Source organism: Camelus dromedarius, chromosome 26 (assembly GCF_036321535.1).
Source record: "Camelus dromedarius isolate mCamDro1 chromosome 26, mCamDro1.pat, whole genome shotgun sequence".
NCBI classification, from domain to species: domain Eukaryota; kingdom Metazoa; phylum Chordata; class Mammalia; order Artiodactyla; family Camelidae; genus Camelus; species Camelus dromedarius.
Genome location: NC_087461.1, coordinates 17,930,509 through 18,074,687, shown reverse-complemented (window position 1 = coordinate 18,074,687; position 144,179 = coordinate 17,930,509). Strand labels below are relative to the sequence as shown.

Genomic DNA, 144,179 nt, shown 5'->3' with positions numbered 1-144,179 from the left:
ATGGAATACTACTCAGCCATAAAAATGAATGAAATAATGCCATTTGCAGCAACATGGATGGGCCTAGAGATTATTTTATTGAGTGAAGTCAGATAGAAATACAAATATCATATGGTATCATTTATATGTGGAATCTAAAAAAAAAAAGATACAAATTCTATTTACAAACCAAAAACAGACTCACAGACATAGAAAATAAGTGGGATTAACAGACACCCATTACTATATATAAAATAAACAAGGAACTACTGTAGAGCACAGGGAACTATATTCAATTTCTCATAATAACATATAATGGAAAAGAAGCTGAAAAAAATATATATATATAACTCTAAGCAGGATGGGGCTGTAAGGGAAGGGCCTATGGGAAGCCCATCTGGTCCCAGGTGGCTGCTTCTTGCCTTCATCCTTGCAAAAAGGACCAGCCTCTCTCACTTAGTGCAAAACAGTTGTCAAGCCAGCCACTGCTGTTTCCGCAACTCTTCCCTGCGTCTCAGCAACGTATCTTACAGGAGGTGAACACGGTCCAAGTAAGGAGAGCCTTTGGAAGGGGGAAAGGTCAACAGAAGAATGAACACTCTGATTGTGTGCAAGGCACACCTCTGGAGGGTTTTAGTGTGTTTGCTGGAAGCATCCTGGAGAGGCTTCTCAGAAGTCACGCACTTGGAGAAGGGACTCAGAGACTTGCTCCAAGCACGTTTTCTGCCCCGATGTTACCAGTGTAAAATGCGCTGTACATCTGGACTCAGCTTAGCTTAGTAAGCACACTGAAAAGATGGAGGGGAAGGGTTATGGTTCTCCTGGACCCAATAAAGACATTCACTGTATTTATTAAGCACCTACTATGTGCAAAGCCTTCTACCAGCACCAAGGAGACCAGAGATCAAGACCATCTCTAGGCATCATATGTGCATGTTGCCACAGTAGAGAGGGTGCTTCCAAATGTGGAATGCAGTTGCAGTTTCCTCAGGAAGGACACAGGTCCCAGATGCTGCTCTCCCAGCCCCATGCTGGAGCCCCCATTCCCCATAAGACAGTGCAGGTTCTGCTCCTTCCTCTCTGCTCCCCTCCCAGCCCCTCACTGGGCCTCCCCAAGCCTTCTCCATCTCACTTCCACCTTGTGATACAGGCAGGGGACCCTGAATTTATGATTCAGATTAGAATTCCATGTGTATCACTTGTTCATCATGTGACCTCAGGCAAATTTCTTTATTCTCTCGGCCTCAGTGTCCCAATTTATCCCAGTCTGCTTGTCAAGAAGATCAAACAAGGAGGCCTCATTAGCAGGCGTCTGGCCCACCCAAGGTACCCCGCAAACAGCGACGTCCCTCCACCTTCCCCACCCTCCAAACCCCCTGTGCAGCACAGGACGCTTCCCCTTTTCCTTCAGAGGTTTTGTGATTATGGGAAGAATCCTTTATTGGATGATGATTTCATGAGCAAAAGGACAGTTGTTATTTTTAAGTTCTGGATCTCAATTTCATTTTCACCCTTGGCAGGGTGATTTATGCCATCTCATATTTCCTCCCACAACCAGAACAGCTTTTATTATGTCATCAATTATAGATGGATGAAGATCTGTGTGAGTGGGTCCTTCCAGCTGAGAGCTGGCGTAACCACATTCTCAGGCCACAGCACACGGGGCCGGGGAGGGGCACCCGTGACTTGGCCGGACCTGGGACTGTGGAGGTTTCCTGTCCTGTGTTCAAAAGTGCCAGCAAGGCCAGCTGCACAGAGCTGGATTTGCCCTGAAAACAAAAGCATCAGCCTCGGCAGGTTCCAGTGCAAGAAGAAAGCACCTTCCTATTCCTGGAAGATCAATCCAAAAGGCAACATTGGTGATTTTACAGCTGCAAATGCCATCTGTCCAGACAGACACTAGCCTGGGGAGAATCCACTTGTGGACTCGATGATCCAGACCATAACGAGGGGGGACGTCATGCCCAGAGTGAGGTTGGAACTTCCTGGAAATCATCAGTTAGACAAAGCGCTCTTTTGGTCCTGGGGAGGAAGGTTTCTGATGCTCCCTGGCATGGCTTGTGGAGATGCTGCAGCCCCAGTGGAGTTCTCAAATGCCTGCAGCCTGGATGAAGGGCTTCAGTTTTCTCCCTCAGCCCACACTGCACGTGGTAGGGGTGGGGACAGGAGGGGGACTCCTTGTGACAGTCAGGGACGACTTGCTCCTGTAAGACATCAGGGACCTTTGAGCGCTTTCGTCTCCTCCCGGAGTGGGTGTTGGAGGGAGTGTTCTGGAACAGATTCTTGCCTCCAGGGGGTGGTAAACTCTTCCAGGATGGGTCTGGTCTGCCATGTGGCAGAGAAGCCCAGCCCCGCGGGGCACTGGCTGGCTGGGAGTGGCTCCCCATCCCGAGCGGGCATTCTGGGACTGGAATTCCTGGAGGCAGATCTAATCAGATTGTTCCTTCCCTGCTCTGTACTAATTAGTCAAGAAAACAAGGCACTGGTGGAAAGTTTACAGCACAGACCACCACCAAAGATGCCACAAGGCAGTAAGCAGATCCCAGAGAGGGGACAGATGGTGGCCCCTGGGGACTCAAGGGGAGGAGAGCGCTCCAGTGGGGTTAGTGGTCAGTTGGGTTCCTGGGGTTCAAGAGTAGCTGACAGAGTTGGATCAGGGTCCCTGGCTAACTGCAGAAAGAGCCAGGTCTGTGGAAAGCCAGTTGGATGCCTTAAGAAATCTTTGAAAGAAGCAAGAATCAGGAAAATGGTTCCAGCCAGAACCCTTAGGATTTCAGCCCAAGACAGAAGTGCTGGGAAGGCTCTGATGTGTCCTGCAAGATGGACTTGTTCCCTCCATGGAGATTAACTTCTCTGAGGCATGGCCGTAGGCCACGCTGCGGACTCCCTCCATCACAGCTGAGGTGAAACCAAATGTCATGCTCAGGCTTGGAGTGGGGACCAGGTGATGGAGCCTGTGGCCTGTGGCAGATGTGAGGGGCACCCCCAGCACCCGTCGCAGGGTCCAGTGCTTGTGAACTGACCCACTGCTGCCAAGCATCAGCCGATGGCCCCGCTTCAATCCCCTCAGCAGCCTTCCTTCTTCTCTGCCCAGGCCCAGCCGTCAGCACACGGGCCAGCTCTAGTCCCTGACAGGGGAGCTGCCAGCAAGGGTCAGCACATGGAAACAAATTAGATGTGGGTGATGCTTACAGAGTTAGCCAACACGGCCAAAGCAGTGAGCCAGGACATAGTGGGATATGCTTCCCCGAGGAAGTCCTTGAAAAGGCTCTGCGGAACCTGGGTAGAGAATAGCCATGAAGGGTGGATCTAGACAAGAAAATGCTTTATTCTGTTCCTCCTCTCCAAGTGGAATCCATCCTCGTGTTGGTTGATAAATCCATTACGATGTTCACATATACATTTCTTCTCAACACGCACTGAACTTTGTCGGCCTGGTGAATGTTACAGTACATTTTACTGGCATATGTAAGCATCGCCATAAATTAAGACATTAAAAAAATGCTTATCTCTGAAAATAATTACTGGAGTTTTGGCTAACAGAGAGGTGCCCCCAAGAGAAGCATCAATTTCTTTTGTTGGAGAAAAGGCAAACATTTTTATGAAAACAATGCTCACTCTGCATAGCGGCAGATATGGGAAGATACACGGAGATGATGCAAGTTCTTTCCCACGCAGCTGAACTGAAAAACAAGTCAAATATTTTGAACAGCTCATATGTCAAGGAGACGTGCAGGCTCCACTTATTAAATAATAGTGGTATCATGGTGCACTGATGTGGAGCTTTTATCTTCAAAGCAATTTATGAGCGATCATGAACTGACTTGGAACAAAAGATCAGAAATTGGCGGGAGGTCCTGGGTATGTGATTTTAAGAAGAATGGATGGGACAGAGATCAAAGCAGCACCCTCCGCCCCCTGGCCCCATTGCTTTGTTAACGTGTCCCTTTGGAGCCTAAAAGGAAGCCTGCGATTCTGCCCTGGGGGTTGTTTCTTCTGGACGGTGGAAGCCGAGAATTCAATGGCAGGAAGAAAGGCTGTACCTGTTTTCACCAGATCCCACTCCCCCAGCCCTGGGTGGTCATGGTTCCAGAACTGGGGCCAGGAGATGTTCCCCACCAGGGTCCCCAGGACCCCCTTACACCCAAAGAAGGAAAGAAACTCCAGATCCTGACATGGCCTCCATATCTCTCCAGTCTTCCTGGGCCAGGATGGTCCCTGCAGTCTGAATCCAATGTCATCATAGTGACTCTGTTTACTGAGAGCTTTTAATGCATGGGGTCACTCTCCACATGGACTGCCCACTGATCCCACACAACCACTCTCTGAGCCGGGCGCTCTGATTCCCCACGTTCCGTACACGGAGACAGTGAGGTTAAGTACCTTTCCCAAGGTCAACAGCTTACAGGCAGTGGGGCTGGGATTCAGTTGCTGGCAGCCAGCCTCCCGGTCTCACATCAGGACCCTATACCATGTTGCCACCGTACGGCAGAGGAAGGAAAACAAAATCTTTAAACTTCATTATTCTGGGTACAATTAGCTTCTGTCAGAACCCCAGCTACAGGCTTTGTATTCGCCTGTTATGCCATCCAAGGGTACTGCAGAATGTTGACGAGAAGGGCAAAACATCCCAACCGGCTTTGGTCCGTTCCATGCCCAGGGTCCCGGGGAGCCTGAGCAGCAGACTCATGACCGTGACTTACTAGGTCAGGAAATGATAAGCAAGCTGTGGACGAGCCCCTGGTAACATGGGTCTCTCCACGCTTCTGCTTCCCGGTCCTGAGCAGGCTGCCTGCCCCGTCCACTGTCAGGGCTGTCGTGCTGGTCCCTGGGCCTGGGCAGTCTAGCCGTCCTCCTCCATGGTGCATGCCCACCTTTCTCTGAGCCAAATGACACTCGGGGTCCCGGGTACCCCCAAATCCTCATGACCCCTTTCTTTCTAGAAACCTCACCTAATGAAGGTGGCTTGGGCTTGGGTCTGACTCCATCCGATACATCATGCCTTGATTTGTTTCTACGTGTCTTAGTGCAGTGTTTCCAGGGCACCCACTCTATGCTGGGCTCTTTGCTGGGTGCTGAGCTTGAGAAAGACAGTCATTGTCATTGCCTTCGTGGAGCTCCTGGTCCAACAGAAGCCCAGCCTCTGACGCACACATGAGGACCTATTCATCGATGGGAATGTGGCCCATGAAAGAAAACTCTAGGGAAACGAGTGAGCCAACAGCAGGGGATCTTGACCTCACCTGGGAGTCGGGAAAGACTCTTTTGAGACAGTGTTTGAGGTGGATGCTGAGGAAGAAACCAGGAGTAAAGGGCGGTGGGTGTGGGGGGAATTCCAGGAAGAGGCAACTGCTGTGGGAAGGCCTGATGTGGCCCGGAGCCCATGAGTCAGGGGACTTTTAAAAAGGCCAGAGCGCATGCTTAGCATGCACGAGGTCCTGGGTTCAATCCCCAGTACCACCATTAATAAAAAATAAATAAACCTACTTACCTCCTCCCCCTGTGCCCCTCCGCCCCCAAAAAAGAATAAACAAAAAATGAAAATAAAAAGGAAAGGACTCTGGAGGAAAAAAAAGAAAAACAAGTCCAGTGTGGCTAGAACCTGGAGAGCAAAGTGGCTGTGGCAGAGAGTGATGCGGGGCCAGGCCAGCCCCGCAGTGCGCGGGGGGTCACAGTGCAGACTCGGGCTGTAATCCTAGGAGCAGCAGCAAGTCATCAGAGGGTTTTAAGTAGAAGGATGATGTCACCTGATTTGTGGAGCTTCTTTGTGGAGCTTCTGCAGAACCAGCTGCACAGGGCAGGAGGGAGGGAGGCCCATGGCAGTCATCCAGTGAGAGAGGACGGACTTGGATGAAGGGTGTCAGATGAGACAGAGGGGACTGGATGGTCATCAGTTTCTGCAGGCCCAAGAGAGTCTTTGCATATATGCTCGGTCAGGAGTAAGTGTTTTGTAAATGTCAGCCATCATTGTGGTTGTTACTGGCCCCTGTATTTGGTTAAAAAATACATAGATGAATTAACACAACCTCGCTAAGTAAAGGGAATCAGCATTTTAGATCGAGAGCTGGCAAACCACAGCCCATCTTGTGGGTTCAAGCTGGCCGGCTGCGCGCTTCTGTAAATTAAGTTTATGGGAACACAGCCACAGCCACGTGGCCCCACACTGCTTGGCAGCTTTCACCTGGCAGGTCGAGTCGTTGTAAGAGAGACCTCATGGCCTTCAAAGCTTAAAATACTATTTTACAGAAAAGTTTGCTGATCCCCATTCTAGACATTTCTGCTTCCGGTTGATGAAAGGCAGATTTCTTCACCCTGTCTCTCTGGCTTTGCCAGTCCTGAGAGCTTGGGGTCCTCTCTTACTTCTGCCCTTATGAAGCAGGGTGCAGACACTAGTTGTAATTCCACATCTTCTCATTTTGTTTTGTTTTTGTTTTTTTTTAACAGAATAAATAAAAATATAATAGGAAGGGCACTGGCCCTGGTATTCTATTTTAGATCAGTGTTCTGGGTGAATATACTTAGGACATTTTGACCAGACTCCACAAAAGTCCGAGTTCCTGGCAGGCATTTAACAGAGGGTGCTGCCCCATGGCAGCTCGCAGAAGCCCCCAGTGACCCAACAGGTGGGGAGCAGTACCACACCCGTGTCTTAGCAGGTTTGCCCTCTAGTGGGCAGGTTGAATAGCTCAGGCTTGAAAACGTTTCTCAGAAAATGGCAGGATTGGTAGCTACCAGGAATTTTAAAATGCCCATGTCCCGTAAGGCTTAAACAATTAAAAATGTATATTTATATTATATTTATATATATATTAAAATTCTTGATTGGATATATTTATATACATATAAAGATGTAAATGCATCCAATCACAGTTATTTTTATATATAAACATTTATATATACACATGCCAATATACATAAATGCATCCAATCACAGAGTTATTTTATTTGAGTTTTCCAAGAAACAACCATCAGCACCTCTGGTCAGTGGGGAACGTGGAGGGGCAGAATTCCCAGCTTTACATGACAACAGAAGGGAGGAGGGGGTCACCCGGGGAGCGCACATGATGACTGGGCCTCCACCCTCACTGGCTGCGTGATTTGCGTCATCATCGAATTCCTCCAAAACCTTAGTTTTCTCATTTGTCAAATGAGGACAATAGCGCTAACCTCATAGGGTTGTTGCAACAAATATTTACTGACTATCCATGAGGTACTAGGGACTTGGAGAATACAGTGTGAACACATCAGGTAATGTCCACTCTCGTGGCAAGTGCAGAGGGAGAGGAGCCCAGCAGGGACACGGCACCCCATAAATTAAGCCAGTACCATCATAAAGGACGACCCAAAGCAGCACATCATTACCCATCATCCTGTGGACCTTCCGCACTACCCGAAGATTCGAAGCTCATGGCCATCGGAGATTTGTGCACAAACTCAAAGCTGGACCAGGGTGAGAGAGCAAGGCCAATATCTCAGGTGCAAAATTTAAGGCAACACCAAAAAAACCCCTCCAATTAATGCAACATCATAAAAATAAAAATTAATGCAAAAGAATCCATGATGAACAAACTATGGAAATTTTAAATAAAAACGGGATCACCATAACTGAATTTTCCTTGTGTCTCAGGTCCAAAATGCCTGGGCACAGAGCTGCACGAACTCATACCCTCAAGTCTAAGTGCACTCGCTCTGCTCTCGGGCACATGCCACCCTGTTCCAGGGCATCGACACGTGTCCCCCGCTTCTCTCTGAAGCATGACTATCAGATGAAACTCTAGTCGCTGAGCATATGTACAGACACTCCCTTTTTTCTCTCCCCTCTTTGGATGCCTCAGAAACACAGTTTTCTCCCTGTTGTTGTTGTATTTTGTCAACATTTGCCAGAACATAAACCAGAGAGCATCCAACTGTTATTGGCAGGGCCTGGAAAAGTAAAAACTCATAAATAATTTAAATGGCACTCCACCAATCTAGATACACAGCCACAGAGGTCTGGGGGCCCCGGCAGGGGGAACTGAGACCTCACAGCCAGGCTGAAATGAGCCCAGACCTCAGACCTATCGCAGAAAAGCCTCCTTGGCAGGGAGGGGAGAGCGCTGTGGTAGAGCACATGCTTAGCACGCATCAGGTCCTGCGTTCAATCCCCAGGACTGCCCCTCAAAAATAAATAAGTAAACCTAATTATCTCTGTCTCCCCAAAAATAAAATAAAATAAATTTTAAAAAGAAAAGCCACCTCCTATCAGAGCCCCGGGCCTCCAGTGGAACTTCCTTCTGTAACACTAACACACACACATACACACACACTCACACCCTGATGTTGTCTGTTTATCTGCATTTGTCAGAAAACTACAACTTACCCTTTTAGGGAGTTAAAACAACAAAAATCAAAATGATTTGTGCCACACTGAAGATGTACAGTGATGCAGAAGATTGAACAAATAAGTTGTGTGTGTGTGTGTGTGTGTGTGTCTGTGTGTGTTAAAGAAAACCCTTCCAGGAGCACCGCGGATCCTGACAAAGTCATCTGGGCCGTGGTTAAGGCAGTGCAGATGTGGCGTTTTGGAGCCAAATCCGTGGCCGCTGCCCCTGGCACCTGTCGGCAGTGAGCAGCCTCTGAGTGGATGCTGGCATTGTGAATGGCAGCTCTGTCTGTGACTCAGCCTGTGGGCCTAGCTCATCAGAAGGAGATTTATGGGTGTTCCTGTGCTCTGCTATAGATTTTGTTTCCAGGCGTGGAGCCTTCTCTGTTGTAGGAAGGAGAAAGGGAGGCGTGATGTGTGAAGTCCAAGTTGAGCCCTATGAGGATGAAGGACATTCAGGCAGGGGAGGGTACAAGGAAAGGAAGCCTCAGCTCATCCCCCTTCCCAGGGATTGAAAAGTACACCTTAGAAATCAGTAGGCGGCACCCCAATGTTCACAGCAGCACTATGTACAGTAGCCAAGACATACAGGCAACCTAAATGTCCATCGACAGATGCCTGGATAAAGAGGCTGTGATATATTTATACACTGGAATACTACTCAGCCATTAAAAAGAATGAAATAATGCCATCTGCAGCAACATGGATGGACCTGGAGATTATCATGCTAAGTGAAGTAAGCCAGAAAGAGAAAGACAAATATCATACAATATCACTTACATGTGGAATCTAAAAAAAAAAAAATACAAATAAAGTTATCTACAAAACAGAAACAGACTCATGGACATAGAAAACAAACTATGGTTACCAAAGGGGAAAGAAAGGAGGGGAGGGATAAATTAGGAGTATGGGATTAACAGACACACACTATTATATATAAAAAAGATAAACAACAAGGATTTACTGTATAGCACCGGGAACTACATTCATATCTTCTAATAACACAGAATGGGAAAGAATCTGAAAAAATATATACATATAATTGAATCACTTTGCTGTATACTTGAAACTAACACAGTACTGTAAATCAATTATATTTTTAAAAAAAATAACAATTGTCACCAATGCAAAGCATTAAGCTTAAAACAGCAATTTTTGGCAATGATTAGGGCATTCTACTTCAGGAGTGGTCTTCATCATAGAAAGTATCCAAGAAGTACCTCCCGTACAAGACCATATTTTAAACACCCACCTCGCAATAAAACCATCACTCATCCTCAGCAGGGCTGATTCAGTGGTTCAGCGCCTGCAGCATCTGGAGTGGAACTGATTCCACATCTTCAGATGCAAAGGCCCTGCAGGGGTGGGCGCCAGGCCAGGTCGCTTCAGGCCAGACAGGTTGGAACATTTTTCTTCAGAGTTCCTAAGAAGGGAGTGGTAATGAACCCAAGAAAGGAATATTCAGGATGGCTTAAGAAAATTACTCTATCACCTTAGAGACAGATTAAATATACTATGGCAAACAGAAGAAAGAAGCTTGCTTTTTGTAAGACACTGGGGAAAAGACGACGTAGCCGGTTCACAGTAAACCATCGGCACCATTAAAAAGCCAGAGATTAAATCGACAGACACAGTGGAGTATTAAACAAAAAAAGGGAATTTTATGATAGACAGTCCCAAACTGATCAAATACTCTCTGTAATATCAATTTCTCATATGATAGTATTTTTACTGTTTTATTGTGGCAAAATATATGTAACATAACATTTACCACCGTAACCATTTTAAGTGTACAGTTCTGTGGCATTAAGCACATGCACATTATTATGCAACCATCAACACCATCCACCATCAGAACTTTTTCATCTTCTCCATCTCAAATCTGTATCCACTAAATGCTGACCCTTCCCCAGTCCCCGGTAACAACCATTCTACTTTCTGTCTCTGTGAATTTGACTATGAATTTGACTAGTCTAGCTACCTCACTGAAGAGGAATCATGCAACATTTGTCTTTTTGTGACTGGCTTATTTCACGTAGAATAATGTCTTCAGGTTCATCCAGATTGTAGAGTGTATATTATGTCAGGATGGCCTTCCTTTTTTTAAGATTGAAAAATATTCCACTATAGGCCTATTCTGCATTTTGTTTATCCATTCACTTATTGAAGGAAAGCATTCTGACTTTCAGTCTCCTATATGCTAACTACCCGAAAAGGTGGAAAATAAATGAGGTCTGTGAAACACTTGGCACAGCTAGATGGGGAGTCGTTACCCCAGGCGGTTAGTCAGCAGGCAAGCTCATCCAAGACATCACTGCTCAGGGCCAGCTTGAGAAATGGGTGGAAAATGTGACCTAAATATTCATTCATAGAAAAACAGATATGATCAGGGTTATGTGAATGGCGATGTGAACTCTTGTGTTAAGCTCCCAGCAACAGCATTTTGAAATACCAGAAATAACGGTGCCGTGGTATTCACTTATCTGGCAAATGCTTGCATGCATAAGCCTGTGTCCATGGTTAGTGATGACAGGGATATTTGGTGTCAATGTTGATGATTCTATTCTCAAATTCATAGTTATGTTTATTTAAGAAGAGGTACCATCTTTATAAATGGTATATAAATGCTTTTAGGATAAAAATGTTCAAAGTGCTAAATCATGGGAGAAGGGAACAGTGCATTTTTGCTCTCTTTTGTTCCGAAGGCTGCCTGATTAGGGCTCTAGTTAAGAGTTAAATTTGTGTTCAACTAAAAGGGAAGTAGCAAGGAGGCGGGCTACAAACAGGCTGTCAGTGGGCGATGGTTTGAATGTGTGTTGATCAATAAACAAGAAGCATCATTATCTCAAGACCTGCCATCCTGTTCAGGGAAAACTCCCAGCTCCCTCCCTTGATAGGAAGCAGAGGGAGAGAGGCTGCTGCCCCCATGCCTCAGTCCCCCGGCCCCTCACACACCAGCTACGCTACCCTTTGGCTCGGGCTGCTGAGTGAATAGGATGCAGGTGTTGTTATTCAGGGTCTGCTTACTAAGCAGAATGAAAGAGAAGAAAAGTTCAGCTCCACATGTGCAAGGAAGCAAATGGCTCTCCAGGGGGAGAGAAAACCCCAGCCAGATTTTGTGTAGGCAGAGCTATGTGCTGGGGGAATATTTCATTACCATGAGCTCGTGAGGCAGCAAGAGAGCGATTAACATAATATTCACCTTAAATTAGGAACCTAAGGAAACCAAGAGAGGCAAATCCCTTTCCATCCCTGATGGGATCCCTGAAAAGATAGGTCTTTTGATTTTTCTTTCTGCATCTACGCTTTATTAATAAATAGCTGGACAGAGGTTTCCAGTCAAGATGGTGGAGTAGTAGGACCACGAGCTCGCCTCCCCTCATGACTACAGCAAAACCACAACCGACTGCTAAACAACCATCAAAAAAAAAAAAAAAAAAAAAAGCCTGGAGCCTAGCAAAAAATATCTTCCAACTGGAAACATAAAGAGGGAACCACAATGGGGTGGCAGGATGGGGCATGCTTGCCATATAATCTGGCACCATAACCCCTGGGTGGGCAACCCACAAGCTGAAGGATAATTAAGTCACAGAGTCCTGAGCCACACGTCAGGCTCCCCAGCCCAGGGTCCCGGCATTGGGAGGAGGAGGAGACCCCAGGACAATCTGGTTTTGAAGGTCAGTGGGGCTTAACTCCAGAAGCCCCATGGGACTCAGGGAAACAGAGACTTCACTCTTGGGAAGCGCACACAGAATCTCATGTGCGCCAGGTCCAAGGGCAGAGGCAGTGATTTCATAGGAACCTGGGCCAGGCCTGCCTGCTGATTTGGAGTGTCTCCTGGGGAGGGAGGGGACAGCTAAATCTCACCCAGGGGACATAAAAGCTGGTGGCAGACATTCCAGGAGTGTTCATCTACAGGAGCTTTCCTGGGAGCTGACATCTTGCTTGGATCATTAGCACCAAGACCTAGCCCCACCCAACAGCCTGCAGGCTTAAGGGCTGGGAAGCCTGAGGCCAAACAACAGACTGAGTGGGAACAAAACCCCACCCATCAGCAGACTTTCTGAGCCACAAACATCTCTAGACGCAGCCCTACCCACCAGAGGGCCAGGACCAAGCTTCACCCAGCAGTGGGCAGATACTAGCTCCTCCTGCTGGAAACCCTGCATAAGCCTCTAGTCCAGCCTCACCCACCAGGGGCAGATAATAGAAACAAGAAAACAACAATCCCAAAGCCTGTGGAAGGAATCCACAAACACAGGCCAGACTCTACCCTGGGACCAGCTGGACCCTGGCCCTTGGGGGACAAGAGAGGAGTGTCCTGCTGGGACGCATAGCATGTCTCCCACAGAGGGCCACTTCTCCAAGGTCGAGCAATGTAACTAACCTACATAAAAATGCAAATAGAAATTTAGACAATACAAGACAACAGAGGAATATACTCCAGGCTGAGGCACAAGATAAAATCCCAGAAGTACGTAATGAGAAGATAGGCAATCTACCCGAGAAAGAGTTTAGAGTAATGATTGTGAAGATGTTCAGAGAACTCAGGAGAACAGATGCACAGAGTGAAGTTTTCAGTAAAGAGTCAGATAATACAAAGGACACCCAAACAGAACTGAAGAATAAAATCACTGAAATGAATAACCAGCTAGAAGAAACCAAGAATAGACTAAATGAGGCAGAAGAATGGATCACTGAGCTAGAGGACAGATTAGTGGAAATCACTACCACAGAACAGAAAGAAGAAAAATGAATGAAAAGAAATGAGGACAGTTTAAGAGGACTCTGGGACAACCAGAAACACACTAACACCTACATTATAGGGGTCCCAGAAAGAGAAGAGAGAGAGAAAGAATCTGAGAAAATATTTGAAGAGGTAACAGCTGAAAACTGCCCTAACTTGGGAAAGGAAACAGAAACTGAAGTCCCACACAGGATCAACACAAAGAGGAACACACCAGGGCACATAGTACTCAAACTGACAAAAATTAAGGATAAGGAGAAAATATTAAAATCAGCAAGAGAAAAGCAACAAATAGCATACAAGGGAGCTCCCATAAGGTTATCAGCTGTTTTTTAAGCAGAAACTCCACAGGCCAGAAGGGAGTGGCATGATATATTTTAAGTGATGAAAGGGAAAAACTTACAGCCAAGAATACGCTATCCAGCAAGGCTCTCATTCAGATTTGATGGAGAAATCAAAAGCTTCACAGATAAATAAAAACTAAAAGAATTCAGCACCACCAAGCCAGCTTGACAACAAACATTAAAGGAGCCGCTCTAGTTGACGGATGCAGTCGCACACTTGGCAGGGAAGCCACACTGGTAGTTCCAAAACCACCTGGGCAAGACACACCTCCCAGGTGAAGCCCCTGGAGACCGCCCCTCTTGCAGAATGGACGGGAGGTGGCAGAACTGGGTCCAGAACCCAGCCGTCCAACCTCCCTGGCCTGACCCGCTGTACCCCTCCTCTCTCCCGCACTCACTTCCTTCCACAGCTGGGCCTCCACCCCATGTCCGCTCCCGCCCTCCTCCAGCTTCCCTGGCAGGGCCTGCGGAGCGCAGAGCTGGGATCCAGGGAACCGTGAATGCAGGAGGAGACCTGCGCCTTCCTCCTGGATGCCCTCGAGTCAGATTCCCAGTCCCACACACCCGCGTCCTCACTGCCCGCGGCCCCATGTCACACCTACAAGCATGGCTCCCAGCCAGGGCTCGGGTCAGTCACATGCAGGAGCCGGTTCAGAGGAGCCTCGGAAGTCGCCATCCAGCAGAGAAAGGGAGCTTGCGTTGGAAATCATGTCATAGCTAAAAAGCCGGGGCCCCACTGTTAGAGCAGGCAGATAGCTAGATATGAGCAGAGAAAGGGGGACACAGACCAAATGGCAGGGATTGGGCAGAAAGGAGGGGCACAGGCCAAATGCAGGGAACCACACATCATATAAGCAGCAGGGATCCTTGGGCAGAGAAAGAAAAGCAGGAACCTTGGGGCTGATAAAGGATCATGTTTTTTGGAGTGACAAGTGGCCTGGAGAAGAACAAAGAAAGGTGAGAAAAGGCAGGAATTTCCAGAGTCTGAATGTAACCTTTTGCTCATTGTGCCCTCATTTCAATAAAATTAGCCTTGCAGATCAGAAGTACCCATCATGCACTGACGCCATGACACTTCTGATCCAGACTAAATAAGGACAAAAATCCCTCCTCCCTTTGGGAAGGTGGAGTTGGGATGATAATCAGGGAATACGACCCCAAACCCTTCCCTCGCCAGTGAATATTCCACCCATTCATTTTTACACCCTATGTAGCTAACTTGCCAAGGAAACTCAGGGCAGCCGCTCACCTGAGCCTGCCCGCTCTCCCCTGAGAGTGGACTATCCATCCTTTAATAAATCCTCACTTTACCTTTTTAACCACTATGTCTTGTCACTGAATTCTTTCTGGGACAGGACAAGAACCTGGACCACTGGTTGCATCTATCGGCAACACCACTCGGTCCTCACACGCCAGGGCCAGCTGTCTCCTAAATGCCGAGGCGCATGCTGACGCACCCCCATGCACGCTGCTGCACTCCCGCGTATGCTGTCGCACTCCTGTGCATGCGTGCAAGCCGTGGATGGAGTCCCCAGAAGCCCCCACAGCCCAAGTTTGTTAAGCTGACCAGGGGCGGGGTGGTGGCGGTTCCTCCACAGTCCCGCCCCTTTCCCAGCCCCCACCCACTTCATAGACCCGAGTCCCACCAGAATGAGGGCCCCAAAGGGCTGGCCATTATTAGGGCAGGTGGGCTAGGGGCGTGCTGGACTTTTATGGCTTCCTCCATCCCCATCCAGGAAAACTGGCCAAAATCTTCCTTACCTTCTCCCTGCCACCCACTGCCCTCCACCACTTTCCTGGAATCAGAAAACAGTGAAATAATTTCCAAAAAACACCATCTTGTGTATAACATGGTTTAATGTGGTTTTCTCTGGGGGAAAAAAAAGGATCCTTATAGTTTTAAAAATATAATGAAGCCAAAGCCTCTCCATGTGAAGTAATCATCCACTGAAGTCCACCAAAAATGAATTAACTGACTACTAAAATGAACTAAGTTTTAAATAACAAATAACTTTGACTCAGAATAAAACTTGAAGCCTATTACTAAGGAAAGTTGAGCAGTCTTGTTTATCTGGAGATAATAATAGCGTCCTGTATACAACAGGGGAATGATCATTTGTTATTTTCTATTTTCCCTATCTGTATTCCTTGCTTCTTGTTATGAATTGTAGGAAGCTGTGCCCTGCAAGCTAATATTGCCAGGCTTCCTGGAAATCTGGTTTCTAGGCAGAGTTAACTGGGTAGAGACTCTCAAGAGACTGGAAGACAAGGAGGAGTATCACAGGGAATTCCTTCCCCACTCTGGTTCTTCTCTTCGTGACTCTACTCCCCTCTGAGTGATTCCAATCCTGGGCTCTGATTCTGTTTTCCTCCAACCCTAGGAAAAACTAGCTTTGTGGCATCGCTAATTCCAGGTTCCCTAACCTCCTCCTGTATGATTTGAAGGTTCTCTCAACGTGTTTGTATGCTAATTCCCCTTATTAAATCCTCTCTATTGTTCTGCCTGGCCAAAAAAGGAAAACAAAAAACAAAAAAACGGCTGGAGAAATGCAGACCTCTCAGGGGTCTTACCACATCTGGGCCAAGCAGGTGAAACTGTTCAGAGTTCTTTCCGATCTGGGACAATTTCAAGCACAGAAGTCAGAACAGTCTGCACCACTCACCAACTGACCCCGTGCAGATCCTAATGCGTTGTGGCAGGAGGGGTGAGTGTTGCCAAGGCAATGTCCTTGCCAAAATGTCTCACCTAGTCTAATGATCAGGGGTCACCACACAGATCCATAATGCGGACATGCCACAAGAAAACTGGCCCAGGCTCTTCAAGGAAATGTCATGGCATGACATTTGATGTCAAGAGAGACCCAAACCAATCAACATATAAAAACAACAAAATAAACCAAAAAAGAAGGCAAGGATGTCTCCACAAGAAAGACTGAAAAAGCAGTGTGGGAACTTTGATGAAACACCTGTAAAGGATATTTCTTAGGCTGTTGAGGATTTCCCTCCCCTCTTCCCTCCCTTCTTTCTTTTTCTCCCAGTTTTATTGAGACGTAGTGACATCCAGCACGGTATGAGTTTAAGGTGTACAGCATGATGATTTGACTTAGATACATCATGAAGTGATGCAGCATCTCCCGCCATATTTGTGGTACCCTGACTGCTCCATGCCTCACCATGACTGTTAAAAGATTTTTAATGGGAAGCTCAATTATAAAGCTTCTTCAGAAGTCTCACAGTTCAGCTTTGCACTGAGTCAAAACTCAAGTACTGGATGTCCCCACAAGTATGTGCAAAAATGAATGTTTAAGTGAGAGTTATTTATCTCTAAGAGTTACTCTTAGAGATGGTCTTTTTTGAGGAATGCCTGTGGTGCTAGTTCACAGTCTCAACCCCCAAAACTTCCAGGAAATTCCAACATTATTAAAGCAAGTGCATGGTTTCTTTTTAGGACAATACTCATTTGATTATATTGATCAAGAACTGATAACTTTATTTTTGAAAATCAGTTCTGCTTCTTTATGATGCTCTTTTCGTGGTTTCCAAGAAGTATTTTCCTGATTAGAGGTAGAAATAAAATGTAGGACAAAAAGAACTATTTGTCCTTTTTGAGCACAAATATTAGATGATTAAATGAATATTTATGTAAGGGAAAACACTGAAGAACTTGAATATGTTGAACTGTTTCCTTAAGAAGTTCAAAGTACTTTCTACATAAAAATGTCATAAATTCCTGAAAGTCTCCATATAGGCAAGAAGTATTATCATTTTATTTTCTGAAGTCTAGAGTTAAAATCATATCTTTAGCTATGCCAGAGAAAATCAAGATAGAATCCAGGCCTCACTCCCAAATCCCGTGACTCTGGGGCTTACAGCAGGGGTTCACACAAGCGGTGACAAGTGAGGGGAACTCACACGATGGCTCTCTGCTGACCCATAATCACTCTTCTTTTGGGGTATAAATCTTCTCTTTTATTCATGGGAAAGGATTAAAAACTCCTGGAGAACAAGTCGGAACCTTTATCGGGCATACAGAATTCATGATGGGTGAATCTATTAGAAACTTTACCATGGGGGGGGCGGGTGTTGGTTTCTAAAGGAAAAGGACAGTCTAGTGGCCAGTGAGACACAGAGACGGGAAGACTGCAGGGAGGTCCCAGGACTCCGACCTCCTAATTGTGCTAGCCCTTGACTCCAGATGGATTTCTCTTAATGACTTGTCCACTGATTTTTCCTAATCAAGGACCAGGTGGGGTTGGGGCTGCTGAAGGTGGCACTGGGGTTACAGTGAAGAAAGCTGCATCTTACGAAATGTGAGAGGCCAGGTGAGTCAGGCAGACCATACGCCAAAGCCAGGTTATGAGCACTTGAAGCCGGTCCTCTGCTTTATACAGCATGAATAATGGAGAGAAAGCAGCCTTTTAAAATGCCCATTAAAAATATTACATTGGTAATAGGTATACAGAGTAAAACACAGCTCCCACTTAAATGTACCCATGTATCTATGGAGACATATGTCCATTTCCCATTGTCTTGATTTTCCTAAATAGGATGCTATTATATGTATAGTAACAGCTGACATTTTTTATGAATTAGTCTGGTACAGTATCGTGCGTCCTCAACATGCAGAAGCTAGTTTTAGTCTCACAACTACCCTATAGATACTATTTGTAGCCCCATTATACAGATCAGAAACTGAGGCATGGGGAGGTTAAGGGGCTTGTCCAAGGTCACGGAGTTGGGAAATAGGGCCTGGGCCCCAGCTGTCTGGTTGTAGAACTGTTGCTCATGATTGAGTCAGACCGTCTCTTCCATTGGTTCTATAACTTAATTTTTATTTTTTCATTTTAAAAAATGTCTCTTGTACGTTGAAAACAAACTTATGGTTACCAAAAGGGGAACAGGGGAGAGGTAAATTAGGAGTTTGGGATTAACAGATATACACTACTATATATAAAATAGATAAATAACAAATACCTATTGTTTAGCACAGGGAACTACATTCACTGTCATGTAATAACCTATAATGGAAAAGAGTCTGAAAAAGAATATATGTGTGTGTGTGTGTGTGTGTGACTGAGTCACTTTGGCGTACACCTGAAGTAACACAACATTGTAAAGCAACTATTACATTAATTTTAAAAAATGAAAAAAAAATTTACCTCTTGTAGATACATTTCCATGTCCATTCATCTCATTCTTTTTAATGGCTGCATCAGGCATAAAATTCCATCCTATGGATACTCGATATTTATCATTTCCTATTGACACTGAGACTGTTGCTTTTCCCCCTCTTTGATGCTGCAGTAAACACCCTTGGCCCCTGTACCAGGGTCTGTGTGCACAAGGACAAGTCCTGGAACTATAATGGCTGGGTCAGAAGTTACACATCTTAAAAGCTGTGATGGGTAACTGCTAACTTGTCCTCCAACTGACACTCTCACCAACTGTGCATGAGAGCTATCAGTTTGCCCCAGAAATAACCCTGGATGTGGTCAGTTGGAGAGTTCCCAGTTAGCAGAGCAATCTTTAGTCATCGCTGGGCTTCTATCCCTTCCCTCAAGGAGGAGCAGGGGAGGAAGTTGGGTCCATGATGATCTGTTTCTGGCTTTCCCATTCCTTTCCTCTGATCTGTTTTCTCTTGGATCAATACCACATTTTCTTAATTACATAGCATTGTAATAAACTTGATATTTGATGGTGAATAAACCTTCCACATTGTTCTTCTTCATGACTGTCTTTGCTATTCTTGGCCCTTTGCACTTGCATATAAAATTTATAATGAGCTAGTTTCCACAAAAATGGCTGGTGTTTTAAACAGAATTACATTGAACCTACAGATTCAATTTGGAGGGGATTTGGGTTGACAACTGAAATCTTTATGATAGCCAGTCTTCCAAAACATGAATGTGAGATAGCCCTCCATTTATTTAAGTTTTCTTGGATTTCTCTAAATATTTTGCAGTTGTCAATGTAGAGATACTGAGCACCTTCACTTCCTAGATATTTCACTTTTTAATGCTATTGTAAACGGCATTTTAAATTGAATTTTCTAATTGTTTGTTTCTGTCATTACAACTGCTTTTTAAAAACTCGACCTTGAATCCAGTAACCATGACAAATTCACTTATTTATTCCAACAGTTTAATCTCCAAGTTCAAAACCATAGTACCTGGCAATAATAATAATAGCTTTGTTTCTTATAAACTTTGCTATTCAATTATCAAGTTATTTTTCTTGCCTTATTGCACTAGCTAGGACCTCTAGTACCAGAAGGAATAGAAGTGGTGAGAGCAGACCTCTTTGTTTCCTTCCTCCTCTAGATGCAAAGTCTTCAATATTTGATCAGAGTTACCCATTAGCATATTAAGAAAATTCTGTTCTATTCCTAATTTTCTATTTATCACAGATGGGTGTTGAATTAAAGGACTGTATATTTTCCTTCCCTGAAACACAGCCCCCCTGAGAGAAGGGACTTCTGTCTGCTTTGTTCTCTGTTGCTTCTCCAGTGCAACTCAATACCTGGATTAAGCCTCATAGGCCGAGGGGATAACTGAGATGATGTCCTTAAAGCAGCAGGCACAAAGGACAGGTGAACCCCAGGACCGGTAGCTGTTTTTGTCATCAGTGTCCTGAGTGTGGGACAGTGGAAGGTGACTTGCCTGTGGCTCACACCCTGTCGGGAGGCAGGCCTAGGGCTGTCCACCACCAAGGGCGCCCATGAGAATTGTGAAATGAGGTGCCTGTTTGAGCTCTTCAGGAACTAACGCTCTCGGGAGCCTCCGTTTTCACCCCCACACTGGCTGCTGTCCTGTGCGCTGCCCAGAACAGGGCTGGAAAGACGCCTTCCAATCGCACTGGGCGCTGTTCATTCACGCCTGGCACCTCATTACCAGGATGGTGCTGGCCCCCTGGAGGGGTTCGGAGAAGAGCCGCGGCTCCAGGAAGGACAGCCAACAGGATGGTTTACGAGGCAAGGCTGGAGGGAAGACCGTGGAGAGCAGAAGGCGCCGCCAGGGGATCCGCTCATTAATGTGGTGTGAGGCTGGTGTGAGGTGGGTGTTTCTTGAAACATTCCAGGATAAAACTCAGGCAAAGCTTTGAGACTGGCTGCTGTGGAGTGTTCCTGACAAAAAGCAGCTGGTCAGTGAGCTTTCTTTCAGCAGGAGAGTCGGAGCCTAAGTTGCTTTGGAAGTGAAAAATCAGACAAGATAAAGCTCTGTTGATGGATTATTGATGAATCTTCCTAAGCCAGCCCAAGAATGACCCAAAATAGGGCATCTTTGGTCTCTAAGACGTTAGAACATCAATTGCCAAGGATCCACGATCTTGACATCTTTATCCTGTCTGGTTTCAAGGAACAGCCACAGCGGTATATGTAACATACTCACATTAAAATGAAAATATGAATATCTGCACATATATTCATGACTGGAACGTTGTGCTGTACACCAGAAATCGACACATTGTAACTGGTGTTACTTCAATTTTTAAAAATCTAAATAAAATAAAATAAGATAGACAAGGTGCATGTCTCACAACTTATCCAGACGTTCCCCTCAATAAGCCTAGGCCTCAGATAAGCGTGCTCTCCAGCCTCAGAACTACCGACGTTCGTGGGGGCCGCCCTGTGCACTGTAGGATGTTTAGTGACATTTCTGACTCTACCCACCAGAAGCAAGTAGCACCTCCTCCCCAATCATGACAAAAATGTCTCCAGACATTACTACATGTCCCCCTGGGGGGCAAAATCACCTCTGGCCGAGAAGCGGTGCCCTGGAGTGAGCTGAGCATAGAGCCTGCTCATTGTTTTGACCATCTCAGAATCTAGCCCCTTCCCGTGTTGCACCTTTCCAGGCTGAGTCTAATTCAAAGACATTTCATCTACTACACGGCTTGTGAAGGCAGCCCAGATGCTTTATCTCAGGTGGATGAAGAGCTGGCCCATGCCGGGCCCCTTGAGAGACATCCCTCACACGGTGACTTCCTAAAGGACTTCTCAAAGATTGCACTGACCCTCTGGGATTGTCTCCTTCTGCTCTAACTTTAGACCCAAACCTCTAAGTAAGATGCGACTCCATTGAACACCCCTCTGCCACTCCTGGCATTCCAAGCAAGACTGGGGAAGTTCAAGGGGTTATGAGAACAGAGGCACACAACTTCCATTCTTGACAAGATCATAGTTAATGGTCATTAGAGGAGTGAAACCATGATGGAGAGGATGTGGTCCATGAAACCTACATAGCAAATGAGTGTATTCGGGGAAGGGCTCAGCTGTTGTAACAAAGACACCAAAAATCAGTGCCTCAGGGAAGACGTCTATTTCCACTCATGTAACAGTCCCCACCACTGAGAGACTGGCTCTGGCCCTTACTGGTAAGGACCAGATCCCCATCCTGCGACCCTGCCGTTTCCTTGGGTGTTACCAGGCTAAACCCAGGTCCTGGGGTATCACCGAAGGGGAATATAGTCCAGGACAGTGAATTCCTTCCTTCCTTCCTGAGGCCGGAGTAGCACACAGCTCTCCTGTTCACAGTTCATGGTGAGAACTAGTTCTGTGGCCACACCCAGCCACAAGGAGGGCTGTGACACACAGCTGCGTGGCCGTGTACCCAGGAAGACAGGGACAGCAGATCAGGGCTGGTGGGAGACAGCAACCATTGTCTATCAAACAAGGAATTCAAGTTCAAATTCTTAAGAAGTGAATATCCTTCCAAAAAGGATTCATGTGTTTCTTATAACCTCTCTGGATTGTACTTGATCTCCTTAAATTTCCCACATGTTCCTTGATTTTGGACCAAAGACCATTTAAAGACAGGCATCTGCCATTCCCCGGAACCTCTGCCTGGGAGAAGAGGCGGCCGGGCATCTGAGGGTCTGGGTTCCCTGGGAGGAGCAGGGGCAAGCGTTTCTTACTGACAGCAGGTGATGGTTTCCCTGCAACGCAGGGGATGCTCCTAGCAGGAGGCTGGGGTGTCAGGAATGCCAACCGTGGGCGGAAAGACATTTTCCCTACCTCCCTGAAGAGTTTCTCTGCCGAGGGAATAATCTTCCCAACCGCTCCATCTGCCACCTCTGACAGTTAGCTGGCGTTAACTGTGCATTAACCAAAAGGCCCGTGGGAAAAAATTAAAAACACAGAGGTTGTCTTGGGCTTTTGGTCCAAGTACCTGAGCAAAGTCTTGAGGACTGTACAGAGCTGGGCTGGAAACGGGAAGAAAATCAACCCTCCTTACTCACCTTCTGAGAGACCCCAGGAAGAGTTACCCAAGGAAGGGGACCGTGAGGGGACAGGACGGACGGGAGGGAGGCGGAGGGCGGGGGCAGAACCTGCAAGTCCAGAGTGACCGAGGGCTACCTGCTCCAACCACAGGGCTTGTAATCCCATGGGGAGAGTTGGTCCCAATTTAACCCACAGCCAAGACTCCCCTAGACCAGGTTAAGGAAGCGGTCACTGAGCCCCCACCATTTTCTCAAAGCAGCCCCTCAGCCCATTGTCTGCCATTGGAAGTGCACACGAGGACAGGAGAGTGAGAGGTACGTCCACCATGTGATGGGCACAAGCCGGGCACAGCCGGAGCACCCCTGAGCTGGAGTATTTGGTCACTGGCTATTTCCATCCACAGAGAACCAGGTTCTCCTGTTCGGAGAGCTTGCCATGACCCTAGGGGGTGGTTTCACGTGCATACACACACAGTAGCATCACCTAGGAGAGTGTCTGTAAAAACACTGGTGTCTCATCCGACCCCCCCACCCGCGGAATTCTGATGTCTGGAGGGGGACACGGGCTACAGTCCTTCAAAACATGCAACCAGGGCTGAGAACCACTGATACACAGAATGTCAAGCCATCATCCCAGTGATCCCACTGAGAAAAGTAGGGTGTTTTCTGGATAAGGAAACAGTCTCAAAGGTAGGCTGATTTGTTAAGATCATCAACAGGCTAGTCATTAGATTCGTGTCCAGAAACCACAATTTAACTGCCCCCTGAAGGAAAAGGAGAACGCGTTTTAGAGAGGAGTCAGAGGCTATCCCTGCCTTGTGGTTTCCAGAGATGATGTGACTTCATTTTAGCCTCACAGAAGTGAAAGGAGGTAGGCACCCCAGTACCTGGGGTGGGGGGGTCCACTGCGCTCTCCACGGACCACACTGGGCTGAGCCCCCGGGCAGGGGACTAAGGACAGTCAGTCACTGGTTTACACGTGTGCCCAACACTGGAACGTTTGCACCATGTGTTTTGGGGATCTCCAGGAAGCTGGGCCGTCAGACTTCATGCCTCATTTTTTTCTTGTTGGTTCAAGAGGAGGGCTCCCTCCTCCAGCAACTCCCCACCACTCACGGCAGCCCTCACCGGGGCCTGGAAGCAAGCTGTTTAGTGCAGAGCAGGGAACGTCTGAGCTACACCAGGCTTGAACTAGGATTTCCAGGAACAGAATCCCTTTCGGGCCTTTCTTTGGTGCCAGCCCATTGCAGCAAAGCACCTCGACCCAGATCTTAGCTAGGTAGGTCTGGGGGTTCCGTTGGCAGGAAAAGCTGTCAGTTCTTCGCAGGACCAGGCGGGATCAGGCACTCTGGGCCAGCTCCTTCCTCAGCATGAACAGACGCTTCCCTCTAGTGTCCAAATGCCAGTAGGACACCTTCTCTTAGGATGCGCAGAGTGGTCTTCTCTGGAGGAAGAACAGAGCCCAGGTCTCCAGCTCTGAAGGTTGGGCCACTTCCCAGCGCCTCCCCACGCAGACAGCAAGGGCCTCTGCCTACCCCCCGAGTGCCACTCTGCTGAGCAGGGCTGCCAGCGACCTCCGCAAGCTCTGCTCCACGAGAAGGAATTTTCCCACCGGTGGGGACTTTTGGACACACTTTGCCATGGCCATTCATCCCTGAAGCCATTTATCCCAAAGGCTAGTGGCCAGTGTTGATATTTGACTGGAATTCCAGCTGGGATTCCAACTGGACTCCACGCACCTCAGTTGTATTTCCTGGTCTCTCACACGTGACCATCTGTCTAGGAATCAAGTCTACTTTCAAAGACACGGGTCTGAACCCTGAGAAACAGTAACTCCTGGTGTGAGGAATCTGGAGCAATGTTTGAACGCACAAACAGCAGAGGCGGCCTCTGATGGTTTTTAGCCTTTGAAGAAGTGCAAGATGAAGAGTCTGAGGTCACCTTGACCCTCAGGTATAAACTGGGCAGGGTGAGAGGTGAGAAATCCAAGGCAGCCAGCCCAGGGCAATCAGCATCTGAAATGTTTTCAGGGCAAGCTTTTGAGGGGATCACCTTGAGACCAAGGCACCCACCTCGCTGGCCAGGTCAGGAAGCCGAAAGGGAGGCTTAAAGGATCAATGGGCGTTGTTGATGGAAGAGAAGGCTGAGACCGCTGGCCGGTGAGAGGGACCAGCATGGACAGGCGCTCGGAGCCTGCAGGGACCCAGCGAAGGTCTAGTGTCTGGACTACTGAGCCGCTTTCTGGAAACTACAGGATCTGCATTTGAAAAGGAGAGTCCTTGTTTTCATGCCAGACACCCTGAATCAGCCTCTTTCTCTTTTAACAAGTCCCAGGCATTGGGATCCACACCCAAGTTTGACAGCCACAGCCGGGAGCTCCCGGAGCACAGGTCCTCCGGCATCATCCCAGAACCAGCACAGCAGCAGCCTCACCAGGGGAGCCCTGCCGTTGAGAAACCCAGAAAGTGAATGAAGGAAGGTTAGTTAACCGTATTTCACCAACTCTACAGGCACGTCACTTTCCCACCTTTTAACAACCCTGAAATTGGGATACATTTACAATCCAGGGCAAGTGATAATTTTAACTACTGGCATTTTCTTCCTATTTTAGGAAGTGTCTTCTAGGTTTCCTAAAATATGGTAGTTGTCTTCCTTCACTTTCCCCCCAGCCTCTCTGTCCTTGCTCAGCACAGCACACCTGCCCCTCCAATCAGATTTGAACTCTTCTGTTCCCTCTTAAAGAGACCCACCAGGGGCATATTTCCACCTTTCAGAACTTTTGATGCCATGCTAATTTATATTGCACGAACATTGCTACCTGCTGCAACTTTTTTCCCTTACACCTTTTCTTGTGGCTCCTGTTTCATTTTTGCCTTTAAGTCATGAAGTCTGACGAAAAGATTTTAAAAGTTCCTGGGCTGCATCTTCTTCCAGAGATGCCTCTGTAAGTAAAATTCTCAGTAACCAGGAAAGAGGGTTGGAACCCTCCCTTGTAACTGACACCGGCTGAAAGAATCAGAAAGAATGCTCAGCGGTAAAACCTGCCCTCTGAATTGCTCTGAGTCCTGCTCTGATGCCTTTGTGGAAACCACAGGACTTCTGCTGCTGAAGGAGTCCATCTTGGGCAGGAGGGTGCTGCCTTAGCCCTTCTTGGAGGTTTTCCAGCAAGCTGGAAGAGGCAGGAGGCTGTGCTGCTCGATCCATCCCCGCGGCCCCTGGCGCTCTCCTCCCTCCCCCATCTCATCCACCCTGGGCCTCCTCCTGAAGACTGTTGGGACCCTCAATGCAGATACCCCGAGTTCACAGCCTCTGCTCTGCAAAAGGAGGTATTAGTGTCCCCAAGAGAGTGGGCCAGGGTGAACAAGCCTGTTATTTCCAGAACCCAGAAACTTGGCATCTAGACTCTGTGTTTTCCATCCACCCCTCCTTACCTGTTGTAAGTACCAAGGACATCCCATTCCCTCACCTGAAGGGGCATCTCCCAGGACCCCAAAGGTAGCTGCTTACAGATGGCCCTACTGCCCCCTGGGGTTGTTCCCCCACTGGATTGAAGGCACTATTAAAAACTCCCCTTCCTCTGGGGCAGCATCTTTGGTCTTTGGAGAGTCAAGATCTTCGCTGCTGCCTGAGAGGTTCCTGTCATGGAGGCAACTCAAAGGCTCTACATCCAGCCCGTGAGCATCCCTCTGCCCTGGAGCTGACGCCTGTGGGCGGTTCTAGTGTGACACAGGCTGCTGTTGCCAGTCCATAACTATTGTCAGTTTCTTTATTAGTAACAGAACTCTGATCACATTCAGACCCATGGTGGTGCCCAATTTAAAGGACATTTCCCAGCCTCCCTTTGGTCGTGTGCTAAGTTCCAGCAAATGGCATATAAGCAGGAGTGTAGGACTTCCTGGAACTCTCTTTAAAGGAGGCTAACTCATTGGAGAGGAGAAGTCTCCCTCCCATCAGCTACCTGGAAAGTGTCCAAGATGGCTTGCACTCTAGCAGCCATCTTGGACCATGAGATTACCCTGGGGATGGAAGCCACCATGTGAGGATGCTGGAACAGGAAGATACAGGAGCCTGGCTCCCCATTTGCCACTGACATGCTAGCCCTGGACTCCTTTGAAGTTTGGCATAGGCTTTTATCTCTTTTAAGCCCCTGTTGCTTTCAATTTTCTTATGTAAAGGGCTAAAAACTGATTCTAACAGATGCATTTAGTATTGTAAGATATTTGAATTTCCTGTCTAGCTGGAGGATCGTTCTCTCGTCCTCCCAGGATGCAGCAAGCTGAGATGACCAGCATGCACTTCGGGGTAGAGAAATTGGTTTGAACCCCTGCCCTGCTGCTCCCTGCTTCTGTAAGCAATTATTTGTCTTCCCTGTGCCTGTCTGTCTTTCATAAAGTGGTGTGCATTAAATTAATGCCTATAACATACCTGGCACCCAGCAGGGACCTCTCCCCCACATTGAGCATCTCATTTTAAATACTCAAAAGAAATGCTAGGTAAACACACATTTGGGTTTATTTCTACCCAAGCTGATGCTGCTATGATAACCTCTGAAACGCCAGCGGGGTCAGGCTGGGCAAAAACACCCACAGCTAATGCAGCAGGAAACACAGGACAGAGGAAGGAGCCGCGAGAAGCAGCAGCAGACGGAGCCTGGTGGGATCCGGCACCAGCCTCCTGGAGCTCGGAGAAGAGCCGGGCTCTCCTGCTGAATCCAGACCAGACCCCACCAGGCCCCGGAGAGCGGTCGCTCTGTTTTCCTGGGAGCCGTGGTCTCTCAGGGGCTGAGAAAGGGGGTGACCAAGAGCACTTCCATCCTGGGAAGTACAAGCCAGCCGCCTTGGGGATGGCGGCGGGGGGTGGATTTCTGCACCGGGGAGAAGCAGAAAGGCCGACTTGGCTGGGGAGACACATCTCCAACTCTGAGAGCATTTCAATTGTGAGAAAAGCAGTCCACACAGACACCGCAGATGAATGTCTTGGACTGACTGCCAGGCTCACAAACACCCCGGCGCCCGGCTCTAACCTATGGGAAATGTTTGGGAGAATTCCATATTGTCGGTCTCGTGGCTGGTCCGTAACCATGGCAGCGGGGGAGAAGCATGCTAAGTTATTGGAACCGGGGAGCGGACCACCCTGGTGAAAGATTAAATAATGGCAGACCTCCCTACCCCGGCGATGACTCGGCCCTCAGTCATGTACAGCCACAGTTTTCAAATTATTTTGCTTTTGGACCATTCTGGCAGGGCAAAAGATAGTATGGACTTCGGATTGTGCCAAAAAGTAGTTATATAACCTTAGAGTTGGAAGAAACCCGCCAACTGAGTCCAGTCCCTCTTCTCCACTTGGGAAGTGGTCCAGAGAGGGTAGCGGAGGGGGCCTCGGTCCCAGCGAGTTAAAGGGTCCTCTGATTCCTGGGCTGTTTCATCTTAGTGCATTAATTTGGCCAAGGGACTTTTTTTCAGCTATATTCTAACATGTGGACACAATGACCAAGCCACTGGGAAGGGCTCTGACTTTCAAACCTGCATCTTCACACGATCTGAAATTTCAGACAACTGAGAAGGCCCCGGAACACTCAGCTCCGAGACCCACACACATGGAGCTAGGAAAGAACGAGGGTGACGGTCTGCAAAAGCTAATGGGAAAAAGGACCACACTGTTTTTTACCCCTTTGATTTCTAAGACAGTTTCTGATGACAGCCAGGTTCTCTTGGTCACTGTGAAATGGTATATTACACCAGTATCTTTAGAGGACAGTCTACAATGATTTTTAAATCCTCTTTTTTTGGGGGGGGTAATTAGGTTTGTTTATTTATATTTCTTTATTAATTTTTTAATGGAGGTACTGGGGGTTGAACCCAGGACCTTGTGCATGCTAGGCATGCCCTTTACCACTGTCCCCTTGCCTGAGGACCAAATTTTTTTAAAACTCAGAAACAACAGCTTGTAAGTTTCCTGGGCTACAGGAAGCAGACAGAGACCCTGATGGGGTACAGAATTTGCATCTGCTTCCAACAATGCAATACTGGAAACGAGGAGGTAAACCCCTCAAAGAAGACCAAGGCCTGGATGTTAAAACCTGCAAGATGCCGGGCAGGCCTGCTCCCCTTAAGGGGCAGGACTATGTTCATTCTCTAGGCGGTGAAAACCCACGATGCACTGGCTGGAGGGTGGGTGGGGGGGCGCTTTTCTGTATATTATGTTCAAGGGCTAAGAGATGCACATGGGGAAACAGAATTCAGAGAAGGGATGTCTGCGTGGTGAGGGATGGAGCCCAAACTCAAACTCAGCCCCCAGATTGACTCTTGTCCTCTGTCCACCACGTGGGAGATGCAGAGAGGAGCTTTGACACCCAGGAAGTGCTCGGTGGAGACTGAAGGCGCCAGAACTCCTTGGACTGCCGGTCCATGCATCACCGACACCATTGGAGCTGTGCCCACCTCATGCAGCCCGCTACCCTCCAGGGACCAGCCTGTAAGGCTCACAGGGCAGCCCTGCCCCCACCGCCAAAGACAAGGGACACAGACACTTTCAGGCAAAATCTTTATTTGGAAGACGTGTGCTACTGAGTGGGTCAACCATCCCGAAATAACAATTCTTTACGTTGTGCAGAGATACACCAGAGCCCCTCGAAGACAGTCATCTGAGCCCGGCTGGTGTCCCTAGTCTCCCCTTCACCTCTCCTCACTCAGGGTCTCCCCTTCACCTCTGCTCGCTCAGGGTCTCCGGGGCCAGATACAGAGTTTCTGTGGGGTTACAGGGCCTTGCCTTCACCAAGTTTCCCAAGTTTTTTTTGTTTGTTTGTTTCTGGGTTTTTGTTTTTGTTTTTTTGAGATGATTCTGCCTGGCCATCCTGAGGGGTCCCAGGGTGAGAGCTCGGATTCCAGCCGGCCCGGTCGAGAGGGCCTGGCTGATGTTCCTAACCTGTAGGTTACTGCTCCTCTCCACGGCGGGGACCTCTGGTTTTCATGTCTAACTTCTGCCACGTGCGTCTCAGCTCGGACGGGCCCTTGCTTCCTCAGCCCCGTGCTACTGAACAGTGCACGTCGCGGCCCTGCTGTGCACAGGGTGTAGGGCAGGAGGAAACAGGGTGCTGCCCCCTCCTCGGGCCGAGCTGCAAGCCCGAGGAGGGGGGTCATCTCACGGGGAGAGCGTCTTCCTTACCCCCGGTCAAGGCAATGGGATGAACAGCTCGACAGTCTGGGCTGGCCTGTGGGCTCAAGTTCAGTCGCTGAGCAGGGGCCACAGAGCAAGGGCCTGCCTGTCCTCTGCAATACACACGCTGTGACAGGGGCTCTCAGAGCCAAGGGCAGGGATCTGCAGACACTCCGTCCACCTCCCCACGCTGACCACAAAGCCCAGACCGACCCAGTGGGCAGTTAGCTACACCCTGCCAAACTTTTCAAGAGGCCACAATCTGAATGACAGTCTTCAGCACTCCCATTTTTTTTTTTTTTAACAAAACATGCAGGCTGGGGACCCTTCCATCTTTAACGTTATTGTATCACCTCCCTTTCTGCACTTGGTGGGTCCCGGAGAGGACCAACCCACACTCCTGGAAAAGGACCTCCCACCAGGCTGACTCTTAAAGGTCGCTGGGAATTGTCTCTTAAGTCCTGTCTTAAGTGGCCACCCTCCTCCCACAAACAGATGTACAGAATCTGCAGTTCAAAACAAAACGGAAAGAAAATGCGAAAATCCCCCAGGCCTGCAAGGGGTTCAGCTTTAGAAACACCCTCCCACCCTTCCCTCCATTCCTCAAGCTGCATCCCCCAACCCCGCCACACACACAGACGGAGCCGCGGAGCAGGGATGGTCAGAACAAGGGAGCTGCTTACAAGCCCTAAGCTCAGATGTTCAGAGAGAGGGAATTCTGCTGTGCTGGTCAGTTTCTAAGAGATTGCGAACCTGACACTTACTTGTGGATTATTTAGTCATTTGAAACAAAAGAAAAGAATAGCCAAAACACATAGACATAACCTAACCTTTGGTGGTGGGTTGATCTTATCTACCAGCCGCCCTTTCTGCTGGGAGCTGGGAGGCACTTGTGTCAACAGTGGATCCACTTCATCCCTTTCCCCAGAAGCCCTAAACCACGCCTGCTATCGGAGCTGGAAAAGGCGGTCAGGGTCCTGTTTCAGAGTCATTTGAGTTTAAACGCTTGAACTTCAAAACAACAGCCCTTTACCAACTGTCAGATGGAACAGAAAAAAAGATCTACTTAGAATTTCCACGTGAATCAAAACCTAAGCCTCAGATGGGAACCAGGATCTCAGAAGGCACGTACATTTTTAAGGGACGTTTTTAAAAAGGAACCCAAATTGTTATGAACAACGTGGAAAAGAACCCTGAAGGTGTCAGGAGCTGCACATCCTCAGACAGTTCTCTGTGCTTTGCAGAAATGTAAAGTTCAAAACAACAATAAAGACATTGAGTTTTCAGTGGAGGGGGGTGCAGCTCAGGGGCAGAGGCGCACGCTCAGTGTGAGTGAGGTCCTGAGTTCCAGCCCTAGCACCTCCACTGAAAAAAAAAAAGATACCTGGTTTTCAATCATTCAGGAATCTTCTTCACAGGAAGGTAATTAGAGCTATATTACCAATATTTCCCTCTTCTTTTGCAAATCAAGAAACACAAACACATCTCAAATGTGATTCCTCATATAATTTTTTAGTCCAAATAGTCAAAATTAGAACTTTTAATTGATTTTTTATAATTATGAAACACTAACAGTAAGTCATATGAATGAGAAAAAGAGGACAAACACAAAATCTGAGAACTTCTGTTCTAGCCACAAATGAAGAGAGAGTTGTGTATGTATGAACAACAGAAATAGTCAGAGAATTATTAGCATTAAGTTCTAAACCTCTGGGAAGGCCACTTTTGATTAGAGACAACAATATTATTTATCTCAGAATATGCAAGTTTAAAAGTTTAAAAGTCAAAATTTCCAACTTACCCCCTCCAAAAAAGGGGCTGGAATCCAGACATTAAGGGTAAAGGTATAAATACTGATCACGTCCATGAAGTTTTCAGAATAGTTTCAGGGATGGACAATACAGCCATTTTGGAAAAAATGAGAATGCCATGTTTTGGTTAGTGATACACACCAGGTACTATAATTTCTTCCCTTTAGTGTCCTTCTCTTTCTCTTGAGGAATAAGCTATAACTTAGTTCTTTTGATGAAAAGACGTTTTAGACGGGATCAAGGAAATCTGAGAGGAAGTCAGAACGTTCATATGCATGTACGTCCTTAGCTCTACTAGGGCACACCAACCACAACAGAGCAAGTGACCTCTTCCCTACTGAATTTTTCCTGGGAAAAACTGTTTCCGCCATTGCTGGCAGAGACCTGGCCCATCTCAGCGGGCTGTGAAAAGCAGAGAGTATTCTAACTTCGCAGGAGCCAAAATCTGGGAAGGAGTGACTGTGAGTAATAGGTAAGAACCAAGACCACAGACAAGAGGGTTTGAAAAGATTGTTCAGAACTGCTTAGATTCTGTGTTGTTTATTACAGTCCAAATACATGAAGTTCTGATGAAATAAAATCATATGGTACAGATAAAAACAGGCCATGAAAGCCCAGAGTCGTTTTAGGGCCAAAATGCAGACCATCCAACAGTTCACATTTTAGGAATTTGAAACGCCTAAAAATAGCTAAGGTGGTTGAGAGAGAGAGAGAGAGAGAGAAGAAAAACTAAAAGGAGAGGAAAAGGAGGGAGACCAGAAACCATTCAGGAAACGTTAGCTCACAAGAATGCCTTACTTGGAAAGAAGGGACAAATGCATACAAAATGCATAAACTTTGCGCAGGTTAATGCAATAGTAAACACAGTAGAATACACAGGCCTCATAGTACTTTTGTATTGGCATACATATCATGTCTAGCACTTCCAAAAATATGCGGACACTAATTAAGGATCATTCTAGATAAAAATACATATTTCTTTAAAGTGGGTGGGTATAGTATGGTCTTAGGGCAGACTGCCATAGACGTACAAAGATGAAACTGTTTTTGGTAATTCTAGGGGATATGGCAGCGAAAATTTGTCGTGAGGATGTTGGCTGGTTTTAAGAGGGTTATTTTCAGATATAACCTTAACAGCTACATTTGTTAAAAAAAAAATTTTTTTTTCTTTCTGAAAAGTTAGTTTTATTAACCCTGAAAAATGTCTGTATTGACATCTCTTTCTCAAATAAAAGTAGCAGAGTTGTGAATGGGTCAGGCGGATATGCTTTACAGCAAATGTGAACCCTCTCTGGGTTCTTCTCACACAAAGGGACACAGACTCTTAAATACAATAAACTTCCTTAAAAATCTGCCACCTAACAACTGTTTACATCATAGAAAAATAGCATTTTTTTGTAAAAAGAAATATAGTTACTTTGTTAAAATGGTTTCTTTTAAACCGGCAATTATTTTTCATATAAAGAATTTCTAAACATCCATACAGGAAATAAAAATAGATAATACTGAGTGCAAAGCAGACGATGGCATGTTTGCAAACGATCAAAGTACTTCACTGCCAGATAAATAACACTCTTAGTATGTTACAGCACAAGGCTGAATCCTTCAGGAACTTAAAAGCTATCGCTTTTATTCTCTGATGGCAAGTGACTTATGAGTAAAGTGACTTCCAGCAGCAGAAGGCCAGATGGATTAGAAGTGGGTCATATATATGCATTCACATTTCCCCGAAACTCAAAAGTGCTGAAACTCCAGCAGCGGCCTACGTGCCAAGCTCCTGAACACGAGTGTAGACCGCGGGCATGGGGCTGCGAGGGGGAACTTCTGACATTCAGTCCTTCCAATATCATTCACTACATTGTCGGCATTTGAATTTTTCACACACAGCCAAGTTAACACCAAACTACTTACCAGCTTGGCTAAACCCACCACTAAGGAGAGTCTCTGTGACTCTTCCCTAAATACAGGTATTAACTCTTCGTGCTATGGAAACAGATGGTTTCAGTGGACTACTGCTTTATTTCCATAAAGCGATTCTGGAGGCCTGTGAGCTTCCTGGCAGCCGTGGGAAAGGATGTTGCAGCGCAGGAAAAGCCAGCGGCTCCCAGCTCTTACAGGGCAAGAGGGGCTGAGGGGCGGACTCAGACCTCATGCCATCGGCCAACCACGGGGGCCCCGCGTTTCACTGGCATCTCGTCACACCCTCTCCACCCTGCTAGGGTCGTACGAATCTGCAAAAAGAGAACACAATGGAAAGAAAATTAGCTGGTCTGTTGTCTGTTTAATCCTCAGCCCATACATAAAGATGTTTAGAGAACAAAGTCCACAAGTCTATAAATGTTAATTTTCTGACATTTCAACAATCTATTTTTCACTAAGGAATAAAAAGCTATCATCAAAAGTCTGTTTTTAAGGGACATGTGTGACCATTCCTGAATCACAGATGGAAATACGAGAGTCACTTAGTATGTTGCTGGTCCCTTCCTGTTGTTCTTAGTGGAACATAATTAACTTTAAACTCAACTCTTGTAAACCAGCGGTGACGTGCTTAGCTGACGCGAGAGAAGATATTCTGTGTGTGTAAATTACAACTCTGATGACGGACAGCCTGCTTTACAATCCGTATCTTTGTGATCAAGGATGTCCCAGAAGGGCGTGAGGACCCTGGAATCCTGAGTGCTAGGCTGACAGTGAGAGCCTCCTGTCTCTGACCCCTACACGGGGAGGCCCAGGGCTGGAGGCACGCCCGTTGGCACAAATCTGCTGGGCTTTCCACACTCAGGGATGTGTGAAGCTGGGCGGCCACACTGACCCAATCTATAGCCCACACACACTGGGCCCAGGTGGCCTGGGTTTCCAAAATGGGACCGCATACAACAGAACAGTAGTCCTAGATTGTCACCAGGGCTGTCACTGGGTGGTGCTGAATCTGGTCCCCCCCGGGAGCCTCAGGGGTCTGGGATCCAGGCAAACCTGAAGCTCACACGTGTGCCTCCTACGGCCAGAACTTCCTGCCACGGCAGCTGCAAGGTTTCCTAACGTCTTTAGAGGGAACATGTAAGAAATCTGGAAGGAAGGTACAACTTGATAGTTACTAAAACTGCTACAGGACCATCTATTTCGAAATCCAGCTGGACAACAGTATATTCTGAGGGCCACACGGATTCCGATTTCTCTGGAGCAGAATGTTTTACCGCATTCTCCTCACACCTTCTCAACTCCCCACGGTGTATTTACAACATGATACTGCAACCGTAGCTACTAAGACAGCGTCTGTCGCACTCGGGTCAGATGTTAAAAGCCACACAGGACAGGCTGTGCTCTGAGGAAGCGGCAGCTCCCCACACATGACCAACCACGCCAGGTGCCCACCTGGACACAGCAAGCAGCGTGCACGGGAGCCAGGACCTTCTGTGGGTTCACCCTTCGCAACACCCACTGTGACAACACGGGCTCCTGGGGGCTGAGCGCTACATTTTTTGTACTCAGTGGGCCTCATTTGGTGCTGATTCCAAGGGACCTCCCATGAGCCAAGATGTCCTTTGCTCAAGGCTGGTGGTCACCAATGGAGGGCTCTGTGGAAAGGGCACACTGTCACCTGGAGAAAGGCCTGGAAGGGGCTGAGTGTCTGTTAAGCCCCAAATCACACAGACACTGGGCACTGACCAGTCCACCGGGGGCAGGTCCCTGGAGACACCTCTGCAGAACATGCCTGCGGCCCAAGCCCCCTGTTGAAGCTAAGGGCCCAGGACCGGGAGCCATGGGGAGGATTCTGGACACAATGGGCTCCTTCTGCAGATCATGGTGGGTCCAGGTCCAATAAAAATGGAACATGCCACATTCTATTATTTTAAATTCTTCAGTACCCATGTGAAAGCAAACAAAAGGAAGCAGGTGAAATTAATTTTCATGATATATCTTGTTTCACCAAATATATCTGAAACTGTACCATTTCAACTGGTAATCAACATAAAAATGATTGAGAAATTTTACTTTTTTTTTTTTTTTTTGATAATGTCTTTGAACTCTGGTGGGCATTTTACACTAACAGCCCATCTCAATTTGGATACACCACGTTTCAAGTACTCAGAAATCCTGTGTGACAAGGGCCACTACACTGGCCGGCAGAGGCCTGGAGAACAGAGAGGTTAGTACCCTGAGTCTCTGGAATCCTGGTTCCTGGGGGCAACAGTTCAGGTGAAGACAAATCACTAGAACCCGCCCTGGTGGGTATTTCGTGTACAAACACCCACAAGAACTGCTGCCCCTGAGGCTGTGCTGACGTCCAGCCTTCCAGTGGCACGATCTGGCATCATCAAACCATCCCAGACAGGCTCCCCCTCCTCGTCAGGGACTGGATTACGAGAGCGTGCGGTGGAGGCTGACGGGACCAGCAGGTTCTGACACTCGGCACCCGGGTTCCACTTAAGCTGGAACATTACCCACCCAGCAGCGACGGGATTCCACGACCTGTTCTGAGATACTGATTTCTTAGCCAGAGCCCCAAAAAGACCACTAAAAACACCCTTAGCTGAAGGGACCATCTTTAAGCTGAAGGAAAGACTTCATGATATGAGGGGGACGTGACACAGATACTCACTTTCTAGAAGGGGGCCTGTGTGCACGCATGTGTGTGTGCCTGCATGTGCGCTGGTGCTGGTGGTAGAGAGAGCGCGGTCACAGACATACACAGTATGGTATAATCCTCCGTTAAAATCCCAGAACAAAACCTGAATTTAAGTGGGCTGTCGATTCAGGAGCAGTGGGGTCGGTCCAGCACCCTGGGGTGACAGGGGTGGTTTCCTCCTTACTGCAAAAGGTCGGGCAGGGACAGAGATAATAATTCTTGTGTTTAAAATGATAGAATGTATCCAAAGGAAAAAGTCCAAATGCTTATGAGCAACAAGGCAACACAGCTTTCTTCTAATTGGTGAAGAAACAGTGAGGGGGGAGGCTGACACATGTCAAAAGTCCTACTCCCTCAAGGGGAGACCTCTCAGAGGACTGGCTTTGCGTCCTGAGGCCTGGTGACCGGCACACGGAAGGTCGGTGCAGGGTCCCGTGAGCCGCTGTGCGTGTCAGAAACTATCCAATGTGTCCTGCTGTGTGACTGCTTAAGACAGCCTGAGGCAGCTGTCACTGCGAGGAGCTCTCTGCCTTCAATTTTGGTCATTTTATTGTGTATTAATAACAGAAGCATCAGAGAGGCAAAAACAAATTAAATTTTCGAATTGTTAGAAACTACAGCTAAAAAAAATGGTAAAGTCTCGGGGCAGGGTGGTTTAACGGCTGGCTAAAGGTAAAATCGACATCATGGAGGTGTTTTCAAATCCCATTTCCGTGCCAAACGGTCAGAGCTAGAAACTGAGGGGGTGCTTTGCTGAACTAGAAATTTTGTCACATGTTCCCTCCAATATGTGGCCGTGGACTGAGGCACAGAAATCTGTACAAACTGGTGTTTTTATTGTAACAGGAGGGGTCTTACTTTAAAATCCTTTTAATTTTCAGAACTGATAAAATCATTTTGATTTTATAGATTAAAAAACTCACTTTAAAAGACTATGGTGTCTTTTTAACCAGCACTTAAAAGCCACTGAACAGATTTTTGGTGGGAAGGCTTGTGGAAACCATGCTGCCTCTTAATGAACCCCAACAACTCAAAAAATGGGCCAGGTAGCACTTTGCTGCCGTAACGGCGGAGGCTCCCCGTCCCCAGCATCCTCCTCCTCGGGAGAGACCAAATTTGTCAGCTCAGATGATCCAAGAGGGCCCTGACGAGGGGGTTATTTCAGTAATGTATTCTGCATGAGGGATGGGGCAACGCTGGCTGACGCTCCTAAGAATCGCACTGCATTTGCGGGAAACCTTACAAAGTGCCAAGAAGACTTTTTTGTTAAACAAAAATTTCTGGATTCTTTTCCGTCTACTTTTAAATCCTTGGACTTCAAAATAGGAGGCAGCTGGGGCACTAGTGAGATGGCGGGGTCCGGCTGAGGAGGCCGGACGGGGGTCTGGGGGCAGCGCTGGGGCACTCAGGAGGGGCGGTTTCTGCCTTACTGCAAAGTCGGAGTTCGCGATCAGCTTCCCTTCCAGTCTGTGTTTATGATGCGGACCCTTTGACACCCACCCTCAACTCTTCTCATCACTTCTGGGATACATGATAATCCCCAGCGCCTGAAAGAGGGACGCCAAGAGTCCTCTCGCCTGTCTGTGTCAGCGCTGAGCCGGTGAGCCGGTGTAGGGGGAACCACCGTCACCGTCATGGGAAACTGTTTTGTTTTTGTAAGGTGGAGAAGACTCTGAAGACACATGGATGTGAGAGGGTGCAGGAGGCCCAGGGGCCCACAGGGTGCTGCTGCCGGAACTGCCCCCCCACCCCACCCTGGGACCTAGCAATCAGAGCTCAGGGGCTGCAAGACACAGAGCTGGCAGGTGAACTTTCAGGGGTGGCCACGGAGAAAGTGCAGGCTGTTGATTCTGTCCACGGAACTGCTCAAGTCTCATGAATGGTGTGGTGGTGAAAACAGCCGCGAATGGGGGACAGAGGACTCTGGAAGGTGAAAATGTTAAGACAGCACGAGGGGCAGGCAGTTTACTTAACCAGCCAGGTGTAACTTTTCTCATCTGGTTAATAGAGCAATGAGGGTTATCTGGGTGAATGCTTATTTTGGGAGCAGGTACAGAGCACAAATGCTGTGGTCTCCTACGGGACTGACCAAGGTGCCTGCACCGAAGTTAGAATACTCTGTGGATGCACCTCCTCACAGCAAGAGGCCCCAGGGTTGTTTATACAGGTAATTTTACCTGGTAACTGACACAAATAAGTTCTGTAAAGACAGGATCATTTAAAGTACACTGCAAGATCCTGCTTTCTAAGGAAAACTTCTGGATAGTTCTTGGTAAAATGAAAAGTCTTTGGTACCCTAACTCACAGGCTCAATTTTACCTTTTCTGAGTCTGCAGGTTTCACCATCCACCAACCTGGTATTTTTATGCTCTAAGGACATCAAATGACCTCGGAACGGCTGCCCACCTGCCCGCCTCCTCACCTGGGCACCAGAAGTCCTGCCCGCCGTTCTCCTCCCGTCGTGCCGCCTGGTGCCCGTCTTCTCCCAGCGGGAAAGCGCCCCTGGACTCAGAGAGCAGGTGCCTGGCGTTGAGAGGTCGCACCCTGGAGCTCTTCTCGGCCGTCGGCTCCTCGGCCTCCTCTGCAGACTCAGTGCCACGGGAGGTCAGGAGCCTCAACCGAGACACGGAGCTCACCTCCTTCATCCTCATCAGACGGTCAGGGTCTGCCCTCCTCGGGGGGGAAGCCAGTTTCTCCTGTAAACTTTCAATCACTTTGGAAGTGCTTCGGAGCCTCTTCTCGGAGGCTGCCAAGCTGGGGGTCCTCTCTATGAAATGGAACAAGGTGGACCTGAAGGGTGGCTTTGTCCCCACGTCCTTGGGATGGAAGGGCTGGGGCTCCTGGAGGCTGGGCTGAGGCTCGGGGGCCTGGCTGGGGATGAGGGTGTCCCCGTCCACCCCTTTGGGCTCAGAAGCCTGGGGAGCCCGTCGGGGGACGTCCCTCTCTCCTACGAAGAGAGGGCTTGTGGTCCAGCCGCACTTCCTCCTGCCGTGAAAGGCGTCGGTGGATGCCGAGGGCTCATCCCGGCAGGCCGGGCTGGACACAGACTCCTGCCCAGGGGACTCGGGGCCATGGGTGCCTCCATCAGGTTCGGGGTGCTGGCTCTGCCCCACCCTCCCGGCGCCCGGCAGCAGGGACTCCATAGCCACCTCGATGCCCAGGATCCTGGCAGCCCTGGCTTGGAGGGACTCATTCGGGGGGATTTCTATTGCACTGGCTTCCCCCGAGGACCCTGCTACCGTGCTGGCGCTCCGCTCCTGCGCCAGTGTCAGCCCCACAGATCTCAAGTCCGGTGCTGAGAGGCCTCGGAGTTTGCCAGTAAGAGAGAGGGGGACCAGGACCCCAGAGCTCCCCTGCTCCCCACCACCAGCTCTTGAAGGGCTGGCCTCGCTCAGCTCCGGGGCACTTAAACCACCAGGGGGTTCCTGACTCAGCAGGGGCTCCCTTGCTTCGGCTGGATCCACTGGGGACACTGGCATTGCATCACTTAATCTAGAAGATGTCACTTGTTTCGCAGGTCCTGGGCTGACTGCTGGCTCGGTCACTCCATCCTCCACCTCCTGGTCCCCCTCCCCTGCGATGGAGCTTCCTGGTGGTGGCAGCCACGCGGCTCCTCTGCTGCCCTCCACCTGCAATGGGCTGCGGCAGCGAGGCTGCTGCTCCTCGCTCCAGCTCTCGGACTTACTCGTGACACTTCCCCACCAGGGCCCGGGGTCCTCAGCCACCAGCCTCCTCGGCGCTTCCTCAACTCTGTCCTCGCAGCAGCCCGCATGCTGGGCTGCAGGGCTGGCACGGCCTTCCCAGGGCTGCCCCGTCTCACCATCCTCACTGCTGCTGCTGCTACGGCTGCTTGCTTCCTCCTCCTGAAGCTCCTTGTTAAAACTCTCCAGCTGGCTGATCAGGTCCCAGGGACGGCGGCTGACAGGTTTCAGGAGGAACTGCCCGAAGAGCTGCTGACTGTTGCAGGGGCCCGTGGTCTCCCCCTTGACCACCTCACCCCTGGGCACGGGGCTGGTGCCACGCCCACGGCTGTCCACGCCGGGGTGTGCCTGGCCGGCTCTAGGCACAGGTGCCTGGCTGACACACGAGGAAGCCCTGGAGAAAGCACTGTTGTTGGATGGGCTGAGGGATCCCTGACTTTTCAGGGGATGAGCCCCAGGCCTGTGGGTCAGGTCGCTGGAAGCCAATGCCACCTGCATCTGCACTTCGAAGGGTACAGGGTTCAGACATTTTAGAGTTAGCACTGGGTCAGGCGACCCGCCTGGCTTCTCCCCGGGGAGGGGCCGCGGGCTTTGGGATTCTTCGGGGAAGCTGGTCTGTGTTTGCTGGTCTCTGTACTGGTGCCCAGGCCACGAGCCAGGACACGTGAGCTCTCTGTGTTTTGCAGGGTGAGTGAACCTGAGGTCGTCTGTGTGTCTGTCTCCTCTGGGCCACCCCAGGTCTTGTTTCTGGGGCTCTGTTCTCCCAGCCAGGCCTCCCATGAGCGCCTGCAGCTCCAGGTCAGTGGAGGACAAGCTGAGTAGACTCTGTTCTTGCAAAGCCGCGCTCTTATCGGGCCCGTTCTTTTTATCCATGCTCGGTTTTAAGTCATTGTTGTTCGTATCTGTATCTGGCAGATATGATTCTGATTTGACTGGGACAGAAACCAAACAAAATATCGTCTCGTTCATTTTTTTCTTTGAACTTTTCTTGATCTGCATCCCAGTTTCAAACTTTCTGAGCTGGGTTTGAGTTTCACAGGTACTCTCGCCTGCAGGGTTTAGGGAGGAAACGTGGCTTTCAGGGAGTCCTAGTGGGCCGTCCCCCACGTCGGACCGCTGTCTCTGTGTGATAACACAGTGGTCTCTTTGGTCAGGAAAGCCACCATTTTCTCCATCCCTGAGAGGCTGGCCCCACAGCCATGGGGGGCTGGGAGTGGCAGGGGCGGGGTCCCTCTCATTCCCTGATGGAGTGGCACCCTCACACCGCAGGCTCCCCAACGCTGGCTCTGGGGCAGGGGCAGGACCAGATGGGCAGGGCTGACCATCAGGCTTCACTTCTTCCCAGAAACCCTGGGGTCGGGCTAGTTTAATGTGTCGTATCCGAGGGTCGTCAAAGGGAATGTAAAGGACGGAGCCATAAGCAGTGGTAGGGTGGGGTTGCGGAGGGACCCCGCAAGGTGAGTGGGGGCCTGGGCTGCACTCAGGCCCAGCACCGAGGGAGCCCGGAGGGAGCCGACCGCCGGCACCAGCTTTCTCCCCAAAATGTGGCTGTGCCCGGCAGCCACCACCGTCATGCCGGGGCGCCGCATCCTCCGAGCAGGGGTATGTGCCAGGCTGGTGCGGGGACCGGTATGAGGGCGGAGGCACATACCCCGGGGGCTCCAGGCCGGGGTCAGGTACCCCCAGCTCCTGCCTGGCGTCTTTAGTCTTCGCTGGGTGGGACGCGCGTGGGTCAGGCGGCTGGCTGGCTGTGAGGTCGCTGATCTCCGCTCCGGCCCTGGAGTATTGGTGGGAGTCATAGGATGGAGGCTTGATGGGTCTCCCAAACTTAGGCCGGGGTGAGGGGGCCGAGGAGCCACCCTTCTCAGGGTTCCTGGCGGCTTCCAAGTCAGGCACACGATTTGGAGAATGAAATGGCCCTTTAGGAACAGCCGCTAAAGGCCCATCGCTTAACGGGATGGGAATGTCGATGCAGCTCAGGCTCTCAGGGGAAAGAACTCGAGGCAAAGACTGGGATTTCCCTTTGCTCAACATGTGCTCCCCACGCACGAAAGGGTGCAGGTCTTGAAACAGCTTCTCCCCAATACCATCAGACATCTGCCTCCCTAATTTCCGCGGCTGGTTCCAGCTTCCGGGGCCTACGTTCTGCCACTTGGCAGGACCCGCCATTCCCAGCTCTTCTTCCCAGACCGCCTTCCTCATCACATCCTCTGTCCTTCCTCCGACTTCCCGGGGCCCCTCCCTCATGCGCTCCGGAAGGCTGTGGGCCTGGGCCATGCCTCGGACCTTGGCGTCTTCCCGGTCCCGTGGGCCCAGCAAGCCGCTGCCCTCCTGATCTCTCCTCCGCCAGTAGGCGTGGCTGCGACCGGCCAGGGGCTGGGAGGACCACGCTAGCACGGGCTGATGATAAAACCTGCAAAACAGAGGCACAGAGGTTACACCAAGGGAGGACCCGCGCAGAACAAACGTGTACTTCTCTGCCTCTGTGACCAGACTTCCAGTCAAACTCCGGCTGGGAATTTTGAAAAAGAGTTCCAACCACAGTGCTCGTCAACTTTAAAGAAAACACAGACCACTAATTACGGCTGGGAGGCGGCCAAGTGTTTAGCCACTGAGAGCCTAGGAGTGGCAGCCACAGGCTGCCCACAAGTACAGCAGGACGCTGGTTGTACTTGAGTGATGTACAAGGGAATGAGGGTGAGCCCAGGAGCCGTGCTTCCCAAGTGCGGTCCTGGGCCCCTGGGGGTCCAGCCCCAGCTCAGGCCAGACCACCGGGCAACCTCTGGGAGTGAGTGCAGGAGTCACTAGAGGGAGGGCCGCTGATGCAGCAGGACCCCAGGACCCCACACTGAGGACCATCGCTGCTGATGGGTGTCAACCATGACTGCGCGTGAACCCGGAGGGACCTCACAACTCCCGAAGCCCAGGCAGCACCCTAGCTCCATCACGTCATTGTCACAGAGGCAGGCGGGGAGCCAGGCACCCTTGTTTCTCCAGGCTCCCAGCTATTCCCAGGGTGCGGCTGAGAAAGACCTGTGGTAAGAACCTCCTAGAGAAACATGGCCAAGTTTCTCTCCCTCTAAAAGTTCAGATTCAGTAGGTCTGGGTTAGGGTCCAGATGTGTGTATTTTTAACAAGCTCTCCAGGTGATAATGTCTTGTCCTCAGGTAGTGTCCGAAACACCACTCAGTTTGACGTTTCGAGACTGATCAGAGGAAGAGAGGGGCTCTGCTGACGGGGAAGAACTTTGCCAGTCTAGCTCCAGGCTGCTGTCCACCACCTGCCTGCACATTAGAACTTCCCCGTGAGCCGTTAAAAAATACCAGTGCCTGGAATTTGGATCTGACTGGCCTGGCCAGGAGCCCAGTACCGGTATGTTCCGAAACCTCCTCAAACGGTCCCAGCACACAACCAGAGTTTGGAATCACTGTTCTAGCTCTGAAGAAAGAATCTGAACAACACTGTCAAACTGTGCAGAAATACGAAGCTGGCTAGCAATGAGCAGAGACTGGACTGTAACACAGAAAGCCCACCGAGTGGCAGGAAGCTTGGGGAGGTCATCTACCTTGATTAACCATGGGCTAAGTGGAAAAGGTTTCAACTCGAAAAGTGCTGAGGTTTTTTTTTTTTAATTATAAAAGTATTCGTTGTTGAGAATTTGGAAAAAATACAGGAAAAGCACAAAAACCAAAAATTGCTTGTAGTCTTCCTCCCCAGAGATCATCATTTTGATACGTATCTTCTGGTCTCTGTGTGGTGAGACGTGGACTTCAGACAGCCTGACTGCTATTCTACAGGGGATCTGGTTTTATGTGAACACTCCCTGACGTCTGTGATGCAAACAGCCGAGGCTGACATAAAGGTTACTGTGCTCTAGGTCCCCGCTAAGCGCTTTCTATACATGAACTCGTTTCAGCTTCACCAGCACCCTAGCCCTCGCCCCTTCCCCGAGGTATGAACTGCTGTCAGTCCCATTTTACAGAGCAGGAAACTGAGGCACAAAGAGGTTGAACAACTCTCCCAAGTCACACAGCTTGTAAGCAGTGGGAAAGGAACTCAAACCTGATGAGTGACCACAAAGCCCTGGTGGCCACTCTGTTTTACTGCTTCTGACATAATGAAAAATTCCTCATGTGTGGAGTTTCAGTGGGTGAGCTCTATCACGTATACAAGATTTATTTAACCATCATACCGCTGTTGGACATGGATGTAGCTTATATTCTAAAACACTCTGAGAAACACTATTGCTCACAAACACTAAGCTCATCTCACATTATTTAGAATAAACCCTCAGAAAAGGCACTGGCAGATCAGGGAATCACGCTGTGCAGCCTGACCTCGGACCAACCACCCGCACTCCCACGCCGGCCAGGCTGGCGGCGCAGAGAAGAGCTGTTCCCGCTGAGCCGTTCCCGGCTCTGGTTATCTCAGTCCATTTCCCTCCTTATTAGATAAGTGAAAAGAACTTCTCACTGGTTTTCATTTGCATTTCTTTGGTTGCTGGTCATTTCTTCATGTGCTAAGGTGTCATGAAACCACATTTCGTGGTTTTGAACGACTTCCACACCACAGCCCACTTTTCGGCCGGGTGAGGAAGGCAGAGGATGGGGCGGAGCTGCAGGCCCCTAGCCGTGTGTGGCCACGGCAGGGAAGGGCCTGGGAACGGAGCAGCTGTGGGCACGGGCTGGAGGAGGACCATGCCCCACACACGGGCAGAAAGACGAGCTGTGCTTCCGGCACCAGGTGGTAGATCAACAGTAAAAATCTATTACTAATAATATTTCTATTATTATTATTTATTACTACTTGGGAATTCCTTCTTTGCCTTAAAAAGTGAGGGTAGCTCTTCAAATCCTGCCTCCCCCCACCCCCAGGAGCCTGTTAAGCAGCCACTGGAGCAAAGCTGGGCCACGGGCTGGAAAAGCAGGAAAGGTCTGATGTCCCTCTGCGGTCCAGCATCAGCCCCAGAGCAGCCCACGAGCGTCTGCACGACTCCTCGCACGCCGCGCAGCTGCCGTAACGCTGCGCGCGCGTGAAGGTCAAGTGCTTTGCTGCTTGTTGTCATCAAATCATTTAGGTTTTGAAGGCTGACAGAGCGCCCCTCGGGTCAGGTCCTTCCGGCCCATCTCCCCCCGACCCCAGGTGAGCAGTGCAGCACCATCTGGAGCTCAGAAGCCAAGGTCCCTTCCGTCAGAGATGCCCCTGGGGCTGTCCCTCCGTAGCTGATACAGGCAATGAACCATTTAAGGGTCCTGAGCACCTGCTGGCTTCAGGGTCTTTGACTCGGTGCCAAGTCCGAGGGCAAGACTGCAAAAGTGGCGCTTAATAAGATGAGACAATTGCCACAGACCCAATTAAGAGAGGCCAAAATAAATCAGGAGGAAGCAGGTGGTCGATGCCCAGTGTCAGTGTCTCCTTCATGGCCTCTGTTCCGCAGCTGATGGTGAGCGGGCTGGATGCGGCCAAGCGGCTTTAATAAGCACCGGCCTTACTCTGTACAGGCCCCTCAACGACCTTCGGGGCCCCTGACCCTACAGAAGAGATCACCCTGCGTGGCGGTGTTAGCTCACTCTCTCAATAGATGCTCTGGCTTCTCAGTAAAGCCTGGTGGGTTAAGTGCTGAAGTCCCAAGGTGTTCTCTGTCCCCGTACAAGCCATGCGCATCAACAGGGACAAAGACAGACAGAAACAGGCTGAGAATATAGACAGGCGGCAGCTACCTACGCAAGTGATGGTGTCAGTTTTCACCCCCCACCCCTGAAATCACATTATCACCTTAACTCTGTCAAAACTGCCATCTGTAACCAATTAAAACGGCTCAGCATTCTGGGCTAAACATTTTTTCCACTTGCACAATACACCAAAAATCACAATTTAAGGAAAACTCAGATCCACATAGGGAATTTTAAATACTCTCTCTCTTTTTTAAAAATCTGCATTACATAGAGAACTAGAAAGCATTTATTTCACAAGCATCCCTTTTGTCCCCAGAATGAGCCCGGCTGTGACAGGCACAAGTCAACCCACAGGGTGACGCTGTGGCGAATTTCTCCCTCGGACAAGTTGGACATTTACTGGCTTCCATGGAAGATGTCTGTTATCAGCTAAAACGTGTGCTACCTCTTACGGCTTCAAAGCCAAGAATCTGTTTTCTAGGACCTCTGATGAAATAAGCTGAGATCAAATTTTTCTTTCTAAAAAATGAGACTGATAATTTACATTTTAAAAAAGTTAACAATGCGACATTTTACAGAAACGCACTGAGCACGCTGATACAGGGTGGGGAAGAGATAAGGAAAGCGAAGTGGAGGGTGACAGCCCACGTAAGCAGTGTCAACACGGTCACTGAAACAGGCAGGGTCTTTGTGCAGAACTCCTGGGAGAGCAGGTCGGAGAGGAGACAGAAGCTACACTTGGAACCACTCCTTGGCGAATCAGAAGAGACACATGATGACGACAAAAACAGCTGATAAACGGTGTCTGGAAAACATCTGAAATGTGAACATGTGAAAAACAGCATGTCTAAAGAAAAAGAGGCAAGTCTGTTTGCCAAATGTATAAAAGCAGATGATGAAAAACAGTAGGAGAACTTTCTGTTCGTTTAAGCGCCGCATTTTCAACTGCAACGGAAAATACCACCTTCCTTTTAGAAAGTAAAAGCCTACTTAGAAGGGTAATATCCACCACGCCTTTTAATCACAGTCACACATGCTGTAGGATTGTCCTCTCCGAGATCCCCAGGAGCTGCCCCAGTCTGCGACGGCCTGGGCCTAGCTTTGCACCTGACACCCCAAGGGCAGGAAGAGATGCCCTCCCCACTCCACCAACAAAACTCTGAACCCCGTCCCCAAGGCGGCCCCTGAAGTCTAGTCCTCCCCATGGAGGTCCGGGTGGAGGGTGGGAGCCCCACCGAAGTGGTCCCAGGTCCAGCAAGTTCTTCCTGCCGGCAGGGCCGCCAGCCAAGCAGAGGCTGGTGCTGTCCATCACCTTTAGACCCCGGCGTTGCATCCTTCAGAAGCCGCTCTCTCTTCCATAGGTCAGTCGGTCTTGCCCAGAAGCACATCTGAGCATAAAGGCAGAGCGTGTCACTTGAAGGAGCTCCCCGTCCTTGAAGGAGAGGCTCTCTCTCCTGGTAGGGGCCCTGGGGCAGCATCTCGGGAGAGACACACTCACAGCCCGTGTTAGATGTCTGGTGTGTTTCTGGGATGGGGCCCGCCATCTCCTGCTATAGCATTTACCCTTGAAGCTCTTTGGGCCTGCAAGCCTGCAACTTTACCTTGTAGCGAGCCTTGGTGTATTCAATACACAACACTGTGTGAATAGCCCTCCGACACAGGCAACAGATAGGCTCACTGTGGAAAGGGGACGACAAGGTCAAGAGGAGATTAAGACTGAGGTTTGAGGTTAGCAAAAATTAAGGTCAGTTGGAAAAGATAAAGCTGTTCTGGGAACACAATGGATGAAGACCACTATTCGGCAAAGCTCCACGTGAACCAGGGTTGCGGGCCGCACTGGCACAGATGTAACCAGGGAACGCCCAACCGTCGGGTTGCACCACTAAGGGGCTGTCATGCCTGCCTTCCACAACGTCTCGATAAATGAGTACAAATAACAAATAAAATAGATTCAGCTGAAATAAATTCAGCGCGATCATCTCAGGATGTTACTGTTTTGTTATTTAAAAAAAAACCCACCCACAGCTAACAATGGTCCTGGAAGAGGAAGCATAATAAATGACTGGGCTTATGAACGATGCTAACTTTAGACCCATGGAGGGGGCGGGGCAGGAAGACAGCTCAGGGCACTCAGGATACCCGCCCGCGCACAGGTAACTAGGCAGATCCACCTGGGGAACGCACCTGCTGATGCGTGGACGGGGTGGAAGCCCCTGAGTACCAGGCCTCCTCCACACAGGGGTTTTGAACACCAGAGCCTGGGTCCAGGCCCCAGGAAGGTTAGCTCGGAATGGAAAGCTTCAGCCTGGAGGCCCTCCCGCCCTGGTGCTGACCTGCCCTGCCACAGACTGTGATGTTAGCCCATATTCTTAGAAACAGACACAAATTGCTCTTTTGTGGTTGCCAGCGGTTTTCTGCACCATCTTTGGGGCAGGACTTCAACAGACTTTTGACTCTTGGTCCAAGTCTGGTAAGGACCTTTCCCTCCTGCAAGGTAAGTCAGAGGCCCTGCCTCAGGGAGGAGTGTCTGGGGTGTCCTTGCTTTTTACAAGTCAGTACCTGGCACTGCAGTTCTCAGGGACACAGGTGGGGCGGACGCCGTTCCCCCCTCCCAGATGTGGGGCCTCGCCTGTGACGGGCTGGCACCCGGCAACCACACGGCACTCACTCCAGGTTCCTGTGCACCTTCTGATCAATTTCCCAGCTGGAGGAAGGAAGGGCTTCCGGGGAGAACAGCACGGTGAGGAGACGGTGCCTGTGGGCAGGTCACCAGTGATCATGCAGCCGGTCCCCGAGGAGCAGGTGCGGGGTGGGGGTCCAGATGCCAGCGCCCTGGCTCTCTGCCCGTGTGTCTTCTGCGACATCCTTCCCTCCTTTTGCCCCGACTCCCCATCCGGGTCGAGTGGATGGTAATGATTCCTTCCTTTCTAAGTTTGCTGGGGTGGGGGGATGAGATAATATGTTTAAACTGTTTGGCAGAGTGTTGAACACGTAACAAACCCTTGTTTTTAGCTATTGGTACTACTGGTAACCCAATCAAAATCAATTCTCAGTGGGGCGGGTACATTTCCAAACTCTTTCTTCACGATGTCCGGGGCAGGGGGTGAGGGGCGTGCAGGAAAGAGCACAGGAGTGAGCGTTTGTCTCGGCCGGGGGGTTATTTTAGGCCTGCATTGTCCTCTTCTAAGTTGTCACCGGCGGCCCTCACAATAACAGGAAGTAACGATGTCGCTGACTGTCATAACAGGCCCTGCCTTCTGGCGACCGCTGGGCCCTAGGGGAAGGAGCGATGCCCGTGGCCAGCAAACCAGCAGTGAGTTCCTCCCAGCAAAGCAGGAGGAGCAAGCGGGCCACAGAATCCAACAGGCAAGGCCGACTGTGTGGGTCTTTTCCTGTTATCTGTCTTAAAGACATATTCTATTTCCACCAAGGGACAGTCTCTCTCCCCTGGTGTGGTCCCTTCACCGCCACCATCGGCACCGAGAAAAACAACCAGCCCAAGCATCCGCCTCCCTCTCACACACCTCTGGCCGCCCCTCCCTTTCACTGTCGCTCATCTATTCAGCGAGCACTGGGGCTGCGCCACGTGTTCTTTGCAAGCTCAGCTTAGCGCCGTGGAGAGGTGGGGAGGCAGCCGCCAGGGACGGTGATGGAGGGCCCGAAGGCACCAGGAGAACCAGTCCATTCTCTCCCGGGACAGGCCAGGACGCTCGCCCTTGGGAAGGGAGCAAGGGCCCCGAGTCCCACGGCCGGGACTCATCGGGACGTCAACCAGACTCCAGTCTGGGCTCGCTGCACTTCATCAAGATCCCAGAGGTGTAGCCACCTTTGAAACAAAGTGACTGGAACTCAAGACCCACCCAGGTATTTTTTAGGCCGCCGTTTCACACCTGGGTATTTCCTAACTGACCTGACTCTCTAGCTAGAGAAGAAACTCATCAGTAACAATTATCCTGTTGGTGATGACATGGCTGCCAAAACCAGTGAGGTTCCAGGCCGTGCTGCACCTCCCAGTCCCTCAGCACTGGCCCTCCTGCTGCCTCACGCACGAAGGGAACAAAGGCTCTCGGTAGAGCAACCCGGGAGTGTGTGCAGGAGAGACGGACGGTGTCCAGGCACTGCTGGGGAGTGAGGACAAAGCACCTCAGAAGAAGGGGTGACCACAAGAAGATGGGAAACTAGGCCTCATCTCCACGTGTGCCCATGAGCACACCAGCTCACACGACTCCTCCTTCTTTCCGTGAAGAGGTCCAGGTAGCGATGCCTCACACTCGTGACAGGAGGCGAGCAGCTACAGGACACATGACGCTCGTGGAAGGTCTGATTCTGTGGAGCACGAGATACATGGAAACAGATGTCAAACTTGAAGAATTCCTCTTTTTAGAAAACCATTATAAGCAGGTTATGATTTGAGAGAAGCTTAAAAAGCCTCTGAAAATGAACTGTTTGCTGTGCCCAGTAGCACGATCCTGATCGATGTTTCCTGATCACATGTGAGCCTCCCAAGCTGGGGGACCCAGACCCCACATCAGAGATGCTCTTAGGCTGCTAGGTCTCTCATTAGTTACCACTGCACTGATGACAAGAGATGATTACAAGCTGTTGCCAAGTGAACTAGCACAAATTTCACCCAGGACTTCTGGGGCTAAGCAGAGAAGAGCCGACTACGGTATGACTTTCAGATTTGAACCGCTGCTGTGTTACACTATTTTACAGCTTCCTCTGATTATAACATTTCAAAGGAAACACACTAAGGAAACAGGGAACGCCTGATAACAGTGTTTCACATGTTTAATGGCAGCTGAGGACTGTTCAGTGATGGCTACTTGCATCCAAGCCTGCAGTTTCCTCCACGTAGAGATAACAGGGGAATCGCTCCCTGTTTCCCCTGGATCATGTGTGTGCGCACATGTGTTTTCACAAGCAAACCTTGCAACAGGGCAGTGGTGCACAGACAGTTAAACCTGGCGCCATGGATGGACTGCAAGTCTCCTCCTCGCTATAACCTCTGAACACAGATGTAAATTTAACATTTTCACAGGTGTGCTTTTCACGTTGCCATGGGGAGGACAGAGATGCCACCTGGAAGGAGCACGCAATAGGTCCCTGTTGTTGGTGACACGGCCCAAATTGGGACGCAATAAACACCCAGCTTTAAATCATCTGATGCCTAGAATGCCGATTGTGTGCAGCTTCACGGACAGTCACGGTTTTCCCACTATAAACCTCCAAATGCAGCAGTGACACTGGACATGCCCTGTGAGCATTTTTTCTGTACCACGTGGGTGACTTTCATGCCAAGCCTACAGCCAGTTTCATCATCCCAGCCCATGACCTGAGACCCTTTAGAAGTGGTCGAGCACCTAGGTGAGCTCTGTGCGGAGTGAGTGGCTTAAGGGGGCAATGCCAAATCTTCAGGCTTCGTAAATGACCGGTCAGGGAAGAGAAAAGAAAGGATGTTTGGGATGCATGGTCAGCCCCTACCCTGGGCCTGGAAAGTGCCCTCCTCCAAAGCCCCTTTGCCCAGAGCAGTGGGGCTCAGACACCCCTGCCATCCAGCCTCCCTCCCCGCACCAACCGAGCAGGACTGACCCGCGAACCAAGCCAAAGCGCCTAGGGCTGCCCCAAACCACGGATTCTCTCTCAAAAATGTCAACTCAGACATAGGGTGGAAATCACAGGGGGTCTGGAGCTAAACTGCCACATAGAGGCGGCAGCATCACGCAAGCGCCCAAGCCAAAGATGCTGGGAAGTGGTGCCCACCGGGGGAGGGGGAAAGGCCAGCAGAGGAGCAACAGGGCCAGGAGGTGCCCTGACAAGTGACCATGTGGAGGGAGATCGGGAAGGTCCTGCAGGGGACAACCCAGGGCCCAGGCAGACATCGGCTGATCCATTCTGGGGCCCGGCTGCCTCATCCCTACCTGGGAGGAGACCCGCCAGTCTGCGTGTCCCACCCATGGACGGGCCACGAGACCCCCGCTATATCCGCACCACAACCTCCTCTTCTGTGCACCCAGAGGAGCCACAAGGAGGGAGACCCTCCCGCCCCGGGACCAGTCTGCCCCCTGGGAGCTCTGCTGTGTCTGTGCCGGTCCCCCACGCCTCCCACCCTGCTCGCCCCCCAAACTTAGCCCATTCAGATGCAGCTGCCAACACCACGACCTCAGTGGCCAGCTCGGAAGCCAAGCCTCCTCCTCATGCCAGAACCTTCCCAGACTCGCCTCCCACAGGTCCTTGCACTGGAAACTTCTCCACTTCCCACCGACCATGAGCCAGCGCTCCGGAATACTCCGCACTTGCACGGCCGCCTTGGCTCGTCAGTACTAGGTCTGATCCAATGAGTTCACGTGTGTTTAATAAATGCCAAATTCTTTTACAGGATTTACCACAACCAGGGAGAGCTTTAATATTAGCACCTGCTGATTTCCTCTCAAAGCACTTTTTTTCTGAGGGGAAAAATAATTCTCCTCCCACCAACCTTTCCGTTTGCCTCTTGCTTTTAGTTCTCTGTGGCCCCAAAAATAGAAAACATCTTTTCATTTCAACCCAGGAAGCCGGGCAGCTGGTCTGTGAGGCCCTGGGCACTGGCATGGGTTTCTGCAGACACGTGTGCGTGTCCTCTTCCCAACCTACAAGGCAACCTTCTATCCAGCAGCCACTCTGCGCCTCCCAGGTCAACCAGCCAACCTCAGCGATGCCAGGATGCGGCCAGATCTGCTGAGAACTCTGCCCAGGGCTGCATGCGACCACTCATCTGAGCACGTCACTCAAGACAGAAAGCAAGCCTGCCGGCAGGTCTGATGGAAGCCAGGCTGGGGGCCCTCGCAGTCTTCAGGAACCTGTTACCACATAGAGGCTGGAAGGTCCTGAGCAAGATGTGGACGAGCTGGGAGCCTCACTGCCCACACAGAATTCTTCTGCCTCCCACTCGGGACCCAAATCTGATCTCCTTCAAGCCTGGGACAGACCCCACACAGCCTACGGGACACGTTCGCCTGGTTCCACAGCCACCGTCTTCACCTCGTTAGACACTGAGCCTTCTGCTTCTCAGCAGCTGTTCCACGGGGGGAGAATGAACTGGATCCCTGGGTATGGTCACTGTATGCCCGGCAAGCTCTGCAGGAAACACACAAGGAGGAGCAGTCAAGGCCCAGCCTCGGTGCCCTGTGATCTAAGGAGGAGGTAGGCGTCCTCGCACAAAACCAGGACCAAGGCAGGCGGGGTGACATCGAGCAGGGGTCTGTGTAGTGGCAGCCAGGCTGTCCCGACCCTCAGCCATCGTGTTCACAAGCACCTTCTTCCAAAGTCCTCGGCGGGGATGCTTTTCAGGGACTATGGTGGCAGACAGAGGCCCAAGATGGTGGTGGACACGAGTGTGAGATTAGAAGGCCAAGCTTAAATAAAAGTGGCATCAAGTCCTTCTCCACCCTGGGTTCCCTCCTGAACGTCTGCCCCTCGCCAGAAAGGTGGTCCTCACCTGGACACACAAACCTGCTTCTACTCCACCGGGCATGAGGAGGGGCCATCACCCCAGCTTGCACTCAGTCACCGAGTGCTGAATGCTCCAACTTAGAAGAGCAAAGTCCTTCCCATCTTCGCCTGAAAGCTACAGACCAGCGAGGAAGAGCCTTCCCGTGGACTGGCGACTTCTAACCCTGGAAGCCTGGTTCCTTCCCTCTGGGCTCGGTTCACTCCCCTTCTTGTTTGCTTGCTTGTTTGTTTCCCTTAAAGACAGGCCTCTGCTCTCATCCGTCTCCTTGGCCCATCCTGGGCCGGTTACACGCAGCCTATGGCACACTCTGCAGGGCAGAGCCCCTGCCCCGGTCTGAGCCTGGTCCCGACGCAGCACTGAAGACAGTTTTACAGTGATAGCAAAGGTTTCCTCCAGGTTGAAAGTGCCTGGCTGGGGGCCGTGGGTCCCCTCCTGTGCTGGCTCTGGGGCAAGCTGCCGAAATTCCCTTTATTTACCTCCCTCCCCATCCCCCTGGCCAATCCCCCCTCTTTTTTCCGTTGTTGCTGTAAGAAAACACCCACAGACGCAGTTGTATTCAGATGGGATACCCACGCTGGGGCCAGTGTGAGTGTGGAAGGAAAAGCTGGGTTGGAAGCCAATGGAACTGTATGAACATATGAGAAGAAAGGTTTTCTTTTTTGAAAGGGGAGGGGAAGACATACCTCTTTCAACTCTGCAACGTACAAAACATTGAAACATGTTCATGAGAGAGCTTAATGTTCTAACAACATGTGCCTGACATAAACTGGCTTTTACAGAGTTTCTAAACAAGTCCTGGCTGAAAGATGTGAGAGATTATCAGGGAACAAAGAGGCTGAGTATTAAAAGGCGGTGCTGGTGGGACAGAGTTCGTTTACTCGCCGCTATTTCCTGAAGGTCTGTTGCTCTAAGTGCATGGAGCCTCCCAAACGCTCCATGGACAGAAGCATCCATGTCACCCAGTCTCCCCTCCCCCGGGGCCCCAGCCAAATACAAGGTATTGCAGGATGTACTTACACACCCGAGTCAAACGCAAACAGTGGGTCCACCACCAAGCTTACCCGGCCTCAGAGATCCTGGGAGCAGAAGCGTCCGGGGGCTCCCCGTGGACCCTCGGTCGGCGGCGACTGCTCTCAGGGTCGCTCACTCGCCCCTTTCCCAGCGACGTCTCGCCACGGGGGCGGCCGGCGGGGCCATCCTCACACCCGTTCAGCAGCCCGGGGCCGGCCTGCGCCCTGGCCCTTGCTGGCTGGCGGCCCTCGCAGTCACTCTCGTGCGGCGCGGGGGGCTTCCTCGGCAGCTTGTACCCGTGAGAAACCAGGAGGTCTTCCACGCTGTACATCGTGCACCGGCCGCATCAACACTCCGCCGCTGGGACTGTGGTGGTGGCGGTGGTGGTGGCAGGACCCACGCTGCAGGGACAACAGAGAGAGTCTGTGAGCAGTCGCCGAGTCCCCCTGTCCGACACCACCTCCCCCCACCCCCGGACCAAACCCGACCTTGGTTGTGGTGTCTGCAGAGAAAGGAAAGGAGCTGGACTCCCCATCCCATTCGAGCAGGGGGTCTGGGGGTGCTGGAGGGGCTTGGCAGAGTGTGGCACTAACTCTGGGGGCCCTGCCCTCCGATGGCTGCCTCTTTCAGCAGAGTCTGGAATCACGTTTAAGCCACGAAATGATTAACATTGTCCACCCACTCCCTGCCCCAGACGTCTGAAAACACCACACACAGGAGTGAGGACAAAATAAATACACACTCTGAAGCTGCAATCACTACTCCACGTTGCTAAACCGAGCAACTGCCAGCGTCCAGCTTAATCTGATTACACTTCTCTGCTTTCATCTTGTAGACACAGCTTTTGCTCCAGCAGAGCAGAGCGAGGTCTCTCATCAGCACAGGGATACACTTCAGTGGAAGCAATCTAGGTGGTTATCTAGCTGCTAAAAATAGATCTTAAGTCTTCAGGCTCATAATGAGAAAACCCACGACACACTGACCAAGTGTACACCCCCAGCCCACCACACAGTCCCAAACGTCTTTCCACGGGAAACTTTTGAGCGTCAAATTTCTCCCCAATATATCTTGGGTAAACAGTCTGTGTCTTTGAGCAAAGGGTGTTCACAGCCCAATCCTGCCATGGTACAAGAATTCAACAACAGCAACTTGCCAGCCAAACTGTCCTAAGGCAGTGGTACCAACCAAGACGGGTAAAGATGGACAGAAGCCTGCTGGAAAGCACATGTGTGCAAAGAGGTGGGGCTGTCTTGTTTATTTTTACACAAGAGCATCTTCTTTCCTGTGTCTTCTGGTTGTTAATAGGCAGTTTGATCATACAGATCTGCTGCTGCCTCCCCAGGGTCTGCAATGCTGGCCTGGATGACAGGCACACCGAAGGCCAGCCTGGAAGAGCCCGGCCAGCTCCAGCCCCGCTTGGCTGGTGGATGGAAATAGCACAGTGGCAGCCCCGGCAAACAATGGCCAGGAAATGCCTGCCGGCCCGTGTGCAGGTGAAAGGGAGACGCATGTGCTTCCTGCCGGCGGGAGTTCTCAGTGGGGCCCATCTCACAATCCTGCTGACCGTGCAGGACCTCGCCCTCATCACACGCCAGGCTGGGGCAGCAGCAGAATCTCCGCTGTCAGCATGGATTGCGGGGGGATATCCGACTCTGGAAGGTACCTGCACCGTATGGAAGACTCCCAAGCTCCGGCAGTTACTGTGCCGGTAGAACACTCTCTGTAGCAACTCCGCTGTTCCTGACGCCACCGCCCTTCATCTTCCAGGAGCTTGTACAACACTGACATAGAAATGGAGGCACCAGAAAGGCAAGCATTTGTTCTTTGATGTGACTGAGCAAGTCACCAGGCTGGGGGCTGCAGAGGCAAGAGATTCATTCCAAACCCAGGGCTATGGGACATGGAGGCAAGGTCTTTGTTTTGCATCTGGCACATAGTAGGCTCTCAATAAATAACTGGATGTGGGAGAAAGGGACATTTGGGCTAGGTTTTGAAGGATGATTAGGAGTTCACTGCATAAACCACATGTGTATGTGGATGAGAAGGGGAACTGGAAAATAGATGTGGGGTACCATTTATCCCAGGAGTAGAGAAATGACACAGCAGTGGATCCCTGGTAACCTGGACCAGGGTCCCCAGACTCTCTGGCTCAATGTCACACATCTGGTCAGCACCGCAGTTCAAGTTAGAGTTTAGGTTGAGGACACTGAGTTTCCCTCTGCTATTACGTCAGGCTCTTTAAAAACCAAGCAAAGTGCACTGCACCCAGCTGGCCACCCAACACACAGAGGAGCAGGCCGGTGTCCACCACAGGGGCCACTGTAGGGTGCTAAGCAGCGATGACCTTCAAGAAAAACATACAGGAGTCATGTCCCCTGGGGCTAGGAAAGTCAGCCGGCTATGGCTACGTCTGTGTGGGGGCAGATTCAGAGAACCCTTAAGTGGCATGACAATCAGGCCAAGCCATAAACAACTTTCAAAAAAGATTCAAACTCGTAAGTGCTGTAACTTGACGTCATAGGTCTGAGGTCCGAGGCGTACTGACTTGGGGGAGCTCCTAACTCGTCTGGTATCTCGGGGGCCAGCAGCTTGTGGGGAGCAGGAGAAAGGACACCAGCCTCAAGCTTCAACACATGGGCCGAGCAGCCCTACAGGAAGCAAGGGGAGCCCCACGGGCCCCACAACCCAGAGGAGTTCCCAGCCATCGTCTGACCCCCGGAGGACCCTTCTCCAGCAGACTTAGACTCCTGGCCTCCTCGACCCCAGCTCAGAGCCTGGGCTTCTCCCTCGCTCCACACCGAGGCTAAACATCACCTCTCCTCTCCCACAGAGTCCTCAACAGCCACACGGTCTTTCTAGCCCTTTGGATTGGACTGAACAGCCCCGCACAGTTCAAACCCATGTTGTTCAAGGGCGCCTCTACGTAAAACAGCACTATATCACGCGTCGTCCTTTTAGTCCCGGCACCAAGCCTCAGTTTTCTGATCTGCAAAATGGCAACGCCACTATATTCCTGTCTCATCAGGCAGTGCTGAGGGCCAAACAAGCACACGTAAAAGCATTAGTCGCCCCACGAATGTACGCCCATGGGTTTACCGTGCTACTCCGTCTCTGAGGGGCTACCTGCCCTCAAGAAAAGCTTTCATATTAGTTATTCACCGTGACCATTAGACCACGTCCTAACTTCTTCTGTGTCATTTGGGATGTAACTCTCTATTTCCAAAGTCATACACGCTTTGTATCACCCAGATACCTGTCTTTCATGAATGGCCACTTCAGTCACCACCCAAGTCACTTCCAACAGTGCATGTTACTTACATCAAAACACGATGCCTGGGTGCCTCTGATGCACCAGGCACTGAAACTCTAATAATGAATAAGACACATTCTTTACTCTTGAGAATCTTACTGGCTTGCTGTAGCGACAGCTAGAAACCAGGTCACTGAAACATAGCCCACGCGTCTATTAGTGACGGCAGCCTGCCACTTCTCCGGAGTGTCGTGGCCCTGCGACCGGGATGAGGACAGGAGGATGCAGATGGGACCCGAACCCAGTCTCAAGGGGTCAGGAAGGCCTCTGGAAAACCGCTTCTAAGCCAAACAGATCGTCTCCCTCCGGGTGGAGCGGCACTGTGCGATCACTCTGCAGGTATGATTTTCCAGCCAGTTCACGTATGAATTCTTTCCCTCGCCCCTTTGCTCATTGTCTTGTATCAAATCCAGTGGAACATCTAGTGAAAGGGTCGAGTCCGTGCCGGCACCAGGTGCAACCCCAGGGAGGGAGGGACTTGGAGCCCCGGGTGCCGGAAGTCCAGGACACAAACGAGCCCACTTTCAGGATCTTTTTTCATTCTATGGGTATCTAACTACCAGTATGCAAAGGAGACATTTAAGATAAGAACATACATGTTAACAGAACAGTCCCTCACAGAGGGAGGCGCTGGGAGATGTCCTCGCTAGGAGAGTCTTAAGCAGGGGTTGAGGCAACGGGTTTAGAAGCTCTGTTGCTTTTCCAGGAACCCACTGAGGGTGTGTGCACACATCAATCAAAACTTGAAGGGAAAAATATTTACTTTCACAACCTGACAGGTGCTCCAATATTTTCTATTTGATTTCACTTTTTAAAAATGCTGGTTGCCACCCCCCTAAACGTCATGTCGCCCTCATCGGTCACCACCCACAGCCTGGAAAGCACTAATGAAGAAGTCCATCCTGTGCTGGTCTGGATGCCAGACTAGATGGCCCCTGAGAACTCTGTCAAGTTCAAAGAGCCCATCAATCGATGAGAAATTGCTTCGTCCGACAAGTTCCTTGCTGTGTTCTCAACAGCACTGTGGCTCTTCCAGACTATCAAAAATCTCCTTTCCAAGAAAAGTCATGGCAACTAAGTGAAGCTACTTTCCTATTCCTCAGGGCATAAGATGAAAAGGAAGAAACCTTCCTAAGGGAAAGTCCTGTCTTCTGCTTCCTTCCTCACCCTACACCCGATCTACCTGGGACCTGACACCTGAGGCCTCGGCACACCGCATCACTGGTTGACAGATAAATCTGGCATCTCAGAAGTGAAGAGGGACAGGGACGCCAAACAGCCTTCAAAATGAACCGGGTCTGCGGTGCTGCTGCTTGGGAGAGCCATTCCTGGCGGGGTTTTTGTTTCTTTTGGGTTCACTATGGTTCTTTTCATCTTTTCCTACTATTTTCTAACCCACATATTCCTAGAGTAAGTCCAGCAATCCAAAGACAAAATTTATACAGCACTTTAAAAATTCTACCTTCCCCCATAAAAACCTGACAGTCTCGTAAAAGGGACCCGTGTCCTGGCGGGGCTCCTTCCCTGGGCAGCGTGTGCTCAGCTGTTTCTTCTCATCACAGGTGGGAGCGGCTGCAGACCTTCTACCCCGTCACCCCCACCCACCCCGACAGAGAGGGACCAGAAGCACAGTAGTAAGAAGAGAACGTGGGCTTTCAGGACAGAAGGGCCTGGCTTTCCAGCCTGGCTTCCGCTTGGTCGATGGCCTTTACCAAGTGACTTAACTTCCAAGCCTCAGTTTTCCAATCTGTAAAATAGATCTGCCAATTATTCCAAAGAAAAGTACATGGCCTCCAGGAGCCATTAGCGTGTCGGGATAGTCATTTCTACTGGACTTTGTGATGTTGCTCGATTTAACCAGAGAGAAATCCGGGCTCAACCTAGTCACCTGGACTCAGACATCTTCTCACCAGGCTGCAGCAAAACAAACCGTGTGATGAAAGCAAACTCTGTCAGGCAGCACACAGAAAGGGGAAAAACTGGATTTGTAACACACCAAAAAACGGTGAGGCTAAATGCAAACTTCTGGGGTTTACCCTCTGTTCTGTTATGAAAACTGCATACTCACAAGTATCAAAACTCATAGTGTGACCAAGGAAATGGTGAAGGAAGACAAAAGGTAACACTGAGCTGGGTAAGAAGTCTGGGTTCAATCCACAATTCTCTTGTTCACCTCCACAGGACTGGTCTAAATTAAATTAAATTCATGAGATGAGACCCCAAAAGAAAAGCTGATAGCATGCAGGCTCTAATCCAGTGGGGTTAAAGGGGGCAGGGTTGGAGGAATAGCAGGGCTGAAGAGCCGGGCTTCCCAGGCTGGGCCTTTTGACAGACTCAAGACATCGCCAGGTTTCTATGCTACGACTTTTTTCCGCTTGAGGATGCTTGTGGTAGGTGGTGAAACGCTCAAATACTCTCCAGCAGATGCATAACAAATTCACCAAGAATGTCTTCCAATTCGTGGTTAATTTATCCTCCAGCCACGCTGCCCGCCCCAATAAACTCTTCATACAAAGCAGAAGCTCAGAGAAGCAGCACAGGAAAAGAGAATTGCATCAACCATCCATCCACTGAGCACCTGCCATGTGCCAGCTACTCTGTTAGTTGCTTGGCACATCTTACTTCCTTTCCTATTCCCAGTAAACTTCCTGCTGTAGATACAAATGTCTCCATTTTACAGACGAGAAAAACCGCGGCTGAGAGTCCGAGGTCACACAGCTCATAAGTGCAGACCCCAGGGTCAAACCAGGCTCTGTCCAGCTTGCTACTATTTTAGGCTCTATATTTCCTTAATAGCAATGAAAGTTTCCTAATCTACTAAATAATGCATAAATATAAACCGAAAAAGACAAGAAGCCATGGTGGCATAAAAATTTTAAACTGCATATTTAAAAGGAAAAAATTTCTCCTTTATTCTCTGGGGTTAGGATGGCACTTCTAGGTGATTCTTTCCTGGTACCCACCAAGCACACACATACTCCATGCACGCATGTGTGCACGCACGCGCAAGCCCACACGATGGCTGATGCCTGGCTTGACTGTCTAGCAATGCTAGCATTGATTCCTAAATACTCGGTAATGGGATTCATTCCCAGATACAGCACGAGGTGCTTTGTGACCTTCAGCAGACCTCATCAATCATTTTGGGTTTCAGGCTCTTGGTCAGTGACCTGGAGTTATCATAAAACCTTGAAAAGCAGACACACCACATCTATGAGAAATGGAAGAGGATTGAGTTACTTTCAGGAAAAAAAAAAAAAACTAAATTCTAAAAGAAAAAAAAAGATCTATATAGAAATAGCCACTTCTATCTGCAACATGATAGGAGTCTGGACTTAACTGAGCAAACAATGCGAAACCACAGAAGGGTCTGGGCAGGCAAAGGAGAGATGTTTTGACGGTGAATCGGGAAAGAGGGGGACTGACGTGGTTAGAACAAGGACAGATGTGGACAAGCAGTCACAAGTCCCCTCCACTGTAACGCGGAGGGGTGGCAACAGGGGGGATAAGAAAAACAAAGGGATTAAGAGCCATTTTCAAGGGAAGAGGTGCAGTGGATCTCAGTCTTGGTGACTAAGGTGCTGGTCCTTTCATTATGAGAAACACAGAGATTGGAAATAACTCTTGGCTGAAGGTGACAGGTAATTTGATTTTGATTTAACTAGCTTATTCCTGCAAACGTTTCTTGTGCCCAAATCAGTTTCAAATGGGTTTTCATCAGAATTTTTGTCGTTTCCAAAGAACCTGAGTGAAACTACATAAAGTCATCTTTCTGTGTGGGAGACTTCTAAGTTCTTTAAATATTAGCTGTGTCCTTTGCATTCAGGCTGAAGGGCCGATAAAGTTAGGAAAGCACCAAGAATCCATTAGGATTTGAGCACGGAGTGAGTGGTCCACCCCACCCCCTCCCCCTAGGGATGATTTCTGTTTCCCCTCATCACTCAATACACATCGGCTGTGTGGGACTGAGGCTGAGACAATGCCTGAGAGAAAAGGGGAGAATCCATGGGTCTCAGTCTTCCCCGGAAACAGCAAAATGTGAAGGCTGAGCTGGAGGTTCGTCAGGTTCCTTCTCGCTCTAGAAATCGCCCCTTTCCCTCACCTGCTCTCCCCGGTGACCAACAAGCACGCACTTCCTAGTCAGCTGGCCCCAGTGAGGAGAACACAGCTTGTGGTTGTGCCACAGAACACAGCTAACTGGGTCATGTGAAGACGGACCCTCTGGCCTTGGCCTCGTTAGTAGCAGCCATACGAGGCCAACCAAGGGAGCAGAGCTGAAGAGCCATGCACTGCGTGGAGGGGGAGGAGGGGGCGGGTCAGGCCAGGGAGACCATCCAGCAGCTGTCCCTCCCAGGACCCCCAGAGCGCAGGCGCCGCCCACTGACTCTGGGGACATAAAGACACAGGAGCGCCATCAACACCCGCCCCTGAGGATGGTGTCGTCTAGGTGGTCACTTCAGTCACGGGCATCCTCAACACTAGAGGTTGAGACTCACCCACGAATGTTAATGAACAGGTGCCACAGACTCCTCCCTTTCCATTTATAAAAATATTCTCATATTTACAGTTACCAGGCTCCCCAAGACAGTGAAATGAAACAAAATATTCATAAACCGATTAAATCAACCAAAACTTGATTGATTTTTAATGTGTGCCCAGAACACGAAAGCTAATAAAGGAAAGAGACAAACACCCAACTAAAAATACGAAACAAATGTTCACCCCTACCTGTGATCCAGGACATGTAAATTAACCCAAAATGCCATTATTCACCTCCGAAATTATTAAAGCTTCTAGAAAGCAGGATCTGCTGTTGGTGAGGGCCTGGTGAGTGAGCTACAAAGGTTCTCCTGTTTGTGGGTATATGAATGTGGGGGGCGGGTCTGTAGGTAAACGGCTACTTCCTTTCTTAAAAGTGATTAATATTATAAGATCTTTAAAAATCTGAAAATTTGTGGACTAATAATCTCACTTCTTGGGATCCATCCTCATGAAATAATCAGAGATACACACAGAGTTTTACATAAGGATACGTATCTAAGTTTTAATTATGATAACAGAGAAAAAAGCTAGAGTAAATGTTCATTTAAGAGATGGTTAAAAAAATCCTGCGGCATCCATGTGGTAGGCTAAAATATGCACACATGTGTATCCAATTATGTTTTCAGATACATATTTCTTTTTTTTTTAATTTTGTGTTTTCAGATATATCATGGTACAGGAGAAAATGCTCATGGTACCATGTTGAGTAATAGAGACGGGATATAAAGCCTAAATGTAGTGTGTATAAGACCAATTTCATTTACATACACACACACACACAGAGCGGGGAGAAACTCCAAAAGGAAACAGACCAGAATATCAACAGTGGTATTGGGTTCTGAGTTTTTCTTTAAATGTCCTTATTTATACTTTGCTGTATTTTATGATGTTCTGTCATGAAATATACTAGATTGAACCACATGAAGTTGCTATTTTGCAGGTAAAAAATGGTCAAATATTGGTACTTTCTTGTTCTTTAGCTTAATATCTTTTCCTCATCAGGGGATAAAACCTTAAAAACAAAAAGTTGCTTAGGTAGGATCAGGAAAATGTATCTGCAGAAACGTATCACTTATTTGGAAGACTCGATGAGAGTAAGACACAGAAGAAAAGAATAAATGAATAGTAAATTACATCAGGTTTGAAGGGTCTAGTACATGCTATGTGTGTCTTACCTGCTACAGAGATATTTGACCAGCCTCTACTAGGTTGAAAATCACATGTTCTGCTGACAAAATTGAATATAAGATTACAAGCAGCATTCTAAAGGTCTTGATGAGACATTGGTACTCGTCTAGGAAACCTAAACTTCTCAGTTATACTCGCTGACATTCCATACTTAAGATGTATTTAGTCCCTCAAATTGTTGGCAGTTGACTGTAAATATTTCTTCAACTGACAATGTCTTGGTCTAATGTTATGATTAATATATAACAAAGTACTTTTTTTAAACAAGAGGTAAATAGCCAAGACACAAAACAAACCAGATTGGAGCACTTTGCTAACTTGCACAGACTTTTAATGCTTTCTCCAGCTTTTTTTTTTTGATGGCAGAACCATGTATTTTATTATGAGCAAAAGGGTTGCTATTTCCCTTCCCAGTCTTAATAATTAAAGAGCTCAACACTTCCAGTCTGAATTCTGGTACAATAAGTGCTCACACTGTCATTACCACACCACAGAGCAATGACCATCTCCTTCAGGGCCCTCAAGTGGTTAAAACTTCCTAAGACAGAAAAGCAGACTGATTCACTGAGTTGAGTTTCTTTAAGGTGACCAAAAAACCAACCAACCAACAAACAAAAAACCCTGAGATGGAAAACTTGGGTCTAAGATCAAAAGGCTTCAGGAATGCTCACCTTGCTGGGTTGGGTTGGTGTTAAGGCACTGATTAAAAAAGAGTAGAAAATAAAGTAGCAAATATTATGGACTTAACTTCTTTCATAAGTATTTTTTCTTCTAATTTCTCTCTTCTGTCCTTTACCCCACAACTTGCATGAACACAGTCACACTCACACACACTTTCCTGTCTTCTCTCTCACTTCTAAATTCTGTCACACAATGATTGCTCTGGAGATCCCACCCATTTTTATGAGACCCTAAGTACCTCATTAATGTTCCTGAAAGATTAGCGGTCACTGAGAAAAGGACTGACATTGGATAAGATAGTTGGCTATTTGCAAAAACAACTATAAAACTTATAATAGGTTAGAATTAAATTCCACTATCACCACATGGGTCAAATTCCACATACAGGTTAGAATTAAACTCCACTATCATCATATATGTCAAGCTCCACATATAAAGATTCCTAAAATTGTCTCTTGAACTTACAACACATTAGCTTTGTTTTTAAATGTCTTTAGAATAAGAAAGCCAAAGTTTTACAAAAATGGTAAAGTTTAAATTATTTCACATAATTCTTACATTATTTTGTAATTAGGAAAGTCTCTATATAAAGTTATTCTAGAAGTAAGCACTGAAAAATTCACTGTTTAAGTAAAAAGTAAAAGTTCCAAATAATCCCACTGTGTCGAGATAACCATCTGGTTTCCATTTCCCCAACTAGTCATCCTATACATACAGTTGCTTTCTCTCTCCTTTTTTCCCCCTCTTTGAAATATATCTTGGTGTCCCTTCATAATAGTACCTGAATTCTTGCATTTACACACAGAAGAAACAAGCTTAATACCCAAGCTCGAGAGAGAGAACCAAAAAGCAGCAAACTACGATGATATTCAGTGGTCTGATAGTAAAGTCTTAGCCAGTTTAGCCAGGCTGTTCCTAACTATATTACCTACAGAAAGTTTTCGGAAAATACATTTAGTTAAAGAAAGTAAAGGTAACGAGCCAAATTTTAAACAAGATACCACAAATTCAAACCAAGATAATGAAGCTTTAACACCAAGGTGGTTCCTGTATTTTTTAAATGACAAGTAGAGTTTAAAAAATATATCAGAGGATTGGAGACTGATACAGCCCGCTCTGGGCTGCTGGCCTTAGCAAGTGGGTGTCCCCTGGCATTCCTTAAGTCAGCTGGCCCTTGAAACAAAGCACCATGGCAAAGTCTTCTGCTAACCATCTGCTAAAAAAAAACGATTCAACTGCAGTAATGGGTTCAGCAATAGACCCGGAGGATTTCAGAGACAAAGTCTTTGCTTATCAAAATAAAAACCACAATAGAACAATTGTTTCAATCCAACGCTCTGTTTTCCAAACTCTCTCTAGATTGATTAGTGTGAAGTCCGGCCAAGCTCATTAAGGGAGAAAATTCTGGACCCTTACAGCGTGGCTGGTGTCAACTGTCCTCCCAAACTCCAGGGCTCTCCAACTAGGACCATGAGAACTTGGTGGAACCACAGACTCCTGGGCTTTCTTTACTGATAGCACTTCCAGGACTGATTTTTAAAATGTATTTTAAAAATTAGATTCCCAGGATCTTTTCAAAGCAATTGCTTTTTTTTTTAAACTGAAAAACTGGCTCTCATTTATTCTCCTTGTGTACCTCCAATCTCCAGTTACCTCTTTCAGCTAAAATTTTACAGCCAAATGCCACTGGAATCTGTGACTACTCAGATGTTATTAGATAACTCTGATTGTGGACACTCGGGCATTTTAAGTTATGTTCCAAGGAGGTGGAAAGACAAAAATTCTTTTTTTTTTTTTTTTCTGGCACAGGCTTCCTCCAGCCACCCAATCCCCCTAAATCTCTTGGGCCTGCCAAGGGCCTGACCTTCCAATCTCTGCAGCAGAGGGTGACGTTTGGCGGGAGGAAAGCACAGAAGATTAAGGCCTCTGTTCAACAAATATTTGCTCACCCACTCCAGCGGGAGTGAGACAGTTTGCTACGTGCTGCCTGCCCTGAGCAACACTTAGAGCCCTTCAGGAAGCTTGTTCAGCTGTTGGCCAAGAATTAAGACACCTAACATCAAGGTAAATATAAAGTCCAAACCCATAGAACATTATGGAAAACCAAATGAATTGACCAAACTCCCAATTCCGTGTGAAAACCAACACAAGTTCTCAGAAATAGAATCTGTGGATGATTTCCCCCCAAAAAATTTACACTCACTTTTCTTGCTGGATGGTCTTAATCCAGTCATGTTAAATTCTAAAACTGCCTGACGTAAAGCAACATGTCCCTGAAGTTTTACCTGCACAGCCTGCACCCATTCAGGGCACTGAGTCTGCAATTTCGGTCAAAGTATTTCTGGCTGCCTGAATCCCTGACCCACTCCCCTCCCAAGAATCCCCTCCCGTCTTCCAGTCCTCCTCTCAAATCCCCGGGATATCTATTTGCTAATCTGAAAAGACAAAAGAGCCAGAGAAAGGAGAACATGTCCTAGTTGGGTGGTCCACACAGCTCCACCCTCTCCCCCAGAACGGGCCAGGCAACCAGATCTCCAGTGGGGGCAGGGGATGCCGGGGGGAGGGAGAGTGGGTGGCAGCCGCGGGTGTGTGTTGGGGGACGGAGAGTGGCCTGCCTAAGCTAATTCCCCAAAGTCCTCTGCTCCTAGAAAGCGTGGAGGAACAGGGTCTAGGGCATGACCAGGTTGTGCTGGCATAAAGTTCCCGTTTTCCCTTTTTTCTTCAGTAGTGAAATCACAGCTTCTTTTTCAACCCCCCTAGAAGAATTCGAGGCGCTCGGCTGCTGTTACCAGTGTCAGGGAACAAGAGCGGCGCTTTCAGCTGTAAGCTCTGAGCCTCACTGCGGTCAGGGCATCTAGGAGAACATTGGCATTCCGGGGTGAACTGACGGCGACTGGGGATGAGGGGCGCAGAGAGCGCGCGCGGAGACCCCGGGCCGGCAGGCGGGCTCCAGATCCCATAAACCAGCTGATTAACGAGATTTACAGCGCTCGCAGGCGGGGCTCTTTCCTTTCTCCCACCCTTTTTTCCTTTTTTTTTCTCTTTTGCTTAACCGCAAGCAGCCGGGGGCCGGGCCGCCGCGGGCACTGGCTGGGCGGCGATTAGCGCCCTAATCCCAGCGCTGACCCGCCGCGGGGTGGGCGCGCGGGGCTGGGCGGGGCCGGGCGGAGGCGCGGCCCCGAGCTCCCAACGTCCTGCGGGCAGCTCCCGGCTGCCGGGGGCGGGGTAGGGTGAAGAGGAGGCGACTCGTGGGAACCGGGGATCTCGGGGACCCTGCGCAGCGGCTGTCAGTTCCTGGGGTGGAGATACCCGCGAAGTCGCGGCGCGCAAGCGAGGGAGGAGGCTGGCTGGCCCCGGGCTGTGGCCAGCACGCCGAGTGGGGGACAGCGACCCCCGCCCTCTGGGCCCTCCCCGCGCCGAGGGACTATGAGAGCGCCAACGCCAGCAGCTGCCCTCGGCGCCGACCCGGGAACGCGCGCCCGGGGCTGGACACCTGAGGGCGGGGACTCGCCCTCCCAGCAAAGGTGCGCCCCCGCCCAAGGCTGCCGGGCTGGGGATCGCGCGGGGTCTCCGGGCGGGATGCGGACATCCCCCAACGCTGAAAAGGGCGCGGATCCGAGCAACGTCCGGGCTGCAGAAGTTGGGGGGCGAGCGGGAGAGGCTGGGGGCGAGGCCCGCGAAGCGCCGTAGGAGGAGGCCAAATGGACGGTTGGAGTCAGAAGCGGCGAGAGACGCGGGGACTTACCGATCGGCTCCCTCATGCTGCCCGGAGCCGCCGCCGCCGCCGCCGCCGCACCGGCCGGCCGGGGACCAGCGCGACCCGCCCCGCTCGCAGCCGCCGCGGCCGAGCATGCCCGGAGCCGCCGCCGCCCGGCTCCGCCCACCGCCGGCCCTGCCCCACCCCGCGCACTCGCTCCGCCCCGCTCCGCCCCGCCCGCCGCCAGGCCTCGCCTCGCCCATCTCCACGCTCCGCCCCGCCCGCCCCGTGGCCTCCAGGCTGCACTGTCCCGCGCGTGGGCTGCACCCGGGCAGACTCGTGGGCAGAGAGCCTGGATCACCGGCCTCCTCCGGGCCCCGCCTGGGTGGATTATGCCGAAGGCACAGGTGAACTGGCTGCCCTTCCCTCTCTTCCTGTCACTTGGGTTTGGGCGGCTTCAACCCTGTGAGAATGTCCCCCCGACGCACGCACAAACACGCACACAGATACGTGTCCGTATATACACAGCCACACATAGATGCACACAAGCTCTCATATACAGTCACACACACACTTTCACAAAGCACACACGCACCAAAGGCATGAATAGCAGAGGACAGTGACAGGGACAACAGCTTAGTGCTGAGATCTCCTTTAAAAACAGACATCTAAGAGTCTTAGCTTTAGGCTGGAGACGTCGCAGGTGACAGATGAGGAAATTGTAGTCCTATGAGGTGCTGCCGCTGGAAACTGGGAGGCACTAGCAACTGGGAGTTGCTAACTAGAGTTAGCAAAATGCAGAATCTGGCCCAAGACCCTCGTTCTGGACCCTAACCACAAACTGTGTACAGTCTGAGAGAGGAAAAAAAAAGCCCAACACGCTAGTGCTGGAAAAGAAAAACCATATAATCAGGGCTGCGTGGTGCATTATCTGCAGCGCATCCCAGGAAACCAGTGGGAGAGGCAGGAGTAGAAAGCATGATCTGGATGGAGTTCAAGGGGCAGATGGCTTGGGTCCTGATCTTGGATGCTTCTGCCACTTTCTAGATGTATAACCTAACTTTATTAACCCCAATTTCCTCTCTAACAAGATAGGGACAATGACGGTGTATAGGAAAGCCATGAGAATAGGAAAGCCATGAGAATTAAGTGAGATAATGCCTTTTGAGCACTCAACACAGTCCTAACACATGGTAAGAAAGCAGACATGTTAGCTTCTCCCACTAACAGTGGTACTAACACTGGTACCCTGTGGGAAGGCTTCCTGGGGAGTCCCCTGAAGGCAGGTGGGATGTACTAAGCAAAGACAAAGTTGATCATCTCTAGGCTGGGAAAATAAGATGGGAAAACAGAAAAAAAAAATGAAATGCATAAAAGATGAAAATTAGAACATTTTCTAACACCATATACAAAAATACAGTCAAAATGGGTTAAAGACTTAAATGCAAGACCAGATACTATAAACTTCTAGAAGAAAACATAGGCAGAACACTCTTGAACATAAATCACAGCAATATATATTTTAAACCAACTCCTAGAGTAATGGAAATAAAAGCAAAAATAAACAAATGGGATCTAATTAAACTTATAAGCTTTTCTACAGCTAAGGATACCATCAACAAAACAAAAAGACAACCTACAGAATGGGAGAAAATATTTGCAAATCATGCAACTGACAGAGGACTAATTTCCAAAATATACAAACAGCTCATACACCTTAATATCAAAGAAACAAGCAATCCAATCAAAAAATGGGCAGAAGACCTAGACATCTCTCCAAAGAAGACATACAGATGGCCCACAAGCACATGAAAAGATGCTCAACATCACTACTTGTTAGAGAAATGCAAACTAAAACTACAGTGAGATATCACCTAACACCAGTCAGAATAGCCATCACTGAAGAGTCTATAAATGATAAATGCTGGAGAGGGTGTGGAGAAAAGGGAACCCTCCCATACTGTTGGGAGAATCTAAATTGGGGCAGCCACTATGGAGGACAGTACGGAGATTCCTTAAAAAACTAAAAAGAGACTTACCATATGATCCAGCAATCCGAGTCCTAGGCATATATCCAGAGAAAAATACAATTCAAAAAGACACATGCACTCCAATGTTCACAGCAGCACTATTTACAATGGCCAAGACATGGAAACAATCTAAATGTCCATTGACAGATGACTGGATAAAGAAGATGTGAGATAGATGTATATATGTATGTATGTATGTATGTATGTATGTATATACAATGGAATACTACTCAGCCAGAAAAAAGAATAAAATAATGCCATTTGCAGCAATATGGATGGACTTGCAGATTGTCATTCTAAGTGAAAGAAAAAAAGAAAGCCAGAAAGAAAGAAAAATGCCTTATTATATGGCTTATATGTGGAATCTTAAAAAAAGGACACAAATGAACCTATCTACAAAACAGAAATAGACTCACAGACACAGAAAACAAACTTATGGTTACCAAAGGGTAAAGGGGGTAGAGAGGGGTATATTGGGAATTTGAAAATTGCGCCTCTTGGGGAGCGATGGAAACGTCAGCTATCTTGGCTGTGGTGATGATTTCATGGTTGTGTACAGCTATCAAGATTCATCAAACTATACATCTGAAATATGTGTAGTTTACTGCGCAGGAACCAGACCACAATAAAGGTGTTAAAAAAAAAAAAAGAAAAATGCGGAGGCTTTCCTGCGAAATCACAGACGGTGCTTCTTGTCATAAAAGCATCTCTCAGGGATAGGTTGCTTCTTTGATACACCATTCCCTTGTGTCCTCAATTTGTCAATGAAATAACTCAATGAAATAACTTTTTTTTCCCTTTGGCTGTGAAGCATCTGTATGTGACCAGTACTATGCATACACATGAAGCCAAATGTTCCCCCAAGATCATTTCTTAACCTGCCAACTGAGATCAGGACACGGTTCCCCATAAACAATGTTATATTTTTGGGTTTCTGGGTCAAACCCACCGAAGTTTCATAACGTAGCTGTCAAGTTGCAGCAGAGAACAACACTGAAACCACGCAAGGAGCAAGCTAAACCAACCCTTACAGACAGCGTATTTCATAAGAAACTGGGCAGAAAGGCTGGGAAGGGCAGCTTTAATGAGGGGAAGGTAACGAGACTGAGCCAGTGGAGATTCCGGAGAAGATGACTTCACAGTTTCCGAGATTTTTGTGGTTTCTTGACACTGGCTCTTTATCGTGACGACCTCATTTCTGAATGTTTGGCTTCCCTCTTTCCGCAGCTCCAATACAGCACTGGCCCTGCTCTAATGCTTTCCAGCCATGACTAAGGGCCGATTCACATGAACAAGCAGGATGAAAAAAATGAGGCTAGAAGGTGGTGGGGGGGCCAAGGAGAAGGGGGGGAAACTCTTCTGCAGATTCGGGGATACAATTGTGAAGAGGAAGACCGGCAAGATAGCAGAGGTACATCAGTATGGGGGGGCGATTGTCTGATTCATAAATATAAGAAGATAGAGGTGGGGTACGGGAGCGTGGTGCTTCCCCAAGTAAAGATACAAGTGGATGGTAAAATTCAGTGCACCCATCCCCCACCCTGGTCCCCGGTACACAGGCCTGGGGTGGCGGCATGAGATGTGAGACCCAGCTGTGCGGCCATGTGCATGCATGTGGTCTTCTGCCTTTTGTATACACACACGTGTACAGGTATACATCTGTTCCTCATTATGTTTTTAACTAAAAGGGCATTTCTTCATTAGTCATAAGTCTTTGTCACAAAAAGCACCTGCATACATTTTATTTTGGCCATAAGAAGAATGACATCCGTCCTTGTCCCCTCCCACTCTCACTTTGATGTAACTTCAGCCCCTCCCTCTCATCTGCCTCATTTGGGGAGCATTAAACCCAGGGGGAAATAAATCTATCCACTCCTAAAGTGATTGATAGGAAACAGAAAACATGATTTAAAGCAACTCTGAGCGTGATGCTTTCAGAAATCCAGGGCCGCCCGGGACCATGTGGCAGGATCCAGACCTGATGGCCCAGTGTCCCCACACCTCTCTGGGTCCTGGAGAAGGGATTTCACAGCCTCAGGAAGGAACATGGATTACTGAGTCATCGGGGCAGATGTGCACTGACCAGGGAAAGAATGCTTAACAGCCTTCCTAAGAAAAAAAGAAAAGAAAGAAAGAAAGGACAAAACCCTTGTTTCTTTGACTTGCTGCCTTTTCAAGGACCTAGGAAAACCCTCTTCCCTCCTGGCTTTAGGGCCCCAGTGTTGACCTACCACAGGGTTTCCCTGAACTGACTTAATATTCTTTGATGTTTTTCTTAGTCTGTAAAAACTCTAGCCGCTCTACTATTTTAAAAAGATGAATGTTCTTGATAATATCTTCAAGTCCTTCTAGTTGGCTTGTTCTAGAGTCAGACAATGATAGTTACACAAAAACTAGAAAGGGTTTTAGGTCAACAGATGCTTATAAACCTTGTTTCTAAATATTGACATACATTCTATTAACTCAGAGGCTACAATGAATAATTACTTTTAACCACGAACCAGAAATCTGTTTTGCAAAGTGAGCTCCGTGGACCACTTCCTTCAGAATCAACTTGGGAGTCTGACTGGGAGCCAGACTCCTGGGCCTCAGCCACTCTGGGCATGATCAGACTGTCTCATTCCTACAGTTGAGGCCTGGGATCTGTACTTTGAGTAAAGGGCCAGATGATTCGTACCCACGGGAAAGTTTGAGAAGCAAGGCCAGAGCACAGGGAGAGAACTAATGTGCCAAGGGCCCAACAGAATGACAGGCGCATAGTAAACATTCAAAAAACAGTGGCCATGGATGTCCTTGCACAGTGCCGGGGGGACGCCTACGGGGAACGAAGTGCACCAGGTGTCTGTTAACTGTTGACTTAGAAGATTTGGCACCAACCCCAACAGAAAACTCACAACCCTGCGGATTAAGAAAAGGGATGACAGGCATAGTGTGATCCTGTACGTTCACTCTAAGGAGAATGGATGTGCTGGTGGTTGAATGAGAAAAAGCACTGTGCGCTGTCCTCTGTCTCTCTGTCCACCCTCCCCTCCATCAGGCTGCACATTAATGTGAGAGCCTCTGGGCCTCTCCCCACGCCCTGCAGCAGAGCTGCTGTTCGCCAGTGGCTGACAGAATGTTCCAAGCACCCTCCTGCCCACAGTCTACAATTCTTTGCCAGGTTTATAAGGAAAACCCAATTTTCCTGTCCTCCAGGGAGTGACAGTGGCTGGCTAGGATCGCCAGGGACAAGGGAGACACAGATGTGGGCCAATGCCAGAGTGTCCGGACAGGGACACTGGCACATCTGGGCCACCTCTCACCTCTCATCTGACACCAGCTAATCGAGAATTGGCCAAAAGCGAGTTGAGTATTTTCCTTAACCCTGTGTGACTTTTAAGGTGAAAAATGGGCGACATGTGAGTAACTATGAAACAAGTTGGTTATCAAAATTAATCCCCCCCAAAAAAAAAGCTTCCATTTGGGGAGAGAATACTATATGGGGCTTTTATGAAGTCCATGATGGCTAGCAATACAAAAATGACGTTAGGCTGGGAGGGAGAGTCAAGAACTCCCTTTTACTTAATGTTTGTGACGTGTTAAGTTCTCCCACATATTTGAGGGTGGGATTTATTTCCAGGGTCATATGGTTTTGAAGGAGTGATTCTAGCTGAGTGCTGAGAAGACTGAGTCCCCCCCAGTAAGACAGCTTTCCAAGTCTTTGCTTGTTTCCCTCCGTCAAACTCCCATCGCATTTGGTTTAAGCTGCTAGGGTGGCGTTTATCATGATACACCTTGGATTTGCTGCATCATTCTACATATTCAATTCAGCTACTGGAGCCTGAGTTCCTGGTGGAAGGGCTTGCCCCCCTCCCGCCCTAACTCTGTTTCCTTCGGCTCCATGTTTATCTATTTGGCATCCGTCAATCATGGGGCTAAACCAACGGCCTCAGCAGTTTACAACTTTTCTGTGACCAGGAGCCCATTCTATAAACCACCTCCTTATCTCTCTCTCGCACACCAAGCCAGTATTTCCCCTGCCCTAAATCAACCCAGACAACCAGGGGCAGCCCTGATGCCCCAAAGCCCACCACAGTTATTTAAACCAGCCAGTCCCAAGCTGCTTCCCCAGCCCTGCCCTGCCTTTCCCACTGAGACCCCAGTTAAGGCTGTGGTGTGTGCTTTCCCCTTCCTCCTTTTTGGCCCCCAGGGGACATTGGTGCCTACCCTCTGTGGCCCTGCGTGGTGTGGTGTGCCTCTCCTTTCTAGGGGAACTGTGAGTGATATTCAACTTTTCTGTCAAAGGCAGTGACCTCTCTGAGTCATCACTCACTCACCTTTATAATCTAAGACCCAAATCAACCTCTCTGTTTACCACAACCTAGCACCGTATCTTTGAACAGGTAGATGAAATTGAATTGTTGAATCTCTGAAGTGAAAAATGGCTGTCCAAACTCACATTGTGCAAACCCCGAGTTATAAATCCTCATCCTATGAGTGGGGTGAAAACAGTGAGCGGAGAGCTGAGGGTTACTGAAGGGAAAATGACCAGTACTTTCAGAAAATGCCTAGTTTTCTCGATATTTTTGTCAATTTGTTTCAAATCTGTCTTGAGTTTTACTTTTGTTCTTTCTGTGTTCTGTCGTAAACCCAGATGATTGTTCTTAAACTTTATTAGCCCCTTACGTACCCAGGTAAGGGATAGATAGATAGGATAGATAGATAGATAGATAGATAGATAGATAGATAGATAGATAGATAGATAGATAGATAGATAGATAGATAGATGATAAATAGATATTGATATCAGATTGCATGCTATTTGGTTTAACCCAACAAAAATTAAACTTAAAAGCAAATAATGTAAAACATGCAAAGAAGAGAGTCAAGGAGAATAATCAGTGATTTGCAGGCAGAGAACTGGTAGACATGAAATGTTAAGTCTGAGAAAAGAACGTAAATCACTGGTGAAAGTCAGATTTTCATCACCAACAGTTAAAAAACAACAATAAAAGTCCAAACCCAGTGTCTCACTTGGCTGGAACAGTTGGTTAGTAAATTCCTGGATAATTCCCGCAGTTTCTTTTGTTACCTACCATCCCCTGGAGAAATGGATATCTCTTGGATAAAAGTGTAACTTGGCCCATTTTTCGTGGTCACCACTGATAAGGCCCAGCGACACCCCCATCTCAGCATGCGCCTCGGTCCCCACACGGGATGCTCCCCTGGGAGAGGATGGATTGAGTGCAGTTTTCAAGCCAGCAGGGAGCTGTGTGTACATTCTCATTTTCCCAAACGAGTAAATGTATTCATTCTTTGTCTCCATATTTTTACAGTCTTCCCTATGGTTCTTGATGCCTGGAATGTGCATTAGAACTTTTGCTGAAACCACCAAATACCTAAAGGTTACCATAAGTAACCAGTCACAGATGTAGTATTAAATCCACCCCTGGTTTTCCTCCTTATACAGCACACACTGGAGCCATAATATTATACATTCTTGGAACAGGTGCTATTCATAAGCAAAATTAATATCTTTTCCAGAGAACACTGCCTTATTTGTGGTCAGGGCCCACCTGCTTATCAGCCAATCTACATATGAGGTTAGGATGACTTTTATATGTTGGAGGATTAATTTAAAATGTAGAACATTTCCTAGTTACTAACTCTTTGCTGCCATCTCACAATAACTTGTTCCAATATTATTATCATCATCATCATCATCATCATCATCATCATCTTTACTTCCCCCCACTTTCCTAATGAACTGTAGTATGAACAGGGCACTAGCACATGGGAACGGAGATGGTGACAGGCTGGGGAATATGAGGACCAAGATCCTAATGCTGAAGCAGTTGTAGGATGGAAGCAGTTCAGCCTTTGGATGTAAAATTTTAAGTCTTAATACCTATGTTTAAGGGAATATACTTAAAAGGTAAAAGACAGACAGGTGTTCTTGGATGGAGATTTGAAACACTAATATAAAGACAGTAAGAAGGAACCCCAGCCAATACATCATTGCTTTGGGAGAACAAAATATTCCCCTCTTCCTCATAAAGGCAGGTGACCAGACGCTAGTATCATAAAAACTTAACCTGGCATTTAAATTAAAGGCCATGAAACATCTTTAGTGCACTGTTAACTCCCACTACTACTCAGTAAAGTGTATTTAACATTCCAATTTTCCAGGTTACAGGCTATATTTTGTGCACCATGCCATACTAATATCAATACCATTTTTACTAATATCTCAAAATAATCGCACGCCTTCCTGCAATATTCCTATATGCACAAGGTGAATCACAGCAGACGGTGAATCTTCTCAATGACAAGATACCTGATGACAACTGCCATTCACAACAGGTGCCATTAGGGCTGGAAATGCCATCAACTGATTTAATTAAATGTATGGGCCATCTGGGAAAAAAAAAAAGTGGGTAGTGATCACTGGGTAGGAACCCAAAGGTGTGGCTCAGAAATCTGCATTTTTTGGTTCAGATGAGCACCAAAAAGTCGCAGCTTGTGGCGGCCCCTGGAATCGACTGGCTCCTGATGGGACGGGACCTCTCAGTAATCATCCTCCACTTGCCCTGTCGACCTGACTCCATGGCAGCCGGCTGGCTGCCCCATGTGTGTTCTCTGTGAAGTGCCTCCCAGCTCCCCCTCTGGTCAGGAGTTAATCTCACCGAAGGAAGAGGCGCCCAGGCTGTGGGGTCAGGCAGATTTCAGCTGGGTCTCCAGGCTGCCATTTTTTTAACTGTGTGTCTCCAGGCAAATCACTTCAGTTCTCTGAGCCTTGGTTTCCTTTTAGGATAATAAGCCACATCCTGGTTATGAGGATCAAAAGAGATCTTCCCTGACACAGCATTGTAAAATGACTATAACTCAATAAAAAAAAAAAAAAAGATCTTCTCTGAAAGCATCCGGCACAGAGTTGACGTGTAATAAATGTTCACTGTCCTCAGGCTGCATCCCTCCTGGGGCTCATGTGAGAATGAGTGACAGGAATGGCAACTCCTGGCATGTGACGGCACTCTGCCAGCAAGACCCATGAGTGTCTTCCATTTCTGGGGACCAAATGTAACTTCTGAGCACAGCCCCCTCATTTGATGAAAATCAAAGGGGAAAGTTATTTCTCTACAGGCAGACTTCGTTTTAGTGTGCTTCACAGATACGTGTGTTCTGTGCAAAGTGAAGCTTTGGGGCAACCCTGCGTTGAGCAAGTCTGTTGACGCCATGTTTTTTACAACAGCGCTGGCTCACTTCCTGTCTTTGTGTCACATTTTGACAATTCTCACAATATCCCAAACTTTTTCATTCTTATATTTATTCTGGCCAGCTGTGATCAGTGAGCTTTGTTACTACAACTCACTGAAGGCTCAGATGATGGCTAGTATTTTTAGCAATAAAAATACTTTTAATGAAGGTATGTACATTGTTTTTTGAACATAATGCTATTACACACTTAATAGACTACAGTGTAGGGTACACATGACTTTTATATGCATTAGGAAACAAACAAAAAAATTGTGTGACTTGCTTTATTTCTTTTCTTAAAAAATTTGGGGGGCTGGGGGAAGCTAGGTTTATTTATTTATTTGTTTTAATGGAGGTCCTGGGGATTGAACCCAGGATCTCATGCATGCTAGGCATGCACTCTACCACTGAGCTCTACATCCCCCTTGCTTTATTTCTATATTCACTTTATTGATGTGGTCTGGAATTGAACCCGCGGTAGCTCTGAGGTCTGCCTGTATTCGTTTGCTTTTTGTAGGAGAAACGTTCCAGAGATATTAGATGATTTGTTCTTAAGAAGGACTGTTCCACTTAGCCTTTTAGTTGGAAAAGCAAGATTGTGCTTTCCTTCCTTCCTTCTTCCCAGACAAGAGACCGGTATCACACAGAGCAAGTTAAAACAAAGTGTCAGAGCTCCTTAAAGCTCCTCAAATGTCATTAAGAACTTAGTCCAAAGGCCATGTCAGGCAGGATATGCAGAGGTCCCTTCATTCTGCTGGGAGCCCAGCTATCACAGGATCCCAGGAGGATGCTGCAATGAGAGGGCTCATATTTAATGTGAAATGTGAAAATCTCAGAGCTTAATCTGAGGATCCGGCTCCATGTGTGTGTGTGAAGAGGCCCGTATAAGCACCAGCTTTCAGGATTTAGAAGAGTAGTTTTAGCCCAATGGTGAGGGGATGAAGAAATGTGTTAAACTTGACCACACATACTGGGACAAAACAGCTGTCGGGTACGAAATCAAGGGTACCCTGTGAAGCATCTGTGACATGAGCCAGATCAATCTGCATGATTCTTCCTTTGGATACCCCCCTATCACCTCCTGTACCTGTGGCTGGGACATTACTTCACCGCCTTTCACCCTTTTCTTCCAGATTTAATGGGAGGGCACCAAGCAGGCAACTGGATGAGATGCACATCATATGACCATTACTATAAACTCACTGAAAGTTTCGGTGATTTCGGTTGAAGTCCTCTTTCTGTGTGTCTTGAGCCAAATTATCTGGCCTGGACGTTCAGAAGAGCCAGCCTGGCTACCTGGGCCTGTATTCTAAATGCTCCCAGGTGGATGTCTCACCATGTGTGCAGGTGGGTCACAGCATGGGAGGGCGGACGGGCCACCTCTACCTCTGCCCAAACACACCACGGCAGTGATTTCCAGGGACCTGCAGTTGTGATCCCCACAGCAGCGAGGAATCCGAAAAGGATGTAGAGGTTGTGACCACAATCCTCAGAGCAGAGTCATGGTGGGGCACAGGTTACCTGCGTCCTACCCACAGCCCCGGTGTGGTGTCCATCCCATCCCGGACACAGAACGCTTTCAATACCTGCCGACTTTAGAAGGCAGGCCCTTTTTTTCCATTTCCCACATCTGACCAGTTTTTAAAGGCTTTAATGATTTTATTTAAATCTTGGTTACACAAGCAGGAAATCTCTATAGATTTCCAGAAGCCATCTTCTTCTTCCAGAGTGGAGTGGGTCAGTGTGAAGGGACTGTCTGAAAGGAGAGATGTGCTTTGGGGATGGAGGAGAAGGCGCAAACACAGTTCCCTCCAAGACAAAGAAAAAGCCCACGAAACAGACTGTTACTTGCTGCTTCCGGGATGTTTTACTGGGAAACCTCAGGAAGGGTGTGCTCTCCTCATTAAATCCATTAGCCTGGTGACATTTCACGCCGCTTCATCCTGACTGCAGGGAATGGCCTAACTGATGTAACCTCCCTGTGCGGAGCGCTGACACTGGGTAATTGTTCTATAAGAAGTGAGCCAAGGGCCAGTTGAGGGACTAGAGCCCCCAGGTTTGCTCTTACTTTGTTGGATTTTGAAGGCAGGCTGTCCCCTTCATCCCCGCCTAGAAACTTACATTTAATCCTGATAGAAACTCTTGTGTGAAATGAAGCCAATGTCGCATCAGAAACACCGAACATCAGACCCCAGCAGATGCCAGCCTGTCAGCATCATGCCGTCAGATTAGGAAGCAGCTCAGTGGAAAAGCTGGAGTGTGTGGGAAGGGAGAAATGCACTCGGAAGGAGGGCAGTTTGTTTCAGCGGTATCTGTGAAGGGGTGGGGGGTCCCTGAGACGAATTAGAGGGAAAACCAAAGCGCCGATGTGCTTCTGTCGGCGCCACCTGCCCCTCCTGCCTCCTCGTTACATTGTGACACCCTTTGCCCTGCATCATTTGTTCTGAATCTTCTCGGCTGAGATGACAAACGGAGTTAGCCTGATGCTTCCTGGGGCATCCGTGTTTTCACTTCTCATTTATAAATATGGTTCACGCAGGGACTTTTTGAGCATGTGGTACCCACCCTGAAATCTGACAGGGTGATTTCTTTCTCCAGGTTGCACACCAGTGTTTGCATTGTATCAGAATAATCACACTGCCTGGGCAGTTGTTGTTGGCAGAAACCACAGCTGGGGCTCAGCCTCAAAGCTGGGTGGTCCTCTGCGGCTGTGGGGCTCACCCAGCCAGATGCAGAAGCCAGACTGACTGCCTGTGTCGGCAAGGGACACCATCCCCATGCTGCCCACTTATCTTTTCTCGAATTATGTAGTGGGATCAGGAAGGGCCATCTCTGCATGGTCAGGATGACATGAGGACACATGTGTAGCCTGGGGAGTGTGGCACTCCTAGTCACGAGTCTCAGCTGAACTCTGGTATGATGCGACCAACAGACACCTGCCAGGCTCAACTTCCCAGCGATCAGAATCAACATCAGAGCAGAGCCATCCTGCTTGCCGAGGATGGAACAAAACAAAAGACATTCTGTAAGCTGGCGAGAACCAGCTGCTCAGGCCGAACTGCTCAGGCCTATGTTTTATTCATTTGAGAAGGGTTTCTCAGGGAGAGGAGATGGCACATTCTCCAGCCAAATTCACTTGCCCAGAATGGCAGGCAGAGAAAGGAACGTGGATTTGATTGAACTTGGAAAAATGGAAGAAGATGTTTGGAACTGCAGAGAGTATTAACCATGCTGCTGGAAGGCAGCTGGAAGGGTCCCATGCCGCCTGCCTCCAGACTGGGGGCTTCCAGTGATCTCTGTGGCCAGGTGACCACAGACGTGGGCAGAAGGCAGTACATGGAGCTGAGTGGCAAAGAACTGAGAAAAGAGATTTACTTTTCCATACTTTTTTTTCTTAACCATTTGAACGATTTTTAAGTGTACTATTCTGTGGCACTAAGTACATCCGCAATGTTGTACAAACACCACCGCTATCCATTTCCAGAACTCTTCCATCTTCTCTAACAGAAATTCTATCCTAAAACAGTAAGTCCCCATCCCCCCCTCTCTTCAGCCCCTGGTAACCTCTATTCTATTTTCTCTCTATAAATGCCTCAGAGAGTAGAATAATACACTTCTTTTCATTTTGTGTCTGACTTATTTCACTTAGTATTAACATCCTCAAAGTTCATCTGTGTATCAGAATGTCCTTCCTTTTCGTGGCTGAGTAATATTCCACTGCATGTATATATCACATCACATCTTTGCTTATCTATCTGTCTGTCAATCCATGCTTGGGTTGTTTCCACCTTTTGGCAACTGTGAATAATGCTGCTATGAACTCTGGTGCAGAAATATCTGTTTGAGTCCTTGCTTTCAATTCTTTTGAGTATGTTCCTCTGAGTGGAATTACAGATCATATGGTAACTCTATGTTTAACTTTTTGAGGCACTGCCAAACTCTTTTCTACACTGGCTGCACCACTTTACATCCCACTGGCAATGCGTGATGGTTCTACTTTCTGCACATCCTTGCCAACACCTGTTAGTTTTTTATTTTCTCTTTTAAAATAACCATCCTAACGGGTGTTATGTGGTACCTCATGGTGGTTTTGATTTGCTTTCCATGCTCTTCATAATTTAGTCAAGAAGGACAGGTATGGCTTATCCTCTGAAATTCCAGTAGCTCACCCTGGTCAACCACACTGGGTGTGTGTGAACCTTATTCCCTGACAAATCTGAGACGCTCTGCAGGGACTTCACCTTGTAACTGTCACAACCATGTAACACACAGGGACTGATGGCAATTGTAGGATGTCAAATGTCTGGTTGGGAAGGCACTCTGGGCTCCCAGTGGGCCAGGTGAGGGTTTCTTTCTTTCTTTTTTTTCTTTTAATGCATCAGCATTAGAGATCCACTGTTTAATGCACTTCCTCCATCAAGCCTGTGAAGATGGTTGAAATGGATGCTCTAATGGCAGAAACGCCAGACAAAGGTGAGCAATGCAGAGCCTGATGCTTTGGAGGGAAGAGTGGATTGCTCTAACCCAATGGCAAGACCGGTAAATGATGGTTGTGATGCCTGGGAAAGAGCTGGATCTGGAACAACCAATCAGAGAAGTCACTTCTCTAATGACTGGCTGGCAGCAGGCCCTTTTCATGCTACTCCATGAAAAGTCCACAGGAGGTAGTGCGTTCCTCTCCAGAACTAGACATGTCAGTGCTGCCGCTGGCATTTCTTCTCGATGACACCTGGAAGGATGGTGGCCCTGCTATCGGGATTCAGCAATATTCAGGAGGGAAGGGGGTGCGGCCAGTGTTCTTAAACACACCTTGGTGATGGATGGTCGGGTGTCACAGTCATCCTCTTCTGTGTGCCCTTGGAGCAGGAAAGTTTATTTGATGTAGAGGAGATGGAGGTAAGGGCTCCACAAATCTGACTCTGGCTCTAGCTGTCAGACCCTGGGGAGGCTATTCCACTCAGCACCAAGGAAACTCACCTCTGCTGGGGTGCTGGTCTAGGGACCTGCCTTACTTTGTCGGTAGGTCAGGAAGAGGAGGGACTGCAGGAGCCGCTGGCTAGCTGGCAGCAGAGTGCAGAGAGTACAATGAGCTTCTGAGTGAGGGAGGCAGTACTGTTCTAGACGGGCTCTGTGAGGGTCTAGGGAGCAACATTTCCAAGAGACAGAAACTGACTAGTGTCCTTAATCATCACTAATTAGTGTTCTTAATCACCATTATCTCTGGGCAAAGCTTTTTTTTTCCCTGCCAAACCTCTTCCAGGATATCTGGCCACCTGGCCACGGACTGGCTGGCCTTCTGTCGGTTCACTGACCAGGCTCCAAGCAGCTATGACTGGGGCGCTCGGTCACATGATACACAACATGGCCACTCTGATTTGGATCCTAGGATGTAGCGGGCAAGAGAGCTTCAGGAGCTGGAGACCTTGAATTGCACCCATGGTTGGCCGATCTAATTCATTCCTACCTAACTCTGCACTTAGGGAAACCAGACACTAGGATTCCACATTTGTCTCCCCTGCTTAGAACAGTTTCTGCAGATTATGACAATGTTATTTTTTAAGCCCTATTTATTCATTTGTACAAGTTTTTGCAAGATGTGTGCAAGGCTCAGGTCTTACTTGCACAATTATTCCTATTATTAGTCATTGTTTATTTAATTTTTGAAACAACTGCTCCATGCCAAAAAGAGAATAAGAGTAGAAAAGAATGTTCTTATAAATCTCTTGGCAGAAAAGAAATCTGTAAGAGGACTTCCTCAATGAGCTACCTGAGCCGAGTAGTTTGCATGGCGCCTAGAGTAAGTCCAGGTGGAATTAATTCTCCTACTGTCCAGTAGTATGATTTAATAGTTATTGAGTGAAAAAAATTCCTTTCTCTTTTTGGAATTCTCATCTTAGAAGAACCACCAAGTTTCAGAGCCTCACTTGCATCTTTCTTCCTAAAGATTCACTGTTGTTTCCTCCTGTCCCCTCCCCTCCTTCCCACCTGCAAACAGCTGCACTGAGGGCAGAGTCACCTTAGTCCTTCCCTCCTCGCCTCTCTCCCCAACAGTAAGTCATCGTTGAGTCCTGTCTTAGTAGCCTTTCCACCCATCCCTTCCAATATACTCCTGCAGATTGGCAAGTGTCCACCTGGGGCTCTGTTGTTGGTCTTCCCGTCCTCCCTCAGATTTCCCCACACAGAGCTGGAGCCCAAGCCACAGAAAGCTCATGTGGACCACCCCATGCCTCTGTCTACAAACCAATGGTACAGCCTCTGTTAAATTCAAATCCTACGTCGCACGCTTCCCACATCTAGGTTCCTAAACACGTGCTTCATGGATTATCAACCCACTCCCACACTGTAGGATGGCTCACCTCTGACCACTCCACCTCCCAGCCTGTCTATGGTCCTCGCCTCCTCTGGATGGCTCCCCATTGTCATCACCCCGAGGGCCCTGTGCAATTCCAGGTCCAGCAGCAGTCCCTGAGCATCATGCCGTCGGCCTGATACACCAATGCCTTCCTTGAACTGTCCCCTGGATGGCTCAGCCTGCGTCTCCTGGTCCATGATGCCCCAGGTCCAGCTGGTTCCATAAGCTCCTCTCCTGTGTGGGGCCAGGAGTCTACCAAGATTTGCTCTTGGTTTGTTGAAAGAGGAAAACAAATTTTGTTTTCACAGGGCAGCCCTACTGTAGAGTTATACCAGGTAATGCTTGTATTCCAAATTCACTGAGGGACAATGGAACACATCTTTACTCTGGCCTGAATCTCTTTCCTGCCGACCCCCCATGGTGCCCCAGATAAAGGCAAATGCCTCCCAAGGTGAAGTTTAAGAGGCATCTATGTTACCTGGGAGGGACAAGACATTATTGGCACCTAGAGAACTCATACCGTGGGCTGGTTAACCAGGTTAGCTAGAGAATAAGGAATAAAGGGCTAGAACAAAAGGCCACTATATTTTGATATTTTATCTGTCAGGATTGTGGGGGAGGGGGGCCAAAATGACAAAAACTCAGTTAGAACTAGTTTGATTCTCCAGGGAGCTTTAATTGGATCATGGAATTGCAGAAAGAGTTGAACAAACAAGTCCAGTAAGTTAAGGCATGGAGTTGACTCTGAACCTGGAATTCAAGTGCCAGCATGTCCGACTGCAGTGCCAGCATGGCCCTGACTAGTAGAGAAACCAGTGTCACTGAGACACCCCCCCCCCCCAAGGATGTCACATACAGCTGCTTCAGGGCCGCTCCTGGAATCAGCAGAAGCTGTGTGTAGCACCGTTACCCTCCGCATTGCTGGCAATTCTGGTGCAATGAGATGTTCCTTTAGTTTGCAGAGATATCAATCAAATGTGTACATAACTAGAGGGTCTGCGGGCATATCCAATTTCTTTATTTGCTGCAATTTAAATTGAGTTGCGTGTGTATAAATATTGTATCTTTAAAGCCCAAGTTTAATTGTTTTTACCTTTTTCTTAGAAATGAATAATTATGAATATGTATTTATACATCTCACACATAATGGTGATGATAGAAACCTTTAGAAGTGCCTTGGAACAGATGGTAGTTTTAGAACAAAACAGATCCATTAGCTGTCAAATCCAGCTTCCTGCAGGATGAAAAATAGAGTCACTTCTCAGGTGTTGCTAAGAAAAGCTCTCACTTATTCTAATACCTTAGAAATTGAATTCTTTTGTAACAATGTTGCCAAAGGAAGACTATGACAGCTCACTGTTAATGAAGGTCACAAACTGGAAGGAAAAAAAAAAAGAAGAGGCTCCTCTGATCGAATGATGTGAAACCTAATTCAAAATGTATTTTAAAAGAAGATGCCACTGATTCCAGACTGGATGGTGCAGACTTCCAGGGTTTTCCAAATACGCATTCTTTTCTGGTCCCCATCTGTAGAAGTGTTTTTATCTCCTTACCTTCTTGTTAACCATAAGAAGGAGGAAGAGCTAATCTCCTATTTTACAAAAGTAGAGTTTTCTTCCCAGATATAGGGAACAAACTGGTGGTTACCAGAGGAGAGGGAATGGGGGAGTGGTAACACAGGAGTAAGAGATTAAGAGATACAAACTGCTAGGTACAAAATAAGCTACAAGGATATACTGCAAAACACAGAGAATATAGCCAGTATTTTATAACAACTATAAATGGATATAACCTTTATAATTGTGAATCACTATATTGTACACCTGCAACTTATATAATATTGGAAATCAACTATACTGCAATTTAGAAGAAAAGAAAAAAATAATGCCAAAAAAACAGAGTTTTCCAGAACTGGGGAAACTTTCAAAGTCATTACAGATGAAGCACACGGCTTGTCTGAGGTCAGACAATGGCTCAGACCCGAGCAGACCCTTCAAGTGCCCTCCCCATTGTCTTCCCACTGCCTCCGCCAAATGCCAAGCAGTGTTTTGTTTTATGTTTCAGTCTTTAAGCCATTTTGAGGCAAAACATTATCTGACATAAATCATAGCAATGTTCCCCTAGGGCAGTCTACCCAGGCAATAGAAATAAAAGCAAAAATAAACAAATGGGACCTAATTAAACTCATAAGCTTTGCACAACAAAAGAAACCATAAGCAAAATGAAAAGACAACCTATAGGAGAAATGGGAGAAAATATTTGCAAAAGATGAAACTGACAAAGGCTTGATCTCCAGAATATATAAACAGCTCATACGACTTAATAAAAAAAAAAAGCAACCCAATCTAAAAATGGGCAGAAGACCTAAACAAGCAATTCTCCAATGAAGACATACAAATGGCCACTAGGCACATGAAAAAATGCTCAATATCACTAAGTATCAGAGCAGTGTGAATCAAAACTGCATGAGGTATCACCTCATACCAGTCAGAATGGCCATCATTAAAAAGTCCATGAACAATAAATGCTGGAGAGGGTGTGGAGAAAAGGGAGCCCTCCTACACTGCTGGTGGGAATGCACTTTGGTGCAGCCATTATGGAAAATGGTATAGGGGGTTGTCAAAAGACTAAAAACAGACTTACCTTATGACCCAGCAATCCCACTCCTGAGCATATATCCAGAGGGAAATTTAACTGGGAAAGATACATGCACCCCAACATTCATAGCAGCACTATTTACAATAGCTAAGACATAGAAACAACCCAAATGTCCATTGACAGATGACTGAATAAAGAAGCTGTGGTGTACATGTACAATGGAATACTACTCTGCCATAAAGGAATAAAATAGTGCCATTTGCAGCAACATGGATAGACCTGGAGATTCATTCTAAGTGAATTAAGCCAGAAAGGGAAAGAAAAATACTATATGATATCACTTATATGTGGAATCTAAACAAAAGACAAATGAACTTATTTACAAAATGGAAACAGACTTGCAGACACAGAAAACAAACTTGTGGTTACCAGAGCGGGAAGGAGATGGGAAGGGATAAATTGGGAGTTCAAGATTTGCAGATACTGACTACTATACATAAAACAGATAAACAACAAGTTTCTATTGTAAATCACAGGGAACTATATTCAATATCTTGTAGTACCTATAATGAAAAAGAGTGTGAAAATGAATATATGTATGTATATGTATGACTGAAACATTATGCTGTACACCAGAAATTGACACAACATTGTAAACTGACTATACTTCAATTTTAAAAAGTAATACAATTTTTTAAAAATGCTAAGCAGTTACTTCCCGAAGGATTTTACTTCCTGTAAAAAGTAACTCATATCACATTTTCTGTATATATATATGTGTATTCATGTGGATCCCACTAAGTGATTCAAGGAAAGATTTTTAGACAACACTTTACATGACCACAAACAGATTTCAAGATAAACATACTACTTATGGGTGTCCTGCTCTACTCAACAGATGTAGCAGAGTTCCTTGTACACCCCAGGATACAGGACCTACAGACAGCTGGGACAAGTTTTATTTAATAGTTAAAGCTGAAATGCCTATTTTCTAAGCCATCAAATCTGTATTTACATAACTCAATCCGTGATTGTACATGGGGATGAAATGAAATTTCCACCTATCAGCCCTAACACTGGTCAGTCATGAATCAGAACAGAAATACGGGCATTTAAACCATAAGAAAGAAAACATGCAAATGAGCAATGAAGATTTAAAGACTCTGAAAGTGTCTATTGTTCGTGAGGTGGGAGGGTGAGTTAAATTAACAATGTCAAATATAGCAATTATTTGCACTCTGGAAATCATTATAGTTACCCGAACCGTGTTTGTTCTGTTTTCCACTTTCATACAGGTTTCAGATTAGTTTGTCTCCCTATCCTCCCCACAAAAATCAAGGAACAATCTTGCTATTAGGCCTGGTGGCGTACGAGAACCCTGATTCTAAGATGCCAGCAGTCATTCTGCCACCACTGTTGTCTTTTCTTCTAGTTGTGTAACTTTTAAAAAAATCTTCTGGTCTCTTTATGAGCTCCAGTTCAGTTTTTACACATTCACTGTTTCAGAAGAGGACTGTCTTCTGGGGATGGCCCATATACTTGGTGTTCAAGAGTGATTCCTTCACATTGTAAAATGAAGAGTGAGGTTTAACCAACATGGTTCACTACAAAAAGAGCACATTTTGTGACCCTGATCTGTGGGAACCATCTGCTTTATTTGTCACCCTTTTTATGTGACCTTGTTTTGGTCTTTACATTTCCATAGCATTTCTACATTTGTCCTTTAGTCTTGACTTTAAGATTCTTTCTTGCTCAAAAATTCTGCAATGGATAAGAATCATAATTGTTGCTTTCAATAAATTTACCATGAATTTAGAGAGAAGGTGTGCTGGATTGCTATATGGGACACAGGTTTTGCAGAAACTCTGAGAAGACAGTGGCCAGGGAGAGCTGTGCAATCACAAAAGACCACTTGAAGGGGATGAGATGCCCCTACAGGATGGGGAGAAGGTAGGGCCTCCAAGTGAGGGACCATATGAGTTATGAGCCAAAGATGTGAGGACTAGTTTCAAGAACCAAAGATGTGTGTTTGAAACCCTGGATATGGGTGGGGAGTGATGGGCTGGCCCTCAAGATGCCCTCCAGCCTCTTTGCAGCTAGGCTGAGAGCCCAAATCTCTAGCATTATTCATGACTCAGTTTCCCTGTTCTATTTAAGAGTGCCCATGGATTTAAGGTGATGTTGTCCAATTCATGGGATTCTATATAAGTATCATGTCATCTGCATATAGTGACAATTTTACCTCTTTTCTTCCAATTTGGATCCCTTTTATTTCTTTTTCTTGCCTGATTGCTATGGCTAGGACTGTCAATACTATGTTGACTAGAAGTGGTGAGAGTGGGCATCCTTGTCTTGTTCTAGATTTTAGTGAGAAGGCTTTCAACTTTTCACTGTTGAGTATTATGTGGCTGAGTTGACATGAGCTGCATTAGACAACAGTCAGGAGCTCACTGCTTTCTGTCTACCCACAGGATGACGTCAGTAGCCCAAGGTGGAACTTCTGTCTGTGTGTGGACCTCGCCAGTTGTCTTAGCTTTGGACTTTCAATGGTGAATTCTACCTGCTGAGAGCCATGTCACAAATCCAGATTAATTATGACCTCGGGTGGGTGGAAATCCAATCCCACTACTGAAAAAAAATTTGTTCAATGTTTTGTTCCATCTGACAAAAGGTGTCATCACTCTAGTAACTATGGGACTTCCCGTACCCATACAATAGATCAAGAAACAAAGAGCTATCCACCTAACTTTTTCCAACCAGTGGATCTGAACTCTTTCCAGTCAGAGGCATACGATTTGAAAATGTTCACATACTTCTTATAAACCAATAAATCAGATCAGGTTGATAAGTCAGAAATTGTGTTCTAAAAGGTATATGGATCTATTTCTCTCTATTTTGAAAGTATGGAATACTTTCAAAGTTTGTGTAGAATTTTATTTCTTGCTAAAGAACTCCTGCTGTTGCCTGTCAGAACAGCAGGATGGGTATGGGGAAATGAACCCCGGACTTGGGGTCCAGAGCCTTGGGTGGAAATCCTGGCTCTTCTGAGTTAGGGGCACCTGGATGTGGACAAAGCCTTATTCCCCATCGGTGACACAGAGTCACACTCCAGCCTCTTCAAGCCTTCACACACTCCACCCCAGGTGGGAGGCAAAGTGGTACCTGATTGTCAAGTTGGCGAGGAGCTGAACTCACTCAGCCTGGCCCCTTCTTCCTTCCTCCATCCTCCATCCTCCCTCCGCAGTGACAGTCCAGCACACATTCCAAGCCTGTGTTTGAGGGGCCAGCCTGTAGGTGTTCAGCAATCACACTGTGCATGGCAGGGAAAATGTATCTAACCTAGGGACGTGGTGGCCAACAGACTGAAAACACATTCCCTGACATATTTTATCAGCAATACAACTGCCTGACTTGACTGGCTCCAAATGTGGGGAGGGAAAAGCAGAGGGGGATTGGGTTATGTGTCTGTCCTATTCAAAAGGACCTAGCATGGTACCTGGAACCTCACTGGACTTGAGTCAACTACTCCTTCAAATTCATGAAGGTAGAGAAAGAGGATCTCTTAGAAAAAAGCCAAGTGGGCTGAGTGTGAAAATTCTAAACAGGCAGTTGGAAGCAGCTGATATGACTTCCAACTCCCAAAGATAGATGATTAGCATTAGAATAGGAAACAGCACATGTTTCTCCCCACGGGGACGTTCAGGGTAAAGCAGTCGCTCTTCAGAGCTCCAGGGCACACCACCGTTCTGAGGGAGGAATGCTCACTGCAGGCTCCCGGTTCATTTGTTGACTTGGAACAAGCAGAGGGAATCTGCCGGCTCCGTGTTCGGGTTGTAAATCAAACAGTTTGGGAGACAGCAACATGAAGGCCCTGATTCAATTTCGCTTTCCTTTCTCTTTTCAAAATAATCAGGTTCAAAAACACAGTGACCCCAAAGGAAGAGCTGGACAAAGTCCATTTGGTTTCCAGGCCTTGAGGTGGGAAGAGAAAAAAGACCCAGCAGGGACAAGTGACCTCTAGCCCAAGAAGGAAGGGCGTGTACAAAAAAGAATGCTCACTAACCAAAAAGGAGATGCAGAAGCCATGGATGGTGAGGGTGGGCCTTCTGCCTGCAGCTGCCTCTCCCTGGCTGAGGAACTGCCCTGTGGAGGTGTCGGCGAATGGCTCCCTGAGAACTGGGGGCTTGGAGAAGAGCACCTGTCCCCCAGACCTGAGACAGCACGGCTCCTCTCCCCGTCTCATCTGGCTGCCCCATCTGGCAGCTCCGTGCAGAATTACTGCTGTGCATCCATCTGTGGGATCTCAGGAACAGCAGAGATGATGGCGTGACAGGTGGAGGTCCTGCTGGATTTTTTTAGTTGCTGCTAATGGCTGTCTAGGGACACAAGTGTCAGAAGACCTTTTTGGAAACCCCTTCTGGAATATGCAGAATATCTAGCATTGACTGGAGAGTTGTTTCCTAGAATCTGGGAGGACCACTGCCGTCTTGGTAGCCGTGACGCCGTCTGGTTTCTCCAGGGGGGTGAGAAGTCACCGTGGATGAGTTAATCACTCGGAAATGAGCAGCAGATGTCAGCTGTCCAGTGAACAGCAAGGCTTTTGTGTTTTGAGGCTTTTAAAGTGTGTGCACACACATATCAACTCCGCAGTTTAAAAGTTATTCACAGTTCATGAAAAACACGATTGTGTCAAATAAATTCAAAATGGCCAGTGTATTTTGTTCCCAATTATGTTTATGAAAATGGTCAAAGGAATGTCTGTGTCCCAGGAGTTAACATCAAGGATATAAAACCTCGTTAACACTCACCTTCTCAACTTAACGGTGCTTATTTAACTAAATGTTATTTTTTTTTAACATTTTTTATTGATTTATAATCATTTTACAATGTTGTGTCAAATTCCAGTGTTCAGCACAATTTTTCAGTTATTCATGGACATATACACACTCATTGTCACATTTTTTTCTCTGTGAGTTATCATAACATTTTGTGTATATTTCCCTGTGCTATACAGTGTAATCTTGTTTATCTATTCTACAATTTTGAAATCCCAGTCTATCCCTTCCCACCCTCCACCCCCCTGGTAACCACAAATCTGTATTCTCTGTCTGTGAGTCTATTTCTGTCCTGTATTTATGCTTTGTTTTTGTTTGTTTGTTTGTTTTTGTTTTTGTTTTTTAGATTCCACATATGAGCGATCTCATATGGTATTTTTCTTTCTCTTTCTGGCTTACTTCACTTAGAATGACATTCTCCAGGAGCATCCATGTTGCTGCAAATGGCATTATGTTGTTGGTTTTTATGGCTGAGTAGTATTCCATTGTATAAATATACCACATCTTCTTAACTAAATGTTATGGTCTTTCATTTAGAGGTTGTCACCCAAGAAGCTGCTGGGCCCAGCCCCATGATTTCAGTGCTGTGTATGTTCCTTTGTGTCCCAAGCAAGTTACACTAAATACAGTCCAAGCACATCAGCATCCCAACCCCATCACAGACACTATCTACGTACTTGCTAATTGCTTGAGATGCTTTTTATGAGAAATATCTGCACAGGTGACAGACAGCCAGTGATAGGTGGGTGGATAAAAGAGGTGGTTAAGAGAAGAAAAATGTGAACGTTCTAGATTGTTCCCTGGTCTACTCCAAAAGCCCTTTCCCTGCTCAGTCAAAGGTTCTGTCAAACCAGAAACTGAAAATCGAGACACGGCAGGAAAGGGGGTGCATCCAGGCCCCTGGGACAGGGGTGTCCTCACAAGGCAGAGGGAGGAGCCCCCATCAACTCACTGTCTGTTGACTTCTGCTCTAATTCACATGCTATTGATTTACTGGGGTCGAGGGAGGGAGGGAACCAGAGCCAACCCCACGGCGAGATTAGAAGTGGAAGCCTCAGCACTGACCTGGACCTCACACGCTCATAAATGTCTTTCCAGGTCCGATTTGCCTGGACCACAGGTGCCGAGACATCTCCCCATCCTCCCAGCTCAACAAAACCTTTAAAACTCTGGAGGATTAACAACAGGGTGACTTAAAGGCAACTGACTGGTACGTCTGTGGTACGCTCTGCCTGCCATATGATTTCTGACAGCCGTTTGGCATCATGAAAAGATCACTAAACAGAGCTAAGAAAAAACTTCTCAAAAATAGATGCAATTCTGGATGAGATTTGAATAGCATCGTGGACTTTCTGTTTAAATTTATCTTGAAAGGAAGTTCCTGTTACAGGCAGGGCTGAGAGGATGGTTAAAGTCGGCGGCACGAACACATGCAGACAGACATCAGATGTCCCCAGAGGGATGTGGGAGATGTGGAAAGATGGCTTGATCAGCTCTGGGCAGCAACAGCTACATTTTCAACCTTATTCAAGTTCTTTAACGCCAATATACTTGAGGGCTAAAATCAAAGGTATGTTTTCAACAACACATGGGGATCCTTTCAAAAGAGAAAGGGGAGTGGAGACTGAGAACGAGGGTGGGGTGGGCAGGGGGTTGTGTGTTGGGGGACCCAAGTAGTGGGGAGACCAGAGACATGCACGTGCATGGCAGGGCCCTGGAAGAGGGTAGCAGGCTAAGCAGAGCATCTGGGAGCTTCCACAGGTGTCAAAACCATCACAACCACCCTACCTCTTCCATCCACTCAGACCACAGCTGGCAGGTCGAAATATCCTAGCTTCCCAAACCTGGGGGAAGAAGCATCAGATGGCTCTTGGGGACACGTGCGCTCGTGGACAACATCCCAGGCAAAAGCCTCACCTCTGAGCACACAGCCCAGTGCTGCAGATCACATGGAGCAGTAAGCGGCTTAGAAGCTTCAAGAAGGAAGCATCTTCCTTCCATAGACAGCGTCAGGAGCGGCACGTGGGATGCTGGGTGCTTGCAGCTAGAATGTTCCTGGTTTCACTATTTGTAAATGTGTCCCTAAGCCCATGACAGAGGACCATTTGTCCTTCCGAAGAGGCTCAGAGCGGGGTCAGCGTGAGCGCCGTGCTTGGGAGAGAGCGAGCCACTTAGCTGGAGAGCAAGCTTTGCTAATGGCTTAGCGTCCGCGCCTCAGCACAGGCTCTGCTGCTTCTCTGCTCAGCAACTCTTGCGAGGAGGTGCTGGAAACAGAAAAGGTTCTGTTGGGGGAAAGTTTTCATAAAGAGAGACGACTCTGCACGAGGATTTCTGAAAGTGAAAAGCATGCAAAATGCTCCAAGTAAACGTGGAAAGACAGAAAAAAGAAACATTGGGTAAACTGGAAAAAAACGGAAAGGATACAGGACAGAATTTGACATCCGCAGATGTGCCAGGGTCCTGGGTGTTAAGTCAATGATACGTTTCAATTTTTAGATGGGCTCTCCATGTAGCTCCTGAGGCCAAGCAGTAAAAGGAATCCATCTTTAGCCAACACTAAGTATCACTCAAGTTGGGCGTGCTTTAAATGTTGGTAATACCCAGTCTTCCGGTTTTCCCAAGTGGATCCCGATGGCGTACTCTTTCTACGACAATTTTCTGCTGTCCATGTATTAAGAGTCACTTACAAGCCCATTTTCATTGTTTTCCTCATCTGGGCACCCCCATCAGTTTGAATAACTTAGAGTGGGCATGTCAGTAAAACCGGGGTGCATTCAGGCTGCCTTGGAGAGGTGGGAGAGGCAGAGGGCCCGCAGTGGGGCACCTTCAGGACTGCAGAACAGAGAAAGAGGCTGAGGGTTTGCCAACCCAAAGATGAGTGTCTGCTTACAGATGGTGCCTTGAATCCCTGTGTTCCTGCAGACACCTCCCGACCTCTACCCACCCTGTACTATCGCAGCACTCGGGGATCCAAGCACTGAAGCCAAGGGAAGCCCAGGGACAGAGACTGGCTTAGAGATCAGGCAAGTATTTGGAGGCCAAGTTTCTTTAATAGGCACCTCCAAAGTAAACGCAAAACTCTCTGGTTTTTGTAGAGTAGTGGTTTATTGATACCGCTTGCAGTAATGGGCGCTTGGGTGTCTTGTTATAAAGAGTTCGGGACTTTGTGGGATTCTGTCTTTCCTGCCTCGTGCTTTGCTAGGCCCCTGAGGACTTCCTGAGTGTGAGCGGGCTGCTGCCATTCTCAGGGAAGGCATGTGACACTTCTTTGGGGATTGCTGTAGGAAGCCACCAGAAACGTGCCTTCTGGCAAGGCACTGTTGCAGGAGTTCCTTGCTGCTGGAGTGCCTATGACATCACACTGTTATAAATCTACTTAGCTGAGGCTCCCTAAGGATCTTATTTTTATAGCATCTGTGTCTAGCATAGTGCTTGGCGTGCAGTAGACAGTTTTAAATACTTGAACAAATGAATAATGAATATACCAAGAAAAAAGAAAATTTCTAGTGGGCAGCAGTTTCTAGTGGCCCTGTGGGTGGAGGAGGTTTGCCCAGGCTGAGAAATGGACCAGGACCCTGGGCCACAGACCCCTCCCTGCCACTGGGTACCTACCTAGAGCTTCTTTAAGCAGGTAGATGAGGACTTGATCTCAGTGGACAAGCGGCCACAGGAAGAATCTTCTTGAGTCTCCCCAACTACAGAGAATATTCCTCCTAAACTCATAGTATATTTCATATTTAACTTTTCAGCTTTGTCAGTTTCTTTTCTTTTTTTTTTTTTTTTTGTACTTAAGTCAAGATGAGAATTCAAGAACTGTGTCCTGGAGGGCTACTGTGAAATATGGGAGCGATAGGGGACCAAGTCAGACCCCTGGCACCATGGGGTCGCTGTCACTGTGTGAGGGTCGGTATATAACAGCCACCTTCCCACTGAAGGCAGAGGACCCTTTCCACCGCTTGCGCCCCCTGTGCAGCCCTGGGGGAGTGGGTGGTGGTCTTATGGAAAGAACCTGTTCTCCCACTTCTCAAAACTAAAGCATCATTCCTGCCTTCATAAAGCCTAGCCACCCACTCCCACCTTTCTTCCCACTTGCCCACACACACCTCACAGACTCAGCCTACCAATTCCCTGTCATCCTCACCACCCCGTGGCCTGGCCGGCTTTCCTTCTCCCGGGTCTCCCCAGGATGTGGCGTCGTCTCCAATCTCCTCCTTTTCCCACACTCTCTCTCAGACAAGCATACTGAGTCCCCCATCCTGGCTGAGCAGGATGCTGGACCCAGGGATACCACTCTCAGGCTGGGGCGGGTTCAGGCTGGTGCACCATGAACAATGGTCTCGTTGGGTCCCTTTGATCCTTTCCCTTGATTTGCCTGTGGCCCTGGGACAAACGTTATGTCCATTCTCTGTGCCCTGGAACTCTGGGTCCTTCCCTGGTCCACACCCCCGTTTTTCTCTCCTGCCTCAAACTTGCAGTTCCCAGTTTTGCCCCTGATGGAGAGAGAGTCCATGGCCCTCATCCCTTGAAGTTACTTTCTGATGCCTGGCCCTTTTCTCCACTTCCAGTTCAGTATTGCTGATGGATATTTACTAGCCAGTGATTACAGCTGATTTTATCCATGGGTGAATCATGGCTTTAAAAACTATTGTTCCAAACGAAGTCCTGAGCCAGCCTCGCCAGTGGCCCTGTGGCCTCAGTAACAGTGCCAGTGGCCCAGGTGCCTGGTCTGTGTTGTTTCAGCTCCAACCAGAGCCAGTACCTGCTCCCCAGCTGATCCTATTTCTAAACTTGTATCCCCATCTGACCCACCATAACTTGGAAATTTTGCTTGGAGGTGTGCATTTAGTTCTCAACTCACTTACACTTCATATATCCTCGTTTCATAGCATTTGCCCCGCTGTGTTTTTATTATCAGCAGACCTCCAAGATATTGTGGGTTTGGTTCCAGACCACAGCAATAAAGCAAATATCGCACTAAAGCAAGTCACAGGAATTTTTCAGTTTCCCAGTGCATATGAAAGTTCTGTTTATACAATACTCTATTAAGTGTGCAATGGCATTCTGGCTAAAAATAGAAAAAAACCCAAAAAACAATGTACATGCCTTAATTTAAAAATACTTTCTTGCTAAAAAATGCTAACCATCATCTAAGCCTTCAGCAAAGTGTCATCTTTTTGCTGGTGGAGGGTTTGCAATATTGCGAGAATTATCAAAATATGACACAAAGACGTGAAGTGAGCAAATGCTGTTGGGAAAATGGCACTGATAGGCTTACTCAATGCAGGGTTGCCGCAAACCTTCAATCTGTAAAAAACGCAACATCCACAAAGCACAGTGCAAGGCGGTGTGCCTGCGTCTGCTCACCTGCTGGTCCCCAGGCCAGGCTGCCAGCTCCTGTTGGGCAGGAACCGCCGCCTCTCACTCATCTTTGGATCGTGAGTGCCTGGTACAGGACAGGTGTTCAGAACATCTTCACAGCCACTCAGGTTAGCAGCTGAGGTTCTCAAGGGGAGAGACCTTACAGAATCCTAAAACCCCAGCCTCGCCGTGGACAGAACTTTACCCAGAAAGCAGTGATGAGGACAAATGACCGAATGAGCAAGAGACAGGCTGTTCCCACCCAGTCTAGAGACTTCCTGTAGTTTTGTCTGTTTCTATTTGCTTTTTGTCAAGTGGAATTTCTCTCTGAAACTCAGGTCATGTCCAATCAGCTGACCACAACAGTCAGGAAAAAAATTTGCTGCTGTTCCACTTTTTTTTTTTCCACTGTCAGTAAAAGCCAAGGTTTAGTGCATGCAAGCCACACTGTCAGCAGAGAAGCTAGAGTGTCTGGAAGCTTCCAGAAAGACGCAACCAGCTTGGACCAGTAAGACCTCCTCTCCTTGTCACATTGCCTTGCTGAGTCCTCCTGACCCACCTCCCCAGCCTCCAGAGGTACCAGGAGAAGGGGGGCACATGCATCTGAGAGCAGAGGGCCGAGCGGCCGGCCTTGGGGGTGCACAGTCATGTGACACAGAGCTGGGTTCCTGCTGTGCCTCAAGCCCGTCCCCAAGCCTCAGTCTCTCCATCTGTAAGATGTGGGAAATGCTGCCCCCATCACGTTGTTACCGGGATGAATGATGTCTAAGCTCTGTCATTATTGTTGTGATTATTACTGAAACCTCTAGGCACAGACCACATTCTCACACTGGCACATAATAAAAATCAAGGAATCGCTAATGTATTATTCATCACACCTTGACGTGGCTTTTATGTAACATGCAGCCGGAATAGCTTCCATCTATTTCTTCTTTCATTTGCTATTCTGAGCTCAGGACACAGGGTAACTAGCTCATTAGTTCAACAAGCTGATTTTGTTTTTAGAAAATGAGCATCTGTTTGTGCCATGGTCTCAAGTTCCGGAACGTACCTGGTTTCCTGAGGTTGAGACAGGCACTAAAGAAGGCTCGGGTGATGTCTTGGAATTTCTCAAACAGATGGTTAAGGCTGCCTGACACGTATGTGATGGGTTTCTATTTGGAGACCCTGTGGGAAGGTGAATCAAGCAAGAGCTCAGATTTTCCCAGGGAGCAACTGTAGAATTTTAATTAGCTTTGGGTCCATTTCTCTGCTGGAAATAGCAGATCCCTGAGCATTTCTTCAATACATTACAGTAATTATAACAATTCTGAAAGGAATAATTTACAGAATGTATTTTTGTGCACTTAGAGGAACAAGACAGGCTGATACATGCCTGGAGTTACTGTCAGCTAGACGTGTAAAAATATTAGCGGCAATCATGCACACCATTTGGTCCACGGTCTCCGCCGACACTCTAAGACAGTACTGTGCACCTGAACTTTCTGCAGTGATACAAGTGTTCAGATCTGTGCTGTCTCATAGGGTGGCCGCTGGCCACATGGGACCGTCAAGCACTTGAAATGTGGCTAGTGTGACTAAGGCCTGAATTTTTCACTTTATTTAATTTTAACTAATTGAAATTTAAATAGCTGCCTGGGGCCGGTGGCTACCATACTGGACAGCACAGCTCTAAGGCACTAGATGGAGCTCCCTGTAGCCGTCCTGAAATTTAGAGCATCAGAGGGACATAGGAGGGAACCCACAAGGCATCCGAGGGGACCACAAAGCCCACGAATTCCAGCTCATCTGAAGCCTCTCCATTTAGTCCCCTGGCTACTCGTCTCACAACAGATTGGAAGCATCCAATTAAAGCGAGAGGCAGACACAGTAGTAGCCGCCGGAAATGAAAAGGCTGAGACAGACCAGAATTTCAAAAGTAGAAAACAGTCTAGGATTACTGAATGTAGGACAAGCAGCCTTTAGACCTCGAAAGTATGGTATTTGATGCCTCAGACAGGGCATCAAAGAGATGATGATTTACATGAGAAAATGTTAAGAGGTCAAGGATGGACAGAAGGAAGGACAGAGTTCGAGCAAGTTGCCTCCAGAACTTTGTCCATCAACAGTGGGAAAAACAGAAATGGTGTGGACACAAACTGGTAAGTGCTGGCTGTCTGGAGAGTCCAGCTGCTGGTCGCAGCCCATTTCCCCTGTCAGCAAGAATCTGTATGACATCCTGCTGCTCTTGGGATAAAATACCGAGTCACCATGACCCTTGGGACGGCCAGACGGAGCTTTGCTCAGTGCTCCTGCCTCAGTTTACCCCACGTCTCCTGACTGTCCTCTGGCTACGCTGATCTTCCTTCTGCTTCTGGAAGATGCCACAATCCTTCCCCGAAGGACTCTGCATGCGCCATTCTCTCTCTAAAAGGACCCTTTCACTGGCCCGTCCCTCTCCCCTTCAGACCCCAGCTCAAACCGGCACTGCATGGACAGCCTGCTTACACCCCCACCCCTCCCTTCCCCAGCTGGACCTGATTCCTTTGTTATTCTCTCTTCTACCTGAGCTCCTGGGCTCAAAGCACCTACTAGAATATATGTACATATATTCATCAGTGAGATGACTTGCTTTATTCCTTGTAAACTCTGGGAAAGCAGGATTTCTGTTTGGCCTGATTCATTCACCTTTGTGTCCCCAGTGCCTGGCTGATATTCAAGAAATGCTGAATTACGAATATATGTATGTATGTGCAAGACTGGGACATTGTGCTGTACACCAGAAACTGACACATTGTAACTGACTATACTTCAATTAAAAAACTAAAAAACAAAATAAAATAAAATAAACATTTTCCAAAAAGAAATGCTGAATGAAAGAATGAATGAGTTCTGGTTTACTGCTAAGACTTTCAGGATGACAAGCATCCTCCAATTCTTAACATGTTCACATCTTTTTATAAACTCTTTGGAATGACTCATCTTCTCTTTGAGAGCTATTTCAAAGTTCTTACTGTCCAATAACTTTTTGTCGTGAAATCTTCAACCTTAAAATTCCACCCACTTCTCCCTTATTTGCTCCACTGACTACAATCACCCCCAAACTTCCTGTTTCCTTTAAGCCATCGGATCTCATGTTGGCAAGCCGGATGGTTCCTGTCATCTGTGGCTCTCTGCTCAGCGATGCAATTTTCCTGATTTGTTTCAGTTTCCTTAACTTGATTTCCCCGATAGCCTCTGAACTCTGAGTTTACTTTCTCTCTGTCGGGAGAGATGCATTGTCCTTTGAGATTTTTAATTTATCCTCCATGTGATTTTTGTCCATCATCTCTTCCAGGGACTTGCTCTAAATTTGTAATCTTTCTATTCCTTATTCTTTCCCTTTTAAAGAAAAGTATTCAAAAGTGGGGGAAATGAAACCTACATTTATTTCCAACCCTTCTTACTTCTTTTTTTTTTAATGGAGTTACTGGGGATTGAACCCAGTTCCTTGTGCATGCTAAGCACATGTTCTACCACTGAGCTATACCCTCCCCTACTTCTTACCTCTGAAACATAAAACAACATTATAAAACATAGATCTCAGTTAATCATTTCCAGAACCTTCCAGGGATTCCCAGCTTCCCATTTTCTGTCTCATTTCATTTTTTCCCCCCTGAACAAATTAGGAGTAAAAAACTACCATTAGTCCTATGCCCCCCTCCTTAAACCTCAGGCTTCATTCTCTTCTTTAGAATGAGCTTTCTTCATTGCTTAAGTGATTTCCCTTTCTAATAGTCCTTATTTAGTACCAGATTCTTGCTATAAATTTCATTTTTTTTAGCGAGTATTTAGTGAGCCCCTGTCATGTGCCAGGCACTGTGTTAGGGAAACAGTAATGAATAAGGTAAAAGAAAAATCTCTAACTTCATGGAGACCACATTTTGCAGGGAGAGGTATAGCAAACATTAATGGCACATGCAGCATCATTTTAGACAGTGATAAAGTCTGCACGTAATGTAATGCTGTAGGATAAATGCGATCTACAGTGGAAAAAAATCTGAATTTATAACTCCTTGCCCACAGGAATGCGGTGACAGTTCTGTGAGTGAATGTATGCATAATGTATAGAGGACGGTTCATTATTCCTGGTGGCAACTGTGCTTTGGTTTTTCAGCACAGAGTCCTGTCATAAGTGTATTTAAAAATCCTGGCACTATTGTTGTTATTTTTAATGAGAGGGAAGATTATCCACTCGAGAGACACTTACGGGGTGTCTTCTGCGGGCGAGGCACTACCATACGTGTGAAGTGCAGTGAAGGAGAGAAACTCTTCGACGCTCTGACTTCAGAAGCAGGACTGAACTAACAGGCAGGCTCCATGTGGCCTCTGCCTGGGAAAGGCCACTGAGGCACGGGGTGAGCTGGCCTGTCACCCTCAGACTGCTCTCCCACCCCGGTCAGATTTCGGCAGCTCCAGATGGTAGAGCCCTGGTTATTACTGTTTTTGTTTTTTGGGGTTTTTTTTTTTTTTTTTGCATATAAATCTTCCCTTTATTGTGTGTACCTTTAAACAACAGACATCTCAAAAAAACCCAAAACAAAACAGAAGCAACTGTCTCAGACTAAATTACATTATTTTCCATATTGCATTGAATGGAATATTCAGATTGTAATTTGCCTACAAAGTATCAAATTGCATCACAGTAGGGAATTAAATTTCAAATTAAAACTGCCTAGTGTGCTTCTGTTTTGGAATATCATGTGAACAACCGATCACCAAAACACAGTTGTAAGTTGTAGAGTAAAATGTGCTTTTGCACCCTATTGAAGACACTTAATTCAAAAAATAAAAAGAAAGGAAAACTAGAAATCGCAGTTTAACATCTCTTTCTAAGTTCACAACACTCTGGGAAATTGAAGGTGTCTTATTTTCCTTATGAACAACATCAAAAGCAATAATAAATTAAGCCCCAAGAAAGAAAAAAGAAGGAAATCCTGCCACATGCAGCATCATGGATGGGCTGGAAGAAAACCATGCTAAGTGAGTGCAGCAGGGCTCCATGCTACAAGACTCCACCAAGATGAACTATTCTTTTGTTACAATATTTGCAGATGCATTAAAAGGACAGGAAGCCCAGCAACTCAGACTCACAGACTCAGAGCTGAAAGGAACTTCATATGTCGTATGTCTATTTCACAGATGGGGAAATCTATACACACACACACACACGTGTACATAAACACACACACACACACATATACACATAAATATCCAGTTCTTTTGATCCCAAACCAGCCTTTTCTCTAGCATTTCTATAATGACCTCCTGACAATAAACATTCAGAGAGTCAACTTTTCAATTCAATTCAACCAACCTTTTCTGTTTGGTTATGTGCAAAACTGCCTGCAAAATCCTATAGGAGACATATGGACAGGGTCCTGTTTCCATTTTCAAGGACTCTGCTACATAACACAGGAGATACAACTCAAAGTGGTGGGGGTGGGTATAGCTCAGTGGTAGAGTGCATGCCTAGCACGCAGGAGGTCCTCAGTTCAATCCCCAGTACCTCCATTAAAAAAATTAATGAATAAATAAATCTTTAAAACATTACATTAAAAAAAAAAGTGGTAAATGCTACAGTAAAGGCACAAAACAAATACCACGGACCTAGACTAGAAGAGATGAACTCTAGCTTGACCAGCTCTGCTCGGAACCAGCCTGAGGGAATCAGATGTTAGGTCAAGGAGCCTGGTCCCAGACTGTGGGGCTCACGAGGCTGGAGGGTGTTGTGGGTGGGAGAGGAGAATAAACCACCTTCACGAGGGGCTCCCCAGGCCACGTGAAGGGAGTCTGAACTTGATAAGTCAAGGTCTGGGGCAGAGGAGTAACTTCATCACAACTGGGCTTTCTGATGAAACTCCCAGGAGAGAGTAGAGAGGCGGGGTGGCCGTCGGCTGGAAAACGGCAGCCGGATTCTGTTATTCATGTGTTACCCGTGATCCTAACAGTTAACGGTGATTGAATGTGCTAAGAGCTTTGCATACATTAGCTCACTTAATTGTCACAACACTCCAGCGGGCTGGAAGCTTTTATCATCTCGATTTTACGGATGGGGGAAACTGAAGCTCAGAGAAAGTTACATGCTGGAAAGAGGCAGATTGGAGAAGCCACCAGGATGGTTTTATTCCTAAATCCACCCTCTTAACTGTGATGCTGTATTGCCCTGTGCTCACTCCATTTGGCAATGATTTTGTTAAGGAGGGTGCAGAGGGGAGACACGTCTACTGTGGCTGCTGTTGAAAAGGAAGATTAGGAGACAAGTTGAACTTGACTGTGCTTGTCACCCGCCTTCACTGCGGGTGACATTTAACCCCCAAGGGCCCCCTTTTACCAATTTCCTGGCTCAGTCTCTCATCTGCAATTTGTATGTGCTAAATCATACAGTATAATTTTATTATCGATTTAAGAAAATTAAGAATCAGGAAAGCAGGGCTACTATAAAAGTATCCCAGGTCATATTTTTCAAAGGCTAATGCCAGTTGGGTAGCTGTTTTGTTTGTGTCATCTGCGACTGTAAATTAGCCTTGCCGCTCATTGACATGACTGCTCTTGAGAAATACAAAAGATCAAAGGTTGATTTTACAAGCTTTGTGCAAAAATCAGAATGCTGATCCTGTACCCTGACCTGGTTCAGCCCCAGCCCCAGTTAACCTTATGCTAACCTTTCTAATCACTGATTTCCTAGTGTCAACATCTAGGAAGAAACACACCCCTCCCTTCAGGACAAAAACCTCCTAGGGCACTGAGACCCCAAGCTTTATTTGTGTTTCACCCCAGTTCCAGAACAACAGAACTATGATTGCAGATAACGCTCTAAACGTCCTCTATCATTGCACAGAGATGTTTTATGCCAGGAAAAGTCCATCCTGAAGAAGCAAAAGCATGCTTGGTGGGGGAGGTTCATGGGGATGATCACGGCCTGCAGAGCTTCTGTCCCTGTGTTAGATCTAACTCTTTACCCAGGTGGGGACTTGACTGATGGGGGCAGGTCCTGTGTCTCCCTCCCAGTGAGACTGTCAGGGCACTTACAGGGAGCTTACATACAGATGTGTTAAATGAAAACGGATATAAATTAATGACTGACTGAATGAAATCAGAAAACATACTGTCCAAGAAAGTCAGTCCTAAATCCCCTTCATTTCAGAATGAAGATGAAATGCTTACCTGGTTTTTAATTGCATAAGGGACAACTTCCTGAAAGCTTTCTCTGTTTTTATTTTTGGCCATACCATTTAAACAATATATGCACCCTCTCATGGGGTGCCCTTCCTCTGCCTAAGACTCCGTAGTCAGAAGCTTCTGTTCCAGAAATATGTCAAGAGCCCTATCTTGTGATAACAGTAGCCCTATTTGAGGGTGGGAGGGGCTGTCCATACGGTGTATTTGGCTCCGAATTTTTCTCTTTATTCAGGCTCAGAGCTGGAGAAGTCTTATGATTGGGGAACTTTGCTTTGCAACGGGGAGATGCAAATTTTATCTGAGAGAGAGAGATTCCAGGCATGGACCAGTATCACATGAGCAAGAGAGAGGCTCACAAGAAGGTCCCCCATCACCCCCAGCATCCGGTTCCTCATACACACACACACACACACATTGCCTGGTGTCCACAGCCAGAAGCAGGAGAGGTAGTGATCGTCTGTCCCCTCAGAGTTTTCCCGGGGTCTGTGGGAGGCAGTTTTAGCCACTAAAAGCCCAAGTTTTCCAGGCTGGATACTAAGCACCTGCTTCGTCACCTCACACTGCAGCCCCCGCATCTCCTGCCCCCACCCTCCTGCCCTGCGCTCCGTTCCTTCTTCAGAGCAGGTGGGAAGGATTCTGGGACCCAGACCCTCCCTGCTCCCCTCGCTGCCTGACGCCCCCTCCCTCCCCTCTCTCTCTTCCCTTCCTCCCTGCTTCTCTCTCTTGTCTGTGTCCCACTCCACCTCCTGGCCTTTTTTGGCCTCAAAATCTCCCCATTCTTGGTTTCTCCCCAGACCCCATTCCACCCCCGCTCCTGCCTTCAGTCCTCTTCTCCCCAGCCCTTCACCAGAGAAGCAGTCCCCTGTATGGCATCTCCCCTTCTCCCCCTCTTCCTCCTCCTCCTCTCCTTCTCTTTCTTCTTGTCTCTCCCTCCTTCCCTCTCCCCCCAACACCCAGAAACTCTGCCTGGCCACTGAATTTCCCTGATTCTCTGATGCTTTATTTTCACCTCTCAAACCAGGCCCCCCAGCCCTGTCCCTACCGAGTCCAGGCTCCCTGGGCTGTACTCATTGCCCCACCCCTCTGCAGATGCAGATCCCTTGTTGTATGTCTCACACTCAGTATAAAGCAAGCCTCCCCTTCCCCTGCCCCTAGACAGGCTCCTCCTCCCAACTTCCTCTCCTGGTTCACAGTGCCACTGCTCTCCCCTCCTTCCCAGTTCAAAATCTGAAGTCACCTCGATCGACACCCCAGCCACTCATATTGCCTTGTTGACTTTCCTTAACTATTTCCCTGGTATCTGCCCCCCGGCTCTGCACTCTGTGCGGCTGCCGTGGCTCCAGCTCTCACAGCCTCAGACCCTGCTCATCCCCACCAGGACTCTGCACTCCCACTTCTCTCCCCACAAACCAGGGGCAAGGTGGATGGCCGAGGGTGCTCTGTTTCCAAGGCCAGTGCATCTTTTAAAAACAACAATGCACTTGCCTTAGCAATGTCAGCCGTGGGTGAGGAGGATGGGGAATGTGGTCGGGACCGCTGTCAGGACCCGCTGTGGCTCACCCCACACCACGCTGCCTCCAGGTCAATCCACCTGCAGGGAGGGAGGCGCCGGGCCCAGGGCTGGGGAGATAACCGTAATCTGATCTTGAGCTATTCTGCAGATATATACTTAGTCCCACAATACCCGCCCTGACTCTGGCCTGCAGATAAAATAAAGAACAAAACAGAGTTCCTGCCCTCGGGGAGTTTACTCAGTCACCCGAGGAGACAGACAGTGAGTAAGTAAAGAGGGGATGTGACAGGGAGGAGTAACTCGTAGAACTTGTCTATAAGGAAAAACAGAGCCAAGAAAAGGAAATAAAAAGTGAATGGGGCAAATGGCCAATAAACATTAAAAAAATACTCAATGTCATCAGGGAAATGCAAATCAAAACCACAACGACAGCACTTCACACCCACGAGGACGGCTATGATAGAAAGTAACAAATGTTGGCGAGGAGGTGAAGAAGCGGAAGCTCTTGTCCATTACTGCGGGGAATGGAAGATGGTGCAGCTGCCGGGGAGAGAGTCTGGCGGCGCCTCAAAGAGTTAAACGTTGCGTCACCAGAGGACCCCGTGATCCCACGCCTACGCAGTCACCTGAGAACGGAGAACACGTGTTCAGAGAAAACCTTGGACATGAAGGTCATCGCAGCACTGTTCACAGCAGTCAAAAGTAGGAATGACTCAGACGACCATCAAGTGACCAACGGGTAGACAGAATGTGGCCTCTTCACACAGTGGAATATCACTCAGCCCCGAAAAGGAAGTTGGTTCCGATTCGTGCTACATTGCGGAAGGCCCCTGATGCTAAGTGAAAGAAGCCGGACGCAAAGGCCACATACTGTCTGATTCTGATTCCCTTTACAGGAAATGTCCAGGACAGGCAAAGGCACAGAGACGGAGGGCAGCTCAGTGGTCATCAGGGGCCAGGGGGCTGGGGATAGGGGATGGCCGCTTAATGGGAAGAAGATTTCCTCTTGGGGTGATGGAAATGTCCCAGAGCTGGATGGTGGTGACCACTGCACAGCACTAGCAATATACTAATACCACTTAATTGAACATTTTTATAATGGTTAAAAAGTTAAATTTTACATTACATGAATTTTACCACACTTCAAAAAAAAGTTAATTGGAGGTAGACAGGAGTGGCTCCTTGAATAGGAGGGTCAGGGAAGCCGTTCAGGTGAGGTGAGATTTGGGCGGACACCTGCAGCAGGAGGGGGTAGTTACGGAGGCAGAAAGCCGCCCAGGCTGGGGACAGCAGGGCACCTGGTGGCTCTGAGCCGGAGCCCCCTCCTTGGAATCCTCATCTCATGCCTGCTCCAACCCCTCTGCCTCCCTGGACCAGCCCTTCCCTGCCTGCCTCTCATCAGGACACAAATGCCTGCTCTGCTCCCCCTGGCCCCTGCCAGCCCACCCCTCACCCACAGAGCTGGCCTTCTGCCCGCTGGACAGCCCTTCCTGGCCAGCCCAGGGGACACCTCCTCCAGGCGCATTTCCTAAGCTCTGCCAGACCCTGGGAGCTGGCCCTGGATGGAGGGTTGGAGTCCTGCCTCACCAGCCGTGGGACGCAGGGCTTCGTCCCTCTCTAAGGGTCTGTTTCCTCACATGTGAAACGAGTGTTGCTGAAAGAATGACACGGGGTGATTGCAAAGCGCTTAGCTTAGTACCTGACGCTAATTCCTGCTACTGCTGCAGCCTCACCTCTGCTCTGAAGCTTGAAATCGAGCACTTCATTTTGCACCACCTGGTAATATTTGGTAATTACTTCATGCATGTAGGTAGGAGTCAAAACACATGATAAACACCAATGACGGTGTTTACATCTGCTGGGATAACAGTCCCCCAGCCCTGGTGACTGCTCCAATACAGAGCATAGAGAACACACTTGAGTCAATGTTTGACCAATGATTGCCTGATTGATCTGGTGCTGTATCAAACAGGAATGGAAGTTTCTTCAAATGAAAATTTTAAAGGGAACAATGATCTCAGGGAGAAAGGGAACATAGAGACAGAACCAGAGAGAGATGAAGGGAGGGGAGAGAGAGCGAGAGATTGAGAACTGGCAAATAAACGCCAGGCCCTGCCATGGCGAGATACAGTGAGAGATTTCACAGACACAGATGTCTGCAAAAGTAGAAAATAAATTGCATAAAAAAGTTCTGGAGGAGTGGTGGCAAATTTTCCCCCAAAATGGCTTCTGCAAATGAACTCTTATTTCGAGAGACCATAGTTACTGGCGTTCAAAGAAACTGTGAACACATCTTTCAAATAGGTAGAAGGCAAATCTCTGATGTTCTATGACAGGAGAAAGGCATAAATTAAAAGATCTGAAAAGATGAGATAGTAGGCTTATATTTCACAACAACTTAGAAGTGGGATTAGACAGACAGACAGGCAGACAGACAGACGCATGTAAGGTCATCCACTTGGTCCAGCAGAAAGCAGCAAGGGAGGGAGAACCAGCTCAGTTTTATTTGATAAGAAGACAAGACACCAAAATCGGGCTGGGACCCGCGCCTGTGGGAGCCGGGCACGTGAACAGCCTCCAAGCAGCTGCACCAGGGAATGAATGAGACCAGCGGACCCTTGTTTCCCACCTGGACGGCCCACATGCACCCAAAGGCGTTTTGGCGGCTCCACTGAGAGATACGCCCTCCTCAACCCCCAGCCATTTCTCCACGAACAGAGAGAACCGCAGCTCTCTCTGCCTAAGCGCCGGGCTTCACCACTTTACTCCTCTCCCCGAGAAACAGACACAAGCCCCCGTTCAACAGTCAGAAGCTAGGAAGCAGCTGGCTTCTCCCAGCGCCGACTGGCACAATTTTCCTCATTATTTTCTCAACAAAGCAGTGAAAGAGGAAAGAAAATCTTTACCTGGGATCCCCGACTCCTCAGCTGAAGTCTAAAACGACATATAATAAAAAGCAACCCGCTGCATCTTCCGAGAGTTCCTGGAACCCCAAATCTGCCTCCGATCGCAGCTCTCAGTTTGAGCTCTGAATAGAGGCTGTGTGTTATTTTAACCACAAGGTTTCGAGTCAGGAGGAGGAGAGATGGAAATGAGGTCCGCTGGTTGGCAAGCGGAGGCACCAGCCACCTCGAGTGAAACGAGCTCGTCGGTCTGATGTCAGAGCTCGGGATGTCGGAGGAGCCCTCAAACCAACTTTTCCTAAACTAGAGGTTAAATAACAGTGGCAAATTCCAGAGGCGTAAGATAAGACACTTACAGTCTTTTCTAAAAAAAGACACATCGCTCTGCCCTGTCTGATACGTTCTGAAGGGAAAACCAGCTCAGAGCCAGCATGGGGAGTACTGGGTCTCAGATGGGAGAATATCACACTTGTGGACAGCTGTGCCCCCCTAAGTCAGGAGACTTTTGGGGGTTTAAAAGTCCAGAATGACCCAGGGGCATGATCAAGTCCAATCTTCTGTGTAAAACACCCAATCAGTGTCACGAGAATCCTTAGGAGGTTATAGGGTAAGGGGATAACTCCTCTGAATTACGTAGTTAGGGACATTAACATGTGTGAGTGAGCGTGTGAGAGTGTGTGTGAGTGTTTGTGTGTCCCCACTTCCCAAACAACTTAAAACCAAAGCTCCAGCCCCAGCTTGGACCTTAGCTGGAGATCCCCTCTTTAGTATTTTGGGCACCTTTATACAGACGCCGCCTTTAGACTGGGCAGGGGGCAGGATTTACCGCACACAGAATCAACAGCTCACTCTGCAACCGCTGAGGCGGCCAGCGGTCCTGTACAGCCAGCCCGTCCCAGAGGCGGATGGGGTTTACCTCCACTTGGGAAAAACCTCCCATTAAGCAGGCTCGTAAGTCAGTTTTCCTGAGACTCTTCCAGCTCAAAGGAGCCTGAGGTGCATCTGGACCAAAACATGAGTCATCCTGTGCACAGTCACCTCGGGGATGAACAATGGCCCAGCAGCCTCTGGCCAGGGCACGGCCAGGCAGCTCGGAGCCGCAGGTGGACAGCAGGCCGGGACACGGCCAAGAAGCTCGGAGCCGCAGGTGGACAGCAGGCCGGGACACAGCCAGACAGCTCGGAGCCACAGGTGGACAGCAGGCCAGGGCACAGCCAGGCAGCTCGGAGCCGCAGGTGGACAGCAGGATGGGCCGGGAGGTGATCCACCGGGAGAGAAGGATTCAGACCTGCCGGTCTAACACTGCCCATTTCTCCCCAGAGCTGGAAGGGCCTCTCCGTCTCCACCTCACTTTCCTGCCCAAGGCCCCCCGTGCCTTCCTCCCACCCCTCCCCACACGATCTAAAAGTGGACCCCAACATCACCAACCAGGAGTAAAAGACTGACTGCATTTTCTAACTGGATGTTTCAGGCAAGGGTTTGGCAAACCCAGACAGCTGCCTGCTTTTGTAAATGAAGCGTGTACTGGTAGCAGCCGCGCTCGCTCTCCCATGGGCCATCGCCGACGGCGGCCCAGGTACCACCACAGCGCAGTGGTGCGGATGTGGCCGAGACCCAGTGGAGAATCCTGTTCCGTGTTGCATCGTGTCATTTTTCAGAAGTGGAAGAACGGAACAAAGAGGATCTTGCGATGATCTCTGAAGATCGCCCTGTGGAAGAAACTCATACCACCAACCCCGTGTCTGGGCCCTAAGCCTCTGATTTCCTTGATCTGCTCATCAGAGGAACTCTTGGATGCACCTTCTCTCCCTCCCAGTTTAGCTGCATGGCCCCAAATCTCCTAGCTTTAGCCCCAAGAAGTGATCATGGCTTCATCCAACTGGTCTCTCAAATCGAAGCTTTGGAAGCGCCCTCCAGACCCCTCCATGTCCTGTCCCTGGACCGTCCCTGGTTCCCCCCGGGCACAGCAGCCACTCCTTCCTCCAGGCTCTCACCATGTTTGTCCTTTCTTCTCTCGTAGTTCTTGTAATTACTGCCCAGTGAGCCCGTTCTTACTGGACTGGGGGTTTCCTGAGAGCAAGAACAATGTCTTGCTCAAGTTTTTATCCCCAGAACCTAATACAACAGGAGACATACCAGGGGACACTTATTACAGAAAGAACTCGGCCTGTCTCAGCGCACTGGAGCATCACCTCCTGCTTTCTTTAAACAGTCTTCCTCAGCGATGACCCTGGCCCGATCCTTCTAACCCTCGCCCCTGAGTGGGGCTGACTTTTACATGTTCTTTGTTAGCTGCTCATCTAGCTCCGAGGTTGTGGAAGAAGATTCTCATGGTAGAAATGTACACCAAGAGCAGTAAGAAAATGACAACCTTTATAACCACCAGGGCCGCCGGGAGACTTGGAAGGGTGTGGCATTGGGCGGAATGGAGAAAGAATGTTTTCTAAGTTCCTTGTCACTTGAAGATGATAGCTTAGTTTTGGGGGTGGGGCCCCCTCAGAGGACACAGCTGTCACGTGGCTGAGGGATGCAGACTGGCCCCGTCAGGGCCTGGGCATCATGGGCAACATCCGCTCACGTGGCGTTGGTACGGCGCCCTCATCTGTATCCTTTTCAACAGTCACGAGTGTGACAAGACCTGATGACACTTCATAGTGAACAAAGGGTTTGCTGGACGACCATCGCATGCGTGGCCACCCCACATCTTGAGAACAGAGTTCCTTTGGTGAAGGCGGCCCTCCCACGCTGAATCCTTATCTTTGTCTGCTCAGGCTGCCATTAGAAAGAACATCACAGCCTGGGTGACTTAAGCCACAGAAGTGGATTTTCTCATGGTTCCGGAGGCTTCAAGTCCAAGGTCAGCATGTCAGCACAGCCAGGTTCTGGTGAGAGCTCCCTTCTGGGCTTGCAGACCGCCCAGCCACCTGCCCGCTGTCCTCACGTGGCCTTTCCTTGGTGCTGGTGGGGAGAGATCTCTCTCTTTTCCTCCCCTGATAAGGCCACCAACCCTATCAGAGCAGGACTCCACACTTGGGACCTCATTTAACTATAATCACTCCCAAAAGCCCTGTTTCAAATACAGCCACGTTCAACACACGAGTGGGCGGTGGCGGGGAGACACAATTCAGACCCTAACAGTTGCCCGTCCCCGAAGCAGCAGCGACCTCTCTCCTCCGGCCTCCTCTGCAGCTGGGGTGCAGGCATGAATCACAGGCCGGGCAGTCAGATGCCTTCAACTCAGCAAAAACCAGGAAACGGCTTGAATCCGCTGGACAGGAAGGAGGTCAGTGCCACTTGCCACTTGCAGGGAGGCTTCAGTTCTCAGGGGCAGCCCCGGGGAGGGCCAGTTATGTGTCTGGTACAGATTTTCGGCTGCGTGAGTCCAGGGTCCCGCCCTCCTCTGTGGGAACAGCCAGCCCCCCTCCTCCCCACACCCCGTATAACGTGTATTGTGCTCCAGGTCCTGCAGCTTCTACGCCCAACCCTGGTCTCCCAGAGATTCTGGGACCTACTGATGGCCCTGAGTAAATCATCTGTGGGCTTAAACTAGCTAGAGAGCCCAGCCGCGATGAGGAACACAGATGTGTATGGCCGACAGGTGGGGACCACTTAAAATGAAACCATTTCTTTCCCATGCTTTCTTTCTTAGCTAGCTTCTCCTGAGGAGTTTTCTCTCTGGCCCCAGTGCTGTTTGGAATGTGACTTTGTGCCGATTCTTGGCTTGTGTGCTTTCGGGCTCATTCCTCACCTTTTTCCCCTTTTCTTTGTATCACAGGAGGTGTGTGTGTTGGGGGGGACGGGTTCACCCCTGCAAGTTGTGTGTCACAGGCTCTTGCGACACCTGGGTTCAACCCAGGGGAGGCACCAGTGGAAGCCCAGGTGGCAGGAGGGAGGGAGCAGCCAGGATGCTTCTCCCCGCCTCTCCGCCTCGGGTAGCATCTCCAGCAGGGCTGCGTCTCTCTGTCTGTGACTGCAGTTCTGCGGGGACTCAGCCCCTGGGTCCAGCTCCTTCCATCATCTGTGTGGCCACCTCACTGCATTACATGTCCTCTGTTTTAATGCTTAGAGTGGTTCTCATCCTCCTGGTCAGACACTGACTGATACAGCCGTCCACCCTACTTCTGCTTCCAGTCAAAGGACCACCACCCCCTCCCAGGGCTTGAGTGGGACTCTCTGAAGGGCGCCTTCACCCTGTGGAGTAGAATTCCTCCTATGGCTTTGGACAATATCACTTCTCTGGAGTTGACACCAGGAGGCAAGTGTGATCAGGTCATCTACGTAACTCTTCTGGCTTTTTCAGAGAATAAGAAACTGTTCAAAGGGACTCTGATAAAAAAATCACAATCAGAAGCCAGCAGCTAAATCCCTGCTGCACAGACCAGAACGTCCCATGAGGATAAAACAAGATGCAGACATGGGTCAGTGAAAGCTGATAAATACACGGGGGATTTAGAAAACTGTGCCTGGCTTTTAGGGAAAAAAAAATTATAAAGGCTTTCCCCCTCTAATTCATATGGGGAAAGAAGCTATACACCCATAGTATTCACTGTGGCATTATTTATTAAGGTAAATCTAAATGTCCCCCAGAAATAAAACTGTTTTCTCACGAGACATTTTCCTCCATGGAATAGTTTACAGCCACTCGCGAAAACAATTACGAAGGCGATGTAGCAACCAGGGAATGTTTATAGCGGACTTAAACAGAATTAGCAGAACCAGATCACGTGTCTCCGCGGTGCTCACGGCCACGTGAAAGTCACAAAGGCGGAGAGGGGGCGGGCGGGGGCGGGAGGCTGTACGTGGTGTGGGAGTCGGTATTTCAGGTGATACCTTGAGAGGCGGATCATTCTTCATAAAATTACCTTTCTTAAAAAACAAGCTGACGTTTGTACAACAGTAAATATTCCTCCCTTCCCTTCCTTTCCATCTCAGGTCATGTAATACCGTGAGGACAACAGGCAGACAGGCAGGGCCGAGAGGCAGCTGATTACCAGGGCCGGGGGCCTGCTGAGAGAGGGGCATGGAAGAAGGAAAGCTCAGTAAAAAGAATAAAATAATAAACACCGAGGAACCAGTGAGACTGAATTCTCGTGATCCTTAGGACCTATGGAGAAACAAGAACACGGAGGATTTCCCATCGGGGCTGAATAACACACGTTCATTTTCACTTTCATCCCCAAGGACTGAGCAGTGGCCCCCCTCCCAGCCACTACTGAAAGACGGAAGCACTGGAGCCAAAGGGTGTGGAGGGACCTGCTCAGATGTGCTCAGCAGGAACCGCCTTTTCCGACTCCAGGCCTAGCACGCTGGCCTCCATGCTGCGGCTGCTTCTGAACAACTAAGGTGGTGGCTGATCAAAAACAGGGTCCTCAGTGACTGGAGATGCTTCTTCCTTGTTCAATCTTGAGACCTCCTCCTGGGTCTCCTGGAGCTGCCTTGGCCGCGCACAGTCCCTCCTTCTAGAGCAAAGTTGTCTCTGAACTGGGGTCTTTTTATCTCCCATTGGGCAGCCTTCTTGTTGGCTGTATCTCACTCTCTTTTTTTAACTGAAGTATGGTTGATACAATGTTGTGTTGGTTTTAAGCAAAGTGATTCAGTTATACATATACATATATATATATATATATATATATATACACACATACACATATGTTATTTTTCAGATTCTTTTCATTATAGGTTATTATAAGATACTGAATGTAGTTCCCTGTGCTATACAGGGTCCTTGTTGTTTATCTACTTTATATTTAGTAGTGTGTATATGTTAATTCCAAACTCCTAATTTATCCCTCCCAACCCCTTGCCCCTTTGGTAACCAGCTTGTTTTCTTTATCTGTGAGGCTATTTCTGGTTTGTAAATAAGTTCATTTCTATCATTTTCTATTTTAGAGTCCACATATAAGTGATAGCATATGATATCTGTCTTTCTCTGTCTGACTTACTTCATTTAGAATGACGATCTCCAGGTCCATCCATGTTGCTGCCAATGACATTATTTCATTCTTTTTCATGGCTGAGTAGTATTCCATGGCATTTATTTATATGTGTGTGTGTGTATGCAACGTCTTTAATGTCTAGATGACACTGAATCTCTGGTACAGTAGCTTGAAAAGAGTCTTTCTTCCCTTTTCAGCATTTTGCTCGTCTTTTCAGATAATTGTAGCTATTCTTCTGTTCTGATATCAAACTCAACAAGTGGTGGCTTCTTTAAAGGTCAGTTGCAAAGTAGAATCCAAAACCGTATGTGTGAACTCTGAATACTCTGTTACATTAAAGTCTGTTGGTCTTTCTGGCACTTAGAATGGACCTTTCCTCATATTCAGTGTTTGAAATGTAATAAAATTAGTAATATTCATTTCTTCATCTACACTGCCCTAATGGAAACTGCCCCTGGCCCTACTCTGGGTCTGTGCGGCTGGAGGACATGAGGACTGCTGGGGGAGTTTGGTCCACTGCCTTGGCTTGGGCTGAGACACCAGTGATTTTGCCCACCATGGGTTCCAAGTGAGTGTCGAGAGAGTGGCAAGGGTACATAACATTTTAGCATCAATTTAAAAAAACAATCATTTGGCTCCATGGACTCCCTGGGAAGGTCTCAGTGACTCTCAGAGGTTCCTGGACCACAACCTGAGAACCGGTGTGAGGGGACGAAGGCCACGGCTACATCCTATGTTTGTATCTTGCTGGTGCTTTGATCTTTTCACCTTCCAGAGGGATTGTTCAAGAAAATCCCAAGATCACATCACAACTCTTCTAATTGATTCTCCACATCTAATTACAAGACAAAACAAATAAGCAAAAAAAAAAAATTGCAGAGTCTCTTGAATGTAATAATATAGTAATTAGTAACCCCATGGGGAGTTACCCTCTTGGTGGCCAGAAAATGAAACATGGGGCATTCTAGAATACACAGGAAAATATTAGCTACAACTTGCTATAAATTCATAGAAACTATAGTAAGAAACTTGAAAAAAGTAGAATGCAAGGGTGTCCATTATTGCTTTATGTTTTCTCTTTTGTGGAAGCCATGGGCATGACTGGGACCTCTGGAAGCCCCGTGGTGATGGGGAGCCCAGGCGGGGAAGGGGCTGAGCACAGAGCTAAGGGTTTGAGGATGAACTGTAGGGGAGGGGCCGGTGTGGGGAGGGCTTAAACGTGAGAAGCCCTGACCCTGCACTGGGCACCGTGCTCCCCTCCTGCCACCTCCTGAACTGGGGCTGGTCTCTCCAGACGCAAAGGGGGATTAAAGGGCAGCCGTGTCCAGCCTCGGGGTCAGATTCTTGCAGTTCTGAGGTGGCAGCCACTTCAGCACCACAACCTACATCATCCTGCAACTTGTCTTCTGCTGACACGGAGGCTTGGTCCCTCATCTTGACTCCTTGCCCTGCAGACCTCCAACTTGCCCAGGACTAGGAGGCTTTCTCGGATGCGTTCTCCAGGTCTGACTTGGCTTTTCTGGCTTCCAGACCCTTTTCTCACCCCTCTCCCTGACATAAGCCTCATCCCTGGTCTCAGACTTGAACTGACACCACTCAGTGCTTCCTTGGTCTTGGCCCCGACCAGACTGCCTGGAGTGTGGGGTGTTTGGGCACAGATGTCCTGTCAACATCACGGGGTAGCATATGTCCAACAACACGTTTCCAGGGCCCGAGGGATTCCTTTGGAGCCTTGAGACACCCAGAGAGCAAGTCTGTGGTGCATGTACGGCCGTGATGCTTAATACATTGCAATGAAGGATCACAAAACATACTTAAAAAAAAGCCTCTTCTCCCAGGGTGTCTTGTGCCCTTGATACAGAGACCCAAAGAAACTGAGGCCATCCAGCGGCCCATCAGTGCCACCCCAATCCAAACAAAAATAGCCATTGGAATTCTTTCTGAGGGTTAAAAATCAGAGTTTGACCCTTCGGGCAAAGACTGAAGTGAGCACAAGTCAGTAACCAAGGGAAACTTTTGTGGAAGCATCAGAATTATTCATGACAGGAGCACGGCCCCCAGTGACTTGTGAAGAAACCCCAGGGACCACCGGTTATAGCTCCACAGGGGCAGATAGGTGGTCGTTCCAGCACTGTGTCTTCGGAGCCCATCCAGATGTTCAGCCGTGGTCAGTGCTCCATGAAGACCTGATGAGGAAAGAGTGACTCACTGGACCGCCTGGACGAGAGCAAGGGGACCTTGGACATGAGGGAGAGGGAACTCCTGTCTCTCTGGTTCTTCCTCCAAGGAGTTTGGTTGTTGAGGTTCCTAAACACCAGTGATGCTTCCAGGCGATGGCCTTGGCCTTCTGGGGACAGCAGGGAGCAGGACAAAGAAGCAGGCACCCTGGGAAGGATGAGATGATGGTATTTTGATGCCAGATGGTCTGGTTGTATGTTAGTTTCTTTGTCTATTTCTCTTGTGTTGTCCAGAAACTTAGTTTCATATTCCAGGGCTGTCGACTATGTGGGAGGGAGAAGATGGAGGGAGTTTATGCCCACATTTGGGTCAGAGCTTTAGAGATCAGGCTGGTATAGGCTGGCCTAGAACAGCCCTAAGAGGAAGGTGACATCCGGGGAGAGCGGCACCAGGATTACAAGTGCCCAGCGGGCCCTCCGTGGAGATTCTTACTTTATCGATTTAATTTTTTAAAGACAGAGTTTGGCCTTGCCATCTTTTTTTTCATTTTTCAGTTTTATTAGATAGAATTGTTACAATTTGACTGCACATATACAATATATTGCATGTAAATACATATACATAACATACTGCACATGTTTTTTTAGAATTTATGTATATATACTCTTCATTGTTTCTAAGAACATTTAGAGCTTTAGCTTTTTAAACATACATTCCTTAGCAAAGGAATAAAGCCAGCCACAAAATAAGAATTAATTCAAGAAGATACATACACCCCGCTATTAACAGCAACATTCTTTATAACTGCCAAGATATGGAAGCATCCTAAGTGCACATCAGTAATGAATGGATAAAGAAGATGCAGCACATATATGTAATGGAACACAACTCACCCATAAGAATGAAGGACATTTGCCATTTGTGGCCCTTCATTCACTTCCTTTTTCTTTTCACTTCAAAAACCAGAATTTTAAAATTTGACACAACATTGTAAAATGATTATAAATCAATAAAAATGTTAAAAAAGGGACAAAAGATTAAAAAAACCCAGAATTTTATAACTGGCATAAACATTGCCATTGCATCAAAAACAACAAAATACCTAGAAATATACTTAACCAAGGAGGTTATCCATACTCTGAAAACTGTAAAACATTGATGAAGGAAACTGAAGATGATACAAAGAAATGGAAAGATGTCTGGTGCTCTTGGATTGGAGGAATTATCAAAAAGAGTTATCAAAGTTGGCCTTGCCATGTTATCTTTGACCAGCCTGGCGCTGTTACTGTCTACAGCTTAGTGTGAACTGAGGCCCCGCGGGAGGCAGAGTCTGGAAAACACACACATGGCATCAACCCGAGACTGCTGCTAGCATCTGACTGCAATAAGTCACAGTGTCCCCACCAGATCGCCAGCCTCAGGGTGGGGGTGGAGGAGGCACAGCCACCAAGGGACAGGAGCAGGTGACCACAGCCGCCTTGGAACGGTGTCTGTCACACAAGTGTGTCCTGCTGGGCGACCACACTAACAGTGCTGGGAATCAGTTTAAGGGCAAGATATTTTTGTGGGCAGCTTTCTGACACCCACTGGTTTGAAGTTTTACATTTTGAAAACTTAAAAACCATTCAGTTCATCCTCCAACGAAAGGATGTTTTTTAGATAAGTGGCCTCGGTGAGGGGAGGGGAGCCCTCATTGCTTTGGGGCTGATTCCACTCTGCACTTGGGTTTTTACATTTAGATACCAGGGCAACTTGATATTATAAGGCTCTGAGAAGTTGGTGGTTGTGCCTGGCATTTGGAAACATTTTTTTGTTTTGTTTTGCAACTCAGTGTATGATAACATATTTAAAAATTTTTGTTATCAGATTGAATTGGAAACAGATTTTACACTGTGAGCATCTCCTGGCCCTCACGCCCTGGGCTGCGCTGGTACATCTTGTCACGTCTCCATCTCAGGGCGGTCGGAATCTCCCAGCACATTGGGATAGTTCTGAGGTGGAGAACGTGGGCTCTGGACTTAGACAGACGTGGTCAGGTCTTCTTTTACTGAATGTGCGTCTTAGGCACCCCCTGCCCTCATTTCTCTGACTGCAAAGTGAAAATGGTAGAACCCATTCATCAAGGAGTCAGAGGATGGGGGGTAATCTATGTAGTGCATCCAGTGACATGCCTGGCCTGTAATAGGGGTTCCACAAATCATCAAAACCACTTCTGTTACCATATTATCCAGTAATCCCACTCCTCGGCATATATCAAGAGAAAGCTCTTAATTTAAAAAGATACATGCACCCCAATGTTCACAGCAGCACTATTTACAATGGCCAAAACATGGAGCAACCTAAATGTCCATCAACAGATGACTGGATAAGGAAGACGTAGTATGTATGTGTATGTATATATATGTATATGTATGTGTGTGTGTATATACATACATATATATGTAATGGAATACTACTCAGCCATGAACAAGAATGAAATCATGTCATTTGCAGCAACATGGATGGACCTAGAGATTATCATACCAAATGAAGTAAGTCAAACAGAGAAAGACAAATATCATATGATATCACTTATATATGAAATCTTAAATGACACAAATGGACTTATTTGCAAAACAGAAACAGACTCACAGAGACAGAAAACAAATTTGTGGTTACTGAGGGGAAGGAGGGGAGGACTAAATTAGTTTGGGATTAGCAGATACACACTACTGTATATAAAACAGATAAACAACAAGGTCCTACTGTAGAACACAAGGAACTACATTCAATAGCTTGTAATAACTTAAATAAAAAAGAATCTAAAAAAGAATATATATATATATGTGTGTGTCTGTGTGTGTGCACATGTGTGTACGTGTGATGTCCCTGCCTTTGTGAAGAAGGAGCATCTCTGGTCGCTGCCCCCCAGGCCTCCAGGCCATCCTGCTTCAGCACTCGGTCCCCGCATCTGTCCCTTCTGGACCTTAGATCAGCGTCTTGGATAGAATGAGACTCTGCCCCATGATGGGAAGACGCCAGCCGCGTTCCTGGCTTCAAAGCAGAGCAGCCTTTCCTGAGCTGCACAGTGAGCAGCCCCACCTTTTTCCTGGCTGGCGTGTTTACTCCTTCTTCTCGAGTGCCCAGGGACCTCAGCTGCCATCTCGGCCTCTCCCTCTCCTTGGCAGCCTGGGTCACAGTGGGGCCCAGCCGCTGCTGCCCCTGATGACAGGGACGGGGGTCCACTGCGCAGATGGAGGAGGGGGTCTGAGGATGAACCTGGCCCTGTTTCTGTTGTCTCCACATCAGAGCTCCCAGGTCTGTCTAGGACCAACGGAGCTGTGTGGAAATGGTTCATCCACAGAATGTAATTTGCAGGGTGGGAGGGCTCGGCAGACTGACAGCTGAATAGTCAGGCATCTTTCCTCTAGTTGGGGACCCAGCAGGACAGGACTGCAGAGGACCTGTCAGCTCAAGGACTGGCCATGGTTAGACCCCTGCAGCAGTGAACGGCCTCCCCTCTCCCCCCGTTGGTGGTTGTGTCCAACAGTATTTTCAAGGCAGAAGAATGATTGCATACTGCAGATTTCTAACAGACTCCAGAGTGAAATGTGTATTTTTGACCTTTTTTTCCCCCAAAATGCGTGTTTTTGATGAATGAGTGCCCCACTCCTCCATGAATTCCAGGCCATATGCCACCAGCCTCTCCCTCCGAGTGACCCGTGTGTGCCGCCAGCTGGAGGCGCCTTTCCAAGCTCAGACATTGGCACCAGCTGAGGCTTGGCCTCATCCTGTTCCTGCTGACAGCAGGGAGGAATGATTTTGCTCTCGAAAAGATAGATGAATTTGGTCCAGCCTGGAGTTGTTTTATAGGTATGTATAGTCCAAGGGTCTCACTGCCAAATGTCCATCTAGAAAGCCAGAGGCACAAAAATCATAACTGCCCCCTAGACTTAGGAAGTGGACATTCTGTACCTGAACGGCCAGGTGGGAAGGATGCTTGCGGCCTTCCTCCCTTCATCAAGACCGCATTGGTCCCCCCACCTCCGGCCTCCCTCCTCCATCTTCCTCCCCTTCCCCTCCCTGCTCCCTGCACACATGCATCTGTCTTAAAAACAAAGGGAGAATGGGAGACACATGGCTCGTTTGGGTGGATGCTGTCAAAGAAATATTTTTAAATGGAATACTGTGGATTGTGCCCGAGGAAAAGGTCTTAATGGCTTAATCTGGAATTTCCTTGCTGCCTGAGGTTTCGTGAGGATCCCATAGGAGCCATCGCAGTGCAGGGTGGGACTCGGGGGGTGCGGCCACCAGGGTGTGGGGAGGAATCTCACAGCGGCCCATCTTTCCGTCTCACCGGCTTCCCTGGCAGAATGCAAAGTGGGGCTGCAGTCAGGTTCTTGAGTTTTTCTGCTGGGTCGATAGATGTTACCAGGCACACAGCTGAGTTTTGCGTTGCTTCTGGTTTTTACACCCCCTGGATTCGAGGTTTTCTCACACACCTCCATCCTCTCAGTCATCAGACAGGATGCAGGCTTCTTCTCTGCTGCTTTGCAGAGCAGTGCAGGGAGTTTGGGATAGGTGGACGCCTGCCCCCGGAGTGAGTCTGATGGCCCCTATTGCCTCTTACTCCCAAGCCCTGACCACTTAATGATCACTGTGTGGATGGTGATTTTTGACAGGAACTTCTCCTAGCTACTATATTCTGAGCACTTTGTATGCTAAGCACCGTGCCAAGTGTGTGTGTGTGTGTGTGTGTGTGTGTGTGTGTGTGTGTGTGTGTGTGTGTGTGTGTGTTTTGTGCACTTTCTTATTTAATCTTCAGATGATCCCACAAGGTAGACATTGCCATTATCTCCACTTTTCAGATGTGGGAACTGAGGCTCAGAGAGGTTAAGTGTCTTGGGGAAAGGCACACAGCTGTTAACTGTGATCTAGAACCTAACGTAGGTCTGTTCACCAGACCAGAGTAGTCTGTTCCACCTGGGACTGCAAGACTTAAAAGCAAGCATTTGAGGAAGAAGGGCAGACTGGGCAGCCCCAGCCCTCTGCCTGCCTTCGTGGGGACAGGGTGTCTGGCTGTGTTGGGGGGGTGGGGATCCTTTGTGGGGCTCTTGTCCATACTTCACTGACTTCAGGGTGCCTGTGAAAACCCCTTGAAACTGTGGGCAAGATGCTGTGGGTATGTGTGGTGGGCGTGTATTTTTCCTGAAGAAAGAATGCATAATTTCATTGATTCTCCAAAGGTTGGTGCCTCCCCAAAATGTTAAGGTCCTTGGGCCAGAGGGTCACATCAGTTTACCACACTGTCTGCCCATCTTCCAGGCCCTCTCTTGCTCACCCTCATTGCTGCTGTCTACCCATTCTCTAATTTTAAGTTTCAATCTTTCCCAGGCTAGCGAGATGCAGTATGGTACCTCCTCTTGACTGGGCGGCAGCCGTGAGGCTGAGCTCCCGGGCAGCTGCAGGCTGAGGAGCGTAAATAACCGGTACCCTCACCACCATGCCTCTGGACCCAGCAACCATTCTGCTTTTTATGTTCAGTTCAGTGGTCAGTGAAGTATGTGAGATACTCAGCACTGTATTGTTAGCCAGGCTTTGTGTGAGCAGATTTTGCCCAGCAGTCGGCTAATGTCCTCAGCACATTTAAAGGAGGCGAGGCTAAGCCACAATGTTCAGGAGGTTATCTGTATTAAATGCATTTTGGACTTAACGATATTTTCCACTTAAGATGAGGTTTATTGGGATGGAACCTCTTCTTAAATTGAGGAAGATCTGCAGTAACTTGCCTCACTTGTCGCGAGGATGAAAGGAGTGAACACAGACCACAGCTGGAGCTGAAATCCGCTCACGGGGAGTCCTAAGTGACAGGTTTGTCTTGGCTGCTGCTGTTATTGTAAAAGCCACCTTCTTCGTTCTGTGGGATGCTGGAGCCCAAACTGCTGGATGGACCTTTAAGGTCGTCGTCCACCCCCCTCTTCCTTTCCCTGCCAGAATTCTCTGTTCCAGACCCAGGTCCGCCTCTCCTCGTCCTAAAGGTCCCTGAGAAAGAAGAGCCCACAGTTCCTCAGTTGTCTGATCTGGAACAGTCCTTCACGTCAGAAAGCTTTCCTTGTGAGTTAATTAACCTCTCTTCTGGAAATCAAAGTCACTTCCTCTCACTTAAGCCACCTGAAGACGGAGAGGTGCTTTTCTCCTTAAAATGACTCTCCTGTGTGTAAATGCTATGTTAGCTCCCTTTTCTGGCTTTTCTTCTCCTGAAGAGCATTAGACTCATTTCACTTTTCTCCAGGGCTCCTTTCAATTATCTGCCTGAGTTCTTCTTGTTCTTAACGTCTTGTTTTCTGCACGTCGCTCTTAAAAACCCAAGCCACCGCTGAAACGAGCGGATCAGGACCATTCTCGCTGATGCTGCAGCTGAGGGAGAGGTTGCTTCATGGCTTCTGTCCGTCCTCTCGCTGGTCAGTCTTGGTCCCATACTTGTCCTCACGGCCGCAGTCAAAGGGACTAATGAGAGACCCCACACTTCAACCAAAGGGTCTCTTCTTGACCTCCTTCAGTGGCTCATCCTTTCCTTCATCGTCCTTCACCATTTGGAGCTGTTAAGGTCTTTTTGAGCCTGTCCAAGATGCCAGACTCATATCCAAACTTGGACTCATCCTTAAACCTGATGGGCAGGATGAACCCCTTGGGGTAGGACACTTAACTCTGCCTCCCAGCGCTCAGCCCTATGCCTGGTTCAAAGTCCATCTTTGGAACTGTTAGGTACACCTCCTAAGCCATGGCCAGCAGTGTGAGGGGCTAGGTCCTGTCAGGACTGAGAGAAGCATCTGCAAAGCCTCCCAAAGGGAAACCTTGACTGCTTGGGGCCTGGATGCCATTCTGATGAACTCTTTGGAGAGACAGGGAGGGGGAAAGTGGGACATGGTTGAAATCAAACCGACAATTACAACGTCCTGGAACTCCAGCTTGGTTGAGAATTACTGGTTCAAGTCACACTTTCCACTGGGTCACTGTCTCTGAGCATTGTTTTTCAAAAAGAATTACACAGCCACTTGTTAAATAGCCATAGATCAGATTTATTTCCACCAACTCCAGTCTGCGTCCCCTCCACCCCGGCCAGCTGGCCCTCCTCCTTGCCCCTCAGTCAGTCTTGTTTCTGTGGCTTTGTTGACGCTGTTTTCTCGCCGGGGATACGTGGCCTTCTCCAGTCTGGACGTCTTAATGCAGCATCTAAATCCACCCGAGCGTTCCCGTCTCACCGTGGTTACGCTCTCTTTGTTCATATGTGTAAGTTCTGTCTTCCCAGCAATTCATCACTGAAGGTTGATCAGGGGCTACACTTCCTTCCCACCGCTTCGTTCCCAGCAGAGGTTAGTGCAGAAGAAAGAGATGGAAACCAGTGGGCCCCGAACATGGCCAGTTTCCACAATCACATGGCAAGTTTTTCTTAAAGATTACTAAATCAAAATCTCCAGTGATAAGGCCCAAGAATCTGCTTTAAAAAAAAGAAAAAGTTATAGGAGGTGAGTCTGACGGTAGGTCAAGTTTGAGAATTAACAGGGTGGAGAGGAAGTTGTGTCCAGTCAAGTTCTCAGCATTTAGAAGATAGAGCTGCTGAGATTTGGGGCTGGTCCCACAAAACCAAAAAAAAAAAAAACCTGCTAGGAGGTGCTCTGTGAGTCCTTGCATTGGGGTCCGTGGGGACCCTGGGCTGCTGGGACACTATACACATTGAGAGACTAGCTATTCATTCCTGGGAGAAATTGATGTAATTAGTTATTTTTATATCTGGGGTCACATCCACCTCCTAACCAAATACCACGGCTCGTCCCAGGTGATCAGTTTTGCACTGAGATAAACAGGGCTTTGCTCGGCAACTGATTCTCCATCCCTCTTCCTTTGCAAGATGGCAGATCCTTGGCCAACATACCAGGTAAATTCTGCTTCACTTAGTGCTCAGTAGGGATTTTGTTCATGACGTGCTTGTACGCTCTCTGGAGGGACACTGCCAGCACTCTCGTCGCCACATTCACCATGCTTTTCTAGGCTGTGCTGTTTAAATGTGGTGTTGGGCTGGGCGTCCATTCACCCACTGGGGCACAGTCGGATTTTTCCCTGCGTCCTTGCTAGTCTGTGGCTTGGACTGTCCCATCTTGAGCCTTGGATATGTTTGAATATGTTCACAGGAGGAATTTTTCTGAGTCTGGAGGCATTAAATTTCACTTCCCATGTAATACCCATTTATTTTCTTTTGAATTACCAGGATGACATAATATCAATATTAATAAAACCGTTTATTGAGAACCTAATACGTGTAGGTCAGTGTACTGGGTAGATATTGGGGCTTCACAGATGAATTAGATAAGATCCCGGCTCTAGAGAGGACTATACTCTGATGGGAGATGCAGAAGGCCATTTATTTACAAATGCAATTTACAAAGCCAGACAGCAGATACCAAATAACAAGTGAATGGCCCAGCCACTCATCACCCTCAGGCTTTGAAGAAAGACTTGACCATGACAAAACTGAAACTTGGACAGCCTACTCTCACATGGGGCCTCGCATATAGCAGTTTGTCAATAAAACCTGTCAAATGAATAATCGAACAGCTGGGTGACAGACACAAACTGTGCCTTGGAATATAGGTAGGGCATCCTTGAGAAGGAACACACACACACACACACACACACATGGCTTCATTGATGAAGCTGTGAACGTCTTTTATCAGGAAGTAACGTGAGTGAGAAAGTTAAGAGTGCATACCTTCTTGTTCGGGTTAATCTTTGCATTATTGGTGGTCCCCATGTATTAAGCAGTAAAGAAATTAACAGCACATACTAAATATTACTTATTTTCAGGAGCCAGATTAAATATTTGCTGTTTAAATTCACAGTATAACAAGGAGACAAGAGACACGTCTGTTCAGTCAGCTGAACTATGTACAGGAACTACCTGGTTTATTTTGTAATCAACTAGTTTACATCCTTCCTCCTCCCAGAACAGATGTGATACCAAACAAGGGACAAGACCCAAGATAGGAAGCAAGATACACAGAGGGTGAGGAATGGGGCAGAAAAAAACACTAAAAGAAGCTGGACTGAAAGAATTAAGACTTCCTGCAGTTTGGGCTAAAAACAAAGCACCTGAGTTATGTAGAACCAGGAATGAAATAAGTTTGTGGGAGAAGAAAGAAGAAATTTTTCACCTTGCTCCTAATTTCTGGAGGAAAATTTTTCATGGGGCTATTTCTTTTTTTATAATTTCTAAATTTTATTGGAGTACAGTCAGTTTACAACGTTGTGTCAGTTTCCACAAGGGCCACCAGCAGTGGCCAGGGCAGCCTGGAGGAGCAGACAGAGCCAGAGTTTGAGACCAACGGATGGCTGTTACCAGCACCTCGACAATGTCAAGATTGCTCTGAACTGTCGGAATGGTTCCACCATCTCTGCTCTGAAGGTCACAGTTCCTCGTTTCTACCTGACTTTTCCAAGATGCCTGCCCTCTCTTCTGATATGCTACTTTCCAGTCTCCAGGAGAAAAGTTCTAACATCTCCTACGTGCAGAAATACTGTCTGCGCAGGGAACAAGTTCTAGCACGTTCTAGAGAGTCAAGAAAGATATTTGACTTTCTTCCAAGACTTACTCCGTGAGACGTTACAGACCTGTAACATTTGACCCCACTGCGGACTTTAAGTCTGCAAGCCAGGTGGTCGGAGAGCCCTGGGTGTTAATGAACAGCAGGGATCTCCAGCCTCCACGTTCTGCCTCCCACGCACACAGCCAACACCGGGTTCCGGGTCAGCAGTTCTCCAGCTGTGGTCCCTGGACCAGCAGCTGATGCCAATTTTGGGGCCCCAGCCCAGACCTACTGAAACAGAAATGCAAGCCTGTGCGGTAACAAGCCCCCAGGCTAACTCTCATGCACATCAAATTTGAGGACCAGGGCTCTGCATCAACTGGAGAAGGAGTGTGTTTGTCTCAGACGCCGCCACCCTCCCCTTCAGGTACCTTAGCCCTTTCCCAGCTGGGCGCCTCCACTCCCCGCCATCCCTCTTACTTCACCCGGGGCCAGAGCCTCATTTTCATCTCCCTGCCAACCCTTCCCAAGTTGAAATGGGAGCCAATGGGGCTTAAGGTATCAAGTTTTGTTTCAAAAGCAATCCCCTGGTGTGAAACTCTGACGTGTGGCCCAGAGACGGTCTTAGCCCTGCTCTTCACCTGTGACACTTTCCTCGAGCTTCCAGTTCCTTTACGTTTTCTCCCCTCTTTTTGGAAGTGCTCATCTTCAATTTCTCACTAGCTTCTACCTAACTAACAGAAACACTCGTCGCTGAGTAAGTCACCTTTGCACCTTGCTTTCGTTTCTCCTGCCCATTTTAGGGCAAGTCTTAAAGATTTCCTTATACCCACTGCGTTTAACACAGAGGAAAAGGAGGAAGTGTTGTATGGCCAGTGTGTTGGACACTCTTTGGCCGGGATGACGTTATCATCACTTGCTGAGTGCTTCTGAGGCCAATTCAGCATCTCACCTAGACCTGCTGAGGCTGGCCAGCTACATAAAAAGTATGTCGTCAGCCCAACGTATCACCTCTGCTGGAAGAGTGGTTCATATTTTGGGCTCTCCTGCTGGGGATCTGGAAGTGAGGAATTTTGGAAGCACAACTGTGAGAGAGTCAAATGGACTGGGACTCAAGACACTATGACAGCAGCCTCCACCACAGCCCTCAGCTCCACAGAGAGGAGTGCAAGCAGGACGGCTGAGAGCCCGCACACCACCTTCAGACACGGGCGGTTCTGGACCTTCCTGCACTGACGATGTGGCCGGTGTGCATCGCCAAGGTCACCGAGAGAGACCCAACTCTGGAGACTGATCTTTCTTCTAAGATATGCCCTTGGTGGCCACTTCTGTTTTGTCTGCTTCCATTAAATATACAATGGAATGTCCAGTATCATTTTATCAACTAAGGACCCATTTCTGAATGATGAATAAATGTGTACACATGCCTCACCCTCTTCTTCCAGGGTGCATGTCTGCCTGTCACCAAAATTGTTGCCAAAAAAAAAAAAAAGAGAGAGAGAGACTTGTATGATTTTGTTGAGGGTGGGGAGTGGTTCCTGGCCTGGCAAGGCTAACATACATGCAGAACCTTGAAAGGAAGTTTCATTTTAAAATATTAAACAAATCAGGCTTTCTGGCCTTTGGCACGTCAGAGAGGAAAAGACAGGATGGAGGCTGCTGGGCAGAGGGACTTCTGTGTTCTTAGCCTACACTCCTCTGCGGAACTCTGGCAGCACGCACCAGGCACCCGATCTTGGGGAAGAAAAGCATAAAAGGTCACATCCAGCATCCTTCTGGCAGGACCACCCTAAGTCAGAGGCAACGTCATCGTGTTTTTCGAGATCTCCAAAGAAAGATTCCATGCCTTCATCTCCTCCCTCTCATGACACACAAAAGAGGATGCTCTGGGAAGTATTCCGCAGGCTTCCTCTCCATCCTGGTACCATTCATCCCATAGGAGATGCTACCGAAACAGTCGGGGTTCCTGGTTACGAGTAACAGAGAGAGACTGGTTCTGGTTCTTTGAAGCACTAAGGGATCAAGGGGATACTGTGTGAGGCTCTCAGAATTGGTCGGAAACTGAAAGGACAGTCTTGGGATGACAAGAAACACGAAAGACCTGTAGAGAAGGGTCATGTTGCTGCGGGAGCAGTGAGATCAAGACATCATTATGGCAGGGACGGGCGCCACCTTCTGACACTCCCCTCCTTCCCTATGGCACATGCACAGAACCCAAAGTCTCCAACAGCAAGTGTCTGATTGATCAAGCTTAGGTCACTGGCCCAACCTGACTGTAGCCAGAGGAAGATGGAGGAAGTCCGTTGGCCTCCACAGTGGGGAGAGGCAGAAAGAGGCAGGAGCTGGTGGGGGGGGGGGGTGGTTCTGGCCAAGAAAATGCTCAACAAGAGATGTAATTCTCAATAAGAAAACCAAGTGGCCGTTGGGAAGGAAAATGGATACACATTACAGCTGATAACAATAAGACACCAGTCCTTCCCCCAAAAGGATGCAGGTATTGAATGCTGTGGTTTCAACAAATCCTGGCATGAGCACTGTGAACTCAAGAGAGGTATTCATGGTCCCACCAAATCTGATTTCCATGAGCTCTGGCTGCGACCTTTCCTCCTCACCTACTTTCCCTACATTTCTTGAGGCTGCTAGCTGAGCAATTAGATAGTCCCGCACCGCGTTAGCCCGGCTGCCTCGCAATCACTGGCAGGTGCTTTGTACTCTGATATATTTGTCACTACTCCATCTCTGAGCTTTGCTTCTTACAAAGAGCGATGATTTGAAAAGCATTTATCAACCTGGATCTTGATGAAGGTGGCTCATGTGTGCATCTTGAAATGGAAAAATATGGAATGTTCTGTGGCCACAGTTCAATCAATCCACCAGACAGAAGGAAGCGGACACATCACTGCAAAATCCTACCAACTAAGAATTCACATCACACCAAAAGGAGGACCAGTGGGCCACGCCAGAGGACGGTGTTTTCTACCTCTCAGCGACCAAATGGAACACACATTTCATGCTCCAAAAAGTGCACCTTTCTTAAGAGAGTAAAAACACCACCAAACAGAGACAGTAATTTCCTACCATGGAGAGTTTGTTATCTGATGTGTATTAAGAGTTCTTTTAGTCTTATTTATACATTGATTTTATAATATACATGCACATATAAAAAGGAAAAGAGAAATAAATTAGAAACATCTTCACATTCATATTCTAACTCTTCCAAATTGCTTCTTAACTCAGAGTTGCTGAAAGATGTGTTTTACTACATAAACTGTCCTCTGGGCCATGAAGAGTTGTTTTAACGTTACAGTGCTTCTTCAAAGAATCCATCCAAGAGCTGAAAGCCAATGGAACTGACCTCCTGAGCCGGCTCCACAAGTACGTGGACTCTGCCTTCTTTTGAATTCTCCTCTTAGAATTGCCAGACCCATCGGGTTCACCGTCGTCCCCTCCCCTCTGCCCCCACCAGTGTTTGGCCCCCAGGGACTACAAGATGGCTGTCCCCAGGACTTTTCCAGGCTGCTGCCACCACGCTGTCCACTTTGACCCTGGCATTTTTAAAGCTTGAGCAATGACAACAGGTAACAACTGACACCTGGCCTATAGTGACTGCCAAACATGACTGCAAGATGCACAGAGATTCCAGAAGTGTTAAAACATACATTAAAAGTGTACCTTACAATTTTAGAGTCAATTAAATATGAGACGTAAAGATGCTCTTTAAACTCAAGAATGCTACAAAATGACAGTCATTAAGGTTGCCTTGTAAGGGTTATTGTCACACAGGACGTGGGCAACAGGAACACATATTTTTACAATGCCATCTTGACTCCATCTTTTTGATGAGTTTATTCTGACATCCAGACTTATTTTGTAGCTCTCACCACACCATTAAATGTCCAGCTTTGTACATTACCAGGAAATGGAGCCAACAGATTTTCATCTTCTCCCATCCCCATCCTCCTGCTCATCCCATCTCAAGTCGAACCACACCCTTCACCCCACTCCCTCCCTGAGCTGGGGTTTCACCCTGAGTGAAGGCAGGGCACAGTCAAGGATGGGGTAAGGGTACTCTGCTTTAAAAGTGGACAGCTGAGCGAGCAGGTGGGCTTTGCATGTCAGTGGGCACTGGGGGAGGACCATGGTCTGGCCCTAAAAGTTTAAGGTTAGGAAGAAGGTGACAACCAAAGATCAAAAACCAGGCTAGAGGAGAGGTGATGGAACCGAGATCCGAGCACCAGGCGCAGCTGGTCCTGAGCACGGCTGAACCAGGGCTTCGGTGGCTGAAGCAGGACCAAGGACCAGGTGGTTAACACTGGCCAGGGACACACGGGGAGTCCAGAGAGCTAAGCAAATGAAGCCACAGGCAGCACCAATGATGTGAATACAATGGATCAGCAAGTCCTGGTGAGACTTCATGTGTACTTCCTGCCAGAGCGGATGCTGGGCAAGGCCCAGGCCACAGACATGAGCAGCAGATGAACTACGGCTGGGGGAGGTGCCGAGCGCTGGGCCCGTGGCAGAGTCTGATCGCTCCTGGGGCCCCTGTGGGGTTGTCACAGGATCTAAGACTCTCTGAGCATCTTGGTATAATGAAGAGTTCTTTTCTTGGGCTCTCAGAATGGGTTCCTGACCATTTTCCATGGTTATTCCGTGGAGTCGCCCTGACTGTCCTCAGCAGGTCAGCCAAGTTCCAGATGTAGAAACACCCCTGGATATGTCTTCATCTGATGTTGTTTGAACCCAATAAAAGATGATGACAGCTTGAAACAAAAATGAAACTTTCTTTAAGGCACGGCCACCCCGCCTCCTCACACGCAGCTGGACTTCCTGCTAACGTGACGCTGGAGTATCCAGAGGTCCTGGCCAACTGACAAAACAATTTGCTCACGATGGTGGCTTAATGACAAAGAGGAAATTTCTTATGGACTGCTGGGGCAGCAGAAAGTGTCCAAAGAACATAGCTTTGTGTTATCGTAGCCACAGGGAACAGTAGGGATGGGGGTCCCTTTATTTTCCACGCTGATTGTTCCAAAGATGACAAACTCTGCAGGAAATCCCAGTCCTGTATGCACATATTTATATGTATTTTTACTGCTGGTCCCATTCAGGCCTAATCAAAGCCTACATCATCCGTGAGCTTATCCACGTTGCAAAGGAAGAAAAACAAAACAACCCAGGTTTCAAAACCCTGCACACAACTTGCTTTCACAGCATTTCCCAGCGCTCTCCGGGAGATAGGAAGCTACGGAAATGTTTGTACAAGTAGCTGCGGGGCGGAGAGCTAGCAGGAAGCCTAGTGTTTCAGGGACTATTGTTGGGTTTTTTTTTTTTCCATAGCTTAGTATAGTTCATTCTGGCCACCCCTCGGTCTGATCAAAAGGTAAAGCGTTGGGGTCTGTAAGTCAGTCTCGTCTAGCAGTTGAAGACAAAGAACAGAGTGTACTGATAGCGCACAACTGAGTATTTTCTAATCTCCTACAAAATAAAGTTCACAAGCAGAAAATCATCAAAGGCTTATTTACTTCACACCAGACCAGAGTAAGTTCCATGACTGTATTAATAATTTCCTTGAGATGATTTAAGACTCCATCTTCGCCAGTGCTCCTGGAGAGACTCTCCTCCTGGCCCTGAAGAAGTGGACTGCCGTGCTGAGAGGGAGCCCCGTGGCCAGGGGTGGTGGGCAGCTTCCAGAACTGACAGCAGCCCCCAGCTGACAGCCAGCAAAAATAAAACCGGGACCTCAGTCCTACGCCCTCAAGGAACTGAATCGTGCGTGAGTTTGCAAGAGGACTCACAACTCCAGAAAGAAAAGCTGATGCCCTGACTGCATGTCTCTATTCCAAGTGCAGCAACGAACCACCTTCCAAACACATGTACGTGCTTCTGAGCACATATTTCAAAGTGGATTCTGCAAATAAATATTGCCAAATTGCCTCCATGCTGCACCGATGTACACTCCCACCCTGACCACCATGTTTGAGAGTGCCACCCAATACAAGCGTGTCTCTGATCACTAATAAAGTGGAATGTCTTTTCATGTATTTATTGCCCACTTGGTTTCTGTCTTCTGTGAAATGCTTTTTTTGTACCTTTTGCCCATTTTCCTATTGGACTATTTATCCTTTTTATTAATTCACAGAAATTCTTTATTAATTCTGAATATTAACCCCATTTCTATTATACATATTGCAAATGTACAGTATTTGCATATCAAAATCTGTAGCTCATTTTTCCCCTAAAATTTGTATATGGCCTTTTAAATCATATAGAAGCTTTAAATTATTGATGGTGTAGTCAGATGTATTTACTTTTATGTGTCTTGAGTTCGTGTTTCTGTCAAAGCCTTCCTACCCCAAGATTATAAAAGGACATTCTCCAGTATCTGCTTATGCTGTTTTTATAGTTTTGCTATTACGTTTTTACTTTCATTCCAACTGGAATTTACCGTGAGTCATCCGCCCTACTCTGGGGTCCATCCTCCCATTTTCGCCTGATACTGCTTCAGGCAAGGTCTCTAGAGATTTCTGTGTTGCCAAAACAGAAAGACAGTTCCGTGGCCTTGTTTGATACGACTTCTCAGCAGCATTTGCAGGAGTTGGACACACCTTCTCTTGCAAACACAACCCTCTCCTGGCCTCCGGGAGAGCATCCTTTCTGAGCTTTCCCTCCATCTCACTGGCCTTCCTCTGTCTCCTTTTTTGGCTTATCTTCTTTTCCCCCATCTCCTGGTATTTCTCATGGCTCAGTTCTGAGCTGTCTTCTCTGTGTCCCACTCGGGAATCTAAGCTTTATACAATCTCTATAGTGATTCCTTAATTACGGAGTCTCTCACCTACATCTTTTCCAAGCTGTGGCTTTCTATGTTTGGATACGTGTCCGACATTCCTCTCTGCATGACCTGTGCTCATCTCAAACGTCAATGTTCCAGACCGAACTCGAGTCTCATCCCCGGGTCCAAACCTGCTTTCCCTCTAGCCTTCATCACGACCCACTCCTTCGACCTGAACCAGACACCCAGCGACCATCCTTGGTTTTTCTCTTTCTTCTAGTGCCGTATCCAATCCACTGGCAAGTCCTGCCAACTTCCTCTACCCAATACGTCTCGATTTCCATCATCATCCCACCACCAGCCTCGTCCAGGGGGCGAGTAACTCATGCTCATTGTTCCGCTTTGGCTTTCCTGCCTCTGTTCCCTCTCCACACGCGAGTGGGCTCCTTATAAAACGTAGGGCATTGCCATTCCTGCTTTCAACATTTCTGTGGCTTCTCACTGTACTTAAAACAGCCCAGACCTCTCTCCAGGGTCTCTGAGGCCTTGTGTGGCCTGGACCCAGACTTCCCACACTCATCTCAGGCTGCCCCTGCTGCTGGGTCCTCCTTTGGATCCTTGATCAAACCCCCATCTCCCCACCCTCAGGGCCGAATTTGTTTCCTGGCACCGCTGGAACCCATTTACTGCAAACTCGGTGGTTTACAACAACAGAAATTTATTCTCTCACAGTTCTGGGGACCAGTGATCTGAAATCAAGTATTTTACAGATGAGAAGCCAGGGCTGAGAAAAGGCCGCCAGCTGAGATACCATTCCCTAGTTCCTGCCCTCCAAAATAAGTATCCACCAGAAGATACATTTTTATGACAGCAAATCATTCTACAAGGACAAAGACCAGAGAATACACTTGTCTTTGAATCATTCAGTGAAGCAACTAGACTATAACCAGATCAAAAAAGCTGACTGTGGATCTGGTTATGGAAATAACTGTCACGTGACGTCTGTGGATTTGTTACACTGTTTACACAAAAGGAGAATCAGATCTAGACGGAAGGGCCAGTCTCAGGTGAGGCGGATGCCCTCAGACGTGCTGGGACCTCGGCTCTGTGCTTCATTCTGAGTTGTGTTTGTCCCTGAGGCTTCATTTTGGGGGAGCGGGGAGGTAACTAGGTTTTTATTTATTTATTATTATTATTATGTCTTTATTAATGGAAGTGCTGGGGTTGAACCCAGGACCCTGCGCATGCTAAGCACGGGCTCTACCACTGAGCTCTATCCTCCCCCGTCCCCCAGGCCTTTAAATCGACCCAAGAGAGGGATTAGAACTATTTATGCCTCTGCCTGTAAAACACCACAGGCTTAACCTTCTAGCAGGCGAAGCGCCGGCTGCATTTACACTTCAGTCTCCCTGCGGCTGCTTTGAAAGGGTCTGCTTTCCTTCTCAGCTTTGGGATCTGGGCAGACACACACTCCACTCTTATCTCCTCTTAAGCAGATAATTCAAGGACTAATTTATCTCAGGAAACACAGTGATCCCAGAAAGACAGCCAATCACCTCCCAGGAGGATTGGAAAACCTCAAGGGAGGAAAGCGAAGTCATTCCAGGCCTCCCCCCATCCAGCAAACAGCACAGAGCTGGGGGCTCCTGGAGAGGTTTGCGGTCACGGCGTGCCCCAGAAGCCACTGGGCGTGCAGTGGCCATAGCAGGGACGGCCCTTCCAGACCTGTCCTGCTTTTCCTCAGAGCAGAAGAGCTGGAGCTGGCGATGAGCTCACCACGTGCATCTGGAGAACACGATTTCATGGCTTCCCACCCCCGCCCCCAACACTTGCCCCTCCAGGGGAAAGGTGACCCAGCCAGCTGTGGCTGGCCTTGCTGGGAGCCAGGCAAAGCCCCCGCCCCATGCCAGTCTTCCAACTGCTTTATGAGCAGCTGGTGGCCAACATTTTCGTCTGCTTTTTAGATACTGAGTCTTCAAACTTCCACCTCCTCCCACCTTCTGCCTGGCCTCCAGCCCTTGACTAGATTTAGAATTTCTGCTGGGTCCATGGTGGACACATCACACACAGTAAAAGAGTTCAGTGGGTGTGAGGGACTGTAGAAAAAGAAAATTCAACCCATCTATACTACCAGGCTTCTCTGCACCTCCCACGGGTCAAAACATATGGTGCAAACTCCAAGAGAAGGCTATGATGCATGAATTTCCTAATCACAGGTGTTTACAGCACACGCATTATAGTGGGGTCTCATCGCCATGGACAGAACATAGTTTGGGAAGCTCTGTCCCAGGCCACACACCCCCGCCGTGCTCAGGAGAGTGGGAGGATTGTTGCTGCTCCTCCAGTCTCACCAACCTGGCAAGGTGAGTGTGGCCAATGCCACTCCTCCGATACTGGCCCGCGCCACGTACAGCCAGGGGAAGGCCCAAACACTAGAAGCATCCAAATGATAAAACCGCCCCCAAAGGATGGCTTTATGATCATGTTTACAAAACCAGGCCATTGTACTGAGCGAGGAACCAGCTGCCGTGGTGCATGGTGCCCACTGGGCCTGATCGCCTGCTTGGTGAGGTCACGGTGGCCTTGGCCATGAGATACAGATGGGGTGGGGGCACGGTGCCCGCTGATGCATCACAGATGACTCAGTCAGAAGACACTTTGTGCTGTGAAAATCTTGGAAGTTCGCCGAACAAAGGTCATTTACAAGAGAACAGGAGCTGCTGCAGATTCCAGGGCTGAAGGAGAAATTCTGGGAAGAAAGGGAAGGCCAGAGCCAACCAGGGCTCTTAGGGTCTGTGTACCTGTTTGCAAGGTTAGAGCATGGGGATGAGTTTTTGCATTTTGGAAAGAGAATTGACAAGCAGTATTCTTGCTTCCTTTTTTTTTTTTTAAAAAAAAGCTTTCATTTTAGAATGGCTCTGGATTTCCAGAAAAGTTGCAGACAGTCCACAGCCCCATACGCCCGTATCTGGTTTATCCAATTGTTAATATTTGTCGCAGTTAATGAACCAGTATTGTTACATCGTTAACCAAAGTCCAGATTTGATTCAGATTTCTTTAGTTTTTTTCCTGATGTCCTCTTTCTGTTCCCGGATCTCCTCTGGGCTGCCGCATCACATTAATCTGTCACGTCGCCCACACTACTATGTATAAAATAAGCAGCAAGTTCCCACTGTACAGCACAAGGAACTATAGTCAGTACCTTGAGGTAGCTTATAATGGAAAAAAATCTGAAAAAGAATATATACATGTGTAATTGAATGACTAAGCTGTACCCCTGAAACTAACAACATTGTAAACCAACTATAAATTCAATTTTAAAAATTGTCATGTGTCCTTAGACTCCTCTTGACTGTGACAGTTTCTCAGACTCTTTGTTTTTGATGATCTTGACAGTTTCGAGGAGCACAGGTCAAGTATTTAAAAGAACGTTCTTCTGTGTGGGTTTGTCTGATGTTTTCCTTGTGGTCAGACTGGGGTTACGGGTTTCGGGGGGAAGAGCCCAGAGGAAAGGTGCTGGTCTCGTCACTCACGTCAAGGGCATGGATCATCAACGTGATTACGTTGGTCTTGACCTGGATCACCTGGCTGAGGTTGTGCTGATCAGATCTCTCCACTGCAGAGTCTCTTGCGGGCTCCCCTTTCCATGCCGTCCTAGAAGGAAGTCATTCCACGCACGGCCCACATTTAAGGGATGGGAGTTACACTCCGCCTCCTTGAGAAGGGAGTATCTACGTAAGTTTTCAGAATTCTTCTCCTTGGGAAGTATGTCTCTTCTCTTCTGTTTTAAAAAATGTATTCAATTATTAATTTACATCAGGATGGACTCATGGGTATTTATATTATACTTTGTACAAATATGCATAAATAAATATTACATTATTTATTTTCTTGCTCAAACTACTCAAGCTTTGGTCATAGGAACTCTTTCAGTTGGCCCCTGGGTCCCTGGACCACCCCCATCGGTGCATGTGTGTGGCTGGGTGGGGGGATTGCTTGTTTACTTTGGGGGAGTTTTTGTTTTGCAACCCATCCTTGCTTTTTAGCACTACAAAATGCTCTAGGCTCATCGTGTGTATTTCCTGTTTCAGCCCTTTCTAGAAGTACCCCTGTTCCCTTCCATCAGAGAATGATATTCGAAACCAAGACGAGATCTCAGCTGGGTGTGCTTACTGTTACTGAGGAGTCATTTCTTCTAGGACCTCCCAGCAAACAGAGGAAGCTATGTGTGTTTACTAACCTGAGCATGCAACCATCTGCATCTAAGTTAAGCTAACCCCGAGTTCATACTGGCATCCAGCATGGATTATTCTAGTCTCCTCTTCTTGCTGGCCCATAACCTTCCAGTCCAACAGTGTGAAACCTGGCTCCCACTGTCTCTCAGACATTGACCTTATGGTTAACACATCTTGTGGCTTCAGAATTCTTTACCCACATCCCCATGGGAGACAACTTTCCAACCAGAGTCCTGTGCTTATGAACCCTTCTTCTGCCTTTAGTCTTAAGAGTTTCCACTCTTTTCCAGAGTTATCAGATCAGCACCTTTTCTCCCTCCCCTCCAAGGAGGGTATGTATTATCTTTGTAGCAGGGTTAGATTCTTTTCTCATGGTCTGCATTCCATCCTGGGAGCCTCTAACCTTCTAAACAGTTTTTTAAAATTTGCATATAATAAGGTTAACTCTCTGCTATGAAGTTCAATAGATTTTGACAAATGCATAATGTATCCACTGTTACAGTTCACTACCTTAAAAAATTCCTAAAAATTCCCTGTTTCACCTATACCATTCTCCTCCCATATTTTTGTGTTTTTTTCTCCCATTTTCAAGTAAGCAGATATTTTAGATATCAGATGAGTTATATGTCATGTATTTTTAATTGCTTTGTGCCAAGTAGCTACAAGAAATAAAAGGTTTTTTTAAGAATAACACTATTGTCCATGAATAACTGAAAAATTGTGCTGAACACTGGAATTTGACACATTGTAAGATGATTATAAATCAATAAAAAATGTTTAAAAAAAAGAATAACACTATTATAAAATGTTTATTTTGTATTCTACCTAGAAAACACAGTAGTCACAGTAATTTAGAGGTGCAAATTTCTTCTTTCAGGTCACTGTGCACTGTTAGAGCAGAGAAAGCTAATTTCCAGAATATTCACTACCCCAGAATAAGAGGTCAGGGCCTGGCCATGACCAGGAAACCATCAACACTGTAGCAAGTGACAGAGCCAACTTTCCACCGCACCAAGCGACTTCAGAATTTTCATAAATCTGGGGCTTAAAAACTTAGCAAGGACCTTCCTTTCGTCCTGCATCCAACCCTTGCCCGACCCCATTTTCTTAAAAGTCTAAATCATGTTTATTTACAAACTCGAAGTTCTGCCCCAAAGGCAGACAGTGCTGGCTTTGCGGCCAAGATTAGAGCAAAAAACGCTGAGGATAATTTACTCACCCCAGGCTTGGAGACAATCGCTGTTTTTCAGTTGACTACAGCTTTCTGACCTCAAGGGCGCATCTCATGGAGGGAAAAGTTTTACGACTTCCATGAATTCGGTGTCCTCGGCTGTCATGTTTCTCAACTTGCTGTCAAACCACAGAAGTACATTTTTAGGATAATTCTAAGGGAAGCCATGTGAGGACTTCCCAGACAAAACTTATAGCGAGACTTTGGGAGGAACTGAAGCAGGTGGAATCCGCCTGGCACAAACATGCCCCGCACATGCGCCCACGCCCACCCGCCCCCGCACACACGTGACCACGGGCGCGCGCGTCTCGCGCACATGCGCACTTCCTCGTTCGTAAAGAGTAGGAGGTGCGCTGTTTGCGGCCGCAGCCGCATCACGGGAACCTCGGTTTTGTACGTGTATTATGATTTCCGGGCCTGTGTGTTCCATTTTGGTGTCACTTAAGGCACAGAGAAAAGCAGGACACTTTAATACAGAAGGAGGGAAACAAGGAGCGCGGGAAGGGGAAGATGGGAAGGAAAAGACAGGGAAGGAGGCAAAATGTGAAAGGACAGGCGGGGGGAAGGTAAGAGAGAAAGGATGCCGGAGACACACGGAGGGGAGATGTCTGATCAGTGACGCCAAAAAAGGGCGCGGAGGGATTGATGGAGAAAATCTGGGAGAAAACGCTCATATTCCGTGAAGAAGCCAGAACAATACTCTCCCCAAGTGGCCAATAGTCTCTCCCAAAGCGACTTTTTAAAAATAACCTGATTAAAATGTTCTGCCTCTAGCAAATCCTTTACTGATTACAGATAATAAATATGCAACTTTATTATTGCAGTATTTGTCACTAACCCTGAATAATACCCACGGCCCAGGGCTCTTTTGCCTTCAAAGGCCCCCTCCTTCATTAAATAAAAAAAAAGTATAGTTTATAACTGTGTTGTTATAAAGATGAAAATATTGATATTATCTATTAAAGCATCTCCTTTGGCCTAAAAGTTTTTTTTTTTCCTTCTGGTTTTAAATGAAATTAAGACATTTTTGTGGGTCCCTGAAAGTATGATTGGCTCTGTCCCCACTAAGTAAGTTGGCGCTGACAAGGCTTTTTGTTGGCACAGTTCACATATGTCACCATGTGGTCCCCAAGTCCTGATTCCTGGGGTGGGGGTGGGGGCAATGCTGTGTGTCTGACCCGGGTGTGATCTGGCATTGCCATGTGCCGGTGGTTGAATTCAATTGCTGTACATTCATGAAAATCATGCATATCTGTTGTGTAAAGTGCACAGAAGCAGTGCTTGTGTGACAGAAGAGGGACTGAGAAAGAGGGGTTTGACCCTGCTCCATCCCATGCGCGTGTCTGTGCCCCTAGAACTGCCTGGAGTGGAGGAAAGTGACCTGGAGAGGGTAAGAGATCAGGAATAGGGGCTTGTCATTCTTTTCTGGGTGAAAATTCTGAGGGCAAAGGAAGAAAGGAAGGGTAAGATAAGATAAAAGAAAAAGCAGATTCCACAGACTTTCCTTTTCTTCTTGAGAATTACATACTACTCCTCCAGTCTTTCACAATTTTTAGGATTTGTTCTTATGAAAGCCTTCAGAATAAAATAAGGTGGTTGTTTACCAAACTGATCTCTCATCAAAATATAGCGTTTACATTTTTCTAAATCAAAGGAGAGAATTTCACAGAGGAAAGTTAGATGAGCTATTTTTTAAAGTAACAAACATCCTCGAATGTAGCCATTCCGTAGGCTGTGGGAGTGGATGGGAGACGGTACTGTGAGTTCCCTGAACAGTAGACACACCAGGCAGTAAAGCAGAACGGTCATTTATTTTGCATTTAAATTGCATTTTTTAAGACTGTTTCTCCCAGATCTTTGTATGACTCATGCCTTACCATTACAGTCTCAGCTCATTTATTCCCCCTAGAAAGAGAACTTTCCTGACCCCCTTACTGTTCTTTATGCCACTTTTGTCTTTTAGTTTCCTGACAGTACAGGTGATCAGAAACTATTTAGATATTTGTTGATTGGTGGTTGGTTCCCCTGTGTGCTGTTTATATTCCTGCTAGTCCCACAGGAACAGACAGCTTACACGTTTTGTTCACTGTTGAATTTCCAGTGCCCGGCACCCATTTGTTGAATGAACAGTTGAATGAATGAATGAATTTTAAGTCTCCTCCAGAGACGGTTGGAAACAGACTTCTGAATATTTCTGGGAAGTAGCAAAGAGTCACAGCACGTTAGAGACAGAGGTCCTTGGCTGGTCCTCTGACCCAACTCACTCATTTACAGATGCAATGACCTAGAAAGGTAAGAATTGCCCTGGCAGGACCACAACGAGGCTGAGAGCCCCAGCTGTTTCCAATTCCTGAGGCAGCCCTCAGACCACAATTTCAAAATAAAGGCCCATGAAAACCAGACAGAGTACCAACCAAAGTCATCTTCTCTAAGATAAATAACGATCTGTCTACTCTCACGCAGCTGATATTAATCAAGGCGAGACTGTCCGAACACCAAGAACACACGAGCGTGTCTCTTTTTGAGCTTTCAGCCTGAGCCCAGGACCGCTCTCTCGTTCCCTCTCCCGGGTCCCCCCATCCCTCAGCCAACGTTAGTAAAAGTAGGAAGAGCAAAACTTGCCAAGAGTTTACCATGTCTCGGGCATTACGCTTAGTGTTTCATATTTCTCATCTCCTGGAGGAGACACCGTTATCCCCAATTTATAGGAGGAGAATTTAGGCTTAAAGATATTAGAAATTTGCCTGAGGTCACACGGCTAATAATAGTGGAGCCAGACTACCAGTTCGAAGAATTAAACTTAATTTTTTGGAATAGATAATACAGAGTGTCCAAAATTTGAAAAATACGTATAAATTTACTAAAAAAACAAACAAACAAAACCCCCAAACTCCCTCCCGCTCATAGCTACCCAGTTTCTGCCACCCATAGACGACCAGAATAATAAACTTCTTGAGAATATTTCTAGAGCTACAGTCTGCACATACAAGTCAGTAGTGGTGTGTGTGTGTGTGTGTGTGTGTGTGCACACTCATGTGGACATTCTTTTGCAACCTTCCTGCTGTGGAAAATGATGAACACACATACATATGAGGGAACCCTATGAAGGAACCCCTGTTCTCATCACTCTGCTTCAAGTAGAATCAACTCAAAAACAAGCCAGTTTCCCCCAAAACCACACCTCGCTGTCCCCTCCCAGACATCACAGCATTTCACCTGTAAACATTTCTAGGTGTCTATCCAAAGGGTGAAGAATTTTAAAAATAACCAAAATATAATTATCACAACCTAAAAATTGACAATAATTCCTTAATCTCATTAAGCACCAGTCAGGCTTCAGATTTCCAACTGCTTAATAAATGTCAGACATTTTAAAAAGTGTGTTTATTTGCCAGAGAGAGACTCACGGACATAGAAAACAAAGTATGGTTACCAAAGGGGAAAGGGTGGACAGAGGGATAAATTAGGAGTTTGGGATTAACAGATATAAACTACTACATATAAAATAGATAAACAAGAAGGACCTACGTACAGCACAGGGAGCTATATTCAATTTCTTGTAATAACATATAGTGGAAAAGAATCTGAAAATACATGTATATACATATATGTCTATGTATAACTGAATCACTTTGTTGTACACCTGAAACTAATGCTGTAAATCAACTACACTTCAATAAGAAATACAATTTTTTAAAATGTGTGTTTGAATCAGGATTCAAATAAGACCCACATAGTGAAGTCACTCTCTTTTTTTTAATGGAGGTACTGGGGTTTGAACCCAGGACCTCGTGCATGCTAATCACACAGTCTACCTGTGAGCTAAAGCCTCCTCCACAGGAAATTTTAACTTTTAAAAATGTTATCATCCTTCAGTTTTCTCTCTTACAGCTCCTGGGTTTTGTGTCAGAATTAGACAAACTGGATTTTTAGTCACCATGTTAGTTCATGGCCCAAGAAGGCCCAACTTTAACTACGGTTCTAAATAATCACAGAATCACAGTGGTTTAACATAACAAAGCTAATTTCTTGCTTATGCCATCTGTCCCGGGTGCACCAGCCCAGCGTACTTTTTACTCAGGGACCCAAGCTCCCAGTGTGTCCACGGTCGGTCGCTGTGTCAGGAGGAGGAGTTGCGGTCAACCGCACTTACTGGCTTTTGCTTAGATCTCATTGGCTAAAGCATCATCTACAGCCCACCTGAGCTCAAGGTGGTGGGTGGTGCAATTCCAGGTGTGACCAGCAGGAGAAGGGACCCTGTGTCCCTAACCCTGATTCTGTGACTTTCCCTAATGCACTCTCAAGGAAACCAGTGCAGTCCAGACAGACTGGACCCAGCTAATCGATTCGTGTGGCCGGTTTGAGAATCTGGACAGGACAGATGCTCAGAGAGTGGCACTGACTCACCCACAAAGCCCCGCAGTTTCACGTTCTCTGGCACGAAGAGGCTGCAACCCTCTCACTTCAGGAAGCAAGAGGACATGGATCCCCCCCGACTAGGTTAGCTTTTTTGGGTGCAACATCTGGAACAAATGCATAAATTAATGCTGGTCACTTTCTGATAAAAATAAGTAGTCTGTATCTGACAGACCCCAAAGAGAGGTGCTATGTGTTTAGATTGTGGATTTTTTTTTCTTTTTTTTTTTTTTTTGCAGATTTAGCGAAGCCAATGGATCTTGGAACTTTAAACATAAACAATGAGGAAACCAAAATAAACCCTTCCAGAGCAGGAGAGATAGGAACATTTTCTTCAGCATGAATCATGAGCTAATTATTGTTCGTTTAAAAGTGTAAATGAAATTAATTTATGCTCAGTCAGCAACTAGCGAATAAGAATCCAGTGCCTGCCTCATGTTCAGTTGTAGGCTATCTGGAGGCTTGAGAGTCGTGTTCCATTTTTCCGCGTGCTAGGATACCATCTCACTCAAGTTCCCTCCAGTAACGGGGAGCTTCTTTTGAGGGTGTACCTGAGTGGCCAGAGAAACAGGGATCTCGTGGGAACCTCAGCCTGGAAACCAGTGTACACTCAGACTTTGATGAAAATGAAACAACAGTCACAGCATTCCCAGCATCTCACCCAGCAGCAGCGGCAGGAGTGGGGTTCTATGTAAAAGGACCTCAGGGGAAAGTGGGGCTCTGGGAGTGAGTGCCAGTGCCTGGCTGGGACGGGTGGGTAGCAGTGGGACTCTTCCACACCCTGGGATCAAGTGCTAGCAGCTCATCGTGTGCCATGGTAAAGGAGCTAATGAAAGTTCAGTTGTCTTTTTGGGGATCCAGGACACGTGCTCAGTGAAGAAATAGGGACTGTAAGGAAAGAGAGATTACATGACAATCTCTTGCCTCATTAGAACATTACAGCAATGAAAAAGACAAATCCCGGTTTTAGAGGAATCAGTTTAAAGATTAAAAAAAAAAAAAAGGATGGTGGCAGATGGTATTATTGTACTGTTTATTCCGAATATTTGCTATTCCTCTCTACGAGGCTCACCCCTCAAGACTCCCTCCCTGGGGTCCCTCCTGGTGGGAGGGCATACATGCTCCCACTGAGGTCGAGTCCATCATGTGACTTTCTTTGTCCAGTGGAATGTATACAGTATCGGAGCAGATGTTTTAAGAGCCTTGGTGCTGTTCTGCCCTTGCTTTGTTCCTTCTGCCCCAAGACTAAGATGGGACCCCTCCTTCAGCTTGTACTGCAGAAGGATGCAGAGTGAAAGTTGACATCCTGCCAATACATATATGAGCAAGAAATAACTGTCTGAAGTTGGAAGGCACTAGGATTTTAGGAGCCATTTATTATTGCAACATGATGTAGCTGAAGCTGATGGGTGTGGAGAGCGGGACCAGAAATGTGGTGCTGAGCCAGCAAAACCCTGACACATACAGCATGCAGCTTGCAATACGCTGTTGCCTGCGATAAGAAAAATGGACCAAATGAACTTGTGGTTTTAGTTAAGATGTGGGGAAAACAAAACATGGGTAACATGAGTTTGCCTTTCTTGCCTGCGTTTGACAAGGCACTACAAGAAAGAGATCCGCTTCAAAAAGACTTCCAGATTGAAGGTTGAATTGAAAGGGAAATATGGGAACTGCAGAAATCCCAAAGCTAACAGAGTCAGAACCGGTCACAGCTGTGGGTACAAGTCCAGCCTGTCTACTGAATGTTTAATGCAGAGACACTCCATCCCTTTTCTCCCATTCAACTCCCAGATCACTGGTGGCCAGACCCTTCCTCTCCAGCCATGAGATGAAAAGACTCTCTATGGAGAATCTCACCAGCCCAATAGGAAACATCCCAAGATATTGACATTAGGGGTCCCCCAGCAAACGGTCCACTTAGATCACACTATAGTGTGAAAATCCACAAGTCTCAGTCATGAACTCAGATCTTCTACTCAGCCTTTTATCCCTCAACTGTTAAAATTCTGCAGCCAGGATTCACACACACACACACACTCCAGTAGCCTCAGAGACATAGAAGAAGATTTATCATCCATGACACAAGAATGAGGTTTTTTGAAAAAGGGTCATTCAGACATTCAAAGATCAAAAAAGTACTCCTGGAAATTCGAATCGATTGGAGAAACAAGAACAAACTTGATGGAAGTTCCGTTTGAGGAAATCTCTTAAAGAGTAGTCAAAAACACAAAAAGATGAAAAGCAGAGACTGAAAGCAAAATTCGAGGTCCATCAGGTGGTCCAACACT

The 144,179-nt window shown here is 47.8% G+C and overlaps 1 protein-coding gene across 4 annotated transcripts; it reads right to left on the bottom strand.

Moving 5' to 3' along the window:
- Nucleotides 1–32,141: 32,141 nt before the first annotated feature.
- On the bottom strand, nucleotides 32,142–107,779 carry JCAD (junctional cadherin 5 associated). 4 transcript variants are annotated; one of them, XM_064479439.1, is made up of 4 exons: nucleotides 107,570–107,779; nucleotides 54,174–54,524; nucleotides 38,667–42,358; nucleotides 32,142–33,848 (listed from the first exon to the last, which is right to left on the bottom strand). In XM_064479439.1, the coding sequence occupies exons 2-4, from the start codon at nucleotides 54,452–54,454 to the stop codon at nucleotides 33,814–33,816; spliced, it is 4,008 nt and encodes a 1,335-aa protein (XP_064335509.1). In that variant the 5' UTR covers nucleotides 54,455–54,524; nucleotides 107,570–107,779; the 3' UTR covers nucleotides 32,142–33,813. The 4 variants fall into 4 exon arrangements, with proteins under 4 accessions (XP_064335509.1, XP_031300813.2, XP_064335510.1 ...); XM_031444953.2 differs by lacking the exon at nucleotides 107,570–107,779 and adding an exon at nucleotides 67,590–67,687; XM_064479440.1 differs by lacking the exon at nucleotides 107,570–107,779 and adding an exon at nucleotides 54,612–54,681.
- Nucleotides 107,780–144,179: the final 36,400 nt, after the last annotated feature.

Coding starts and splice junctions, on each gene's coding strand:
- JCAD (XM_064479439.1), bottom strand. CDS start 54,454: ATGTACAGCGTGGAAGACCTCCTGGTTTCTCACGGGTACAAGCTGCCG. Junction 42,359..54,173: donor CCCAGGATCTCTGAGGCCGG/GTAAGCTTGGTG, acceptor TCTGTTTTGCAG/GTTTTATCATCAGCCCGTGC. Junction 33,849..38,666: donor GCAGGACTTCTGGTGCCCAG/GTGAGGAGGCGG, acceptor CTCTTTTTGCAG/ATTCGTACGACCCTAGCAGG.